Source organism: Cervus elaphus, chromosome 32 (assembly GCF_910594005.1).
Source record: "Cervus elaphus chromosome 32, mCerEla1.1, whole genome shotgun sequence".
Taxonomy (NCBI): Eukaryota; Metazoa; Chordata; class Mammalia; order Artiodactyla; family Cervidae; genus Cervus; species Cervus elaphus.
The window spans coordinates 22,750,288-22,894,466 of record NC_057846.1 but is presented as its reverse complement, the minus strand read 5'-3'; the positions used below and the strand labels follow the sequence as shown (position 1 = coordinate 22,894,466).

At 44.7% G+C, this 144,179-nt stretch overlaps 1 protein-coding gene across 4 annotated transcripts; it reads left to right on the top strand.

The window, feature by feature from the left end:
- The first annotated feature begins 42,655 nt into the window (after nt 1-42,655).
- Nucleotides 42,656-125,390, top strand: IRF2 (interferon regulatory factor 2). 4 transcript variants are annotated; one of them, XM_043893407.1, is made up of 9 exons: nt 42,656-42,860; nt 84,010-84,105; nt 92,334-92,433; nt 93,856-94,032; nt 94,342-94,388; nt 102,917-103,034; nt 114,306-114,470; nt 122,632-122,678; nt 123,974-125,390. In XM_043893407.1, the coding sequence occupies exons 2-9, from the start codon at nt 84,019-84,021 to the stop codon at nt 124,280-124,282; spliced, it is 1,050 nt and encodes a 349-aa protein (XP_043749342.1). In that variant the 5' UTR covers nt 42,656-42,860; nt 84,010-84,018; the 3' UTR covers nt 124,283-125,390. The 4 variants fall into 4 exon arrangements, with proteins under 4 accessions (XP_043749342.1, XP_043749343.1, XP_043749344.1 ...); XM_043893408.1 differs by lacking the exon at nt 42,656-42,860 and adding an exon at nt 43,233-43,259; XM_043893409.1 differs by lacking the exon at nt 42,656-42,860 and adding an exon at nt 44,420-44,546.
- Nucleotides 125,391-144,179: the final 18,789 nt, after the last annotated feature.

Here is a 144,179-nt window from a genome sequence, read left to right as displayed (position 1 = left end):
TTCAAGATTATAAAATAATTTCTTGTCTAAGTGTTAGGGGTGGGACAAAAAGGGATCACTGTTCTGTGCTGTTTCCCAAATGAAAAAACATTGATTGAAATGGAGTTCCTGTGTATTTTGTTTTAGACATGTTTATAATAAAGAATCAAAAGAGTGCTTTCACATTTATTATTTTCAAGTTAAGGGTAATTAAATGTCACTTTAATTCAATGTCAAATTAAGAAGGATTGATACAATGCTGCTTCTGTTTTATGTTTTGGTTTTTTGGCCACAAGGCACATGGGATCTAACTAAGCTCCTGACCAGGGACTGAACCTGTAACCCCTGCATTGGAAGGCGATGGTCCAAAGGTCTTAACCACTGGACAGTCAGAGAAGTCCCTGTCATGGACATAGACAAATTGATAATAGAGCAGAATGAAGATACCAGAAGTATTTCTAAATACATATGGACAATTGATTTTCAACAAAGGTGCAAAGGGAATTCTGTGAATAAAGGGTGGTCTATCTAGCCAATAGTGCTACAATGATTAGATACAAAAAAATGAAGAAAGAAAAAGGACTTCAATCTAAATATTGTTCAGTCGCTCAGTTGTATATGACTCTTTGTAACCCCATGGACGCCAAGCTTCCCTGTCCTTCACTAATCTAAATATCTCACACAATATACAAAATCAATTCCAATGGATTATAGACAAATATGAAACCTAAAACTATGAATCTACTAGAAGAAAACATAGGATGAAACATCTATGACGTTGAATTCGGCACAGATTTCTTAGCTACAACACCAAAAGAACTATGCATAAAAATTGATAAGTTGTCCTTATCAAAATTAAAATTTCTGCTTTTTAAAAGACACTGTTAAGGGAGAAGGGATAGTTGGGGAGTTTGGGATGGACATGAACACCCTGCTGTGTTTTAAGTGGATAGCTGACAAGAACCTACTGTATAGCACATAGAACTCTGTTCAGCGTTGTATGGTCACCTGGATGGGAAGGGAGTTTGGGGAGAATGGATACATGAGTAGATATGGCTGGGTCCATTCACTGTTCATCTGAAACTGTCACAATATTGTTTGTTAATTGGCTATACCCCAATACAAAATTAAAAGTTTAAAAAAAAAATCCAAGTGTAGGCACCTCAGAACCACCTTCCACATGAAAAAAAAAAGAAAAGGTAAAAGTATTTTTTAAAACAAACTTTCTAAGAAATCCTTTCCAAAAAAACCCACGCTGTCAAGAGAATGAAAAGACTGGGTTAAAATATTTGTAAATTGCATCCAATAAAGAATATACAACCAGGATATTTTTTAAAAAACCCCAAACTCTCAAAACTCAACAATAAGAAAACAATTTTAAAACATGGGCAAAGATTTGAATAGATGCTTCACCAAAAAAAAAAAAAAAAGAGTCAGACACGACTGAGCGACTGAACTGAGCTTCACCAAAAAATGTTTCTGGATGGCAAATAAGCACATGAAAAGATGCTCAATTTCATTAGTCAGTAGGAAAATGCAAATTAAAACCACAGTAAGAAACCACAACTGTTGGAATGGTAAAAAAAATAAAATAAAATCTGACTACATCCCAAGTGTTGATTAGGATGTGGGACTCTGCTCTGTTGCTGGTGGGAATGTGAAATTGTAGAAACACCCTGGAAACGATTTTGCATTTGTTTTGAACCAGACATTCCATTCTAGGTATTTACCCAGGATAAATGAAAGCATATCTCTATACAAAGACTTGTACATCATTCTTTATGGCAGCTTTACTTGTAATAGCCCCAGATTGGAAATAATCCTAGTGTCCATCAACAGGTAAATGGATAAACAAACTGGGGTACAAATAAATGATATTCAGCAATAAAAAGGATAGAAACCTTTATACATGCTGCAACATGGATGAATCTCACAAATATTGTATGTGAAAGAAGAAAGACAGAAAAGAGTATCTATTGAATGATTTCATTTATAAAAATTGTGGCCAATGAACACAGAGTGACAGCAAATCACTGGTTGCCTGGGGAGTCAGGGGTGGAAGGGAAGGGATCTTAAAGAGGCATGTGGCAAATTTTGAGGGTGATATGTTTATTATTTTCAGTGCAGTGAGAGTTTTGTGGGTACATCATATGCCCACTGTACATCATTAAATTGTACATATGAAATATGTAGAGTTTACTGTGTGTGAGTTACAGTATGTACTCAGCCACTCAGTCGTGTCCAACTCTCTGCAGCCCCACAGACTGCCGCCCACCAAGCTCCTCTGTCCATGGAATTTCCAGGCAAGATTCCTGGAGTGGGTTGCCATTTCCTACTCCAACGGATCTTCCCCGCCCAGGGATTGAACCTGCGTCTCCTGCGTTGGTGGGAAGATTCTTTACTCCTGAGCCACCTGGGAAGCCTGTGCTGGTTATCGCTTCAATAATTTGCAACATCCTGCTGTTCTCTTTCTGGGAGTTGTGGGGTAAAGGGCAGGCGAGAGATCCAGTGAACTCAGAAGAGGATGTGGGATCTAGCAAGGATTTTGGTCTTTTATGAAGCTGGGATATGCCACAGCATGTTTAGATGAGCAGAGAGGACAAACAGATGCAAGAGTAAGAGGACCTGCCAGAGCCCTTAAGTGGGCAGGAAAGTCTGGGCTGGCATCCTGTGTGCGAGGGAGGCCTGGGCCTGGAAGAAGAGGACAGCTCATCCACAGCGGGGAGGAAAGACAAAGACAAGGGTGGGGCTTGCTTCATCCGCCACACTGGCTCTTTGTTAGTAATGGAGACGATATCCCCAATCACAACAATGGGAATAGTCAGCAGGCGCTGTATTCATTAATAAAATGAGTCATACCAATTCAGTAGAACTTGATTTTCTTTGGTAAAATTTTCAACCAGGACACCACTGAGCATCTTGTTGGTACAGGTTTCTGGGTCTCCTGCTGAAAAAAGGTGATGCCAGCAACCCCAACTCTCCTTTGAAGCAACACTCCCCCGGTCTGAGTTGGAGAAATGAGTTTGATAGAAATAATGGGGAGTCCTCTGCGTGTGTGTTCAGTATAAAATGACATTGCCATTCAAGTTTCCCAGTGTTAGGAATATTTTCATAAGCAAAAATCTCTGTTCTCTGACTCCTGTCTCTTGTCAGTACCATGGCCATCGCTCTTGCCCCCATTACCTATGCAGCAAAAGCAGCAGCAGCTACCATTTGTTAAGTGGCACCCAGCATCTCAGCAGTAAAAGATCTGCCTGCAGTGCAGGAGACATGGAGATGTGGGTTCAATCCCTGGGTCAGGAAGATCCCCTGGAGGAGGGCATGGCAACTCTCTCCTGTATTCTTGGCTGGAGAATCCCATGGGCAGAGGAGCCTGGCGGGCTACAGAGAGTTGGACAGGAGTGTAGCGACTGAACAGACACGAAGTGACTGTCTCACTGCATCTTCAGAGCAGACCTGTTGGGTCGATGTGCCATGAGCCCCTGTTAATAGTCGTGGAAAATGAGTCTTACAGAGGTTAGGTTCTTGTCCAAAGTCACATCTCAGAAGCATCAGAGCCAGAATTAAAATCCAAGTCCCTGTGACTCCAAAACCTTTGCTCTTAACAAGAATTGTATGCAGTGCTTACCTCCCCTTCTGAATTCAAAGTCTCACTGGTGAGAGTAGATTACATGCATATTTTCCTCCAAGTCTTATTCACTGCAACCACCACCTTTGGACAATAATAAAGGAACTCAGGAGAATGAAAATAATTTCACATCCTGTCTCAGCAACTGTTTTCATTTTTGTCCACTTCCTTTAGATCTGTATCCATGTGTACATATTTCACATAGCTGTAGATGCAATTTTATATATATATATTCTGCTTTTATGGTTAATGTTATACCAGGCATTTTTCTTGTTGCTATTTAGTCTGTAGCAGATGCATAATATTCCATTTTGTTAATAAGCCATGATTTAATTAACAAAATCCCATGATGAACACATCTTATTCCCAATTTTTCAGTTTTATAAACTATGTAAACTGATTTCCCCCCATCTTTTTGTAATTTTTTTTAAATAATAAATTCCCAAGAGTGAGATTACCAAACAAGAATTTGAACATGTTTAGGAATTTGGTACTTTGAAAGAGAGTGAAATTAGGAAAGTTTGTACCTTGCATGATGGTAGAAAATTCTCATCAGTGGCATGAAGAGATGAATAATTTAATTATTGTTCAGGAAGACCAGAACTGAAGACAAATGGGGAGTGACTGCTCAAGGGTACAGGGTTTCTTTTTGGGGTGATGAAATGTTCTCGAATTAGATAGTGGCGATGGTCGCATGGCTTTGAAAATAAACTAAAAGCAATTCACATGTATACTTGAGAAGGGTGAATTTTTATGGTATGTAAATGTTATCTCAATATAGGGTCACAAGACTTCAGTCAGACATGACTGAAGTGACCTAGCAAAAAATTAAAGACAGAGTTTCAGATTTTCTAAGTAATAGTTTCAGCCCTTGTTCAATTGCTCTCAGAGTGTTCTGCATTTGTTTTTATATCTGGGAGCAGCATCTCATAGTGCTTTGGAGCATCAGACTGCCAAGTGGCATCACCACTTAGCAGCTTCATGACCCCGGCTGAGTGCTGGAGGTTGCGTCCTCTGGAAGCCCACGCGGAGACGGAGATTGGGGTGTAGGATGTTTATGAAGGACCAGGACTTATGAAGGCAGGGCAGAAGCAGGGCTGGCTGGAGGAAAGGACGGAAGTGAGCTGCAGGTCTGACATAGCCTCAACCAACCTCCACTGTCAATGTTGGGCATTGGGCTGAAATGGCCAGGCCTTTTTACAGTGACCTTGTGCTAAAGTTTGGTACGTGATGTCTTGGAAGGGCAAGCTCGCGGGCCAGGCATGCTCCGCGCCTGTGGCTGACCCTGAAGGAGCTAACGGCAGAAGGCTGACCTCTCTGCTCCCTGAAGGTGGGCAACGTGACCGGGCCTCTGGGTGCAACATCTCCGTGTCTATCACAGGAAGTTGCTTTAATCTCATTTGCCTCCATTTCCTCACCTGTAAAACTGAGATAATATCTACCTGCTAGGACTGTTAGAGAATTAAACAAGGTAACACATTGCTTGCTGGGTGGTTCAGTGATAAAGAACCTGCTTGCCAATGCAGTAGATGTGGGTTCAATCCCTGGGTCAGGAAGATCCTCTGGAGGAGGAAATGGCAACCCACTCCTGTATTCTTGCGAGGGCAGAGGAGCCTGGCGGGCTACAGTTCCTGGGGTCGCAAAGAGTTGGACACGAGTTGGTGACCAAACAACAGCAGCACACAGGGAACACTATGAATAGTGCTTGTCACATGAGAAGAGGTGAAAAATACTAGCTGCTACTCTTGTGTATTATTCTATCATTATTTATAAAACTTAAACTTCAATATTATACTACTTAAAATATAAAAGGTATTATTCAACATGTTTATAATACTAATTAATTATTAAATATAATATATAAATATTATATATACAGTATTAGTTACTATCATTATTAATGAGTAATACAGTCAGTTTTGAAGAATTGTAGAGTACATACTGAGAAGGCTTGGAAGACTTTTTAAATGTTTTCTATTTTTTATGCTAAAGATTTTTTTTGATGTGAACCATTTTTAAAGTCTTTATTGAATTTTTTACAATATTACTTTTATTTTATGTTTTGGTTTTTTGGCCACAAGACATATGGGATCTCAGCTCCTCGACCAGGGATCGAACCCATACTCCCTGCACTGGAAGGAAATCCCAACCAGTGGACCACCAGGGAAGTCCCCTGGAGGACTTAAAAAAAAAAAATAAAAAATCAGCTTTGTTGTTTCCGAGCAGTTATAGGGTCACAGAAAGGCTGGAGAAGGGAATGGCAACCTGCTCCAGCATTCTCGTCTGGAGAATCCGTGGACAGAGAAGCCTGGCGGGCTACAGCCTATGGGGTCACAGAGAGTCAGACACGACTGAGCAACTGACCCTAGAAGGGTCACAGCCAAACTGAGCAGAAAGTACAGAGAGTCTGTCCCTGTGCTCCCGTGCCCGCAGCACACAGCCCACTATCCTGCAGACTTTTAAGGAATGACCTCTTTCTGAGATGGTTCATGTATGTTTTAAAGTCAGAAATGGGCGGGCCTCTCATACTACAAGAAATGAGTTGAATGATGTGAAAGCTTCTTTGCCCAAGATGAATAATGGTATTTGTAGTCCATTCAATCATTCTTGGTTATTAACACCTCCATGCGGTGAGATGGGTTTATTTGATCCTTTCTGTTCTGGCCATCAGCTGAGAGCAAAACCTTATGTCAAGGAAATGTGTTGCTGTTGTTCAGTCGCTAAGTCGTGTCCAACTCTTTGAGATCCCGTGGACTGCAGCAATCCAGGCTTCCCTGTCCATCACCATCTCCTGGAGCTTGCTCAAACTCATGGCCAATGAATCGGTGATGCCATCCAACCATCCTATCCTCAGTCGTCCCCTTCTCCTGCCCCCAATCTTTCCCAGCATCAGGGTCTTTTCCAAGGAGTTGGCTCTTCGCATCAGGTGGCCAAAGTACTGATAAATAGTTGCTGAATAGGAGGAGCTCCCCATTGCAGGGGTTCAAGGGTGGTGGGCATGGATGTTGCACACAGCAGAGCCTGTGCATTGGGAAGGGCAGCATGAGGCCATGGATGCCCCGCTTGCTGTTCGGGCAAGGGGAGGGCACCAGGAGAGGAAGGTAGGCACTCGGAAAGGGAGGAGGAGGGTAAAGAGGAGCCTTTGCTTTCGGTTCAGTTCAGTCGCTCAGTCGTGTCTTTGCGACCTCATGGACTGAAGCACGCCAGGCCTCCCTGTCCATCACCAACTCCCGGAGCTTACTCAAACTCATGTCCATTGAGTCCGTGATGCCATCCAACCATCTCATCCTCTGTCGTCCCCTGCTCCTCCTCCCTTCAATCTTTCCCAGCATCAGGGTCTTTTCCAATGAGTCAGCTCTTCGCATCAGGTGGCCAAAATATTGGAGTTTCAGCTTCAACATCAATCCTTCCAATGAACACCCAGGACTGATCCCCTTTAGGATGGACTGGTTCGATCTCCTTGCAGTCCAAGGGACTCTCAAGAGTCTTCTCCAGCACCACAGTTCAAAAGCATCAATTCTTCGGTGCTCAGCTTTCTTTACAAAGAAAAGTGATAGCTTTACCAAGGGCTGACCCTTGGGTACAGCCCTGTTAGAGGAGGAAAGACAGCTTACACTTTATATTGTTTAATTTTGGACTCAATTTCTTTTTTTTTTCCCATTTATTTTTATTAGTTGGAGGCTAATTACTTTACGTATTGTAGTGGTTTTTGCCATACATTGACATGAATCAGCCATGGATTTACATGTGTTCCCCTTCCCGATCCCCACTCCCGCCTCCCTCTCCATCCCATCCCTCTGGGTCTTCCCAGTGCACCAGCCCTGAGCACCCGTCTCATGCATCCAACCTGGGCGTGATCTGTTTCATCCTTGATAGTATACTTGTTTCAATTCTATTCTCTCAGAACATCCCACCCTCGCCTTCTCCCACAGAGTCTAAAAGTCTGTTCTGTACATCTGTGTTTCTTTTTCTGTTTTGCATATAGGGTTATCGTTACCATCTTTTAAAATTCCATATATATGCATTAGTATACTGTATTGGTCTTTATCTTTCTGGCTTACTTCACTCTGTATAATGAGATCCAGTTTCATCCATCTCATTAGAACTGATTCAAATGAATTCTTTTTAATGGCTGAGTAATATTCCATGGTGTATATGTACCACAGCTTCCTTATCCACTCGTCTGCTGATGGGCATCTAGGTTGCTTCCATGTCCTGGCTATTATTTCAATTGTATCCACTTTGCATAGGAGAAAATTCGTAAGTGTTGAAACAGCTTTGGTTTAAAAAAAAAAAAGTCATCATACAGGTAGATAGACTTTGTATGAATTTTAACACATGTAGATTCATGTAACCAGCAGCACAGGGAGAATACAGAACAATTCTACCACCATAGAATGTTCCCGGGGCTGTATCTGCGTAGTCATGCTCACTTCCCACAGCCACTGATCTGTTCCCCATCACTATAGTTTGAGACAGTTCTGCTTTGAATCATTTCATCTTTTATCCTCACAGAGTTTGCGAAGACCGTGGGGTTTTTGTGTCAAAGAGAACTGCTACATCCACCATTACTAAGTATGGGATTGGGGGAGGCTAACTTAATGAGACAGGGAAAGAAAAGGATACGTATTTATAAGGTCCTGCCCAACAAGGATGTCTGTCTTTGCCATCTTGGTATTGACCTTACTCCAAAGATTGGAGTAAAGTTAAGGGCTGGTGGGGTGGGGCAGAGGTTAGGTGTGCCTGCTCAGTTGATTTGGTTATGTCTGACTCTTTGCAACCTCATTGACTGTAGCCCGCCAGGCTCCTCTGTCCATGGGATTCTCGAGGCAAGAAAATTGGAAAGTGAAAGAAAAATCCGTCAGACATGTCCGACTCTTTGCGACCCCATGGACTGGAGCCTATCAGGCTCTTCTGTCCATGGAATTTTCCAGGCAAGAGTACTGGAGTGGGTTGACATTTCCTTCTCCAAGGGTATCTTCCCAACCCAGGGATGGAACCTGGGTCTCCTACATTGCAGGCAGACACTTCCCCATTTGAGCCACCTGGAAAGCCTAAGAAAATCAGAGTGGGTTGCCATTTCCTCCTTCAGGAGGTTACTACTCTAATGAATAATTTAGTCGGTTTTGCCCAGACCATGCTAAAGAGTTGTGATGCAGCATATACACTGAGAAGGCTCTGAAGATTTCTTAAAAATATAGAGCTTTAATTTTTTTTAGGCCAGTTTTAAGTTCACAACAAAACTGATTTACAATGGAAAGGTTAAAAGTTACTTGGGGAAAGGAGATAACGGGTTCGGCAGATGAAATGAGATGGGCAAAAAGTGAAAGAACCAGCACGGGGTGTGTTTGAAAAGAAAGTTTTGTTTTCCTTTGCGGGGACGGGGTTGAGACACGGAAAGAGAAAGATTGGAGGAGGTTGAATGCTGTGATCCGTAGTGTTTTGGGAAGTTATATGCTCGATAAGGAGGATATTCATAGACATTTCATTGTGTATTATAAAGGAAATCTTCTATGGTACTTTCAAAACCTGTGTGAAGCTTTAAGTTGCTTTTTGACTATTTTTGGGTAAAATTTACTTATGTCTTCTATTTTCGAGGCAGACTTTGTGTTTATTATATTATACTTATTGTGACATACTGTTTCATAAATGTGATTTATATATATATATATATACAGGTTTAATAGATACTGTGGGCCAGGCACTGTTGAAGTGGCCTTATCAACCTTATCTCCTTTAATCCTGAAAATAACCCTAAGAGATAGGTATTGTTATCAGTATTCTATTTCATAGGAGAGGAAATCAAGATTTAGAGAAGTTGAGTAATCCACTCAGGTCTATTAAATGGATTTGAACGCAGGCTTTTGAATGGCGGAAATCAGTCATCTAGCCATTATGCTGTATTGCTGCTGCTTAGCTTCAGATTTCTCATCTGTTAAGATAGAGAATAATTCCTAACCCATAAAATCATTCTGAAGGTTAAATGAGATCACTGTAAGCTCCCTGCACAGTTTATTCATGTTCTTTGATTCCAATTGACCATTGCTGTGCCTTGCACAGAGAAGAGATTTCAATAAAAGCACTACTGTTTTATGACTAAGCATATTCCATGCCCACTCTAGGTTTTACGCAAGACATTTGTGAGCTAATAATCATTGTGTTGCCACTGGGGATACAAAGATAAATAAGACAGTCCTTGCCCTGAGAGCTCAAAGTCCTGTGGGTTACAAACACACGGAGACCGTTCCCAGATACTGTAGATAAGCGCAGTGAGGGTGGAAATCAAGATGTATGGTCTGCCTGAGAGCTGCCTTAAAGGATAATTTGGAGTTCAGAGAGTAGGTGAGTAGAAAAAGGTGGGCTTAGGAAGGCAAGACACCTTTTGGAGAGTGGAAAATCAGTGATATTTGGTGTTTGTTGCTGAGGCATACTATGCTGGGCAAGAAGTGGCAAGAAATGAGGTTGGAGAGGAAAGTACCCTGGGTGCCATGTGGAAAACTTGAACCCCATCTTGTCAGCCACCATTGCCAAACGTATTTTTCCCACTCTTTTTTTTTTTTTAACATTTTGCCATATCCATGCCCTCTGTCTTATTATTTATTAAAAAAAATATTAAAATCACCTCTTTTTTACTTAATCTTGCCCTAAGCAATAATATCCCCCAAACCAGTTTTGTTATACTAGTTTTATTTTTCTAATAATACACTTTACAACGAATCAGTTACAATTAAAATTTTAGAAAACATCTATCCATGGATCACTTAAAAATCATCTCAAAAAAAAAAAAAGAAAAGAAAAAGAAAAATTCATCTCAGATAGCACTGAGGGGGTGAATGTGTATTGTGCTCATTTGGGTAAGCAGTAGGGTTCTTGGAAGGTTTTAGCAGAGGAATGATTTGCTCCCAGAGAAAAACTAGTTTGCCAACTTTAGCCACAATACTTCTTTTAAGAAGGTCCACATGAAGCATTTGCTTATTTTTGTAAGCAAATACAAAGCACTGTATTTGCTTAGGAATTTTGCCCATCTGTATAGTTTTGGGAGCCTTTTGTTTTTAAGAGTATTTTTCTTTTTCTCTTTTATTCAATTTTGCTTTATAATCATGCTTCCCAAGAAAATCTACAAGACAAAGTGTTTTCAGGGAACTCTAGTTTCTACCCTTCATCTCCACCTGGTTCCTTCAATCCATTCCATAGGGAATCATTTTGCTTATTTATTTGTGGTTTAAAAGTGAAAGTCACTCAGTCATGTCCAACTCTTTGCGACCCCATGGACTATACAGTCCATAGAATTCTCCAGGCCAGAATACTGGAGTGGGTAGTCTTTCCTTCTATTTAAAAGCATATGTGAGATATATCACCACCTTGCTTTATTCACACTGTATTCTGGAGACCACTCCATAGCAATACATAGAGATGTTTTTCACTTAGAATGTGGCTTTGAGGAGAAATGTAGTTCATGCAAAGTAAGTTTTCTGATCACATGATATTAAACCATAAGTCATAACAGAAATATTTCTAGGAAAAAAACCTTCAAATATTGAATATTAATCATTACCCTTCTAAATAACCCATGGTTAAACAAGAAATTACAAAGAAAATTTAAAAATATCATTTGAATAAAATTGATTGACACACATATTAAATTTCTAGGTTACAGCTAAAGCAGGGCTTATATAGAAATTTATAGCATTAAATGCTTATATTAGAAAGGAAGAAAGCTTTCGAACTGTTAACCTAGACTTTCACCTTAAAAAAGTTAAACAAACAAGAACAAATTAAACCCAAAGCAAGCAGAAGGAAAGAAATAATAAAAATAAAAACAGAAATTAATATACTAGAAAACAGGTGAAAATAAAGTAAAAACAAGAAGCTGTTTCTTGAAAAGATCCATAAAATTGATAAACCTCTAGCCAGATTGGCAAAAAAAGTACAACAAAGTCACAAATGAGCAATTTTTCAAATGAAAGAGGGCCATCACTACAAATATTAAAATGATAATGAGGATATATCATGGTCAACTTTATGCCAGTAAGCTTGATAGTTTCGATATAGACATCTCTTGAAAAACGCAAACCACTAAAGCCCACTCAAGAAGAAACAGATAACCTGAACAGCTTTCTACTAAAGAAACTGAATGAAAGAAATTGGATTTGTAGTTAAAAACCTCTCCACAAAGAAATTCCAGACCAGATGATTTGGATTTTACCAACCATTTAAGAAAGGAATAGTATCAATTTTATACATAGTTTTTATGACCTTAGCTTAGGCAAAGATATCCTAGATAATTTATAAGACTGGCAACACTAAGTGTGGATAAAGATGCAGAACAATTGGAACTTTTATTCCCTGCGGGTTGATATACAAAATTATACAGCCACTTTGAAATACAGTTTGAGAGATTTTTATAAAGCCAAACACCCACATACATTGTCTATATGACCCATAACTTCATTCCTATGCTTTTATTTAACACAGGAGGAAGGAAGAAGTATTCACACAGAGACCCATCTCTGAATGTTTCTAGAGCTTTATTCATAGCATCATCAAAATGGAAACAACTAAAATGTCCTCCAACTGATGAATGCATAAAACAATGTGTCACTATATATCCACACAGAGGAATACCACTCAGCCATTAAAAAGGACTGAGCTATTGATAACCACAACACGGATGAAATCAAAAGGTTTATGTTAAGTGAAAGTGGCCAGATACAAAGATTATATATTATCTTATTTTCATAGTATTCTTTAAAAGGCAAAACTATAGAGAGAAAAATTGTTAGTAATTGCCAAACCTGGAAAGGGGATTGGCTATAAAAGGTTGAGAACTTTTTGGGGTGATGGAAATCTATTGTATTTTGATTATGGTGGTGGTTACACAACCATATACATTTGTCAAAACTCATCAAACTGTACTTAAGGGAGTGAGTTTTGTTTTTATATACTATACCTTTATAAACTTGACTTTAAGAATATAATAAAGGTAAAAAAAGAAATGAGGGAAAAAAAGATTAAAAGGACTTCCCGGTGGTGCCTTGGCTAATATTCCATGCTCCCAATGCAGGGTGTTCAGATTGGACCGCTGGTCAGGGAACTAAGAGCTTGAATGCCACATGCTATGGCTAAAAAAAGACGTTGAAGGTGGAGAAACCAATCAGGAGACAGGAGACAGAAGGGATGAAGTTTAAACCAGGGCATGTGTGCATGCTCAGTTGTGTCCAACTCTTTGCGACCCCATGGACTGTAGCCTGCCAGGCTCCTTTGTCCATGGGGTTCTCCAGGCAAGAATACTGGAGTGGGTTGCCGTTTCCTCCTCCAGGGATCCCAACCAGGGATCGAACCCATGTCTTTTGTGTCTCCTGCATTGGCAGACGGGTTCTTTACCACTGAGCGACCCGGATAGACACCCTGATGAGCCTTCCACTGAGAGTTGTGTACAGATTGTCAGAACTCAAAGTAAAAGGTTACAGCCCATGTTGATCTAACTTTTAAAGCAAAGAAATATGAAAAAAAAATATTACTATGTAGAAAATCACTTATATTTTTAATACATTTGAATACACTGAATACATTTCTCTGGGGTCCCCATTGATAGTCCGGTGGTTAATTTTACTGGGCTGATATCCAAGCCAATTATTGTTATGGTAATTCCCTATGTCTCAGTGCTGAAACATGGTTAACACGCAACAAATATTTGCTAAGTGAATCTGTTGAATATTTCCGCTTTGCCAAGTTTCTGAGGCTTTCGGATTCCATGGACTGTGAACACAGATGAGCTTAGGAGGCAAACTCAGAAATGGCTGTACAACTGAAGAACATTTTAAATTCATGGTGCCTGATGGAAGGATGGGAGGGGTTGGTGCTACTTGCTACATGGTTTCAGTGGCTTTGCACCAAACTGATGGGGTTGTTTTTTTTTTTTTTTTTTTTTACCCTTTCTTCAAAGTTTCTCTTAAATCCAGCTACAGTTCATTGCTTTTTTTTTTTTTTTTTTTTTTAATTGTATTGGCAGTTGGAGCCACAGAAGAAAGACCTGAACCTTCTCTGAAAATTTTTTTTTCCTGTTTTAAAAACTTTCCTTTTGTGACTTTGGCAACAGAACCTGAAAGCAGCACGGGGAGAATAGCTTTGAGCATCACTGCTTTATGGTAGGAAACCATTTTAGCTATATTGTCACCAGTTCAGTCCGGTTTGGGCACTGAAGTATCATGTTCCTAATCACACAGGAACTGGTGAATTCAATTCGGCATCTGGTGTGACTTCCTGAAATCACCAGTCAGGATGACTACATTCCTTTAACTCGACTGGGCAGGATGGCACATGTCCTAAAATGTGCTGGAGTCTCCTCTTAGCACCTCTTTCTCACTACCCAGAGTTGCAGAGGAGAGCCCTGCCTTTCTGGTCACTGTATTTTTCTGTAGACCCTCGGCTCCCTGTGTATGTTTTCTCAGCACCCTGTACATGGAGCAGGTTGGGTTTGAATGTCACGGTTATTGAGCAAATTTGAAAATAAGTAGGAGTCAGAGCGAGAAGGGTAGCTGGTCTCGTAAGAGGAGAGAGAAGTTAACGGACTGTGGGAGGGGTGAGTCATAGCTGCTCCGAGTTTCAGAAACAGCTCAGCCCCGCCAGCTGCGGGCACTCAGCCTTTTCGCAAGTGACTCCCCCCGTGGGCTGGAGCACGAATGAGCCTGAGGTCCTGCAGAGGAAACTCCACATGTGAAAGCTATTCTTTAGCATCTTGGTTCTGCTCAGGGACAGTCTTTGAGAACTGGCCATCGATCCAAGCTCCCAGCAGTGACGTAAGCGAGGCACTGCCAGGGTGACAGAGGCTAGAATACACAGAATTTCACTCTTTTTTTTTTCTTGGCATAATTAAGTAGAAAGATCTGCTGATACTGTAGATTTAAAACGAGGACATCCATTAACGGTTTATCATGTTTCTCAGTCCCAACAACTTTGCATGTACATTCAGCACCGGCACCCTTCAACGTGTTGGGAGGGAAAAGTCTGTAATAAAAAGATGCTGAAAAAAAAAAGAGGCATAGCAGTGTGGTTTGGTTTCATGGGCATGTTCCTCAAGCTAGTAATCTCATTGGAAAGAAGCTCAGGGATGTCAGAGGTGTAGAGAGAAGGAAAGGCGAAAGTTCCAGGCTGGGTCAACCATTCAGCATAACCATTAATCAGGAGCGGTCCTGGGAGACTCCTGGGTGTCACGGCTTTGATGCAGGAGGCCGTGGCCCGTGACTGGTGAGGCTGTGAGACTGGGTTCAATGCAGAAGAGTAAATGCGGGAATGTTCCCTTTCGCCTCTCCATCGCCCTCTTCCATTCCTGTATATTCCTAGTATATCTCACAAGGATCCCAAATTGTCATTCCCTTCACAGTTGCCCAATGGCTCAGAGGCTTCCCCGATGGCTCAGTGGGTGAACAACACACCTGCAATGCAGGAAACCCAGGAGATTCAGGTTCCATCCCGGGGTTGGGAAGATTCCCCTGAAGATGGAAATGGCAAGCCACTCCAGTATTCTTGCCTGGGAAGTCCCATGGACAGAGGAGCCTGGCGGGCTACAGTCATGGGGTTGCAAAGAGTCTGACACGACTAAGTGACTGAACACAGACATATTGTGAAAGGCCCTTCAGTTCTTGGGCAAACGCACAAGATAAAGACACTACTGACGCCTCTGAGCCACAGCTCTGACATAAGACATTTGCTCTTGGGATCCTGGTGTCTAACTCTGCAGACTCCAATTCCACTGTGTCCCTAAGCTGCTCAGCACAAAGAGAGCACAGATAAATACTACCCAGCTCTCACATGAGAAGTCTCAGCAAGGTTGGTTTTATCAGGCCCATAACTCATTTCCTGTGGACATCGCAACACGACCAATCTCAGGGTATCTTCAGAGTAAGGTCCTCAGGTTTGGGACAAGGAGAGAGAAGGGGTCAGCTGCAGTAACTCTGTGCAAACCCTCCTGTGTAACCTTGTATCCAAGGCCCCAAAGGTCCCCTCAGTCAAGGACCTCTTGGTTCTGGGGAGGAAAAAATTTAAATGGATACACATGACAATTCAGTGGCAGAAACAAGACCTTGACATTTTGCTTCCATTCTATTTTTATGACAGAAAGAAAAGCAAGGCAGAGGGGTTGACTAGATAACAGAAGACAATGAAAATCATACCCATTATTTCTTTTCCTAATTCTAGAGTCTATAATCATCACCCACATATCCTTCTGGAACACAACTTAAATACCATTTAGTCTTGCATTTAGTGTTATACACACACTTCACACAAGTATTTGGAATATGACCAAGTCTAGTATGGTCAATCCTGAACAATCTAAAAAGGAAAAAAAAAGAAGATAGAAAGAAAAAAAGTAATAGCCAAGCAATAAGTGGTAAAGGACTTGCCTCCTGATGCAGGAGATGTAAGAGACTTGGGTTTGATCCCTGGGTGGGGAAGATCCCCTGGAGGAGGGTGTGGCAACCCAACTCCAGGATTCTTGCCTGGAGAATCCCATGGAAAGAGGCTATGGTCCACAGGGTCACAAAGAGTCAGACACGACTGAAGCGACTCAGTTCACACCCACACGCATGCAAACCAGGGCCCACTGTCTGCTCCTAAAACGTACAGATAGAGAAGGACATGCGATGCTGCCGGAATGTCTCTGATTCCATTAAGCGCCAAGCCAGGTTTGGGTCAGCTGACCCGGCCCATCACAGATATGCCCCATCTCCCTTCACCCGTCTCTGGGTGCCCTTCCTGGAGGGGTGTGACAACCTCCCAAGTGTGTATTTTTAGAATTTTAAGGGAAAAAAAACAACAACTTGAACTCAGACTAATGGAGTTTTGCAAAGTTAAAATGTTTTTAAAAGTACAGTGTTCACTCATTCATTCATTCATTCAACAAGTATGTTGACTCATTCATAAAAGTATGTTCACTCATTCATTCATTCATTCAACAAACATGGCTTATCTACCCACTATCTCCACTGCTTATTAGTTAGACACTCACTTTTTGACCGTTGGATAACAGCACTGAAAAATCCACAGCATTTTCTCTCTCATTGTGCCTGGAGGGAGGGAGGGCTTTGCACCCCCGCTTCATGCAGGTGTTTCCTTATTCAGAAAGAGGGTGGAGGGCTCTGCAAACATCGAACTCCCGTCATCTCAAGAAACAGCTTTTTTAGAGCAACTCCGTTCACTTGCTGGCCCTTTCTTCTCGCATTCAAAACTGACTCGGTAGGTCTGGAACTTAATTGGAAAAATATTTTAAATTCCACTAATAGGTGGCCCTTCACTGATTCTTGGAAGCGGAAAATATTGTGCTTTGGTCTGAGGCAGCTCCGGGGCAATGTACAACGTTCAGCCTCTTGCACCGAGTGGTCAAACAGCTGCAGGTTATTACAGGAGCTGGAGAACATTCGGTATTTGAAATGAAATCTCTACACCTGACAGCAGCTTGCAAGAGCGTCTAGGCAGAAAGGAGACATGGTTCCCATGAACCAGGGCCTTTGAAATGTTACCCAGCAGGACAAAACCCTCCCGCTGGAAGGCAGGGTAAATTTGCCTGCATCGCTCAATCGCGTCATGTGCAATCCCTAATTAAATTTACTTATTTGTGTCTCCATTTTTTTTTTTCTGCAAGCAAGCACAAGGCTTGGCTTCCCATCCGCCTACTCTTGCTTTTGAAAAGCCCAGTCACATGATGAACCCTAAGTATTAATGAAGATACTCATTAAATAAGGTAATAAATATTTAGAATATTCATCTCTGCTGAACTTTCCTACATTAGCATCAAAATGCATAGAAGGATAAAAAGGCATGAGAATTCCAGATAGGGTTTTAATCCTAAAGCATAGAAAAACCAAATTAAGTGTATCCCCAAGGCACATTTCTCTTGCCTGGGCAAAAACATAATCTTGGTCTTTAAGAATTAAACCTGACATTTCCTTTGATTTAATTAGATGCAACAAAGGAACAAAGCCACATTTAAATGAATACCTATTTTTTTTTTTTGGCAAATTATCCGCACTGTTTTCTCTACCTTTGGGTGGCTTGCCGAGCCTTTTACAGACTGTTCTGGCCTGCATTATCTTCTCTGAATTTCTCAGCAATCTTGTGCAGAAAGCAGGTGACCAAAGTGACCATCATCATTTTGCAGGTGAGGAAACTGAGGCTCCAAGAGGTCTCAGGGCTGAGAACTGGCAGTGGTACTCTGCACCAGAAATAAGGATTTAATCTCTGCTGCTTTCCAGAAGGCGCTGAGGGTGTGTGTTAGCACAGTACAACCAGTACTTGCGTGTGAGTGCCTGGGATTAAGTATGGGGATGAAAGGTTGCTGGGAGGTTAGAAGAGAAAGGGAATATGGACAAAAGAGGGCTAAGAATTACTAGAGAAGTTATGCCAGAGTGTGGTTCAGGGCAACAAAATCAGCCCCAAGTGCCGAAGGGTGAAAATAGGAAACAAGAGGCTGTAATATGTGCTACAGGCCTCCCTGACGGCTCAGCGGTAAAGAAGCTGCCTGCCATTGCAGGAAGCTCGGGTTCAATTCCTGGGTGGGGAAGACCTCCTGGAGAAGGAAATGGAGACCCGCTCCAGTATTCTTGCCTGGGGAATCCCATGGACAGAGGAGCCCTCGGGCTACAGTTTGTGGGGTCGCAAAAGAGTTGGACACGACTGAGCAACTAAACAACCACAGAATGTGCTTCGCTTCATGATTTCTCCAAAGATGGTCCATGAGAATTCTTTGGTTGGCGCCCTAAGCTGGACAGTATGTTGTAGCCACGCGTTCCGGGAAACAAACAAACTCAGAAGGACAATGCAGATAGTGGAGTGCAGTTTATTACACCAGCGGGCCCAAGGCAGTCTCCTCTTAGCCAAGGACCCCGACCAGTTTTTGTGAAAACCTTATATACCCTAAGTGTATGTGCTCAAACCCACCTCCCCAAATTCTCTGAAACTAGTCTGAACAAAGAAAAAGAAAGATACAGTCAAAGTTAACCAGTGATTCGTATGCCATAAGCCTAGGTAGTTAACAGTGGACAATTATCATTAGGCCTGTGGTCATACCCCAATAAGCATAATAGAATTTATGATTCTATTTGGTTACACAGATAATTAGGGTATTCTTTTAGGTGACGGACAGTCTAGGTATGAGCCCTGGGGCTCTTTCATCCAGGGGATCTGGTTTTCCAGTTGGTATGTCGTTTCTGTAGATACTGGGCATAGAGCTCAAAGTCCACATCTGGCCCAAGATGGAGTCCTGCTTTCAAGATGGAGCCTGTTGTGTCTGTTTCCTCCTTCAAATAGGCTTTGCTTTTAGCAGATATTGTGGTCAGTACATGGAGTAACAATAAGACACTCACAACTTCAGGACTAAATGAGGAAGTACCAAAAGATAATGAGTGAAATCAGTAAATTATTGACTAAGGAGATAGAGATGCCCTAGGCTAATCAATGCCATTATAGCAGGACATCTGTACCAACTTACCTGAGGCTGGACATAATAGGTGTTATTAACCTGGAGGAATAGGAATCAATTGTGCTTGCTTTATCTAGGGAAGGATGACTGCTAACAGGAGGGGCAAGGCTGAACACCACCCTCTCAAGCAAAGAGTTGGATGGCAGGGATTCAGCAGTGGGTGGGGGGGCGGGCAGGATGTAGAGGGAAGAATGATCTGGCAGGCACTGAAATCCTCTTGGTCACAATCCTGCACTTGGTCACTGACAGGCTGCTTCATCAGGTGTTCTGGGGCCTGGGAATCCCCGCACTCTAATTTCATGATCATCACACAGCCTCTAAGGGACCTGGAAAATTAGAAGGAGCTGCAGAGATTGGGGTAAGTAGATAGATCTATCCTCCCTTATAAGGTAATAAACTAGCATTCTGCTTTAGATCTCAGGTCTTCAGGGATAGTTGATGTGAGTCTGTCCTGGATACAACCAATTCTGGGACTTCTGCATCAGCAAAACAGAACACTGATCCTTGAACACAATGAGCATCAAGGCCCTTTGTCCATTTTGACCATCCCATTTGGAGGAAGCCAGTCTTGTTGGATCACAGCTCTGCTGATCTGCCATGGTGACAGCGCACATGGTGATTTTTTTTTTTGTTTTGTATCAGTGAATAATTTCCTTGCAGCATGACGACAGTTTTCTGGTTCAGGGGCAATGGCAGCTGAATACCTGAACTAGAGAGAATAAGGGTTCTTGTCTTGGTGTTACCACCAACCATTTCTTTGATATTTCAAACTATTGAGTCATAGTGAAGGTTTCCTCATCTATACATTCAAGGGAGTTCAGTATATGATCTTTGTAATTTGTCCAAGGTCACTAAACTGATCAGTGACGATTGAACATTTACCCAGTAACGCTTCTCCTACTTGACTTCTCTTCTGTGTAAATTTGGGAGCAGAACAGAGGTTGGTGAGGACAGGGAGTATCCCAAGGGAACAGTGAGATAGATCAAAGAGGATTTCCCTTCTCCATAACTAGTTGGAATCAGGTGAGATTACACACAGACTTTTGTTATCTACATGAAGGCCTCATAGATCAAGAACCATTTCAGCTACAACCCAACCTCCCAACCTTCTCCATCTCACTGGAAACATATAGAGAATGAAAATGATGGAAAGTCATGTTTGTGTATTGCATGCTGGGGAAAATACTGCACTTGGTCACCCCAAGGATGAGGCATTCATCTGTTCCGGCCCCTCCTGTCACCTATTTGGCCAAATACACTGGCTGGAACACTGTGTTGCAAGCCCTCTCAAACCAGGGTGCTACAAGGAATAAAACTAAATAAAGCAATGAATGAAATAGACTAAGTTATCCTCTCTTCTTGGAACCTATCTCACCCCAAACTAGAGAGACAGGTCACAGCCTCCTTCTGTCTCTCTTTATATAATGATGGTTTATTGTACAAGGGCTGCAGATAGGAGAGAATGTGCTTCTTTGGTTTGGTGTCCTTCTTTAAAGGAAGGCCACATTCTGTTCTTTTGGCTTTTACAGTATTGCTTAATTTGTCATTGCTTCTAATTTACCACGACTATTTCCTGAGGCTGGAAGTCTGAGATCAGCCTTTTGGCAGGGATGGTTTCTTCTGAGGCTTCTCTGGCTTGCAGGCAGCTGCTTCCTTGCTATGTCTTCAGATGATCATCTCTTAGTGGGTGCACCTGTTGGTGTCTTGTGTCCTAATCTCCTCTTATAAAGATGCCAGTCATTAGATTAGGGCCCACCCTGATTATTCTAAATTAATTACCTCTTTAAAAGTCCTGTCTCCAAATTCAGTCACATTCCGAGCAACTGAGGTTTAGGACTTGGACCTGTAAATTCAGAGTGGCGCTCAATCCAGCCTGTAGCGCTTTCTGCAGTACAATAGAAATACTACATGCTCTATTTTCTTCTTGGAAAGCCACAAAGTCTATTTGTATATAAAATATTATACAAAGTCTTGAAAAATACTCAGTATTCATCTTTCACCCACCCCATTGTTTCATATATTTTATTTTTATTTATTTTTTTTGTTTCATACATTTTAAAATCAATAATCCTAAACTGTCTTTTGTCTCATATAGCTTGGCTGGTCATATTGAACAATTGCACAGCAATCCTACCTGCCAACTGGTGCCAATGGTCAGGCCAGGAAGATGCATGAGAGATGCAGGAAAGCAGTACAGACTAGAACTCGGGGCCGTTTCTCATCAGCACCTGTCCTGCTCTCTCTCCACCTCCAAGCCTTAAAATTTGAAGGTGCTTGGTGAATTGCTATAAATGGATGCTGAGAGATGGCTTTGTAAGTGGACAAGAGGGTTGGCCTTTGCTACGTGGAATTGCCTCTTCCACCTGTACCCAAGGAATCCTCCAGATGCTGGGGGCCTGGAGCCTGGTGGCTCACCTCTAACTGCCGGCCAGGGCGAGTGGCCTTTCACCCCGGCCCGCCTCTGCTCTCTTCTTTGTCTTCTTGTTTGTTGCAGGTGAGGAAAGGAGCAGAGCTCTGGATGCCACTGGGGTGTGACAGGCAGCTGGGCAAGCATCCATCCAAGGAAGCTGACAGCTGGTCTGAGTGGGTTGGGGATGGGTGAGAAAGGTTACCCATGTGCAAGGTCAACGTGTTCTGCAGGATAGCGGAGGAAAGTGCCCCTGCCACACCCCAGTGCCAGAGTGTCAGCCAGCTAGCTGTGTGTACCACCTGCTCAGACCTTCCTGGCACATACCCACTTTCTGCTTCCCGCTCTTATCTTTCCAGCCTAATCTCTCCGTTCAGCCAGAGTTCTTTCCCTGGGCCCCGTGTCCCATTCTGAACAATTCCTGTGGCTCTGGCCTTGCACGAATTATCTGAGTCAGACCCCAGACTCACTCCAGTCCTCAGCCAAGCGAGGACCATCCCTGTTCCCTTGGCATCTGTGGCAGCAGATGATTCTATTCTTGTGGTTCTCTCAGGGTGAAGTGGCTCCAGGTACCCCAGGTAGAATCTGTCAGATTTTCATATCAGAGTTGGACCAGAAAGAAGGCTGAGCACTGAAGAATTGATGCTTTCTGACTGTGGTGCTGGAGAAGACTGTTGAGAGTCCCTTGGACAGTAAGATCAAACCAGTCAATCCTAAAGGAAATCAACTCTGAATATTCATTGGAAGGACTAATGCTGAAGCTGAAGCTCCAATACTTTGACCACCTGATGTGAAGAGCCAACTCATTGGAAAAGACCCTGATGCTGGGAAAGATCAAGGGCAGGAGGAGAAGGGGGCGACAGAGTGGATAGCATCACCAACTCAATAGACATGAGTTTGAGCAGGAGACAATGAAGGACAGGGAAGCCCGGCATGCTGCAGTCCATGGGGTCACAGAGAGTTAGACACGACTGAGCGACTGAACAACATATCAGCTAAGCTTTCACGCGGGTAGCTTCGCAGCCTAGTGAAGATCATGATGTGATTTTAGAAGTCTACACAGTGACCGACCTGGCGGGTTAACACAGCACTGACAGATGCCCTCTGAACAGGCCACCACAGAAGTCGCTTTACATGCAGGGTTTCTGCTCCTCACAATAGCCCTAAATGGTAGAATCCCAATTTTACAGTGAAAACACCGCCCCCTCCCCCAGAGAGTAGCTTCTCATAGCTAGAAAGTGTCAGAATATCCTCTTGCGCCCCCATCTCCCAACTTCAGGGCCAGGGCTCTCAAAACCAGCATTAACAGACATCAGTTCAGTTCAGTTCAGTTCAGTCGTTCAGTCACGTCCAACACTTTGCAACCCCATGGACTGCAGCACACCAGGCCTCCCTGTCCCTCACCAAGTCCTGGAGCTTACTCAAGCTCATGTCCATTGAGTTGGTGATGCCATCCAACCATCTCATCCTCTGTCGTCCCCTTCTCCTCCCGCCTTCAATCTTTCCCAGCGTCAGGGTCTTAACAGACACAGGTTTACGTTAAAACAGCTCGGAGCCCAGCATTGTCCTCACTCTTGGTGGACTCACTGCATTTCCCTCTAAATTTCGGTTCAAAATCCCGCCACAGCCTCGGTCGGAATGCTCCCCTTGGAGTTCAGTGCTCTCAGTTACACCAAACCATTCCTAACCAAGCCCCACTTGCTGAATTGCCTTGAGAAACATTTTGCTTCCAAACGAAAACTGCCACTTAAACATGAGCGCAAGTATTGAGGCATTTCTCTCCCTGGCCGGCCGTGATCTGTTCCTTCTTTTTCAGAATCTCCAACTTTCTCATCACTGCCTCCGACAGACTTCCCCCTGCATCTCACACGATGTATTTGCATTTTAAGCCAGCATCCCTTAAAGTCTCACACGCATCTTCTCTTTTCATATTTTAAGAACAAAAATAATACACCTAAGGATGATCCAATTTAAAAAAGAAAAAAAAAGGATGTACCAATTTAACTAAGTGGGGCTGTCACAGGAGTGTGTATTAGGTAGACTTTGGTGTTCTCAGCTTCATGGCCTTAAGAGACAATGACTGAAGGCTTTCTATTCCTGTAAGTCATAGTTTACAAGGTAGATAAGGTAGACAAGTTGGTAATAACAGTTCCTAGAAGCGGATCCTGGCTCTGAGTGGGCGAGTGACTGTCCGTGGTCCTGCAGCTGTTGTGGAGAGTGCAGGCCTTCTGGTTGCAGAGTGGTGCACTTTGACTCCTCCTTCCCATCCCTTTCACCCAGAGAGTGGTGGACTGCTCCCGCGGACCAGTGCGATGCAGTGAAGGAACACCTCACCCCCTTTCCTGTGTTCACAAGCTACGCCAGAAATTCTGGACGGTGCTTGCTGCTTCGCCGGCTGTGATCTGACGGAGCCATGGCATGAATGACCCCAAGGAGGGTCTCTGAAGCCGCCTCTGTTGCCTGGAGTCTGGGAGATGGAGCTCATAGTCCCTTCCCCCTGCTCCCTAGGCTCTTGGTGTATAGGTGGGGAGCATCCTTCACACTGACTGCAGGAGGAATCGCCACATCCTTGAGCACCAAGCCTGGTCTCCAGAAAACTTTTCAATTAATCGCTGCTGCCAGATGGGAAAGAAGGAACCTTCAACCCAGTCTCTCTCCAGGGATGCTCGTATAGGAAGAGATGTCTGCCAGACTCCTCTGTCCATGGGATTTCCCAGGCAAGAATACTGGAGTAGGTAGCCATTTCCTCCTCCAGAGGACCTTCCTGATGCAGGGATGGAACCCAGGTCTCCCACATTGTGGGCAGATTCTTTACCATCTGAGCCACCAGGGAAACCCATACAGATGAGGGTGGCTGTGTTCCAATAAAGCCTCATTTATAGACACAGAGAACTGAATTACCTGTCATTTTCATATGTTGCAATATAGTGTTCTTCTTTTGACTTTTTTTGCAACCATTTAAAAAAGCTGGCTTATAACTCAACTTTCGGAAAACTAAGATCATGGCATCCGGTCCCATCACTTCACAGCAAATAGATGGGGAAACAGTGGAAACAGTGACATACTTTATTTTCTTGGGCTCCAAAATCACCTCAGATGGTATCTGCAGCCACGAAATTAAAATATGCTTGGTCCATGGAAGAAAAGCTATGAAAACCTAGACAGCATATTAAAAAGCTGAGACATTACTTTGCCAACAAAGGTCCGTCTAGTCAAAGCTATGATTTTTTCAGTAGTCCTGTATGGATGTGAGACTTGGACCATAAAGAAGGTTGAATGCTAAAAAATGGATGCCTTTTTTTTCCATTTTTTTTTATTAGTTGGAGGCTAATTACAATATTGTAGTGGTTCTTGCCATACATTGACATGAATCAGTCATGGATTTACATTCGTTCCCCATCCTGAACCCCCCTCCCACCTCCCTCCCCATCCCATCCCTCTGGGTCATCCCAGTGTACCAGCCCTGAGCTCTTGTCTCATGCATCCAACCCAGACTGGCGATCTGTTTCACACTTGATAATAAAATGGGTGCTTTTGAACTGTGGTTTTGGAGAAGACACTTGAGAGTCCCTTGGACTGCAAGGAGATCAAACCAGTCCCATAGGAAATCAATCCTAAATATTCATTAGAAGGATTGATGTTGAAACTGAAGCTCCAACACTTTGGCCACTTGATGAGAAGAGCTGACTCACTGGAAAAGACCCTGATGCTGGGAAAGATTGAAGGCAAGAGAAGGAGGGGACAACACAGGATGCGACAGTTGGATGGCCTCACTGATTCAAAGGACATGAGTTTGAGCTAGCTCTGGGAGAAGGTGAAGGACAGGGAAGCCTGACGTGCTGCAGACCATGGGGTTGCAAAGAGTCGGACACAACTGAATAACTGAATAACAAAAAATGTACTAATAAAAGCCATTCTCAGCTCAGGGGCTGTACAAAAACAGGTTCCCTGGCTTTTGCCTGTGGGCTGTTGTTTGCTCAGTTGTTTCTAACTCTTTGTGACCCCATGGACTGTAGCCCACCAGGCTCCTTTGTCTATGGGATTACCCAGGCAAGAATACTGCAGTGGATTGCCATTTCCTTCTCCAGGGAATCTTCCCAATCCAGGAATCGAACCTGCATCTCCTCCATTGACAGGTGAGTTCTTTACCTGCTGAATCATTGGGGGAGCCCATCGTTTGCTGACCCCTGAGCTAAAGCATAGCAAATGGGAGAGAGAGTGATCCCAGATGGGGTGAGAGAGAGAGGTGGGTGTGGGCCAGACCCCATGCAGGCATTTTGTAGGCCATGGAAGTGAGTGGATTTTATTCTAATTGTTCTGGGGAGTGCCTGAGGCATGTTAGGCAGGAGTGTGACTATATTTCTGTGGTATGTTTTAATAATGTTAAATGTTAATAACATTATTATTAATATTAATTAATATTATAATATATTAATATTATTATATGTAAATAATAAATGTTAATGGTCCAAATCTCCCATCACTCTCTCATCACTTTCATTCTACTAAAAACAGGTCAGATATTATCATTAAAAGTGGATGAATGGAAAAAAAAAAAAAAAAGTGGATGAATGGGACTTCCCTGATAGTCCAGCAGGTAGAATTTCGCCTTCCAGTGCAGGGGGTGTGAGCTTGATCCTTGGTTGGAGAGCTAATATCGCATATACTTCACGACCAACAAACCAAAACATAAGACAGAAGCAATACTGCAACAAACCTTCAATAAAGACTTGAAAAATGGTCCACATCAAAAACAAAAAAAAGAAAAAAAAAACCTAAAAAAAGTGAGTGGACTCACGCTCAAATTTTGTTTATGACTCTGATATACGTGTAAGTGTGTTCATATATTTGTTGAGCCACATGAAACAGTAAAATTTTTCTACCGATTAAAGTTTATGAAGATCACCAGCCTTACTGATGCTCTGAAAACACATTTAGTTTCAATTTAATTGTCCTCATTAAAAGTATTAACGTGTAAATCAAACCATTATCCTGGTGGCCTTAAAGTTACACAGTGATGTATATCAACTGTTTCTCAATAAAACTAGAAAAAAATATATCAAAAAGGTTTTAAAAAATTATCCTTAGGTGCAGAGAGAAAAAAAACTTGCTTGATCATTTTGCTAGAATTAACAACTAACCTTTATGTGCCATTCTGTGTTCTCCCAATCTCTGGATCTCACCTGGCATTGTATTAGCATAGAAAAGTACAAAACACTAAAGTCAGGAATTTGCCTGGTATTGGAAAATTATCAACTTAGAAAAGGAGATGAAAAAAAAAAAAAAAGGAAAGGAGATGAATCACCCTGAACTTCATACGGGACAACATAAGACCATGAGGTTGAGATGAAGGATGATAAAACTCTAACCAATCCAGAGTCTGCATGTGAAGCAGATAGTTGTTGAGTTAGTGATTTTAAACCCATTTGACTTTATGTACTTATAAAGGTAGAGGTGGTTGATCATAGTTATTAATATTATATATGCAGCAAAGCATACATGTGACCATAGCTTCTGGCCTGGAAAACTGCTGGGGAGAATCCTTCCTTGTCTCTTCCAGTTTCTGGTGGCTTCAAGTCAGTTTTCAAGACTTCTGTTTGTCTTTGTTTATATTTTCTTTTAATCTTTTTTTTTTTTTTTAAAATCTCTGTGCTTCACTATGGATAGATTGTATTGGAATCATTTCTTATTCCCTGGCCTTTTGTGCCTAATCTACTGCTATTCCTATCCAGCAAATTTTTTTAAATAAACTTTTGTTTGAGAAGAGTCTTGATTTACAGAAAAATTACAAAGATAGCACAGAGTGTCTATATAGTCTTACCCAATTTCCCCTATTGCTAACATTTAATGTTATCGTGATACATTTATTAGAGCTAGTGAACCAACATAATAGCATTATGATACTATTAACTAAAGTCGATACTTTATTCAGATTTCCTTAGTTTTTATCAATGTCCTTTTTCTCATCTAGGATGCCACCTTACATGTAGTTATCCCGCCTCCTTAGGCGTCCCTAGGTTGTGACAATTTCTGTACTATTTGTTTTGGATGACTTTGAGAATTTTGAGCTTTGCACAATGTCCCTCAGTTTGGGTTGGGGTGATGTTTTCATCAGGGTTAGATGGAATGTATTAGTTTTTTTTATTGTTGCCGTAACAAATTACTACAAACTTAGTGGCTTAAACCACACAACACAAATTTCTTACTTAGAGTTCTGTAGGTCAGAAGTGTGACGTGAGTCTCACTGGGACAAAATCAAAGTGTCACCTGGGCTGTATTCCTTTCTGGAAATTCTGGGGGATACTGTGTCCTTGCCTTTTCCAGTCTCTAGAAGCCGTCTATCAATACAGTCCCTTGGCCAGCGGTCCCTTCCTGGAGCAACCAACCGAGCGACTCTCTCCGACACTTCTGCCTCTGACCCTGCTACCATCGTCACTTCTCATCTCTGGCGACAGAGCAGTAAAAGGTCTCCACTTTTAAGAACTCTTGGGATTAGATTGGGTTCCCCCAGATAATCCAGGATAATCTCTGCATCTCAAGGTCCCTATCCTTAATCTCATCTGCAAAGTCTCTTTTCCCATAAGGGTTCTTGCCTAGAGAAGCCCATGAACAGAGTCTAGCAGGCTACAGTCCATGGGGTTGCAAGAGTAAGACACAACTTAGCAACTAAACCACCACAATACATTCTAGGGTTTAGAATGTGGACATTTGGGGGGCCATTATTCTGCCTACCGCATTGGAGTTACGGGTTTTTGAGACAAAGGCCACTGAGTCATTGTCATTATATCATTGAAGCTATCAACACGGTTTATCACTGATGACGTTAACTTTGATCAGTTGGGTGAGGTAGTTCGTCAGGTTTCTCTGCTATAGAGTTACCTTTGCCTCTATTTCCATACTGTCCTCTTTGGAAGGAATTCATTTCATGCGTCCTGCACTTAAGGGATGAGAGTTATGTTGCTCAGCTGGTAAGGAATCCACCTGCAATGTGGGAGACCTGAGTTCGGTCCCTGGGTTGGGAAGATCCCCTCGAGAAGGAAGACTACCCACTCCAGTATTCTGGCCTGGAGAATTCCATAGACTGTATAGTCCATGGGGTTGCAAAGAGTCAGACACGACTGAGCGACTTTCACTTTCTCTCTTTTTATGTTTACCTGAGTGTCTGGAAAGAGAAGAGAGGCCAATAAACTGCTTGGGAACTGGATGAGGGTGGAGAACTGGGGTGGGGTGGGGGGCAGGCTCAATTTAATTCTGCTGGCCCCTGCCCAGATTTTCCCATTCCTGTGCTTTTCTGGGTTCTGTATGGAAAATTAGCTCACTTCTCATAGACATTCCTCCCACACCCTTTGCAGACACTGAGGTTTGACTTTCCTTCTCTCTGACTCTTTGATGTTCCTCTTTCAAAATCCTATCTCCATATACCAAGAGCACAGACATCTCCAGTTTCTGAAGGATGGGTATGAATTTCTGTTACCTGTTCTCCTTGATATTTCTTGGTCAGTTTTGAGAGAAAGCGATTAGGTGGGTATATCTTTACTCTGTCCTTGTGAAACCAGAGTCTCCCATATTTTTGTAGTAGAAAACAGGACTCGCCACATGCGGTAGATTCTTATAATTCCTTTATTTTTGTTTCATTAAAGCCTAAACTTGGAGATAAATTAAATTTTAATCTACTGGCTAATAGAAAGAAATAAACTATGCAGAAAAGAGTTAAAGGTCATCAAACATCTGGATAAAATACTAGTTTGGTGCACAGGTGTTTTGCTACATGACCACAAGCTAAAAACATCTGGACATTAGATTTTTTTCCTTCTTTAGTTTTCACCAGCTGTCTGGTATCATGGAATGATCAAAGCCATGTAATTAAAGTGACTTGTGAGTGGGATGCTGACTTAACAACTTGAGGCTACTCCTCTATACGGGGCTTCCCAGATGACACTAGTCGCAAAGAACTCACCTGCCAATGTAAGAAACATAAGAGATGCAGGTTCAATTCCTGGGTCAGGAAGATCCCCTGAAGGAGGGCCTGGCAACCCACTCCACTATACTTGCCTGGAGAATCACAGGGATGGAGGAGCCTGGTGGGCTACAGTCCGTGGGGTCGCCAAGAGTCAGATACAACTAAAGCGACTGAGCACAGACTTTTCTATACATCCTGAATATGGCCAAGGGCAGGTCCACAGTATTCCATCTGCCCGCCCAGTGACACATGCCGCCGGAACCTCAGAGCTTTCAAGGAATTCTTGTCTGCAGGCACTGATCTGGTGACTGTCTTCCCTTTCATTCCCATGGAATCAAAGTATCGCAGGGAAATAGTTCTCAGCCTATAGTTTTAGAGGCCAAAGAGCTGCCTCAGAGATCTTATTAAATGCACATATTTCTTCCACATGTTGGGTGTAGGAGTGTTTCTACCCCCACCCCCACCCCCAACTCCCATATCCAATTTTTAATTGAAAAAAACTAGTTTTTTTAACCCTAGAAATACATTTGATGTATAGTTCAACAAAATCCCTCTGGCTTAAACACCGAATTGGCTGGGACTGTAGGACCAGATGAGTTTGCTAGACAGGTGTTCTGTGTGGGATCAGGGGACATTTTAAAACCTGAAAGCTCCTGGCAAGAAATTTTAAGGCTGAGGACTAAGTATGACACACTCACAGATGAATTTATTTTTAATTACTCATTGTGAACCTGTTCTTTAAGGAACAGCTCAGATTCCACCATCAGTGGAAGCCCGAGCTCTTCCTCTGGATTTTCTTGCTGTGCTTCCTTGTTTGCCACGGGGAACCGTTTCCTTTTGTGCTTGACTGACGAACGCGTCATTCTGACGCAATGGACGCCTATCACTAGGCGAATCACCTTTCAGGGAGGTACAGAGAAAACAGGACTAAGGTCCCTACTTTTCCTGAGGCCACTGAACTGATGTCATGGAGGCACAAGCACTGTCTGGAGCAGGAACACACACTTTGTCAAAGGGTAATCAGTGGACCAGACTCCAGAAGCTGCGGGCGTCCCTCTGGCGGGCGCATCCGGCCTGCCCCGGGGGAAGCCATCTTGGTTCTGTACGATGACGTAGGAGAATCCCTCAGGGTGACCAGAGAAGCCTTAACAAGAGCAGGGTCAGGCTGGCATGAGAGCCACAGCCTTTAGTCCCATAGTTTTACACTTTAGGAAACTCCTGCTCTCCTTTTAGGTTGTGGAGATACACAGAAGGGATCTGAGGCCCTCAGGCCTTTCCCACAGGGAGGGCAGGATGCCTTAGGGAAGGGAAAAGTCAGCCTGCTTATGTCTCTCCCTTGTGGTTCTGTGGGGTGGCTCTGGGTCAAAGCACTCTTGCCAGAAGGGCCCTGAAGTGACGTAGACTAGTGGACATCTATTTATAATTAATTATCAAGGGCAGTTTCTCTCTCTCTCTCTCTCACATACACACACATAATACCAAACGAAACAGAAATCAGAAGTCAATATAATTTTTAAAATAGATTTTTACGTTTTATTTTACCTTATAGTAATAATAAAAAAGCATGTGGGATTGTAGTTTTCAGCTGCATTAGAAGGTGGAATCTTAACCTTGGACTGCCAGGGAAGCCCCTCAAAGGGATTTTATTCTTTCTCTTTAATCTGCTATGAATTTCCAAATTTTCATTTTGTTTTAAAATTATCTTCTTTTTCCTCAATACAAAAATAAATTTAAAAAATGAATAGCCCACTTGTCCTTAAGGTGACCAACATTAACAGCTTTATATCTACATCTTTATCCTTTTAAATTCAAACTGTTTTGTGCAGGGGTCCACTGATGTCATTTGGGCTTCCCTGGTGACTCAGACAGTAAAGAATCCTCCTACAATGCAAGAGACATGGGTTCGATACCTGGGTTGGGAAGATCTCCTGGAGAAAGGAAAGGCAATCCATTCCAATATTCTTGCCTGGAAAATCACATGGACAGAGGAACCGGGTGGGCTACAATTCAAGGGGTGGCAGAGTCAAACACAACTGAGCAACTAATACTAGCACTGTTGTCTTTGCAAAAAGGATATCAAACTATGAACATTTCATTGCATCATGATCTTCATTCTTTAAAATACATCATGGCCCCCATCCATAAAAACAGATATTCTTAATTTTTTCTTTTTTTTATTGGTGCCTATTATCCCACTGAATAGATCAACCTTAGTTTACTCATTCAGTTACCAACAGACATTCAAGTTCTTCCTGATTTTGTCATAACAAATAAGTCTGCATTGCTCTATTTTCTATTGTCATCATTCAGTTCTGTTCAGTCACTCAGTTGTGTCCGACTCTTTGTGACCCCATGAACTGCAGTAAGCCGGTCTTCCCTGTCCATCACCAACTTCCCGAGTTTATTCAAACTCATGGCCATCAAGTTGGTGATGCCATCCGACCATCTCATCATCTGTTGTCCCCTTCACCTCCCACCTTCAATCTTTCCCAGCATCAGAGTCTTTTCAAATGAGTCAGTTCTTTGCATCAGGTGGCCAAAGTATTGGAGTTTCAGCTTCAGCATCAGTCCTTCAATGAATATTCAGAACTGATTTCCTTTAGGATGAACTGGTTTGATCTTGCAGTCCAAGGGACTCTCAAGAGTCTTCTCCAACACCACAGTTCAAAAGGATCAATTTTTCGGTGCTCAGCTTTCTTTATAGTCCAACTCTCACATCCATGCATGACTACTGGAAAAACCATAGCTTTGACTAGATGGACCTTTTTTGGTAAAGTAATGTCTCTGCTTTTTAATATGCTGTCTAGGTTGGTCATAACTTTTCTTCCAAGGAGCAAGCGTCTTTTAATTCCATTGCTGCAGTCACCATCTGCAGTGATTTTGGAGCCCAAGAAAATAAAGTCTGTCACTGTTTCCAGTTTCCCCACCAATTTGCCATGAAGTGATGGGACCAGATGCCATGGTCTTAGTTTTCTGAATGTTGAGTTTAAGCCAGCTTTTTCACTCTCCTTTCACTCTCATTCAGAGGCTCTTTAGTTCCTCTTCACTTTCTGCCATAAGGGTGGTGTCATCTGCATATCTGAGGTTATTGATATTTCTCCCAGCAATCTTGATTCCAGCTTGTGCTTCATGCAGTCCAGCATTTCTCATGATGTACTCTGCATATAAGTTAAATAAGCAGGTTGACAACATACAGCCTTGACATACTCCTTTCCCTATTTGGAACCAGTCCGTTCTCCCATGTCCAGTTCTAATTGTTACTTCCTGACCTGCATACAGATTTCCCAGGAGGCAGGTCAGGTGGTCTGGTATTCCCATCTCTTTCAGAATTTTCCACAGTTTGTTGTGATTCACATAGTCAAAGGCTTTGGCATAGTCAATAAAGCAGAAGTTTTTCTGGAACTCTCTTTCTTTTTCAATGATCCAACGGATGTTGGCAATTTGATCTCTAGTTCCTCTGGCTTTTCTAAATCCAGCTTGAACATCTGGAAGTTCACGGTTCACGTACTGTTGAAGCCCGGCTTGAAGAATTATGAGCATTACTTTGCTAACGTGTGAGATGAGTGCAATTGTGAGGTAGTTTGAGTGTTCCTACTGTCATATATGTATTATTATATTAGATGTAATATATTATATTAGATACAATTAGATATAATATATAATATAGATATAATACACATAACAATGCATAAATGTATAATGTAATAATAATACCTATATGTATATATGTATTTACATATATAAATAATATGTATTATTTATATTAGAAAATATCATTTATAATATAAAAAAAAGATAAGTACTATCAAGTCAAGAAACAGATGCTGAATGAACAAATTCAAAAAATGTATTAAAATGTTACCTGGGAGTGGGGCCACATATAATTTGTCTTGAAATAATCATCTTTCCATTGTGGGTCCCATCTCCCAACTTCAAATGCCTCAAGAGCAAGACCAGGTTCCTTTCTTTCCTGCTTACTCCAGACTGTTAAGGACGCCCCTGCAGAGGGCCAGCAGTTCCAGCCCGACAGAACCCACTGAGCCCTCATAGAATCTTTTGACAACAGCTGTCTAGATTTCAGAATGAAAGTTTCGCATGTGTACAATGTTATAAAATGGTGTGTTCCTGGGCCAGCCCATGAACTCTTATTTTAACCCATCATGAATGAAAACTGTATACATATAGCATCATAGTTTCTTCTTACTTCTAAGGGAAAAGTATTCTGAAGTGAGTTTCCCCAATGCAGAGAATCCACCCCTCGTGTGTGTGTGTGTGTGTGTGTGTGTGTGTGTGTGTGTGTGTGTGTGTGTGAGAGAGAGAGAGAGAGAGAAAAGTAAACATCCTTCCCATCACTGCCTTCAGATGAGCTGTTTTCTCTCCCTTCTGATAATCCTGTTGTATGTGGAAATAAAGCAAGCAAAATAGGAACTATGATGACTAAAGCTGAAAGTGCCAGAAAGAGGAAAGGCAAAGAAAGAAAAAAAATGTAACAAAAATTATGGTATTTTTCTTAGAATCCTCATTCATATTTGAGATCTAAGAATTTGAATTTGATTGCTGAGCATCTAAGCATCTAGTAATATTCTTACATCCAAATGAAATGAAACCTTACAAGTAGAAAAGATTTAGTTGTCATAGATTTCTCTTAAGTCAATCTTTTTCAAACAGCATATTTAAAACATGATGTGAATCAAAGCAAAAGCTTATTCAAATATTAATCATGACCATGGGATATATCACTTATTAATAGACATTGATTTGGACACACAGTAATTTATGTTTGGCTTTATATGGTTCTTTGGAGAGTCATTAAAAATGAATATTTTTACAAAATTAAAGACTAGAAGAAACTATATAGCATTTGTAGGAAAAAATTATCTAGACAGATTTAAAAATTCTTATAAGGATGCAGTGTAAGATATAAGATGTATAAACCAGTGCAAGAAACTAGCTAAAACAAGTCATTTGTATAAAAATCATAAGCATATCAAGAAATAATTTTCTGAAATCATCTATAAAATATATTAACATTTTTACATTAATAAAAGGAAAATCTATTCACAAAAATGTTAATTTTTCAACCAAAAAAATCACTCAGTTCTGTTACTTAAAGACAACCACTATTAATGTTTTGATACAGTTCCTTTTTGCCTTATATATAGGAACATCTTTGGGGTGACCTTATTGTAAATATAAAACTTCGCTTTCCTTTTACCCTCAATGGAGCATAAATTTCCTACTATTATGTTTAAGTTCATCATAAGCAAAAATACCATTAAGAGTGTGTATGTGGTAAATATTTGTAAGCATTGTGGAAGATGAGAGGGTTAGGGTAGTGTTCCTCTAATTTCTCAATGAGGGAAAAGGCTTGGTCAAAAGTGTCATAAAACATGACATAGGGGCATGGTTAAGGGGGCTTCCCAGGTGCCTCAGTGGCAAAGAATCCACCTGTCAATGCAGGAGACTCAGGAGACACTGGTTTGATCCCTGGGTCAGGAAGATCCCCTGGAGAAGGAAACGGCAACCCACTCCAGTATTCTTGCCTGGAAAATCCCATGGACAGAGGAGCCTGGAGGACTACAGTTGTGAAGAGTTGGACATGACTGAGCATGCACACCAGCCAGCCAGCCAGTGGTTAAGACTCTGCACTTCCACTGTAGGGGATAAGGGTTCAATCCCTGGTAGGGAAACTAAGATCCCATATGCTGTACGGTACGTCCAAAAGATAAAAATGAAACATTAAAAAAAACCCAAACATGACATCAACCATACACACTGTGAAACAAGTGGTCATGATTCTGTTGGTTTTACACCCCTGAAAAGATGAAATGTTCTTGTCAAGATAGGAACTAAAAACAAGAAAAATATGGAGACAATCTGAGCAAGTCAAGTGAGGATGAACCTAAAAATTGGTCCCTCCTATGAGGCTGGCTCTGCCTGGCTACCCAGCAGGAACACACCCATCTACCCTTCCTCCAGTTTCTGCTCCTTGGTCTGCATATTTCTGCCTCTCCTTCAGTCTTAAGGATCTTCACTCACACTTTGCTGTGTCTTCTTTCTTATCTCCAATTATAGGAAAATGAAGCTGAACTAACAGCCAGTATTTGAGACTTTGGTCTTTTTTTCCCTTTTTTAAAAAAAAAGCAACAGAAGCTTTTCCCCAAATGAAATCTTACTCAAAATTTCAACATGTAAAACAGGAAAGAAAGTGACTTTTTTTTGGTTGTCAGGAGTCGAAATCCAGTATCCACAGTTGGAAACTGAGAAAATATGTGATGGGCTATTTAAACCAATATTTGCTTTCAAATTACACAACATCCAAGGCAAATCGAGAAGTTTTACCTAAAACTTCTGCCAACAAAAATTCAGTTTTGTGGAAACTATTCATTATACACAAGGGGTTTCTGATGGAAAAAAAAATTCTGAAAATTTTTCAAAGTCAAAAAATAAATATTCAAAACCATTAAATTTTGGGATGAATATTGATTTTGTGGTGACATAAACTCTGAGAATTATCATTGTTCACTCAAAACAGTCTGAGGAAAATAGTGTGTGCCAGGAATCCACAGTTGAATGTACATTTTTTTTTTTTTTAAGGAAAGTTTTTATGGGGGTGTGATGAAGAGCATAAAGTAAATATTTGCTTCACTTGTAGAGATGAAAATCAGAGAAAATGTTAAAGGGAAAGAAATACTTCAGGAATACAAAAAAAGAAATGAAAAATGAGATCAAACTGTTTCCAAATATCCGTAATGTGTTGTTTCCTCAACAAACTCATTGTGTAATGAACTGAGAGGTCAGCAGAAGAAGTGTTGCAAATTCTAAGGAATCCACAAATTAAGAAATCCTTGCATTTCATTGATGTGGGAAATTTATAGTGTGACATTTTAAAACCACAGAACCCTTCAAAATCTTCCCATTGATCTCACAATAAAATCCATACTCCTTGTTCTGGCCTCTGCCTGTGTCCTCACCCTCATTCAGAACTTTTAAGTCGCATTTACCTTCCTTTGGTTTCCAGAACACGCCGGGCCCTTTTGCTTCTCAAGGCCTTTGCCTCCACTCTCTCCCCTGCATCAGCGCTTCATCACACAGTTGGTATCTCTTATGTGTTGAAGTGAGTGCCCCTCAAAACTCACATGTTGCAATGCTAACCCCCAGGACCTCAGAGTGTCTTTGCAGATGCAGTGAATTAAGATGAGATCATACTGGAGTATTGTTGTTGTTGTTATTTAGTTGCTAAGACATGTCCGACTCTTCATGACCCCGTGGACTGCAGCCTGCCAGGCTTCTCTGTCCATGGCATTTTCCAGGCAAGAATACCGGAGTGAGCTGCCATTTCCTTCTCCAGGGGATTTTTCCGACCCAGGGATCAAACCCACGTCTCCTGCATTGGCAGGTGGATTCTTTACCACGGGGCCACCAGGGAAGCCCATATTGGAGTATGGGGGTCCCTAATCCAGTAAGTTGGTGTTGGACAGGGAGGCCTGGCGTGCTGCAGTCCATGGGGTTGCAAAGAATCGGACACGACTGAGCAACTGAACTGAACTGAACTGAATCCAGTAAACTACTGTCTCTATAAAAAAGGGGAAATTTGGATACAGATACACATCCAGGGAGAACACGTGAAGATGCAGGCAGAGATGAAGTGATGCTTCCACAAGCCAAAGAATGCCCAGGATTGCTGGCCAACCACCAGAAGATAGGAGGGAGGCAAGGAACACATTCTTCCCTCTCAACCCTCAGAAGGAACCAACCCCATGGACACCTTGATCCTGGACATATAGCTTCCAGAACTGTGAGACAATACATTCCTGTTATTTCAGCCACCTGGTTTGTAGTACCCCAGGAAACAAAGAGGCCACCTAGTATTTTCTGTCAAAGGTCTGACTTGTTTCTCTCAGCACATGGATACAAATCTGTAACTATCTGATTGGTCTGGTTGTGTTGACATCATCCCTATTAGAATGTAAGCTCTGGGAGAGCAGGGCTTCCTTTTATTCTTACCCAGAACACAGCTAGGAAACGTCTTGGAGGTGCATCTAAGGTTAAAGAGGCAACATCAAGAGGTATATGTATGAAATGTCGTGCACCTTTTGGATGTAGTAGAGATGCAACTTTTTGAGGAAGTAATAAGACTATTTAAAAATACTCTTCGTCCTTTGTTTTATGACACTCTCGTGTCTTTCTGACTGGCAAATTTCCAAACATTTTCAAATAGAATAAGGTGTATTATTCAAAGTGTTCAGAGCTGGGGGGAGGAGAACAGACTGAATATCATCAAGAGTCACATGCTGGTGAGAGAGAGGCGTACAGAAAAGTAGTGGAAGCTGTAACAGAAGATTCTTCAAAAACTCAGATTCAGTGAATTTTGTGGTTTGCTGAATTTATGTTACAAACTGGAAATTTATTTCTTGTTTGAAATAATTGTTTTATTTTTTTCCTGGTTCCTTGGGATCTGAGATCTCTGTTTCTCTTTCTTTTTTTAATATTTAAAAAAAAATTTTTAAGATTTTTTAATGTGGACCATTTTTAAAGTGCTTATTGAATTTGTTACAATATTGCCTCTTTTTTACCTTTTGGTTTTTTTGGCCCTGTGAGGCATGTGATATCTTAGCCCCTCAACCAGGGATTGAACTAGCACTCCCTGCATTGGGAGGCAAATTTTTAACCACTGGACCACCAGGGAAGTCTCTGAAATATTTTTCATTCTTGAAAATTACAGTAATTGTTTCTAAAGAATCTCAAGGCAAGGCTATAGGCACTTTTCCCTTCTGACTTTAAAAGCACTACTTTATAGTTTATCACCTTAGAGACATAATGAATATTTCAAAGCCATTTGGGATAAGACTGAGAAATGATAGCAAAAAAAAAAAAATTATTAAGTTTCTGAAGCTGAAAGCTTTGCTTTTGGATAAGAGAAACTCATCTCTATCTCCCTCCCTGTACCCACCTCCCCCACCACACACACTCACACACACACACACACATATCCTGGCACATTTAAAGAGTATTTCTTCCCTTATTTCACCAGAGGAACAGAACAAAATTAATATTTATTACTAAGGATTGGGCAATATATTACTCAATTGAAATTCATGATTTTCAGAGAATAATTGCAACAAATGAACCTCATTTCAGAGTTTCTAGTAAAATGGAAAAAACCACTACATGAGGTAATACAGTAGTCAAGAATTTCTCCAATTTAATGCCTATGATCCTTGAACTTGGATTGGATGGCTTTTTCAACATCTTTGCAGTTCTACTGTTTCAACTAAAATCTACCATGGCTGTATTGTTTATTCAACATGGAGTTCACAATGATATTCTTTGCAGCGCAGAACTATAATCTATGGCTTTGTATTGGGCAACTGCTCTGGCAAGTGCAGAACACTCATTTTCCATGAGTTTATAACCTCTGCTGAATTCTAGCAACATGCAAAAGAGTCTTGGGGGCCAGGGCAGAAGTAGTACCAGTGATACTGCGGGAAAAATTAGGGCATCAACTGACAGAGTTACGGGGGCGGGGGTGGGGGGCGACTGATTTAATCACAGCTCTAAATACTTAGCCCTCTAGTTAGCATGCCATCATAGTCTATAGTTGTAACTTTAACGTACAGTTCTAAAGACTGTGATAATAGCTGGAGGTGATGTCCAGGCCATTACTAGGATGATACAATGGAAATTAACATTCCACTTTGTAATAAAACTTCTTGGATGGCAGAGATTTTCATTTGTTACGTTCACAAGAAGAGTTTTTGGGCAAAAATCAATAAATATTCGTTACTTAAACAATTATTTTATCAAATTAGTCTCATTTATTAGAACAAATAAATTAACCCATTTGAGAAAGGTTAACCTTGACTGTATCTTTAAGTTTCATTCATGGAAAGATCGACGGCTATATGGCCAAGTCATCATTGTCCTTTCTCGACTCCCTTGAAATGAGTCCTGGTGCATCCAGACAGATAATCTTAGGATGTTCCAATCCACAGGTGAGACATAAACACACCTCACTCTAGTTTCATTACGTTAGACTGCTCAAACAACATTTATTGCTTTATATTAGATCTTTGGTCAGATTTCTTTGGCGTGGCAAAAGCTACTTTCCCCAGAGATTTTCAAAATGGTTATATTGTGCTATATTGATTCATTTTCCACAGAGGTTTATGACTCTATGCATCTCATCAAAAGGCTAAAATATTTTTTGACCCTGTATACGAATACCATGTGGATTTGGGGGTCATATTTACATCTTGGGTCTGCAATCACATGTCTTCAAGAGCATAAAAACAGAGTGAAATCCATTCTATGCTTTGTGGGTTTAGGGGCCTGGAAATTAGAAATGATACCCATGCCCCAGGAAGTTCCATGGACTCAGGAAAGATGGGAGTTGGTGATGCTTCCCAGTTTCCTGGCTGGTTAATGAAGTAACAAATACAAGGTGGCTGGGGAAAATGGTATGGGTTTAGTTGGGACATAAATAATTTGTTGCACCCAAGGAACATCTAGAAGGTAAATGCACCCAGAGCTCAGGAGGTATAGATTTTGGAGTTATCACCAAATAGTGATTTCTAAAGCTCTGGGTGTAGGCGAGAGCGCTCTAAGAGAAAGCAAGTAGGATGAGAGAACAGGAGGGGCGAGGCTAGACTGTCTCAACACACCATAATTTAGGGGGCTGGCAGCAGAGGAGGAACCAGCAAAGAAATAAAACAGGACAGAAGGATGTCACATGGGCACCAGGCTGTATTATGGCGATTATTAAACGATACAGAGATGCTGAGCAGAAACGTTCTTTACAAAAATTACTAAAAGGACCTACATGAAAATATCTTCAGGTCTGTTCCTTATTGGTAAAATTGCAGATGTCATAGCCTTCCTTCAACTTTTCTGTATTCTGCACAACAAATATCGATTACATTTCTGTTAAAAATACTCTGATAAAGTCTACAATATTTTCTGAACCAAGGGCAATTTTGAGCCAAGGGCAAATGACTATTAGTTCCTAAGTAGTTGAATGCCTCTGTGCTAGGCACTACACTGAAGATAAAATACGGAACAAGAGGATGGCTCTGTTGTTTTACCAAAAGGAATGGAAGCTGGTTTGACAAGGGAGGGGTGTGGGGCACAGTAGCAAGAGATGAGGCTGGAAAAGCGGTCTAATGTCAGACTATAATGGGCTTTTTATGTCTTGAAAATAATACGGACTGTATCCAGAGGGCTGTGGAGAAATTTTTGAAGGGGCGGGGTTAGGTTTGGAATTGTGCTTCACCTGAAGTTGATTTTCTGCTTCACCTGGCTGTTAGCCCAGAGGAGTTGAGTTCGAGCGGGAAGCCTAGTCCCCAGGCCACTGCCATAACTGAGTGAAGCGGATGCAGAGGGGTGGCGGAGGGGCTGGGGCCAGAGATACTTGGGATCAGCATCAACAGGTCCCTATGATGGGTGGTGTGTTGGGAGGAAGGAAAACATTAAGGACCACGGGGTTTCTTACTTGGGTCCACCGGGTGGGTAAAGAGTGATGAAAATTCTACAGAGTTTGTATATAGTTACTCTAACCATCTATCAGGGTCATTGCTTTATGAAATAAGAAAGTCAGTGACTGTAGCAAATAGTATTCTATGAGAGGGGATAAAAAGTAACAGAGTATGGGAGATCTGTTTCTGGGACCACAGCCACAAAGCAGAATCCTAAACCCTTCTCTCCTGGCCACACATGGGATCCCGTAGAGAGGGAGGTGGGAGGGGGGATCAGGATGGGGAATACATGTAAACCCAAGGCTGATTCATGTCAATGTATGACAGAACCCACTACAATGTTGTAAAGTGATTGGCCTCCAACTGGTAGAAATAAATGAAAAAAAAAAAGCATACTTAGATACTTTTACTGGTCTGTAGCACTGAATATTTCTGTGAAAGAGGACTGCTGGAGCTTTTTTAGGTAAGTATTTACATAAATGTAGCTATGGCCCCCCAGGAAGGGACTTCCTGTGTGAGGGGAGAGATATTTGGGAGAAGGCCAATGAAACTGCATGTGGGGGAAGGAACAGATATAACCAGAGGAGAATCTATATTTTAAAGCAAGGGACCCCAAAGCGACAGGTCCCAAGTGAACTGTGTTAGTCTGAGCTAATACCCTTTGAAGGGAACTAGTGCAGCTCCTGTATTCTTTGCATTCTCTAAATCATCCCCATTTCAGGGCACTGAAGACTGAGGCCTTAGGTTAAGCAACTTGATTGGGAAATGCCAGGTAGTAAGTTAAAGAGGCCAAATCAGAACCTGGCTGGAAGTACTCCAGTATAAACCTGTCCCCTGGTCCAGCCACAGTAAGACATCTTTCAGGAAAATCGGCTCTCACCCTTGCCCATCTTAGCTGCAGGCAGGGAACTTCTGTGGCACACTCAGGCTTGGAGCGGGGGGAGGGCCTTCCTTATCGCCCCCGGGCAGGGTCCCAGATGATAGCAGCCCCTCAAATGGTTACACCCTCAGCTACTGATAAGGGTTCAAATAAGGTTAAGGACGCGCCGCTTGGCCCAGGTAGCGCACTAGTATCTAAGTAATGCTGTCCTGTCAGTTCATTGCTTCTTGTGTTCCTTGGAAGTGGGCAGTGTTGCAAAGTGAAGTTTTACTCACTCGGAAAACAGAGGCTGTAAACACCTACCCCACCGACCGGATGGCTAGAGCGTTGCTTCCAGGAGCCGCCAGCCTCCTCCTTCCTTCCCGACCTTCGGGTCGCCCTTTAGGATGGGGAGTCGGTAGGGTACCTGCTTGCCCCTCCGGCCGCCAACCAGCTGACGCCCGGAGCCCAAGCTGGCGCCCCCGGACCCCCCCACCCACACACACCGCCCCCGGACCCCCCGGCTCGAGTGGTGTGAACGCTCGGGTGCGCGGGCAGCACACTCACGAGCAGCCGCTTGTTGCTCCCGCGGCCGCGACGTGGGGAAGTGAAAATGAAATTGACTTTTCTGAGAAATGATGAAAGCGGCGCTGCCCGCCAATGAACGGCGGCGGCGGCGAACTTCCGCACCTCCCGGCCGGGCTGCTCGCGGCCTCCCCCCGCCTGCACCTCCCGGTTGCACAAGCTTGAAACAAACACTGGGGAGGAAGGGCGGAGGGAGGAGGGCGGAGGGAGGAGGGCGGAGCGGGGGGGCGGGGGGAGCGCGGAGGGCGGGCGGGAGCGAGCCCGGCTCCGGGAGGGCGGGGGGCGGGGGGATTTCCAGCCGCGGCGCTTCGCAGTTTCCTCTCCTTGTTTTGCTTTCGATCTGGACTGTTCTCAGGCAAGCCGGGGAGTAACTTTTAGTTTTGCTCCTGCGATTATTCAACTGACGGGCTTTCATTTCCATTTCACACACCCTAGCAACACTTAAGCCTTGCGGAATTGTATTGGTAGCGTGAAAAAAGCACTCTGAGAGGTAACATTTTTTTCAAATAATAGTTGGGACTGTGCGTGTGTGTTTTTCTCGAGGGCATGTTTAGGAGGACTGGAGGGGATGTGTGTGTGTGTGTGTGTGTGTGCGTGCGCGCGCGTCCTGATGGTTTGACACGATGTTTTGCAGACGGAAAATGCTGAGGTTCATAAATATTAATACTGATTTTTGGAGGAACAGTCGGCGCTGTTATGGATCATCTGGTTTTAGGGGAAGCAGGTTCGGCTGCTGCTGCTGCTGCTGGTGCTGCTGCTGAGGCTGCAAGGAGGAGGAGGAGGAGGAGGAGGAGGAGGTTGGTGGAGGTTTAATTTCACTTTTGGATTTGCAGATGCGGAGAGCTGGCTCCATGGACACAGACCTGCTCTGTGCGATCCTGCGCCCCAGGTGTTGTTTGTGGGGGAGCAGGTCCGCTGGAGTCGGGCCTCCTTTTAAAAACAACATGATCGCGTGCATGTATGTGTGTGTGTGTGTGTGTGTGTGTGTGTGTGTGTGTGTGTGTGTGTTTACAGATGCCGGCGCCACCAGATCCGAAGGAGGGGAGCGGGTCGTTCTCGGCGCCCGGCGGCGGCGCCTCTCTCCAGGCAGCCTCTGGCGTAAATAGGCAGGAACCCGCCGTCCGCCCGCAGCCTGCGCCCCGCGCCCGGGCCGGGAGAGGCGCCTCCCGCCGCGGCCGAAGGAAACTTCATGGGGCGCCCGGTGGCGGTCCCCGGGGCTCGCCCACCCTCGGGGCTCGGGGAAGGGTCACGGGCATCGGGTGCCAGCGGTCGGGGGCCGGGCGGGCGGGCTCCGATCGGGGCTGCGCGCGGGGCCTGGCCGGCGCGCCGGGTTTCCTGGGGGCTGGGCCGCTGTCGCCACCGCCCGGGAGGGACGCGGCGTCCTCCTTCCCGCCGGCCAGCGCCCGGCCTGGCTCTGGGGCTTTGTCGCTGCACTTGTCCCCGCGCGGGGCTGGGGTGGGGGGGGGGGGCTCGGGCGGGGAGTCCCGGGAGGGGTCAGCGGTCCGGGCCGCGGCCTAGCGCCGGGCGCCTCCGGGTCCCCGCGGGCGCCCCCGGGCCGGCCTCACGCGCTCGGCCTGACCCGCCAAGGCTACGGAGCGGGCAAGGTGGGGGCGGGGAGCCTCCGGGGACCGAGCGGCGCCCCGCTGGCAGGCCCGCGGCGGGGGGTGCCGGCGTCCCCTGGGGGTCCCGGGGCGCGGGCGGCGGCGGCGGGGTGGGGACGTGAGTGCCCGCCCCACGCCCTCCGACCCCTCTCGGGGCGCAGAGTGGCATTCGCCAGCCGGCCGAACGTGGTTGGTGCAAAGCCGCGGCCGCCACTTCCTTTCCGCCTCGCGGGCCGGGCTCGCCCACCAAGCGATGCCCGCCGCGGCCCATCGTGGCGCCCGGCCGTTCGCGGTGCCAGGGAGCCGGCCCTGAGAGGGCTCGGGCAGCCTTTTGCAAGTTGGAAGGGTTTCAGGACGCAGCTCACACCGCGCCCCCCCCTCCACCCCGAGGACGCACCGGCATCTCAGTTTGGGCCCCAGGTGTGGCTGCGTGGGCCGCCCTCGCCCCCTTACCCCTTTAGAGGGGAAGAAGCGGGAAGGAGGCTGGCAGCCCGAACCGGGCGCAGAAACAGCCTTCTGGGCACCTGGCGAGGCGCCGACGTCAGCCGGTGTCGGCGGGACCCCTGGTCATCGCTGTAAGTGTGACCCTTGGCACCGGCAGTGGAGGTGGCCACGTACTGGCGGCGGGGTTTTCGGTCGTCTTTGCCCCTAAAGGATAGTGTTTGGAACTTGGGGACATTTTCCCCGCTCCCTCCCTCTCCAGCCTCCTCCCTCCAGTGTGGGCAACGGTGAACGCGCCCGGTCCTCGGTTCAGAAGAGTGCTGGCATCTTCCCTGTGCCACCGGCCTCCCGGTCGCTGTGACTCGGTCTGCTTTTGATGAATGGCGAGGGAGGGTGGAGGAGAGTTACATTTCCTGTTGTGGATTTTCAGGAATCACCAAGGTTGCTGTCAAGCCTGCATTCGTTTATGAGTTTTCAGACCGACTGCAGATAACATTGAGGACTCAGCAGCGTGCGCTTTGCTTTTTGGTGCTTAAGGGCAGGTGCTGAGAGGGGCCTGGTGACAATCTGGAACGGAAGGCTGATGGTCTTGCCGTTAGGCAGATGCAGGCTCCTTGCCACGACTTGGAAGGTGACCCCTATTTACCTTCGTGCACCCGCACTCAGGATTTTCTCCTTTTCTCACCCCACCCCCATCACTCCTTTTTCGGAGAGGGAAAGGACAAAATTCTGGGAAAACTTGTGTTTTCTAAGGAAACTTCAGTAGATGGAATATTGAGGACTTCATTTGGTATTTTTTAATACCTTGAAAAATGTATTGCTCGATGAGGCAAAGTCCAGAATTTCACTATAATTAGTGAATGGTTATAATTTATAACAGCCTGTTGTGTAAGAAGTTAGATTTTGGCCTCCTGGATCCAAGTTCTTGTCTGTTCTGATTTGTAACTTCTTCTTAATATTAAACATCTACATTTTTCATTCTCAATGAGTTGGGTTTTTTTTTTTCTTTTGTCCTTCAAAAGTTAGAGGCATTCTGCACACTTAAGACTTACTTACCTGTTAAAGTGTTATGATAATCCAAAGTAAGGGTTTGTGGCTAAATTGGAGACCGATTATGGTGAACCGAAGTCCTGACAGCTCCGTGAACCATGACCCAGTCTCTCTCTTCCTCTGCTTTCCCGTATACTTTATTAGGCAAATATTCAGTATACCACAGCTAGTTCAAGATGTTTGAACTTAGTAGTGGAAACTTTAAAACTTCGGGCATTTAACATTGGGGAGTTTGATGTGCATCAATTTTCTCATGTCTTCAAGGACACTGTTCTTGGTGTCATGGCACATAAGCTTGATTGTTTTTAGAGCATTTTCACAAAATGTTCCTTTTGATGGTGAACAGACCAGTGAACTCTAAATGGGATATCTGGGACATGGTTCTGTTATGTGCTTCATACCAGAAAAACACTTAAAGCAGATAAGGGGTTTTATTCATTTAATAAGTATTCATAGAACATTTGCTATGCCCCAGACACAGTGCTGGGTTCTGTGAGTTTGAGAACAGGAAGGGAGTTTCTTTACCTTTTGGGGAATTTGCATTCTAGTTGGTGAGCTGAAAATACCTAGCCAAAAAATAAATACAGTAATTACCTTTAGGGGTGAGTTCTATGAAAGGTGATAGTTGAATGTAACTGAATATCTGATGGGGTTGCTTTTGGGAACAAATAAGATACTGTTATGAAAGAAGGTTGCCTAAGTTACAGCAGTCTACAAATGCTAAGGCATTCACCTTCAGAAGTCTATCAGATCGTTCTTAACTTCCCACTCCAGTATTCTTGCCTGAAGAATCCCCTGGACAGAGGAGCCTGGCGGGGCTATAGTCCATGGGGTTGCAAAGAGTTGTATAGGACTGACTGACTAACCGCGCATGCATTCTTAACTTTAAAAGTCAGGGAATCATGACTGTGGATTAAACTCTGACTTTCTTTTAGAGAATTTTTAGCAAGAAGTGATTTTACTTGTTCTGAGAGAATATAGGGAATGGTAAGGAATTAAACAGAATAACTATTTTATGTAGAGCATTAAAATCTTTAACAAGACATCTAATATTATTAGTAAGTTTTTTTCTATCAAAAGTTAGATGGTGTCCATGGAGACCAAATGATATGGAAATAAAAGTGATTGGACCAGTGTATTTTCCCTCCTTATATCAAGAAAAATCCTTTCCAAGCTCCTTGCGTTTTAGTGTGAATTTTCTTCCTCGTTGCTGAAGACTCTTCCTTATCTGTTATTAAGGATATGCTCTTAACTGATTTGAATTTTTGTTATAGCATCTTTATTATTATTATTTTTCGCCGCACCACGGGGCATGTGGGATCATAGTTCCCCAACCAGGGATGGAAACTGAACTGCCTGCAGTGGAAGCTCAGAGTCCTAACCTCTGCGCCACCAGGAGAGTCCCACTATGACATCCTCAAAGCGAGTCAGTTAACTTGCATTTATTAGATGCTTACTATGTACCTAACACTATCTACGTGAAAATGATACATGACAGTGTATGTGAAAATAAATGTAATAGATGGTATATGTTTATAATAGATACAAAATACATAAAGGAGTATATACAAGTAACATAAATTGCTGGGAAATGTCTGTTATTGTTAGCAATAAAGCCAATTCTTTTTTTGGTCTGTATGGGACACATGTTCCTTCGAGCACAGGGGTTGGAAGTTAGGGCCTCTGTCCCTGTTCACCCCATTTGTGCCCTACTTTTGGCCTGAATATGATCAATATTTGGCTATAATTTGTGCCCAAGGCAGGGTCAAGCAGTGGCCCTCATAGTGGGTGTGGCTGGTGAGAAAGGGAGTGATGAGATTTGATTAAATCTTGATTTTTTTTTTTTCCAGCAAAGAATGGTAAGTTATCTGTAGGGTCAAGATTTAAACCCAAAGCCAATATTTTATATGAAATACCAAAGGCAATATACAGGCAGGAAATCAAGCCTGCAGGTAGCTGAAGCTGGGTGGTGACCCCTCCAGAAGACCCATAGTCACCAGCAATTTTTCCTCCGAAGATGCTTTTAAAATGATTTCTCAACTTACCAGCTCCATCTTTTGACAAACAGCCTCTGAAACAGATTGTGTTTAGTTAGGAAGACTTCATGGGCCTGTTTTCATTACTCAGAAACATACTGCAGTTAGGAATCATGGTTGACCTGAGAACCAACATCAGCAAATCTAGAGGATCCAATTCCAGCCCAAAGCAGAGAAAGTCAATGTTGTAGGCAGCCTGGGCCTAGATAAACTGTTAGTCCTGTTGGACCTTCTGAGGTTCTGAAACTAGCTGCCATCTTCCCCCGCCCCCATCAGTAACTTTGAGTTCTGCTGGGGGTCCAGCAACCCCAGGATATGAACCATTGCAGTAACCCAGGGGCTTATTTTGTTAAATGAATACAAACGTTGGGTCCTTATTTCATTTGTTTATTAAATATCTGTTGACAGCCAGCTATGTTCAAGGCCCTGGAGAGTGGAAGGTGCATGAACTCAAAGAGCCCAGAGGCCTGGAGTTGACTTTTCAGCTCTTTGGTTAACTCTCCACTCACTTCTCCTTTCTGGACCTTAGTTTTCACATCTGTAAAATGGGGCTGCATGGTTCTATCATCTTTGGGGGGTGGGACTTATATGTATCAGAATCATGGAGAGGAGGGGGCTTTTAGAAACCACACAGACCTTCAGGTTTGAGCCTGAAGCCCCTTCCTCTCCTTGCCTCTCTCTTTTTGAGAATCGCTCCCGCCGCCCCCGATTAGCCCTCTGACATTGACCAGGGTGTCCTGGATCCCTGTCCCTTGGGTTGTGGGCCAGAGCAAAGGCAGAGAACCACTGAATCAAGGGTCTCTTCCCAGGGTCGAATCTTTTCATTTATTTTCATTGGCTCCCAGGTCAGGCTATGCAGGACAGCAAGCAGATGGAACTTGTTATCCACATTTTGAACCAGTGAAGTTGCTCAGTCATCTCAGACTGTTTGCGATCTCATGGACTGTAGCCTACCAGGTTCCTCCATCCACGGAATTTTCCAGGCAAGAGTACTGGAGTGGGTTGCCATTTCCTTCTCCAGGGAATCTTCCCGATCCGGGGATCAAACCCAGGTCTCCCACATTGCAGGCAGACGCTTTACCGTCTGAGCTGCCAGGGAAGCTCTTTGAATAGGTAACGTATGGTCCCACCCCATTGGCGCTGCTCACGTTGACCTTGCTTGTCCTACAAAATGGGATCTGTCGTAGGGTTGTGATATTTTGAATTTTCTGCTCTGAACAAGCAGAGGAGGATTGTGTTTCATGAGCCTGTCTCTCTCTAGGAAGGAGTCATGGGCTGGTTTGTTGTTTGTTTCTGTTTTGGCTTATATTCCCCTTTATCCGTTTAGTATTCAGCTTTAATAAGAAAGAAAGAACACAAGTCAAGCAAAAAAAAGGCTCCGTATGTCCCATGCCCTGTGTGCATACCTCGTAGCGCCATGCTTATGAGACGACAAGGCTGTGTCGTCCTTTCTGGTCCTAAGCATTTTTATCTCAGGGGCAAGGCCAATTTAGTTCAACAAAATACCTTGCTTTAGAGTTCTGTGTGATAAAAGCCGGTCCAGTTTTGATTAAACATTTTTGAGAGTTAACCAGTTGCTCTGTCAGTTTCATGAATAATTTCTTTTCCAGCATCCTTAGCAATCTGTTGCTGTCTGTGTAAGAGCATTTGATACTCACACACCTAATGCAATCAAAGGAAAGATGAGCTTCTCATGTCATCTGTTCTTTTTGAGCTTACAGATGTCAGGTTTTTGTAGGAGCCAAAGAAATACCTTCTAGATAGAAGAGGCTCTCCTGGCCCCATAAGCTTAGAATGCAGAGGACTTTCCCGATGTCATGAGGTTGACGTTTTGAGTGGGAAGAAGCTGCATACATGTTTCAAGTCATATCTAACATGTTACTTTTAAAGAGCTTTCTCTGTGCTCCTTACCCTAAAATTATTGAAGGCGATGAGAACAATGACAGTGGTGGACGAGAGCGTCCCGGCACCTGATTAGGGTGTTGGTGGGGGTGGGGGTGGGAAGTGAGTGGGGAAAGTGGCAGTTGAGGGAATGAGGTGATGAAGAAAGAGATGAAGGTGTAGAGTAGAATACTGCCTCTTGAATTCTTGAGTGAGAGAGAGTGAAGAGGGAGTCAGACGGGTAGACTTTGTGTCTGCCACGAATGTCATTGAGACGTTTTGCAAGTAGACAAGCTGGTGGTTAATTGACAGTCAATGCAGAACAAGTTGAAATGCTAGAGGACCCTCCACTTCTAACTTTGGAGTTTGGCCTTTTTTTTTTTTTTCTGAGGGATCAAATAACTAGGCATGGCCACTTTTAGACAAGTAAACAGGAGGCTGTGAGTGGTCACCCCTTGGGCATGGTTGAAACTACGGTAGAGGTGGTGTTGGAGCCAAAGAGGATGGAGGAATTGGTGCCCTGACCTGAGGCCTTAAGACTCAAACTCAGTTACCTTAGAGGCAACCACAGTCCCCTTGAAGAAGATACCTGTTGATGAAATGGATCAGAAACACTGTCACAGCCCTTAGGCTGTCCCCTCCCCAATGCCCATCTTCCTTGCTGCTCTTTTATTTTTGCCAGGCGGTAGGAGGTAAGTAGGGAGTCAGGAAAAGAGAATCGGCCAATACTGTGTTTCCCTAAAGAATACAAGTCACAGGGTTAAAACTGAGCTGTAGATATCGTCGCTGGTACTGCAGTCACTGCAGTTTGGAAACTAAGCACTGGGTACCGTAGCTGGGGTATTGTACTTTGAAATAAACTTTTTGGAATACAGTTAGGCGGTGTACCCTTAATGTCTTAAAAATGTTGAACTCCCCCTGTTCCAGTAATCCCACTTCTAGGAACCTACAGATGTGAAGTAACCAGAAGCAGAACAAAGATTTATGTACAGGGATGTTTACTGTTCGCTTCTGTTATAGTGAGAACTCGGAAACACCCTAAATCCCCAACAATAGGAGCACATTTTAAATGCGTTACAGTGCACCAGGCCCTGAGTACAGATAGCTGATTAAATTCATGCTTTTGCATTTAATGATGGGAAGGTATTTGGGGTGTATGTTGAATGGAGAAAAAGAGGATTTTCAATTGTGACCTTAATTTTATTTTTAAAACATGTGTGTGTTTGTATATACATCATAAAAAACCCTACAAAACTGGAAGGAAACATTTGGATGGCGTGCTTATGGATGTTTGACTTCTCCCCCAAATTCAATACAACACAATTACTTCTATAACCAGAAAAATATTCTCAAGACGACTCTGAAGTGTCCCCTCTAACCTCACCTCTGGTAAATGTGGATGAGGACAAGTAAATCGGATGTTGCTAAGGAGGGTGTTGTTCGTGAGCTTGGCCATTCGCAGGCCCTCTCTGCCTTGATATACAGAGCCGAGCTCTAGAATCATAGCTTTCCCAGCCAGTGCCGGGATATGCTCTTGTCCTGATTCAGCTCTTACAGCTTTAAGATACTGAGATCGATGGTTCCTTTGGGAGGTTGGGACGCATTGTTTTATCAGCAATAGTGGAGGGTCTGAGATGTTACCCGCTTCACAGATATGTCTTGTGTATGTGACAGAAGCAGCTGATGCGGGGGTAGGAGGCGACAGTTCTTTCTTGATCTTTACAACCGGGTCAGCATCCAGAGAGATGCTATGGAGTTGGCCCCCCATACCTAGACCTTGAAGCGATACCATTGAAAACTGATGGAACCTGGGTGTGGATTACCTTCCATAGACGATGTCAGAACGACCATCCCTCTCCGCTGCCAATGGTCCGGGGTGGTGGTGGATAGAGAGAGAGATTGTGTGTGTGCTCCGTCACTCACTCGTGTCTGACTCTGCGACCCCATGGATTGTAGCTCGCCAGGCTTCTCCGTCCGTGGGATTTCCCAGGCAAGAATAACTGGAGGGGGTTGCCGTTTCCTATTCCACGGAAACTTCCTGACCCAGGGATCGAACCCTCTGCTCCTTTCCTCTTCTGAGTCAACATCCTCACCTTTTGGAACGTAAGGCTCTTACCAACAACAGGTGTCCCTGAGGTCATGGCTTTGTCCCTTTTGAAATGTACATGCTTAGAGAGGTAGGGCCTTCTGAGACCCTGCAAACTTAACCCAGGAACCTAGTCAAGGCTGTAACCATTTGGCCCTCTTGAGAAGATTAGAGAAGTTTGGTTATCCTTCTGGAGCAGAGCAGTAGTTTAGACAAATGGCTACAGATCTAATTCTTGTGGTAGGTGAAGAAGAAAAGGTTTCTAGGGGAAGTGAATGCAACTTTCCTTGCCTTATGTGCACAGTCTTTGTACCTTGTTGGCTCCTGTGTCTCAGGTGGCTTGGCTGTTTCACAGGAGCCCTGAAATCCGGGAGGTTTTATTTTCCCCACACGGCAAACTTTACAAATCCCCGTGGGATTCTCCATGGGGAGACTCTCCATGGGATTGAGACTCTGTGCGTCTCAATCGGATTGTGATTTCTGACGTTCCATAACTGAAGAAGCCTCCAAATCCGGAATTAGTGTCTGGAAAAAATTTTTAGAATAGTTTTGATTCCTTTATAAACACGGGAGAGGTTTTTTTGGATGTGTTATGAAACTGGGCTTGGGTGTAACCATTAGGAGTTTAGAGGCAGAATACCAAAGCACAGCTGAGAAAAAAGAATATTGATTAGGGCAACACTATTCAATACAAATAGAATGTGAGCCACATGTATAATTTTTAATGTTCTAGTAGCCACGTTAGAAAAGTAAAAAGAAGTGCATGCTCAGACACTCGGTCATGTCCGACTGTTTGTGACCCCATGGACTACAGCCCACCAGGCTCCTCTGGCCGTGGAATTTTCCTGGCAAGAATACTGGAGTGGGTTGTCATTTCTTCCTCCAGGGGATCTTCCCAATCCAAGGATTGAACCTGTGTCTCCTGCATCTTCTGCATTGGCAGGCAGGTTTTTTATCACTGATCCACCTGGGAAGCCCCAAAAGAAGTAGGTGAAGTTAATTTTAATGCTGTCCAGTGTGTCCAGAATATTATCCTTTCAACATGTAGTTAACATAAAACTATTAATGAGATCATTTACTTACTTTTTTTCATACTGAATCTGCAAAATCCACTGTATCTTATACCTTCAGCACATCTTAATTCAGTCTGGTCACGTTTCAAGCGTGTAGCGGGCAGCAGCCACGTGGCTGGTGGCTACCATGTTGGACGGTGTAGGACTAGGAAATGAAGCAAGTCGTGAAGAAAAATATGGGGAAACATTGTAATACAGCGACTCAACCTAAAAGGACCAGGAAAAAACAAAAAAAAGCAGAGTTAGAGTACTTATTTGGTTATAACCGCATCTCCCTGTGTGTCCCCTGCCAACCCTACCTCCTTTCATCAGCTTAAAATAAGATGCCCTGAATCTCTTCAGAAGCAACACACCGTGTGCCATTCTTTTGGCCATAGTCCCAAACACCTTGAATATTTTCCACCCTTTTGTAGTGCTGTGAAAAACATCGATTCCCTGGAGTTTCCCGTTTGCAACACCTCCCTGGCCAGGTTATCTGAGGCCTGGGATCGTGTCGTATTTCCTTGCATTCCCCACCCGTGCTTGACATGCAGTGAGCACTAGGTAAATATTTGTTGATTTGATTTTCAGCCCGAAAGCGAAGGTTAGCTCCGAAGGCTGGATTCCAGCTCAAGATGGATGGGCCAGATCTCTCTTGTGTTAGAAACCTGGTGGTGTATGTATATATGGAGCACAGAAACCCTGGGATTTGTCACTTTGCGTTAGGAGTTATCACTTTGTATTAAGGAGTTCAATATCCAGAAGGTGAAAAAAATGGTCTGGTTTTCTCCTTTGGACCGAGGCCTTTACAGAAATCTTATCACTCGATTCCTTTGACATTTATGTTCCAATGCTGATAGTAATACCTTCCAGTACATGTAAATAAGCTCTTGTTGCTGATAAACCAGAGGTATACATTTGGGAGCTGCTACTTTCTTGGTGGATTAGTTATTAATAATAACTTTGTTATTAACAAACTTTCAGCCCATAACTTATAGGCAGGGAAGTTCTTTTGAAGTCAAGCCCTGGTATCTTAACAGTTGCCTTCATTGGTTCTCTCTGACTGTAATTGTTGGGGAGAAGCAACAGACGTAGCCACAGAGCCCAGGCAATTTATTTTTCCTGAAGCCTTACCTAAGAACTGCTTAGGTAGCTTTTCTCTGCGAGATTAAATACGACCTTCACTGAATCATGTTAGCAGGGCCAGCAGCTAGAAAAATAAAGACTAAACCAAACCTTCAGCAAAGAAATTCCCAGCTGCTCAGCGGATCAGAGCTTTCTTGATTGCTTTCTTCCAATGAAAACACTGTAGATTAGTTTTAAGTGAATTCTAGTAGGTTTGGGGATTTGCAACTGACAGAAGAACAGGAAAGTATAATCTCACTTTAAAATCGTAATCCTGAAGGTAAATCTTGATTGACTCTTTGGGGGGATGTTGAGATTTTGTTCAAATGGGAAAACTTCGCTCGGGTGCACTGTTGAGCTGATTTGGAAAGTCAAGGTCCTCAGGGATGAGGGGACAGAGAAATGACATGAGAAGCTGGTGGCCTCAGGGGGAGCCCTGGGTTCGTGGGGTGCTCTCGGTGGCCCTGAGGATCGGCACGGATGGCACCCCTTCCTTCTCTGTTATAGAAGCAAAGTCCAAAGGTACCAGGAGGGAATGTGGGTGATCTGCTGTTTTCCCTTTGGGGTGTGGCTCTCCTGGTGATTCAGGAAGTCAGGGTGAGTTTAAAATATTATAGGAGAGGGTTTATTTATTTGCCTCTCTTATAGGTGCTTTGAATGCATCAAGTCTTTTTTTTTTTTCTCTCAAAGTCAAGGTGCAATTTGGGCTGCCGTCTGGGCAATGGGGTCGGTCTGGACCCTGAAAGGAAGCAGTGGACAATTTTGATCATTCGTCCAGTCGCTCTTTACTCTACAGGAGATGTACTCAGTGCTGACTCCATGTCGGGGGAGAAGGTATTGAACGGCGGAGAGGTCTTCAGCTTGGAACTGAGTGAGCTTGGCAGATGGTGTGTGTTCCCTGCAGTGAGGAGCCTCGGTCTGGGCGGCCGAGACCTCAGTTAAAGAAGTGACTTGCGGTGTGTGTGCATCATCTGTGGGCCACCCAGCACCGTCTCAGGTTGTCCAGGGGACGACAGTGTGGACGCGGCACATTTTGGGGCCAGCTGTGTACGTTGTATTTTCTAAAGGACCGATTCTTCATAAAGCTTATCACAGGCGTAGAACAAGATCTTGTTTCATTGCTCTGGCTGGTTCGCTACCGTTTTTCCCTCCCTGGGTTTGGCACCTTGGTTCTCCCGCCGTTGTCTGGCTTCCTTTGTCATGAGGTAGCTGAGCCTCGATGATGGTTATCTCCGCTTTCTACCTCCCCTCTGAGGGCAGACTGGAACTGGCCGTGCTGCGGCTGACATACCGCTCCGAATCCCTCCCTGGAGGTTTGTGCCAGGAGAGCCTCGCTCCTCACATACCTCACATGGCTTGAGATGACATCGCCCTGAAGGGGAAATTGGCCCATATTTAATTTTGAAAATCCGTCCTTTTTTGTGCGTGTATATATGTGGTCAGTAGATTACCTTCAGGTTACCTGGAAGTGACTATTGTCCACGACAGGGCTCACGGAAACAGTGACAGCAAGCAGTGAGTTCATAAATGCGTGTCTGGTCATTCTTTTCTTTTTTTTTTTTATTACCATGGTAAAAGTTACATAACACAAAATTTCCTATTATAATCATGTTTAAGTATACAGTCCAAGGGCATAAAATTAATTTACTGTGTTTGCAGCTATCAACCACTGTCCTTCGCTAGAACCTTTTTTCATCATCTCAAATAGAAAGTCTGTGCCCATTAAATAAAAACCCACCTCCCTCTGCCTGGGCAGCCACCATCCTCCTTGCCTCTTCTAGGTACGTCACATAGGTGGCATCAGACAATATTTGTCCTTTTGTGTCTGGCTTATGTAACTCAGCAGAGTGTTTTTCAGATTCATCCAACGTTGGAGCATGTGTCAGAATGTTCTTCCTTTTAAAGACTGAGTAATATTCCCACACTTTGTGGATCCATTCGTCTCTCGATGGGTTGTCATTACCACTGGCTATTGTGAGTCATGCTGGTGTGAACTCTGCTATAGAAGTATCTGTTTGAGTCCCTGCTTTCGGTTCTTACAGTCCAGTGGGTCATACAGTCATTCTAGGCTTAACCTTTTGAGAAACTGTTTTCCACATCACCTGCACCATTTTACATTCCCATCAATAATGCCCAAGGGTTCCAGTTTCTCCATATCCTAGCCAGAATTTCTTCCCTTGAATTTTTTTTGGTAATAGCCATCCTAACGGATGTTTGATGGTCTCTGTGGTTTTGATTTGCATTTCCCTAATGGCTGGTGATGTTGGGTATCCTTCCACGTGCTTCTTGGCCATTTGTATATCCTCTTTAGAGAAAGGTTTATTCCAGTCCTTTGCCCATTTTGAACTGGTTGCTATTTGTTGTAGGATTAAGTCATTATTTTATGGGTTCCAAAGTCTGGTCTGAAAACTCAAAAGATATGGTCTGAAGTATTAGTATGGTCTGAAAACACAAAAGATTCTCCCTTGCTACAGTATGTATATAACAGGTGGTATAAAACCAGTGAAAATTTTTCAAAATTTGAGATGTTGTAGAGCTGATAAAGCACCTGTTGAAGAATTAAATTATACTGAATGGAGTATATCAGAGTGGACTCTGAAATGGGGAATCAACTAACAGTACTTAACCTTCTCACAGAATACTAGAATTGAAAGTTTTCCCATAGATTATAGTCTACTTCTTCATGTTCACAGCTGGAGAAATCAAGCAGCCTGCCCAGGGTCACGTGGCCAGATTAAGTCCTTAGTACGTTTTGTTGAACTCGGTAGTAAAGAGTTAATTTTTTTCTGTTACATTTTGAATCCTAAATTTCTGGTAAGAGAAAAAACATAATGCTTGAATATGGTAGTGAATTAATTGTATCAGCTACTCATAATGGTCATCTCTGACTCATCTAAGTACCTTCAATACTTGGGGCTCATAAAAAGACCCTAGGGTTCAGTACTTTTGAGATATTTTGGATAAAACTGAGTAAAAGCAGCCTCAGAATAACATTCAGGGGCCTGAGAATTTATACGTAATACTCTCAACAGTGGTTTGATAACTACCATTTGAGCAGATGAAGCAAAATAGTGCTGTTATAACAGGTCTGCTGGGAAAAATGAATGAAAGCATTTGTGTATCTAATGTGAATAATTGACAGAATGAGAAACCATGTATTTGTCCTTAATAAGAGCTATAGTAGACGACAAATTTAGTGAAATGTCAACTTTACAGCAAATTTATTGTTGGTTTACTTTTGTGTTCTGCTCAAATTTTCTGCTTCACTCAATCCTTTTGAGAAGTTGGTCTTTATTGAATAATGTAGCCTGACAAGATCATATATGGATTATAATTCAGAGTGAACTGTAAATAATTGGGAAGCAGATAGATAGTTGCAAAAATTTGTATTCCCTTCAGGCTTGGGGCCCAGACTTTTAAAAAAAGTCTGTAAAACTAGCCTCAAGTAGCTATGGAAACAAATATGATGATGAAGTTTTAAGTTGAAGACTCCTTCCTGCAGACAAATACTTTAAATACAACTCTCAGAAGAGTTAATTCCTTCAACAGACGGTTCTGGACTGCTGGTGTAGAGATGCAAAATTGACAATTCTAGCTTCTCACAGAGCTTATCATTTAGTTAGAGAGACAGGCAGGGAAATAGCCATCTGTAGGAGCAAAAAGAACAAAAGATGTGCTTAATGGAAGCACAACAGCAAAGGCTATGTGAAGGAATTGGCAGGGGCTGTGTCTTTGACCAGGACGATGGAGGTGAGCTTCACTATGCATTTCCACGCTGTAGGAACAGGGAAGGTTCAGCCAGTTTCCCTTGGGGGCTCAGGGCACCATTGGTCGAAAAAACAGTAAGAATGAAACCATGAAGGGTTGGAAATTCCTCCCACTCTTGGTGGATGGAGAGATCTCTTGTCTGATGGGAGCAGACGGGTCAAGGATCATTCCCGGTAGGAACGAATACTTTCTTCAGTGCATGTGTTCCTGTGTTTATTAGCAAGGAAAGACTTTATTCTGAGTATAGAGCAAGTTTTGGGGGAGAAGGGTTATTGGGGATTTGGAACATCTCTCCACCCCTTATGTTTTAGATGATGATACAGGTAGTGACTCTTAGCAGTTGGAAGTCAGAGCTGTGAGCCTGCTCTGCTTACAAGAAGATAGAAGAAGGTTTAAGAATGATGCATGCGTTTCATTCATAGACACACGGGCACTGCAGGAAGGACCAGACTGTGCTTTTGATAATAACCAGGCCTGTCTAGGAGATGTTTTCGTACGTTTCTAAGAGGAAGTGATGCAAAGGTACAAAAATATTTTTTGTATGCTCTTTTGTTTGTTTTGATTTGGCTTTTAGTGCGAGAGAAGTTATGATGACTAGGTTCACAATACTTAAGTGAGGGGGCGATAGAGACTGCTGCCGTTAATACAGACGAGAAACCCAAGTTAGAGAACCAAGGTGATGGCCCAGGTGCCCCCAAGCCAGAGCCTGGCACAGCACAAGTGTTTAGGGTGCGGCGTCCCAGCGGCTCCAAGAGTGACTGGATGTGGCTTCATCTCAGCAGCGGGACTTGCAGTTGGCATTGTATTTGTGGTCGCTTGGCCGTGTTCTCCGAGTGACGCAATGGAAGAGCCTGGAAGGGCAGGCTCATGGAACCTTAGGGGCAAGCCTCAGTGACTCAGGAAGCTTGGAAGAAGCCGCAGGTAGGGGTGCACTCGGTGGGGCTTCTTCCCATCTGCACGCGACCCCCCTCTCTCCCCGCCAGCGTGACCAGGTGATCGTGCAGAGGCTGTAACTAGGTTAGCGGCTGCAGTGATAGCATTTACTGGATCCGTGCTGGGCTCTTTGCTTACGTTTGAAGGTCTTATTCAAAGGCCCAAGATACTTCTGTGTTACATTTCAATAGATCACACTCCGGGCTTATTATCAACAACTGCCTTGTTGAGCTGATTATAAATTTGGGAGCACCGTCATGGGAGGGCTCAGCAGAACGACTTGTGCACGCCCGGCACTCCAGAAACATTGGATGAATTAACTCGGAATGATTGACCTAGTTGTCCCATTTGTCATTTCCTGTCCAGACAGGCTCCTCTGTGGGACCTCAGAGCCGACAGGGCTCCTGCGCTGTGTTTTCTAGTGAGGAGCCAGGCCCCGACAGCAGGTGGGAGACACCTCAGCCACATGTGTGTGTGCTCCGGGGTGTGTGAGGGTGTCTCCCCTCACCAGTCGGCAGGGATCCTTGTTGAGGTGCAAGGACAAAGGTCTCTCTGTTAGCTAGCCAGCCTCAGGGAGCCTTCCGGCTGTTGCTCTCCCATATCCGCCCATTTTTCCTGGGGCATAGCTTCCCCGAATTACTAATGGTTTGAACATGCCAGCAGGCTGCTTCCGCCCTTTCCTTTGTTGCTATGCTCCCTTCATTTGGAAGTTTTTTCCTTCTTTTCCGCCAGAGGCCTGAGATCCCCTACCTTTCCAAGCCCACTTCAGATGCCCCCTCTTCTTTGAAGCCCTCTCTTCTGGTCTTTGACGTAATCTAGTAACTCCGACAAAATGCCTTCCAAAAAGCTGAGGGTCCTATGATTGTCATGTTTATGAAATGCCCAGGGTGAGTCCAGTGCAGAGAAGAAACCAAGAACCAGTTGTGTTGATGACTTCAAGTCCCTGAAGGGATGTATTATAACTTCAGGCTCATCATGGGAAGCTTTGGCATCTTTGATTTATTTCTCTAGGATCACCTTGTTTTAGAGCTGGTTGTTTTCTGTTCCTGCCTCCACTGTTACAATGTAACCTTTTTAAGGACAAAGATCAAGTCCTGATTGGCTTTGTATTCCCCACAGAGCTTTTTTGCAAGATTCTGTTTTGAATGAAATGTTAAATAAATGTAATTCAGAAGTTTGCTAACTTACTTAACTTGGTTCACCTGCAAAAAATGTCATGAAAATAGTACAATTTTTCTTTTTGGGGGTTGCATGCTTTAGCAATCTTCCCACCCCGTGGCACCACGCCCCCCGCCCGGCTTATTTGTTACTTGTTCATATTGTAATTCCAGCATCACAACATGTATTTCATGTCATCTGCTTTTTCCTCCCCATCCCCAGCCATAGTGGGTTTTCCAGGAGGGGTTCATCCACTGTCTTATCAATCAGTAATTACTACATGATGATTCATGTGTAAAGGACCGTACCTGATCTTTAGGGAATATGAGTAAGATATGATTCCTGCCAGCAAAGACTTCACCCAAGCTGTGCCTGTTTTCGAGTACAGGAAGCGGTGAATTTCGGTTGAGTTTAGATGGTAGGAGGGATGACTGGGGTAAGAAGTCAGAAAGGTGGGATGGGGCTGAGTTCTGGTGAGTCCAGATTTTATTCACTGGTCATTGTGAAGCCACTGCAAAGTGTCGAGCCAGGTGATCAGACGTTTGGAAGAGGAATCTGGCCAGCACTGTGCAACGTGCAGACGGTGCTCACATTCCACAACTCGGACCCTGGGGACCCTCCTGCTCCTTTGGAGGAATTCTGGGGTGTCCACTCTGCTATCAGGTGGGGCGCTGGCTCTGCTCTTCGGAATTTATTGGGGGATGTTTTAGGGGAGACTAAGGCGCTCGTCTCATATTTTTCCTCCTAATAGAATAGAAGCTGCCCTTTATCTGTTTCTTCCTCATAGCAGCTCTGCCGAGTTGCTGTTAAGATCTCTGTTTATAGCTGAAGGAAGTAAGATTTGGAGAGGTGACAGGGTGTGAGTGGTGAGATTCCCATCAGGCGTGCATGACACCAGACCTGTGCTGTCTCCAGCTCCTTCTGCTGAAGCCAGGAAGGGGAGGGAAACCAGTGTGGTCCTGAGAAGGGCTGGTGGAGAGGGAGACATGGTGACAACACCGTGGATGCCAAATCCAATTTCCAGGTACTGTGTGGGACTTGGTGAGTGGCCGTAAGTAGCTTCGAAAAATATTTGAAGACATTTCTGCAGCTTGTAGAGGAAAGATGTGTCCTTGAGTCAGGTCTTAATGTATTTGGGGCCGGTTAGCAGTGGTGGCTCTCATTTCTAGTTGGAATTCATCAGCGATTTTTTTTAAAAAATGAGCTTAGATTTTCATAATTTAGATATATCTGGAAAGTAACTTATGTGTGCAACTTCACACAGTTTCTCATCTTTTTTTTTATAAGAAAGAATATTACATTAGTATATGTAACAGATTTAGATCATTGTAGTGTGGTGGTTTCTTTTTATTGTTTTAGAAACATTGAAACATTCATGAATAGAATCATTACTGTGGAAGGTTATAGTTTGTGTGTTGGATCTCAACCGGATTTGAGCAAAAAGAGATGAATTGAATGGCTCTGTAATGTTATACAATAACAGTGCGGTGGTTTAGTTGCTAAGTCGTGTCGGACTCTTTGTGACCCCATCGATTGTTGCCCACCAGGCTCCTCTGTCCTTGGGATTCTCCAGGCAAGAATACTGGAGTGGGTTGCCATGCCCTCCTCCAGGGGATCTTCTCAACCCAGGGATTGAACCTGGGTCTCCTATACTGCAGGCAGATTCTTTACTGACTGAGCCACCAGGGAAGCCCCAATAATAATAAGTATAATAATTATAATAAAAGGGAGAAGAAGAAGGGGAAGGAGAAGGAAGAAGGGGAAGAGGAGGAGAAGGAGCGGGAGGAAAAGGAGTAAAAGAAAAAGCATCAGTAGTAACCTTTATTGAGAGTCCACTGGCTGAGGGGACGAGCTCAAAGGAAATCCCCGAAGGAAAGGCCACAGCAAGAAGGAATCTGTCAGAGACCCTGTGGATGTGGAATGAGGGGAAAAGATAGTGCCCTTCAGTGCCAACTTTTTTCGGAGGAAATTATTTTCAGGCAGGTATCTTTGGGGAAGCATCAGTTTTCACCATCAGTTCAGTTCAGTCGCTCAGTCGTGCCTGACTCTTTGCGACCCCATGGACTGCGGCACACCAGGCTTCTCTGTCCATCACCCACTCCCGGAGCTTACTCAAACTCGTGTCAACATCATCGGCCAGTAAATGGGTTTGAAATCAGATGGCAGCAAACAATTTTTGTCATTTTATGCAAATGGGTTTTCTTGGAAGGTTCCAGTATTCTGAATCCCTCTTACTTGAGTTTTCTAACTAATGAAAGCATCGCCGTCCCCCTTTTTCCACGTCCCCTTGTTTGTGTTCCTAATGGGACAAAACACCCACCATCCTTAGGGTCACAGAGACTCTTATGGCAGTGGCAGGTAGGCAGTGACCTGGGTGATGTAAAGAGCTGGGAGAATTTAGGTCCTGCCCATTTCCTGCCGTGTTCTTCCTTCCCAAGCTGCTGTGTGTGTCTCCACGATCCACTCTGTGGTCCAGAGTTTTCTCATATGCACCAACTTGTTTAACTTTTCCTGTGCTTTCCCCGGGGTACTTGAGGACCAGGACGTCTTTTCTGGGCTTTTGGACTGCTGGCTTAACTAAATGGCTCCACAGACACCCACCTATTTATGCGAAGAGGGACAGTCTGAAATGGACTCCCCACTTAACTCCCAAAAGGAGAAGTCATGCCTTTCAGGCTTTGACTTAGTGCAGAAGCCGTGCTCAGAGGACATGCTGATTAAGGGGAAAATAGGGTCGCTTCTTTTCCCATTTTCCATATGGAAAGAAGGTTTGATTATGCAGTACGAGCCTGCGTCCATATGCTTTGAAATCTGTCCGTGGTTCTTGCTTTGCTGAATTGCAGAATCTGATGCCACCTAGGTACACGGGTCTGGGGCCAGACACACACAGTGGTCGCAGCGCGACTTCAGATTTATGAAGTCTTTTTTAAAAGTCAGTCTCCCCTTCTAGGTCCTTACTACCTTCCGTGAATTCTTCTAGAAGATACTCTTTTAAAAGGTGATGGATTTTTTTTTTTTTTAATGCTCTTATGTTTCTATCATTTAGATATATCTGGAACGTAATTTATCTGTGTAACATCACACAGCTTTCTCAATTTTTTATAGGAGAAAGAATATTGCATTTGCATATGTAACAGATTTAGATCATTCTTGTGTGTTTTGTTTTTGATGTTTTAGAAAACATGTTTCACACATGGTTAAACTGCCTTGAAAACACTTGACTGGGTCAAAGGATATTCTTTAAAGTGTCTGATCCCTGTGGTCAAGCTAACTGTCTGGAAAATTTGTATCTGTTTGTACTCCAACCTATAGCACATGTGAGATGTAAAGTACAATTCTAGGTGTTTTATAGGGTTCCTTATCTAATCTTTGCAAAGCCCTGTGGGAACAGATAGGGTTGATAACCTGCCCAAGGTCACACAGCTAATAAGCATTAGAGATGGGCTTTCAGACCAGGCTTGAGTTCACCTCGTGGCCTTTTCTGCTCTGTTACTCGTGTGGCAGCTCTTGTAAGGAAATTAGCCAAGGGATGCTCTGATGATACGCACCTTCCTTCTGCAAGTCACTGGGTGTGATGGGAGCTCTTTTTTTTTTTTTTTCCCTAAGTTTTTAAAAAATTTAAATTTATTTATTTTTAATTGGAGGATAAGTGCTTTACAATATTGTGTTGGTTTCTGCCATATAGCAACATGAATCAGCCATAGGTACACGCATGTCCCCTTCCTCTTGAACTTCCAGGGAGCTCTTTTTAAAACATCATTCTTGCTGCATCAGATAAGAGAGTTGCAAAAGGGTTTTCCTGAGGCGAAACCTTTGGTCTTTACATTCTTTCCAAAACGGTACCCTTCGGAAAGTGTTCTCCGAGAAAGGTCTTTGGAGATCCATCCCCTTTCCTCAGCTGTTCCTTGCTCTGTGTTTGACTGGCTGTAGGCAAAGATAGGCAGGAGACAGTGTTAAAATCTTACCCCTATAAGACCCTTCTTCCTGCTGTCTTGTTCCTCGTGGAGGTGTTGGGAGGACCCACGCCCTGCCCATCAAGGATGCCTGTTTGGGGTGGCCTCTGGTGGTTGCTAGGGTCTCCTAGGGGACATCGTCAAACAGAGGTGTTAAGGTTTTGCAAAGCTTTGTTTGGGGACTTCAGCTTTTAAACCCTTGGCTGCCAGACCTGGTGAGACCAGTCAGACCCACACATACACTCAATTATTTTCACCAGTGCAGCCCTGGGGTCATACAAGGTCAAAAGATCTGTTCCTCTTTTAGGAAAAGCCCCAGACAGCTCACTGTCTTCCTGTTCCATCCTTGTTTGTGGGCGATTTGTATTCTTAGTTGCTCCTCCCTCAGAACAGGAGACCCAACACAACAAAGTAGGGAAATGCTGCCACGACTCGGCTCTTTCCGTTCTGGGTCTGTCGGCCTGCGGGACTTAAGCTCCTGTTCTGAAATGTTCCCTGCACGGGGAAGCAACTGTCAGAACTAGCATGGTGTCCATGAAAGGCTCGGCAAGCACACCCATTTTCTAGTGTATGTGTTTGAGGGCACGTGCAGACAAATCCTGTCCATTCAAGTCTGAAGCCCGCCTCGGATGCTGGGATCTCATGGTCATGGAGCTCAGGGATGGGGGATCAGCTTTGCCAGGGGCTAAGCCACAGCTTCCTTCTCTAAAAATGGGGACAGTGATAATAGTGTTACCTACCTCACAGGGTTATTGTGAGGGTTGAGGGAGGTGATGTGTGAAGAGCATAGAGTTTAATACCAGGTGCATATCATAGTCATGGCCATCATCATTCTACCACCATCTTTGCCTGCCTGCTGAGGAATCAGGAGAGCATTTTTTTGGGAGTCAAGTTTGCTCTTTTTTTCTTAAAATTTTTTAAAAGATTTTTTTTGGGGGGGGATGTGGACCATTTTTTAAAGTCTTTATTGAATTTGTTACAATGTTGCTTCTGTTTTTTGTTTGGGTTTTTTGGCCATGAGGCATGTGGGATCTTAGCCCCACCCTCCGCATCAGGGATTGAACTCATGCCCCTGCATTGGAAGGGGAAATCCCAAGCATTGGACCACCAGAGGAGTCCCAAGTTAGATTTTTCAATGCATTTATTTGCAGTCCATGGGGTTGCAAAGAGTCGGACACGACCAAGCAACTGAACTGACTGATTTATCAACAGTTCAATTCAGTGCATGTAGACATAATTGGTGGCATGCGTGCGTTGGCCTTTTTGGTAGGAAGGTCTCTGGGGCTCCTTGACCTTGGCCATTGTCAGCCTTGATGTGTTTTCTTTCTTCACACTGCCTGGAGGAAGTGTGTATGCAAGGATGTCCGAACTGAATCTCTACCCAAGTCCCATAGAACCGAAACAGTTCTAAACGTACATTAGACGTCTCACGTGGCAAGGATACACCTGCCCTTTCATTCAAAATTATTTTAAGTGTAAGGGGGTAAAGTTTCCGGACAATTCCTTGAGTGAATTTGCATTTGTGCCACTTTGAGTCTTTTTCTTTCACTCAGTGGTTTCTGCAGAGCAGTAGGGCTTATATTATGTAGAGAATGACTCACGTGCTTCCTCAATGGATGATGCTGTTTTTACGCTGCATAAACGATGATAAACAGCAACAAATAAACGTGATTTAACTTGATACTCCTGGAAGTATTTTGTCATAACTTTAATTTTTGAAATCGGATATTTAAAATGTTGTAGGAGAAGGAATGATGGCATTACAAATGTCACTGTAAGGCAACCTTGGGGAAGAAATTTTAAAGAATTTTTGAATCTTATTTAAAGCTTTGCTTGGGCTTCCCTGGTGGCTCAGATGGTAAAGATCTGCCTGCGATGCAGGAGGGTTTGATCCCTGGATTAGGAAGATCCTCTGGGGAAGGGAATGGTTAACCACTCCAGTACTCTTGCCTGGGAAATCCCGTGGACAGAGGAGCCTGGTGGGCTCCATGGAGTCGAAAAGAGTCCACTCGACTGAGCGACTGACACTTTCGCTTTCTATTGTAAATAAATATTTTATGTATGAGATTGGTAAAGTGAAATGTATACCTATTGCTTGGTGGAACTAATGTGAAAGGCAATAATAATTTTTAAATGGCTACCTCAGATGTCAAATCTTAAAAAAAAAAATTCAGCAAAAACATTCCCTTACTTTTTAATATGCAAAAACAGTCTGTATTCAAGTTTTCCATTTCAGGACTGAAAATGTGTTGTTACTAACTCAAGCATGATGTGTGCCTGATTAGTTTATAATGTAAGTACAGTTTAAGGCAGAAGACGCTGATTGTCTTGTATAGCATGGGAACAATAATATATTGCAAGGATTGAAATAACTTGAAATTAATTACAGGCCCCAAATCCCTTCTTTGCAATCCAAAAAGCTCTGAAAACTGAAAGTTTTTTTATCATGACTCATTTGTCTGTATAGTCTGCCCCGAACTGGCATGAAGCTATTTATAGCTTCTACTAATCCCAATCAGTGTGAATGTTCCTGTTTTACTGCAGAAATATTGCTGTATTAGATTAAGTGGTTCTGCTCTAGAGATTGCTGGGGGTGTTATGTTCTATATGTTATATGCACCATATCATCTCTCTATAATCCCAAAGCTGCTGAATTCTAAAACATACATGGCCCAAGGATTTTGAATAAAAGAGCAGTTATCTCCTATGACCTGAAGACCCCCTCATCCTGCTTTTTTTTTCCCCCCAGGATAGTCTCTCTTTACATATGTTTAGAGGCAAGGTATAATTATTAGTAAGGCCCCATTCATACTCAGAAGTGTTGCATTTTGGACCACAGATGATATGGTCACTATACTGACCATCTGTGCATTCTGGTAATGGAAAACACAGTGGTGATAGGCCCACTTTGAAATACATATGATTCCAGGTTATATCTTGAAACCCTAAAATAATGGAAAGCAGTGCTTGTAAGAAATAATTTTAAAAATGTAAAAACAGATACCCCAGTGCTTTCTCAGACAAATTAATCGTTGCATTTATATACTCCCCCCCCCCTTTTTTTAAAGGGCAGATCACTACTTTCTTCACTGTAATTACTTGTGTACCAGCCTTCTTTTACTAGGCTGTCCCCCCTCTCTGTTCCCCCTCTCACTGTCTTTCCTGTCTGACATCCACAGTCAGGTCCTAGTTTATTCACTCAGCATCAATCTTTGCCATACGCCGGGCCCTGAGAGAAGAGAGGTGAGAAGACAGAATTGCTCTTGAGCCTCATGGAGATTCTTGACTAGGGAGGTGGATAGGTTTGGAGTCCGGCCTGGCCTGGGGAGACTAGGAAGTCTTGCCCAGGATGTGCTTGTGAAGCTAAGACGTGACCATGTGAGTCAGCGGGTTGCCTTTGAGGATGGCAAGTACAGAGGTCGTGGGTTGCCCTGCTGACCCGAGGGTCAGGGAGTAGGCCAGCATCGGGAGGGGAAGCTGGAGCCAGAGCGGGTGACAACAGTGAGCTTTAAAGGAGATCATGTTTATGCTTTTACAAGAGTCTTCTGGTTGCCAGGCAGAAAACAGACTGGGGTTGAGAGGTGCGGGGGAGCCATCAGAATGGACTTGATTGGTGTGGGCTCTGCTGAAGGCAGGAATTGTTCTTGACTCCCTGGTTTCACTTTCTGTTCTTACAGTGTTGTAGTTATTCTCCTGGGAAAAAAAGTAAATATGTGCTGTGCTTGTTACTTGCAGGCCAGAGCAGTTACTGAAATGATCAGCTAAGTGAGAGGAAGTAGAACTGAAGGCTTTTCAGGCTTCCGTTTTCTCCACATTGAGGAAAAGTTGTAAATAAGACACAAAAAGCCAAAAAAAAAAAAAAAAAAAAAGAAACCCTCACTCATGGTGGACTTTTCTTGAGCCAAGTGCAGGAAATTGGCTGTTGGGATCAGGAACTCTTGTGAAAGAAGATGAAACTATGCTGGCCGGGAATGCCCTCTTTGGGGGCTCTGCTGACACCTGGGACTGGCCCGATATGCCCCCCAGAGAATCCTGTGGTGTGAGGTCCCCTGAAGACATCAAAACCCACCATCTCTGAGCGCCTCAGGGACCTGGCCTTCTGGCTTCTTTCTTCTGCTGCTGACTTCACTTATAAGGTGAAGCAGTGTCACCTGGAAACCAACCTCATGTTTTAAAATCTAAATCTAGCATCTATTTAGTCGCTCAGTCGTGTCTGACTCTTTACGACCGCATGGACTGTATATAGCCTGCCAGACTCCTCTGTCCATGGGATTCTCCAGGCAAGAATACTGGAGTGGGTTGCCATTTCCTTCTACAGGAGATCTTCCAGACCCAGGGATCAAACCCTGGTTTCCTGTGCTGCAAGCAGATTCTTCACTGTCTAAGCCACCAGGGAAGCCCCAAATCTAAATAATTTCAATCAAGTATGAGTTCAAATAAATATGAATTCAGATGTTTGACTGGAGATAACTCTTGGATGCTAAAGTCTGAGAGCCTTCTCAAATATGCAGGCTGGCTTTTGGGGTCATCTGTTCATTTCCCGCATACCCTATACTTTAAATGACTTGTGTACCGTCTTCCCTAGCAAATGAAGCTTCAGGGTTCTGTGTTCAGATTGTTGTCGCTTGATTGTGAAGCCCCTTATGGGTGAACAGATAAAGTGATTGATGCACATACTTCATACAGTCATGGTACCCATGGATTAAGAAAAAACTACCAGCAGTTTAGTTTAAGCACCTCAGGGGGAATTGGCTAGAGTTTGTTATATTTGCAGAAATGCTGTTGCTTCCCACTCTGGACAATAAATCACTGGCATGTTTGGCTGTCTTCTTTTTTTGCCAAGTCTTTTTCTTTGCAGCTAATTTCAGACTTAAAAGTTGCAAAAATACTTACAAAGAATTTTCCTATTTTCCCAACCTCTGGAGAGAAACTTGCCAACCTGAAGTCTCATCACTCCTGAATCCTTGTATGTATCTATCCTGCAAACAAGGATGACCTCTCCACGTGACCATCAGATTCAGGAAGTGGACACGAGAACTTTCTAACCCACAGACCCCGTTCAGGTTTGCTAGTTGTCTCAACAATGTCCCTCGTAGCGAAAAAAGAAAGATCCCATCCAGGTTCAGGTGTCGGGCTTTTGTCATCTTTCCTAAGCATCCGTGAACTTGAGATTTTTGATGACTACAAGCCAGTTATCTTACATAGCATCTGTCAGTGTGAGTTTGTTGGTGGTTTCCTCATGATTAAATTCAGAAGATGCATTTTCTGCAAGAATATCTCAGACGTGATGCTCTGTTCTTTTTGCCTCTTCTCCGGTGGTGTCTGTCTTTGACTTGTTCCTTTATTAGTGATATGCATTTGATCATTTGAGTAAGGAGATTATCTGTCAGCCTTCTCCACTGTAAAGTTACTTTTTCCCCTTTGTAATACAGAATATTTTGAGTGAGGTACTTTGAGATTGTATAAGTGTCTTTTTCTCATCAACCTTTCACCCACTGGTTTTAACTTGTGTCTTGACTCAGTAATTACTACTTGGATTGCTGCCAAACAGCAATCTGGTTCCATCATCTTTCCACGGTTGTTAGTTGGCACTGTACTTTGCAGAAAAGCTTTCTCTTCTTCCTGTTAAGTTTTTTTGTAGGTCCCTATTTCATTCAATGGGCTATAGCACAATTTTATCATTATTTCAGTGCTCCAATTGTCTCAGATTTGACCAATGGGAGCCCCTTCAAGTTGGCTACTGTGTTTCTTCGATGTGCTCCCAGTGTTCTTTGATCATTTCCTTACTTTCTGGCTTCCAAGATGGTTCAAGCTCATCTTTAGCTTTCCCTGATTTAGCCCTGGAGTCAGCCATTTTCCCAAGAGGCTGCCCAGTCAATGCCCTGCCCAGGGCATTGCGGTGGACCCAGAAGCTACTGGGGCCACCCCTGGTCTCTCCACCTTGCCCAAGGATTGCCATGGTGTCCCAGGGTCCGAGTGGCAGTCAGACCTCCTCCGCTAATGTCCTGCATCTTGGCCAGCATCATTCTTGATAAGTAAGGACAGTGCTAGGCCCGGTGGAGATCAGAGTCACTTATTCAGACGTTCCCAGTCAAATGTATTAGCTGAGTCAGACAAGATTGCTTATCTTTAGTGTCCAGATACTTATCAGGAGCTGTCCTATCAACATGAACAAAATGAGCCTTGTGATAATAGTCGAATCTGCACTGCTCAGGGGAAGCTTTTTTGGAAGGGTCGATTTAAAACCGGCCCCTGAACTCCCAGAGAGAAGTGAGCTGGTGTATGGAGTGTGGAGGACATGCAGGGCGCTGAGAGACTGAAGCTGTTTGGAGTGGAGTTTGTGGGCTGGGCTGTTGGCACTCTTTAGAGGTCCTGAAACTAGAAGTGAAGGGGAAGCAGAAGGCCTCGTGGGCGAGTGATTGCTCTTCATGCACGCTGATGGCTGTGGAAATTGACAAATACCCACAATGCCTAGCACTTCCGTGGTTTTCAGTGCCTTACAAAAGTGTTCCTGTGAAATCAACTCTGAGATGGCGGAGCAGTGTCTTCTATGGGGTTTGTCTGTGTTCCGGAAATAGTTTCCTGGGTTAATCAGTAACCGGCAGGGCAGGGCAGGGCACGCTTCCCCCTCTTCCTGCTTTCATCAGACCCCTCCAGGTCCCAGGTGGCCCATGCTCAGGCCAGGTGACCCTGCTTTATGGCAGAGGCAGAAACTAAAATGAAACCACTGGAAAATACACCCAGTGATTCAAGTTAAAAAAAAAAAAGATTCTTTTCTGTTGCTTCTTAAAGAAGGGATGGAGGTGTCAAGGGGTGGAGTATGGGAGTGGGGAAATGCTGTTTTCCTTGCAAATTACAAAAATAAAGCCGGGCTGGACAGGATATGCAGTCCCTGTTGCTGATTTCCACCAGCCAGGAAGGTACTAAAAGGGGCAGGAAGTGTGAATTGAAGGGGGTGGAGCTGGGTAATGAGGCTCCGTCGCTTTCTACTCTTCGGGTCAGGCGAGCGCAGCCTGACCAGTGCTCTGGGCCAGCAAGGGCTCCCTGGGCAGGCACTGGGTCGAACTGAGAGGCACTGGGAGCTCAATGCCTCTTTATGTGGTTCCCAGTTTGGCCTCATAATCCACAGGCTAAGTTGAGGGCCTAAGACTCCTTCTGTTTATTTATTTATTTTTAATTTTTCAGTTTGCTTTTTCACTGGAGTGTGATTGCTTTACAATGTTGTGGTAGGGTCTGCTGTAAAAGCAGCATGAATCAGCTATATGTGCACATACATCCTTTCTTCTTGAACCAGTCTCCCACCCACCCCCCACCCCTCATCTCAGGCCTCTAGGTCGTCACTGAGCACCGGGCTGAGTTCCCTGTGCTATATAAGCAGCTTCCTACTAGCTAGCTGGCTTTACACATGGTGGTTTATATATGTCAGTGCTGCCTCTCAAACACTTACTCCTTGTTAGCTCGTGTTGGGATTGCTGCCGTGTGGCGTGGGATACTCCGGGCAAGCCATGTTCAAGGGCTCGCAGGTCTAGGCGGAGGTAAGGGTGACTCACACAGAAGCTCACCACTTACCAGCAGGGTTGCCTCCCCCAAAATGATTCAGCTTGCCGAGGGTGAGTCAGGCCTTTTCAAGCCGACCCAACTGAAAATTCAGGGTAACTGTTTCAGTGTCAGGTGGATAAACCTGCCTTAGCAGGAAACCCACAGGGGTGTCTCTTGCAGACACTTTGATTTTTCCCTGGCACCCGACCACTCACAGTGACTTGGAAAGACTAGAGCTGGCCTTGAAACTTTTGTGTCTGTCTTTGGGAACAAATGTTTCTCTCTTCACACCAGGCATATCCCAGGTGTTCAGTAACCAGTGATGGCCAGTGGTTACCTTGTTAGACTGTTTGCATACTGTTTGCTTTTGTCCCTTAGTGACTCTTTGGGACCCCTATGGAGTGTAGCCGGTCAGGCTTTCCTGTCCATAGGATTTCCCAGGCAAGAATGCTAGAGTGGGTTGCCGTTTCCTTCTCCAGAGGATCTTTCTGACCCAGGGATGAAACCCATGTCTCCTGCATTGCAGGAGAATTCTTTACTTCTGAGCCACCAGGGAAGCCCCAGGACATTGGTACCGCTTGTTTTACAGATGAAAAAGGTGGGTCACCGTCACATGCAAGTCACGGGGCTGAGATCAGACCCTGACCTGTCCACTTAGAACATGTCCAGTACTGCTGGAGGGGGCTGGTGTACATTTATTGGCTACCTTCTGGGAACAAAGTGCAAGGCTAGATGTTCTAGATAGTTCTACGTGTTAACAGGTGTAGCAATGTTAACAGAAGTTTGTCTCGATGGAGTAAGGCAAAATGCAGCGAAGACAGCATAGGGTACATGATAGAGGCAGTGTATATTATGAATTTAAGGGCAGTTTCGAATTCGCCAGTGTGGGCTTTGTGGAGATGGCATTTGAACGATCTGTAATGGGGTGCCTGACTATGACCAGGCAAGACTTTTTTCCTGGGCTCTGGCGTCACGTATCTAATTGCCCATCTGGCATCTCTTGGGATATCCCAGAGATATCTGAAATTCAATAGACCTGAAACCAACCTCAGTATTTTTCCTCTCTCTCTCAAGTAGAAGTATAGCTGGTTTACAGTATTGTATTACTTCCAGATGTACTGCAGTGATTCAGTTATGCATATATATATAGATATATATTCATAGATATGTACATATTAAGACTTTTCCATTATAGCTTATTACAAGATTGAGTATAGTTCCCTGTGCTATATAGGAAATCCTCGTTGTTTATCTGTTTTATGTACAGTAATGTGTATTTGTTAATCCCAAACTCTTAATCTGTTTATCCTTACCCCCCCAACTGACCTTTTCCCCTTGGTAACTGTAATTTGTTTTTCTACATCTGTATGTCTATTTCTGTTTTGTAAATAAGTTCATTTGTATCATTTTGTTTTAGATCCCACACATAAGTGCTATTATATGATACTTGTCTTTCTCTGACTTACTTCACCTAGAATGGTCATCTCTAGGCCACTGGCAGCATCATGGATGGATGGACCCAGAGATGATCATGCTAAGTATTTCTCTTAAACCTTCCACATTCCCTGTTGCAGAGTGACATTACCACCCACTTGGTCTGAAGAAGGACGAAAGGAGGTCACAGAGCAGCCTGAAGAGGGGAGGGAGTCAGACATTCAGAAAGAAGAGTGGTGACCTCTGTTTATCTCTCTGGGGTGGGAGGCAAAATCATTTGCTGGGATCAATGAGTGTGGAAGTGAGGATAGAAAAATCTAAAAGTGCTCCCATGGAGAAAGAGAAGCATTGATGGAGAAGGAACAACAACAACAAAAGACAGAGACTGTTTGAAAGCTCTGGTGAAGTGATAATCCATAAATCTATAATGGTATTATTATTATTATGACTGGGTACTATTCGGCCAGGGCCTTCCCAGGAGGCTCAGTGGTAAAGAATCTGCCTGCCAAGCAGGAGACGTGAGGTCGATCCCTGGGTCAGGAAGTTCCCCTGGAGGAAGAAACGGCAACCCACTCCAGTATTCTTGCCTGGAGAGTCTCAGGGACAGAGGAGCCTGGCAGGCTGCAGTCCATGGAGTCTCAAAAGAGTCTGACACGACTTAGCGACTAAGCAACAACTATTCAGCCCAGTCCTGAATTTTTGCCACGTGAGCAAATAAGAAGAGGGAGGCAGTGAGACCCATCTTCAGTGAAGTGTTTGGGAGCTGTGTCTGGGAAGGAGTGGGCCCCGAGAGTGGACGTTCTTGGGAGACAGAGCAGGGATGCGGAGCGTGGCGGGGGGAGGTGGACCCTCTCGTGGGGAGCGCACGTCTGCACAGATGTGCCGTGTGGCGTGGATGTTCAAGACTTCCTCCCTGGGTGGAGTCCTTCTGTTCTCTTTTGGCCACATTGAGAACTGTTTTCTAGAATGACCGTTGGCTCACCTGCAGTCCTGAAAACCAGAGATATTTTGGTGTCTTTCGAGCACATGTGTGGAGGCTGTAAGTCAATTTCTCTGTCAACTTACAGTTGTGATTCAGAGGCTAAATCGACCTGTTTCAGGTGCCAGGGTAGTTTGTGGTCAGAAACAGGGAGATTTTTGTAAAGGAGCTCTGGTAATGTCTTCTAAAAGGGTATAGAAAACATGCCTAATAAGAAATTTGTGGGTGTGCAGTAGTGAATATGCAAAATGGTAGTTTGGATAATTCTCAGTATGGGAAACTGGCTCTGCAGTGCTTAGAGGTATTTAGACTTTAATTTCATATGCAGTTGTATTCCATTGATGAGGAAATTTATTCACCATTGGCCTCCCTGTTTCCCTATGACTCAATTGTTCACTAACCATGTGAAATCCGAAAGGCCATTGGCTAATGATTCTAAGTGTATGTATCACTACATACACTTACCTGCATTTAAAGTATCCGAGGATAATAAAAGATAACTAATTCTTGACTCACAGATTTAGAAAATGAACTTATTGTTGCCGGGGGTGGGGTGGGGGGAAGGGATAGTTAGGGCATTTGGGATGGACAGGTACACACTGCTCTATTTAAATAGATAACCAACAAGGACCTACTGTATAATGCATGAAACCCTGCTCAGTGTTATGTGGCAGCCTGGATGGGAGGGGAGTTTGGGGGAGAATGGATACATGTATATTTGTATATGACTGAGTCCCTGACAGTCCCTGAAACTGTCTCAGTACTGTTAACTGGGTATACCTCAATACAAAACAAAAAATTTTAAAAATAAATAACTGATTCTTAAGCCCTGGAGATTCTTATTCAGTAGTTCCAGGATGGGGTCAGAGAATCTTTTTTTTTTTTTTTTTCCTGATTCTCCAGATAATTGCACATACAGTTTGGGGTGCTGCTATAAGTGGAGAGAAAGTTTAGCGAAGTATAACTGTGTGTTATGAGCATTGGTATCTCATTCTTAGTAAGGGCTTGAACCAGTGTGATGGGGATAAAGATAATGATGATAACAGTTAGGGTGATGGTGATTTTTAATTTTTAATTCCATCTTCCTCTAAGTTCACATCATTTTGAACTGAAATTTTTTTTTTTTTTTTTTCAAAAAGGTACATAAAGGCAATGTGAGGAGCATAGGATGTCATGTAAGAGGAACTTACATTTTGGGAAGGACTACTGTATGTCCAGGAGAAATTGCCACTAAAAATTGCTGTGTTATATTCCTACGAGTGTATCGCCACTTGTGTGTTTTTCCTTTCCTCAGAGCCACCATCCTCGACAGAGCAGTAGCTCTGGCCACTGGCTTCCTTGCCTTCGTGTGTGGAGTGGTGCTTGGTTCATGATGAAACATGGCCATTCAGGACTTTTCAGTAACCCCTGCAAACAAGCCCCATGTCTAGTGGGGCATTTGAGACCCTCCAGCAAAACCTGGGTTCAAATCTCGGTTCCCAGATTCAAATCTGGGGGCTTGGGTGACCTGCACTTTTTTTTTTAAATGTACCTTTGTAAGCTCTGCTTTCCCTCATCTCTAAAATGGGGATAGTTATACTTAACTGACAAGGGCTATCGTGAGGGTTAGTGATGAATATATGAATATGTGAACTATCCATTCTGTTGGTACGTGAATCAGTTGCTCTGTCCACATCAGCAAAGAGGCCTTCCTTAGTTCTGCTTTGGCCATAAACACCAATGCTCACCTTGCCTGAGTCGGCTTGCTGCCTTCTGTCTGCGTAAGTGATCCCGCCCTAGCCTGTAAACTCTTCCTGTACCATAAAGCTTTCGGTTAGGAACCCATCTAATAATGATTTATGAACGAGTTCACCTAGTTGGCATTTAATCATCCACTGCCTTCTGATCTCTATTGCAGTCTTTTATTATGATAATTATAGTATTATTAGTTAGCTTTATGTAATTTATGTCTCATGCCCCCAGTTAATTTACTAATTCCTCGAGGGTAGTGATCGTGTCTTACACGTCTTTGAATTCTCCTCTGCACTTAGCACACAGTTCCTCGTAATAATGTGTGTTGAATAAATATTTCGTGGTACCCTGGATGAATAGATACTGCAGACAATACATCCATAGGGGGAGAGGGTCCAGTGGTTAGAACTGTGAGAGAGGGTTAATGGGTGAAAACAGACTCGAGTTGGCTTTTGTCGGGAGGGTGACATTTATGTCGGTTGATCAGAGGGCTGGCACGTGGCTAAGTGGGGAGAACAAGAAGCCTGCACAGGCATATTTAAAACAAATGATGCAGCTGCAGAAGCCATGGGGCTGGGCTCCACTGTGATTGGCTTCTGTGACACAGCCCCCAAGTCAAGCCCTGTGCTTATCAGCTACTTCGCTCCCAGGCTTTTGCCTGCCTTCTTACCACGCGTGACCCACCATCTGTGACTCTGTAACTGGGAACTGACATGCGGGGGGCTGCTGGTAGAAGTTCTCTAGGTTTGCCTCTAAGTGAAGATGCCTTTACTTCCTCTTCATTCCTGAAGGAAATTTACACTGTATTTAACATTTAAAAAGAGCAATTATTTTCTTTGGGTGCTTTTTAAAATTTATTTTAACTTAATTGTTTGGGTCTCGACACACAGCATGCGGGGATCCTAATTCCCCAGCCAGGGACTGAACCCGCGCCCCATGCAGTGGAAATGCAGAGTCCCAACCCCTGGACCGCCAGGGAAGTCCTACTTCAGGTGCTTTAAAGGCATCTTTTCCATCATCTTCTGTTTTCCATGGTTTCTGTTGAGTAGTCACTAGAAGGCTTCTGGGTTTTGTATTTTTTGAAGGTCATGAGCCTTTTTTTTTTTTTTTAAGAAACTGTTTTTCTTCTGCTGATTTTAAGATTTTTTTCTCTATATTTTTGGTTTTTATCAAAGGTCCTATGATATGCGGAGGTGTGGCTTTATTTATAGTAGTCAGTTCGGGATCTGTAGTGAGTATTAAATTTGTGATTAGATGGTAATTGATCACTGTCTCTTGAAATATTGCTTCTACCCCATTCTTCTCTCTTATCTTTGTAGAACTTCCAACTACCCATATCTAGACCTTTTGGGCTTCCCTCATAGCTCAGTCGGTAAATCATCTACCTGCAATGCAGGAGACCCGGGTTCGATTCCTGGGTTGGGAAGATCCCCTGGAGAAGGAAATGGCAACCCACTCCAGTATTCTTGCCTGGAGAGTCCCATGGACAGAGGAGCCTGGCAGGCTACATACAGTCCATGGGGTCGCAAGAGAGTCAGACACAACTTAGCTACTAAACCGCCAGAACTTTTTAGGTCTAAGATACAATCTATCAGTGTTATGGATTTGTGATCCTTTATTACACATATCCCACTCTTCTGTCTCAGTGCTTCATTCTTGTCTGTTTTGTCTTCCGGTTCACGTTTTCCCCCAGTGGTGTCTAATCTGTTGGTAAACTCATCCTTTGAATTCTTACTTTGAAGTATCAGTAGTTATCCTTTAGTGTAGAATTTCCAGTTTTATAGTTTTCAGTTCTCTAAAAAAATTTTCCATCTTGTAGTTTATTTCCTTAAATGTGTTAAGCCTAAAAAAAAAAAAAAAAAAAAAGAATAATAATTATGTTTCTATAGGGGCCACCCTCTCCCACAAGAGGTAAAACTCCTATACTGTATGAAAAGATTTCTAAAAACTTCTACCATGGAACATTTCTCCCACTGAAAATAATAAATGAAAATGTGATTAACACACACACACACACAAAAAAAAATGTGTTAAGCCTAGTTGTTTAAAGACTATGGCTGGAAGCACTGATGTGTGTGTGTTCATTAGATCTGTATAAAATCTGTGTGTGTGTCCCTGTTGGTCCGTTTCTATTGTCTACTACTCTCCTTGGTTTTCTATTTTGTTGTCTTTCATCCTCGGATTCCTAGCTATATTGATTGAATGCTGGCCGTTGTATCTGAAAAACACCAGATAGGATATAAATCTTAGGATAATGCTATCTTTCCTCAAGATATGTGTTAAGGTGACTTCTGGTAGTTCCAGATCATTTCAGTTTGATCAAGGATTGAGATTAATCAAAGCCAGGTTTTAGTGTTTGAGGCTAGTCTATTTCCATTTCGTTTTACACCTTACATGACTTTCATGTTTGGGAGCGGGGAGTTCCCAGGACTCCCTTTTCCTAGCTGGCTCCTGACTTCAGTTCTTCTGCCCCTGGTCACTGGAAGTGTCTGCACCCCTGCTCAGCTTCAAGCCCTGCAGCTTCCTCTCTGGGTTCAGCAGTTGCTCCTAGGCTTGGAGAAGAGCAGCCCCAAATATCAGGCTTACCTTCCTGCGTTCCTTCTTTCCCCAAGATCTTGCCCTCCTAATTCTTTACCACCTTTTTAGTTCTCTGATATTTCTAACCATATTTTAAAAAACACACTTTGTTCAGGTTTCCTAGTTATTCACTAGGGGAGTTCGGTCTGAATTACCTACCGTGCCATTGTCAGAAGCAACCCCCCTCTCTCAGCCCAGAGTTTAATTCTCTAAATCCAGCAAGGACGTTAGAAGTCTCTGGTACTGAACATTAACATGATTTAAGTGGTGTTTTAGGATGATTAACATGTCAATGGTATGCAAATCAGAGAGGGGTTGGGAAAGTTTCCATAAGTAGAACAGTGAAAAGACCATCTGAGTGTTTTCCGAAGCAAGAGGAAGGCAGATGTTAGGGTTTCTGAGCCTGGGCATTGCAGACAGACCTGAACGAGAGTCTGGGCTCCCGTAGTGATCAGCAGATTGTCTTGGGTAGTTCCCCAGCCTAGCCCCTCATCTGAAATATGGGTAATAAAGTCCCTACCTTCTGGGGTTGAAGAGAAGTGAGAAGCTCACAGAAAACCCTGGCTTTCATGGCCAGCATGTAGGAAGTGCTCAGTAAGTGGCCTACTATTCTGAGAGCCAAGCTGCAGTTATTTAGGTTAAAATTCAAGCTCTCAGTTAATGGCACTAATCAGGACCAGAGTTATTGTCAGCCTCATGGGGGATGTGAGTTTATCCCGTGAATCACAGTGAACAGCTCTTGTGCCTTTATGTAGCAGCACTGGTGCCAGTAATATTCTAAATACTTGCCATGCACTGAACTGATTTATAGCCAATGCCATGGTTTCAAAGATGATCCCAACTCCAAATCTCAAAGATGTTAGGCTAGCTGATTTCTCAAAGTCAAACTTGAGGATAGATGCTTCATATTTTAGGTTTGAAAGTGTAGTCATTCAATCATGTCCAACTCTTTTGCCACCCCATGAACTGTAGCCCATCAGGCTCCTCTGTCCATGGAATTCTCCTGGTGAGAATACTAGAATGGGTAGCCATCCCCTTCACCAGGGAATCTTCCCGACCCAGGGATCAAACCTGGGTCTCCTGTATTGCTGGCAGATTCTTTACCATCCAAGCCGCCAGGGAAGCCCATGTTTAGGTTTTATAGAACCATAAAATTTAAGTTCCAGTGTACAGGAAATGAAGCTTACAAAAAAAGACAAATCAGGTTATGAGCCTTTATGTTACAAAAGGATTCCTAGAGTCACAGATAACCTTGGAAAATATCCTTGTGAAACCCCTCCTTTTTCTAGATGATTACAGTGTCCACTGGATAGATTGAGTGACTGACCCAGGGACGCACGGTAGGAACAACAGAGTCAGAACTGGAACACAAAGGTCCCAGTTTCTGATGTATTTCGGTCCTCTTGGCAAAAATAGCACCTCTTTGTCTTCCCTGTTGAGTCTGCTGACTTTTTCAACTCTCTTCCGGTTTCCTGTGGCCTGAGTGTTTCTTCCCAAGGGAAACGTGCATCAAAGAAGGAAGACCCGGCTAGCACCTTGAATTTCCCTGATGGAAACTGGAAAACACATGCCTCGTAGGCATGTTTTAGATCAATGTTGAGTTCTACCTTCCCTTCCTTTCACAGATGCATATTCAGCCTCTGATAGTCGTGAGAAATCTACGTCAAATGGCAACCTTTTTATTCTGGGTCATGTGGCAAGACCACTGGTAATTCATTACCTGTTTAGTGTGTGGGAGGGGGAGCTAGGCTCTAAAATCGAGTAAGAAAGAGGAAGTGCTTCCGTGTAAAAGGGTTAGCTTTCACTGTGTATCATCGGGAATGTCCTAGCTATTAAACACACACACACACACCATGGAACCTGAAATAAGTGAAGCACTTGATAATAGAGTTTTCCCTACTCTGATCAGATACTTGCTGTATTTGCTTTTCCTAAAAATCTGCTTATAATTTATGACAGTCCTGACTAAAGATTTAGAATAGTTTCCATATGTGGGATTTCCATAGAGTTTGGCTAGGTGAGCTGTAAACATTGAGGTTTGGCTGAGCTGCATCCTTGTTAGAAGGACGTATGTAAACGGACTGGGTCAACAGGTAGATGACACTGCAGAACACGATGCACAGAGACTCGTAGAGGCGGGCTGTCTGCCGGGATGACCAGACTTTGTAGCAAGAAGAACCAGACTCTTCGCAGAAGAACCAAGTGAGTCTGGAGCCTTGCTTCTCAAGAGTGCGGTCCAGTGACCTAGGAGCTTGTTAGAAACTGAGAATCCCAGGGCTCACCTAGACCTCCTGAATCGAGATTTGTATGTGCATTAATGTTGGTGGAGCCCTGGTCTAGGTTTTATAATCAACTCTTATCTTTACTGTTCACAACACTGGTAATATCATTGGTTGGTATAAATCTCTAGTTTTCTCTTTACTCTTGGGATGATGACCAAAATCCTAAGCTTGATTTTCCAGGCCTATGGGGTCAGCTTGTCTCTGACATCACCCTGTTGCTGACTGCCTTCTGCAGCTGGTCCTCCTGCCCCTGGGGTCTTTGGACTGTCTGCTGTCCTCATCTTCCCTTAACTGTAGACAGAGTAGGAGACCTGTCACCTGACTCAGAGCATCTTCTGCATCAAGTTTCCTAGGGTGGCCATAACACAGTACTACAAACCGTGTGACTTCAGCAGAAATCTATTCTCTCACAGTTCTGAAAGCTGGACGCCCCAAGTTAAAGTGTTTGTAGGGCTGTTCTCCCTCTTAAACCTCCAGGGGAGGATCGTTCCTGGCCTCCTCCTGCTTCTGGTGGTTGCATGCAGTCCTTGGCTTGTGGCTGCATCACTCCAGTCTCTGCCTGTGTCCTCGAATGGCTGTCTGCCCCCGTGGCTGTGTCTGCACATGGGCTTCTGTGTGCGAGCATGTGTGTGTGTATGTGTGTGTGTGTGTGTGTGTGTGTATGATCAGTCACTCAGTTGTGTCTGACTCTAGGCAAGTCCCTATGGGCTGTGTAGCCCACCAGGCTCCTCTGTCCATGGGATTCTCCAGGCAAGAATACTGGAGTGGGTTGCCATTTCCTCCTCCAGGGGATCTTCCTGACCCGGGGATCGAACCCACATCTTCTGCACCTCCTGCATCATGGCAGATTCTTCCGCAGAGCCACCTGGGAAGCCCCTCTCTCTCTGTGTCTGTGTCCGCATTTCCCTCTTCTCCAAAGACGTTAGGTTCCTGTGAGCTCCTGATCACATTTTCATCAACTCATGGATATGTAATCTTGTTTTACGTGCTTCTGTTTTAAAGACTCTATATTTAATACGTTTTGTAGACAACAAGCAGTAACTCGTGCCTAAAGGAAGTTTATCTCACACACGTATTTTCTCTAAAAGTCACCTCACAGCCTTCTTGGACTTAGACATGGTTGACAGCGTTTCAGACAGCCCTCTCTGGGGGCCGTTTTAAATGGCAAAATCACCAACAAAAAAGCAGGAAAATGTGAAAAATGTTGCACTGGATAGACTCTGAAAAGGACACGTATTTATAGTGTGAGAGCTGAAATAAGAAGGCAGGATGTCACCAGTTTCACCTTAGTTGGGAGCGTGTGCACCGGCTGACTCAGGATTTTCGCGTCTCTGGGCATGTCTGTGAAGAGCCAGGGAACACCCCAAGGATCAATTTGGATGACAGAAATATACATAGTGAGTAGGTACATTTGCAAATATGAAATCCTCGAATAATGAAGATTGATTGTATTTTCCCACACAGGCTTTAAAGATAGAAAGTTTTTTGCCTTATTTCAGGTGACCATTTTTCCCTAAATGGGTCGTTTGTGAAAAAAATAAAAAATAGGGGAGGAGCATGTTATAAGTTGCCGATGGAAAGCAGGGGCGTGTTTCCGTGTTGCTAAGCTAAGGGAGGGGCTGCAGAGGTTCCTGGGCCACAGCGGTTCTGCTTGTCATCTTGTCCACTCAGAAGAGCTTGTCACCTCGTATCCACGCCTCCTCGCCCCTCTCTACTGCCCGGATCTACCTGCCCCCGCTCTGTGTCTTGAGATCTTTTTAAGAACGGGGATCTGCAGGGCCAGCTGGGCAGAGCCCTTGCCATGGTCGGTCACCCAGTGGATCTAATGTGGACAAGCTTTCCCCCACGCTTCCAGAACGCTCTGCAACTCCTTATCATTCTGTACACAGGAGGTGCCCTGGGCTGTGGGAATTGTCTTGTCCCCTGTCTCCTGCTAGACTGGGGGTCCCTAGATGGCAGGGACCATCTCCTTCCTTCCTGTTCCTGGAACATCACTCTTGATAGATGACCTCTGAGTGGGTGGATGAAGGAGTGAGCGATTGGAACAGCTTGAGACCCACTCAGAGCAGCTGTGTGGGGGCCCCCTGTGGCTGTTCCACGTCTTTTTGGGGTGTCCCTGCGGTTCCTGTCACTCCTGAGGCCACCAGATGAGTGGACAGGGCCAGCCTGCTGTGGTGACCCCATCTTGGCTGACTTGCAGAACTGGTTCTTGTATTCCACCTCTCTTGTGGGTGCATTTAGGTTTTGTAGGATTATCCAAAGACCTATGGGAGCTGGAGTTCCTGCTCTCAGTGAATTTACTCTTTGGATAGGACGAGAGGGTGGGCACAGCTGAGAAGTTTCCGTTTAAAAAGGTAAGAGTTAGTAAGAATAAACACAACCTTAGAATAGCTGCCCTCTAGCAGTGTTTGATTTTCCGATGAGCAGTGCAAGATCGTGGGCATTGTGGGTCGTGCAGCTGGCGTGTCTGGGAGGCCTTGTGGGGAGGAGGGCGGAGACTGGGTCTTGGAGAATGGCTTGGGATTGGCAAGGCCGGGAAAGAGGAGCAAGGAGGAGGCGGTGTCTGTGACAGTGAGTGGGTCAGAAGTAGGGAAAAGGTCCAAGGGAAAGGCAAGGGCTAGGCTTAATTCTAGAGTCGAAATAGGCTTTACGGGCAGAGAGTGCAGCTCCAGGTGGCTGATAGTGATGCTTGCCCTCTGGTGCAAGCTGCGGGCTGGGCTGGAGGAGACAGGAAGTCCTCTGCGAGCTGGAAGAGAGCGTTACTGAGACTGTGATCATCCCAGCCCGAAGTCATCGGAACAGAATATCCAGAGCTCATTTCTGGAGGAGAAAATGAACCAAGGATAGGTGAGGCAGCCAAGGATTGAAAAGAGCGTCATGTCTCCCACTGTCCATGAAGTCCTGTGGAATTGGAGGCTTGGTTGCCGTTGTCTCTGCTTTTGCACTGAATGCAAACTTGTGTGTAAATAGGCTGAAGATGAATGAGTGATCCCGCTCTGGGTATATTTAGGTGGGCGAGGGATAGACTGTAGAAATGCATCTGGAAGGAGCAAGGGGGAGGTGTTTTGTGGGCTAGTGGAGGAAAGGTGACCCCAGGTCAGAGGGGGTGGGTGACAGTGAAGAAAGATCCTTAAGGGAGCACAATGAATAAGAGATGCTTTCACATAAAAGTGACGCTGAAGCCAGAGCAGGAGGCTGGTGTGCTCTGCGGGGAGACAGGCTACATCAGGAGGGGATGGCTAATTGGTGAAAGACCTTGGAGCCAAATGAACTGATACCTTAAGACCTTGCCCATACGTGCCTGTGTCGGGATGTTGAAGCTTGTGAATAACTCAGATACCCCAAAGGAATGGCTACTGTGTCCACCCTTGGCTCTTAAAAAGGTGATGCCCAAGGGTACTTGTAAAACACTGGTCCTCTGGGTACCTGATACACTGAAGGTATCTGCCATAAACACAGCTAAGTTGGGAGGGGGTAAGACCCAGCCTTAGGGTTTCCCAGGTGGTACAGTGGTAAAGAATCTGCCTGCCGATGCCAGAGACACAGGAGATGCGAGTTTGATCCCTGGTTAGGAAGATACCCTGGAGGAGGAAGTTAACAACCCACTGCAGTATTCTCGCATGGATAATCCCATGGACAGAGGATCCTGGCGGGCTACGGTCCATAGGGTTCAAAAAGTTGGCGGCAACGGAGCACACATGCGCAAAACCCAGCGTTAGGTATCCAAGCCCTCTGGCTGCAGTTTCTGCATCATGGGATCCTCTTAGCTGAGAGCAGGTGTGGTCCTCACTCACCATCGCCCCACAGAGACAGCCCCTCGGGAATGAGTGGGGCAGGATGCTCCAGGGCAAAGCCCCTAATACGCTCTCGTAGCCCCGCGGCCCCAGGGTACACATAAGCTGTGTGATTTTGAGGAAGAGGAGCATACGGTCGTCAGGCATGGTGTCAGACCTCATCTGCGGACATGACAGTGAGCAGCAGAAATGCCTGATGTTGTGTTTGCTCTTCTGCAGAAGGACACCATGCCGGTGGAAAGGATGCGTATGCGCCCGTGGCTGGAAGAACAGATCAACTCAAATATGATACCAGGGCTGAAGTGGCTTAGCAAGGTAAGTGTGTGCATGTGTGTGTGTGTGTACATGTATGTATGTGAGTGCGTGTGTCTGTGTGAGAGAGATCCCTACTAAAAGCAGCTGCGTGTGGACTGCTGCAAGTAAAGTTGTTCTTTGTTTTCAAAATATTATGCTGATTTATTACAAAAGCCAACCAAGCAAAAATGATTATGAAAATATCAAAGAATCGTAAAAAGAAGATTTGTCATCACTTCAGACTGTAGCCTCAACCCTGAGTTAAGGCTCTGGTCTCATGTATGACTGTTGTGGGAAGCTTCTCACTGTATTTCTATTAAGTGCTTCTTACCCTTCTCCATCTCTGAATATTCTTTCTTGCTTCTGGTTTTCTAGGGTTGGAGGACATGGAAATTCTAGGGCTTTCTATTGGGAAAGGAGCATATTGATTTTCTTTCCAGTATTCTCTACGTAAAGAAAACTTTTGTTTTTGTCTTAAAAATGCTTTACTTTATTATGAAACCCTGTTTGTGTGCCTACCTGTCCGAAAAAAGCAGTATTCTGTCATTTACAACCCCCTCCCACATATGTACATAAATACTTTCTTACTTTTATCAACCTCAAAATTCTCAGTTTAGTTGATCCTGACTCTTAGGGGATGAATCAGGAAGCCATTGGATGTAAAAATAAAGAACTCCTGGAAACGTTCAGTTATAATCTAGAAAAGCAATGACTACATCATGCTTTCTTTAAGACAGCCCAAGAGAGATTTCTCTCCCACTACCAGGAGTATTACGGTTCTTCTGAGCAAGTGGCGTTTTCCTCTTCTACCTCCCCCTGTGTTTTTAATCTTAAGGACACGATGAATAATTTAGCAGGTCAGGCTTTACCTTTGCATCACGTGTGGAGAGCTGACAGCCAGATTGTGGCCGCTCCTAACAAGTGTACAAAATATTGCAGCATAATTTTTGTATGAATATTACTCCTTCCTTCATTTTTATCTTCTCATATCTTTCAATCTTATTTCTTTTTTTTCTTCTTTCTCGTTTACCTATTTTTTTCATTTATTTTAAATGTAATGGTGTATTGGATTTGAATGTATTGATTTAAATGAGTCCCTTCTGAAACAAGATGGCATAGAAGTAAACAGAAATATTTTAAGTAAAGCATATGCTCACTTCAAATGACCTGTCCTATATTTTAAGGTCTTAGGGCAAACAATATACTTTTCCAGCCTTGCTGTGTCTGTAGTGTTGTAGGTTTGTATCCTGGAGGGGCTTTGTAATTAGCCTCTTCCAAAGAAACAAGTCATCAGTTCAGTTCAGTCGCTCAGTCATGTCCGACTCTTTGCGACCTCATGGGCTGCAGCACGCCAGGCCTCCCTGTCCATCACCAACTCCTAGAGTCTACTCAAACTCATGTCCACAGAGTCAGTGATGCCATCCAACCATCTCATCCTCTGTTGTCCCCTTCTCCTCCTGCCTTCAATCTTTCCCAGCATCACGGTCTTTTCAGATGAGTCAGTTCTTCGCATCCGGTGGCCAAAGTATTGGAGTTTCAGCTTCAGCATCAGTCCTTCCAATGAATATTCAGGACTGATTTCCTTTAGGATGGACTGGTTGGATCTCCTTGCTGTCCAAGGGACTCTTAAGAGTCTTCTCCAACACCACAGTTCAAAAGCATTAGTTCTTTGGCGTTCAGCTTTCTTTATAGTCCAACTCTCACATCCATACATGACTATTGACTAAACAGACCTTTGTTGGCAAAGTAATGTCTCTGCTTTTTAATAAACTGTCTAGGTTGGTCATAACTTTTCTTCCCAAGAGCAAGCGTCTTTTAATTTCATGGCTGTAGTCACCATCTTCAATGATTTTGGAACCCTCAAAAATAAAGTCACTGTTTGCACTGTTTCCACATCCGTTTGCCATGAAGTAAGTGATGGGACCAGATGCCATGATCTTAGTTTTCTGAATGTTGAGTTTTAACAAGTCATTAGCTAGATTTTTTTGTCATTTTGCAGACAAGGAAACCAAGGCTCGTAGGTTTAGGAGGATTATATTTTGAAGAACTGGTACTATTGCCTATATTGATTTAGGATGTGAAATTAAAGCAAATGTTCCTGATTTCTTAAGAGAAGTCAGTTGTTTGCCTTTGCTTTTTCCTTTTCAAAACCCACCCACCGTTTTGGCTAGCTTGACACTGTGGCTTGCTTCGAACATCACCATGTCTCCTGCAAGTGGGTTCTTAATACACTGCAGTTTGTTGTTGTCTGTAGTAGGTTGAATGGTAACCCCCTCAAAGATATGTCCACATCCTAACCCCCAGAACCTGTGGTTGTGACCTTATTTGGAGAAAGGGTCTTGGCCGATGTACTTAACTTAAGGATGTCGAGATGAAATCCTTCTGGATTATCTGGTGGGCTGATCCAGTGACAAGCGTCCTTATAAGACACAGGAGAGGGACTTTCCTGGCGTTCCAGTGGTTAAGACAATTCCCCTTCCCATGCAGGGGGTGCAGGTTCAATCCCTGGTTAGGGAGCCAAGAGCTCGCATGCCTAGCAGCCAAGAAACCAAAAGGCAGAACAGAAGCAATATTGTAACAGATTCAGTGAAGACTTTAAAATAATGGTCTGCATAAAAATAAAAAAAAAGACACAGATGAGGAGACACACCCACAGAGGGAAAGGCCACATGGAGAAGGAGGTGGGGACTAGAGTGCTGCAGCCATAAGCCAAGAACACCTGGACTCACTGGAAGCCAGAAGAGGCAAGGAGGATCCTGCTTAGAGCCTTTGGAGGGAATACTGCCCTGCTGATGTCTCGATTTTGGATTTCTGGCCTCCGGAAAAATAATAGGATCCATTTCTATGGTGCTAATCCATTCAGTGGATGGCAGTTTGTTATGACAGTCCAAGGAAGCGTATACCCCCTCTCAGAGCTACGTCTTAACTGGGGCTGTCCACCGAGATACCTTTTCCTCCAACCCCTCTGTCTGTGTACTTTGGATTTTGTTGTTCAGTTACCAAGTTGTGTCCGACTCTTTTCAAACCCTTGGATGGACTACAGCACTCCAGGCTCCTCTGTCCTCCACTATCTCCCGGAGTTTGTTCAAATTCATGTCCATTGAGTCGGTAAAGCCATCCAACCATTTCATCCTCTGTCATCCCCTTCTCCTCCTGCCTGCAGTCTTTCCCAGCATCAGGGTCTTTTCCAATGAGTCGGCTCTTCGCATCAGGTGGCCAAAGGATTGGAGCTTCAGCTTCAGCATCAGCCCTTCAGTGAATTGGCAGGGTTGATTTCCTTCAGGATTGACCGGTTTGATCTCCTTGCAGTCCAGTGGGCTCTGAAGAGGACCAGAAAGTGAATGGATTCTTCTTGGTGTAGCTGAACACTTAGGGCCTCTCAGGCAATCCATCGTGTGGAGCCTTACTCACCTGGCTCTTGGCTCCTGAGTGCCTTCCCTGGTGCAGGGCAGGAGACCTCCACCACCTTGTCATCTGCTGGGCTGGGCGTGGGCGAGGCTGAAGGACAGAGAGGGGGCGATGGCTGCAGCAGATGGCACCTCCCAGGACGATGCTGTGCCCGCGGCTCCTGGGCTGCCTAAGGGCCCAATGCCGACGGAAACGCCCTCTAGCTGTAGTCACTGTAGATGTTGGGTGGCCTCGGGGCATTTCCTGTCTGTACCCACACCTCCCCAGGGCATCTATTTATAGGTTTCTGCTAACTTAGGCTCACTGGCATTCGTCTGTCTGCATAAATATTTCACTCAGACCCTACTGTTATTCCCTGCCCATTCATAAGCCCAAGAATCCCTACTTGTATTTTGAGTGGTTTGAGGTCATCCCAAATTCTCTTCTGCTGAAGCCTGTTGTGACTCTTAGAAAAGCTGTGCTGTCCTCGGGGGTTTGTTGTTCCCGGTGCTCACGGGGAAGCACTGCAGGCTGGCCACATACCAGGGCTGTCTTGACTGTAGCTGAGAGCTCAGTGCCAGGCCTGACCACGCTGGAGGCTCTAGGTAACATTGTGCTGAGAATGAATGGATGAAGGATGGCTCCTTGAAGGGGAGGAACATCGGTGACCCTGTTTTTGTTCTGTTAAGATCATTAGACTCAAGAACACTGGGCTGGCAACGTCACATCGCTCTCAAACGGAGACTCCGTCATACCCAGTGCATTCCCAGTAAGAGATAAATAGGTGACTGATTAATGCCTTAAATTTGTTTCCATCTCCTGCTTCCAGTGCATGAAGGGGTGGGGAAGTGAATGAAAGTCTGTCGCTCAGTCGTGTCTGACTCTTTGCAACCCCATGGACTGGAGCTCACCAGTCTCCTCTGTCCATGGAATTCTCCAGGCAAGAATACTGAAGTGGGTTGCCATTCCCTTCTGCCAGGGATCTTCTGACCCAGGGATCGAATCTGCGTCTCCTGCTTAACAGGCAGATTCTTTACCACTGAGCCACCAGGGAAGATAAATAGGTGGCTAATTAATGCCTTGAATTTGTTTGCATCTCCTGCTTCCAATACATGAGGGGGTGGGGGCTGATGGAACAGGTATTCTGGATTCCTCTGGAGGAGTGATGAGGAGGTTCGCATAGCAGCACTGTACCTAGCTCCTGAAAGTGGCTGTGGCTTGGGCCAGTTTATTATGAGTATTTGCAAATATACATAGTATGCTTGAATGATCTAACGACTAGAAAGAATAGTGCAGCAAATTCCCTTCTAGATTTAAAACTCACATCTGGATTGAACAACTATTAAGAGTTAAGAAATCTGTGTTGGGAGGTGATTAAAGCAACTCCCTGACTGGGTATATCTGTAAGACCCAAGAACATTTTCTTATGGATTCACAATACCATTACCAAATGGATAATCATAAATTAATCTTAATTTTAAAAAAAATTAATCATAATTAGTCATCATTTACCCCGTCCTATTCAGAATACCTTGACTATTCCCCAGATATCTTTCTAGGATTTATTTGTTCCATCAGAAGCCACAGCAGACCCCCAGGTTGTATTTAGTTCCTGACTATGAGCAATGCCTGCTCCCTTTTGGCTGTCTCTCGACTGGCTTGTGGAAGAGACCAGATCTGTTCTGGATTTGTCCTCATGCTTGATTTTGTGGTTTCCCTGGGCTGTTTCTTGAGGAAGAAAGGAGGCAGCATCCAGGTTCACTGTTCTCGTCACTTCGATTGATTCCCACCCTGATTATTGAGGTTCCTGTTTCTCCCCGGAGGTCTGCCTGGACCCAGGCGCCAAGGCCCCCTCCCTGAGACCTGGAGGTCATCGGGTAATTCCGACCTTTTCCTGCTCTGCACTTTGAAAGCAGGCTTGTACTTGTGTAAATATCAGGCCATCTCAGAACACAGTGAGAAGTCCAAACAAAAGTAGCGAGCGGCATTGGAACATCTTATAAATATTGGGGGAGTGAAGCAGCCGTGGGAGGTAAGAAGGCTAGATTCCGCTTGGGGCCAAGGTACGTTTGTTCTGCGTTGCTCAAAATTATCTCAGATGTTTTTCTCAACTTGAACTGGGCTTATCTCTCCTGCCTACAGGTGGGCAGAGGTCTCTACATATGGAAATACAAGTGGACTCTGCTGCTGGGTTCAGTCCTTCCATACACGGTGTGTGCCGCCCCCCTGGAAAAATGTCTGTTCAGGTCCTTTGCCCATTTCAAGGGGATTCATGGTGGATGATTGCTGCTGCTAAGTCACTTCAGTTGTGTCCGACTCTGTGCGACCCCATAGATGGCAGCCCACCAGGCTCCCCCGTCCCTGGGATTCTCCAGGCAAGAACACTGGAGTGGATGATTGCTAGGTTCGGTCAGTACTTTCATGGTTTCATGATTTGGGCATGATTTCTGGGAGACTAGGTTTGGAGGTGTGTTTGTGTATGTTTGTTGCTGTTGTTGAAACACTAAGTTGTGTGTGCTTGCACGCACACACACGCTTGAAAAGATCTACTTATCAGAATCAATTTTGTGTCTCAGGAGATTGATGTCAGATTGTATCACCCCAGATCTCCTTTGATCTAGAAAAAAGTACAAGAATCTGATTCTTTAAGGGTCTGTATCTTTAAGCATAAACCTTTAGATTCTGGTTGTGTACTTCAGGAAAAGTTCTTTCAGAGCTAAATTTATGGGTTTTTTTTTTTTTTTTCCCCCTGGGAATGTTAAAAACTGCACTGAGTGATTTTGCGCTCTGATATTCATCGACCGTAAAAAATAAAGTTTCACTCAACCCTCTTCAGATCACTGTCCTTTTGAAACTGGCCAACCTGAAACCCTGCCCTCTCTCAGTGGATGATACAGCATGAACATGGAGGGTTTTATGAAAAACCTCTCACTTTCAGTTCTTCTTTATTGACTACGTTTTATATACATGGAATTTTCCCCTCTAGCAGTTCTGGGGAACCCTCAAATGTTCTGACATATTTTTAGTTCCAGCTTTGTGACTGGTTCTGTGGGGAGGCACCAGGTCCCTTTTGGGTTGGCGGGGCCCATTTGTATCTTTCATTGTGTGAAACCAAAGTGGTGGAAAATCCCTCCTGACATTTACTTTCCTGCTCCGGTGTATTGTGCAGAGATTTTTTTTCCCCATCCCTAGAAATGATCAGACCTACCTTGAGAGGTTTAAAAAAATCCAGTTTTCTTAGTCTTTAATCTCCATGGAATCCAAGTCAGTGGATCTGTTGTAGGTCAGGAAATGTAAATCTAAACCCTGGGAGACAGCTGGCAGTGTGAGCCAGTGATTGAATATGGGGTCACATGACCTAGGTTTTGAATTTGGTTATTTACTAATATTACCGTGAGTTCCTTGAATGGATAATTTAAATCTGTTCCTCAGTTTCTTTAACTGTAAAGCGGAAATAGTAACATGTACCCAGCTCTTTTGGGTCTTGGAAGAACCAAAACTGAGAGTGTGTGAACATGCAAAGTGAACTGAGTTTCACATAAGTAGTTTTACTGTTTTGGCTCCAAAGCACTAGTTTCTAGTCATATGCTTGCCAGGGTTGATTTAAGCAGTTTTGAGTTGGGATGTAAGAGAGATGGAGAAGGTCTTCTATGACAAGAACTGTACTTAAGGGACTTTTCTTCAGAAAGGAGTATCATCCTCATATAACTGGTACATCTTTGTTTATATTTGTTGCTTTCTCCTCAGGCCAGGTAGTAGACACATAGGGATTAGAACAAAATCTTTTTAAGTTTTTTTTTTTTTAACTTCTCTATTTTGTTTTATTATATTTGTGTATTTTCGGCCACGCCATCTGGCATGCGGGATCTTTATTTCCCCAGCCAGGAATCAAACCTGTGCCGTCCCCACACCCACCCGCAATGAAAACACCGAGTCCTAACCCCTGAACCTGTTTGAGTAAACTCCAGGAGTTGGTGATGGACTGAGAGGCCTGGTGTGCTGCGGTCCATGGGGTTGCAAAGAGTCGGACACGACTGAGCGACTGAACTGAACTGAACCCTTGGACCGCCAGGGAAGTCCATAAAACAAAATCTTTCATTTCTGTTGGCTTCATGAGCAGATTGAGATACTCAGTCTCTGACAGTGGCCTCACACACCCCAACTTCCCTTTCGCAGTGAAATGAGTGTTGCTTTGGAGAGTTGCCTAATTTTTAAAAATATCTTTATTTGTAATTGAAGGATAATCACAATATTGCGTTGGTTTCTACCGTACATCAGCATGGATCAGCCATAGGTATATACACGTCTCCTCCCTCTTGAGCCTGCCTCCCACCTCCCAGCCCATCCCACCCCTCTAGTTTCTCCCAGAGCTCCAGGTTGAGCTCCCTGCTTCACGCCTCAAATTCCCACTGGCTGTCTGTTTTACATATGTTCGTGTACATGTTTCCATGCTAGAGTTGCCTGATATTTAATTTACCTAAGACAGCTGGAGTTCCTCTTTACCAAGTGACAGGATTAAATCCTAAGCTATAGACGTTTCAGTCAGTGGCCAGTTACCTGTGGTCCTGTAAAAAAGGAGGCACAGATAATGAAACACATTGGCATTTCCCGGATCATCACTTTTGACCTTGACATTTATTTCTAGCCTAACAGACTCCACCTGCCTCTCAATCTCACCTGGTAGACTGTCAAGCTTTGGGTCATAGTGAGGAAATGGGTTTGGTTTACCATAGATATTCAGCAAACCCAGTGATTTTTACTTAATGGGGAGTCTTACTAGCTAAAACGAGCTAGAACTCTCTGCAATGATGGCCTGAAACCCTTGTCTGCGGCTCTTATTAATTTTTTTTTTTTTTTTTTAGGAAAAGAAGATTTTTCAGATCCCCTGGATGCATGCTGCTAGACATGGGTGGGATGTGGAAAAAGATGCACCCCTCTTCAGAAACTGGGCCATCCATACAGGTATGAATCCCGCATCATCTCCAGAGGCCGGCACTGTTGCTTTTTTTTGGTTGGTTTCATGCTTTTTAAAAAATCAAGGTAAAACTGACAAATGAAATTGCAGGGTATTTAAAGGGTACTTTGTTTTTTGGTTGAGAATATTTAAGTTCTACTCTCTTGGCAAATATCAGTTATATGATAGACTGTTAGCTATTGTTTCTTTTTATTTTTACTGCATGTATGAATGCCATGGCTTATGGTTTCACGAAGCTAGTGCTGGTAAACCTGTGACTTATCTCCAGACACATCCAGGACATGTGAGGTATAGACTTCATCACTCAGAAGTGATGCTCTACCCATTCCATAGAAACTGAGTCTTTAAATTTCCTGGACATGTGGTTTTCTTTTTTTTTTAATTTTTTAACACCAAAAACATTGTTTATTGGGGTATATCCGATTAACAATGTTGTGGCAGTTTCAGGTGAACAATGAAGGAACTCAGCCATATAAATGTGGTTTTCTGATGAAGTTCCCCAGGTGTGTATCAGGGGGATGTAGAACTGATTTGTTCTGGAGCTGCAAACCTTGGTTGAATTATCTCCCCCAAAGGTAGTCGAGATTATATTTATTTATAATAAAATTTAACTAAAGAGCTGTTTCTTTTACTGTTTATTTAGCTATGTATTTCTTATTACTTACTATTTATTTATTTAGCTGTTTATTTTTTATTACTTACTATTTATTTAGCTATTTATTTTTTTATTATTTATTTACTGTTTATTTATGTAGCTATTTATTTATAATATAATTTAACCAGGGAGCTGTTTATTTGAGAATCAATTGAAAAAGAGACCTTCCAGTGACCCATGCTTGTTGGTCTCCTGGCCTCCTGAAGTGAAGTGAAGTGAAGTGAAAATCACTCAGTCGTGTCTGATTCTTTGCGACCCCGTGGACTATACAGTCCATGGAATTCTCCAGGGGATCTGGGGAGATACTGGAGTGGGTAGCCGTTCCCTTCTCCAGGGGATCTTTCCAACCAGGGATTGAACCCAGGTCTCCCACATTGCAGGCAGATTCTTTACCAGCTGAGCCACCAAAGAAACCTTCCTGGCCTTCTAGCTTTTTCTTTTCCTTACCTTGATTTTTCACTTTGATTTCTACCCTTATTTTCTCTCAAGCTATTTTGTAGACCCAGGGTGACCAGTCTGTCCCAGTTTGCCCTGGAACTGTTGTGTTTTAAAACTAAAATTCCCACATCCCAAGAACCTTCTCAGCTTGGAACAAACCAGGACATTTGTTCATTGTAGGCGTGGCCTGGAATGAAAAGCATTCTCTCTACAACCCGCCAGCAATCCTGTTTCCAGAAATTTTTACTCTGGAAATAATTTTCCCTCTCTTTTTCTTTTTTTTTCTTAACCTTAATTCTTTCGACTATTTTGTTAGGAAAGCATCAACCAGGAATAGATAAACCCGACCCGAAAACGTGGAAGGCAAATTTCCGATGTGCCATGAACTCATTGCCTGACATCGAGGAAGTCAAAGACAAAAGCATAAAGAAAGGAAACAATGCCTTCAGAGTCTACCGGATGCTGCCCATGTCTGAGCGACCTTCTAAGAAAGGTAGATAAAGATATTTACTGGCTAAAACAACCGTTGCTTAAATAGCGCCTTTGTGATTTCTTGATTTCCACAATAGTAGCCACAACAAGGATACAACCCTTGTTCCCATTGTGGATGTTAATTCTGCCCTTACTTGGCTGGGTAAAATGACTCTCAGGGCCCCCAAAGAAAGGAAAAGAAACGTTTGGGATCTTAAGCATCTACAGATTACAGCAATAAATGCACCAAGAGTTTCAGAAAGAATTTAACATAGGGGAAATGTCTGTCTGTTCTTCTGGGATTAATCTCGAACTGTTTTTGTTGCCACAGGAAAGAAACCAAAGACAGAAAAAGAAGACAGAGTGAAGCACATCAAGGTAATCTTTGTGCAGAGAGGAGGCCAAAGTCGTGATCATACTAGTGATTCATAGTCTGTCTCATGAAAACATGCGATGTGGTCTCTGTGAAGTATTTAATCTTGCTTCCTTTGCTGTTGTGATTTCTGTGCTTTTCATGTCTCCTCTTTGGCATGTGCCCGCTTGTAGGCTCAGGTACACACACCTCCCGTGCTTCATCCAATTTCCCTGAGCGATTTATGAATGAACTCACAAATCCACGCTGAGCCTGGCAGTCTCAGGCCTCCATCTGGCCCCCGCAACTCTTGCCAGCTGGTCACTTAGCTCCAGCTAAGCTCCAGCAACCTGCTACTATCTGATAATATCCAGTATATTTTCAGGCCATTAAATCTATTTTAAAATATATTAGGTATTATAAACTTATGTTAAATACCTACATTTATATGTGTATGTGCAGTATATATGTGTGTGCTTAGTCACTCAGTCATGTCCGATGCTTTGTGACCCCATGAACAGTAGCCCACCAGGCCCCTCGAGCCTGGCAGGCTACAGTCCACGGGGTTGCAAAAGGATTGGACGTGACTGAGTGACCGAACACGTATGCACACACACACATTTATATGTGTGTGTATATCTATTTATGTGTGTGTGTATATATATATATATTTTTTTTTCCCTTGATAGACTATTAGTTTGTGGTCTGTTCAAGCCCTGTATTTGTGTGGATCTCAATATCGAACTAGCTTTCATAACTCCCAAAGGTCTTCCGTAGGGATGTGTTTGTGTGTGTGAGCTTTTCGGTCGGTTGTGTAGTCTGAAACCCCCTACCCCGTGAGGGTCTTTGTGTGTTGATTGGCGGCCCTTGTTCAAAAGCCAGAGAATCGCCAAATATCCCATGAGAAACTGAAGATGAGCTTCAGTTGCTAAGCAAAGATCAGACTCTACAGTCGGGGCCCGTAGACCATTGCAGAGACGATGGTCTGCTTCAGCGCACCCTCTTTGCAGATGCAGAGATGGGTGGCGTGAGAGGGTTGAGAGACACGGACCCAAGGGCAGCAGGATATGTGGCCAAGTTCACGTGGTAACTTAGAACTGAACTTAAAAGTGATGCCAAGTACTCTGATTTCTACTCCAGAATAACTGTTGAAGGAAAATCCGAATTATCTAGACAGCACAATGTTTAAAAGCAAACCACTGAGTCAGAATAGTCAGAAAAACACACACAAAAAATATACTTCAGTTTGACTTGTGAAGGTAGTTAGAGGGGAAAACTTAGGTAAATTGTTAAAATTTCAGACACATTTACTTCTACAATGGAAAAGAAACATTTTAGCTAGAGTGTTTCAGCAGTGAGACCTCTAGTTTCCACTTTCAGTATTTTTAGTTGGTGACTTACTTTAAATATAGCACAGTATAGGCCTTATTTTAACTTTTTATTATGGAAAAATTTTATACACACAGGAAGGAAGCAAGTGAGTCAAATGTACTTCATAGACCGTCACCCCGCTTTCAACATCAATCAGCTCATGACCATTTTATTACATTAGTACCTCTGTCCACTTTCCTATATGCATGAAATTGCAGATACTCAACCATTTTTGACTTGCAAAAATAATTTCATATGGTTCAGCCCAGTATTTTAAAGCAGATTCCAAACATCATTTCTTTCACAACTACTACAATAAATATCTTTAAAAGATAAATGCTCTTTAAAAATAATCCAGAATCATTATTACATCTGACAAAATTAATAGTAATTCTTCAATATCACCAAATATCCATCCATCCAGTGCTAAAAATTTCTAATTTGTCTCATAAGTTTCATAGTGTTTATACAGTCTGATCACTTGAATCAAAATCATATGAAATTCGCATGTTGTGATTTTTGTATATGTCTCAAGTCTTTTTAACCTATGGGTTTCCACTAGATTACTTTCAAAAAATTATTTTTTTCTTGCAATTGAAAAAATCTTGTTCGTTATATCCAATTTCCCACTGTTTGGATTTTTTTTAGGGCCTACATTCTGATTATTCTTGTTTAGTCAGAAAAGTGTAACTTCCACAAATATGTGATTTTGAAGAATCCTCTTAAGTGCAACTTACAGTCTTAAGTACAACTCTATCATATTTACTGCTATTAATATTTTCACAGCATCTAGCTTAGTCACTGGTACAAAACAGATAATTAATACATATTTGATCACTGCATAGATAGATGAGTATTTGTTGACCAAGCAGATGCATAAATAAATATATGGGGAGGGAGTGGAGGGTTAGAATGCAGATTAAATTTCATAATCTCAGTTAATGGAGAAATAAAAATGGAGTAACAAATGTTCACTTTTCAGCTGACTTTGCTCAGACATATCCACCAGAAGCAATGACTATTAGGTACCAAGGATTGTAAGATGTACCTTTATTTTTTTTTATCTCTAAGCAAGGAAAACTGCTTGCAATGAAATCCTGACACACAGAATTGGCCGGAAGGCACGTCTTACTTCGGGGGTAGGGAAATGTGAGGAATGTGCCCCTCACAATTCCATCAATGTGCGAATTGATGGCACGTGGTATTCTCGGCAGTAAAGGTCATCTGCAGCCCCGTCACCAATGACAGTGTCTTCCATGTGGCCAGGCCCCACATTGACACGGGGGAGCAAGTCAGAGCTTTCCTCATAGGTGCAGCCGTGTGTGTTAATTCCATCCCAGGAGAGGGCACAGAGCGAAATCCTGCTATGATGTAGGCTTGCTTAGTACCTGAAATGTGTCCCTCAGAGAGACATTTTTCCTTCAGCAGAAGGTAGGTGATTCATCGGAAGTAAACACAACTTAACTTTTGAATATAAATCTCCTTGCATCTGTCTGGGAACATGGAGGAGGCTGGTAGGCTTTCCCAAGTGCTGTGGCTCATGGCTGCATAGTGTTCATTGAATGTTTCTGTAGAGCGGTTCAAAGTTCATTCCCCAGGTTGTCTGGAATTGGGTAAAGGATTTTACTGAGATGTTCATACATTACTTTTTATTGTTTGTCAAAACACCTAAGATCTGAGTTCATAGTCCTATGCATATATACAACTGAATAGACTAGGCAGGTTTCTTCTACAGAGAAAGTTTGTCTTATACGTATGCTTCCCTGGTGGATTAGTATCTGCCGGCTAATGCAGGAGACGTGGGTTGGATCCCTGGGTCGGGAGGATCCCTGGGTCGGGAGGATCCCTTGGAGAAGGAAATGGCAACCCACTCTAGTATTCTTGCCTGGGAAGTCTCATGGACAAAGGAGCCTGGCATGGTCCATGGGGTCGCAGAGTCAGACGTGACTGGGTGACTAGGCAGGAGCATGTAGTAACTAGGGATGAAAATTTGCTGTTAAAACAAGCTCTTCCCAGTCTTCCTTCAATTAAAGTTGAAGTTTTTTTCTTTTTTTTTTTTAACATACCTGAATAAATACTATTCTTCTTTTAATTATTTTTTTTTCATTGCAGTATAGTTGATTGAGTTAAAGTTTTAACTAGGAAAGAATATTCAGAGCATGCTGGCCCACTCTTAGGATATTTCATGGGCCATTTAGGCAGTCTGTTATCTGCATGCTGTTTGTTTCCTCGGGAAATAGCTTCCCGGAAACTGGGAGACCCAAGGCCTAATGACCACATAATATGTGCAGAAATGCTGCCTCCATATCCCCTGATGTTGGAGCCTCCATACCCCCTGATGTTGGAGTATACGCTGTTTACTAAGTGAGCCATCTTTTACTTGAACTGAGCCCTACCTGTGTGGCGGTAACTGGCTATCTGAGGAAATATTCGAATAAGAAGCCTAGGAGAGAGCAGTACTAGATGGCACGTCACCAGAGCACATCTGTGTTTCAGAAAATGTCCCAAGGCCACGATCAGTAAGGATAGAAATGGATAAAACAGAGGGGTGTAGCTGACATTCTGGAGCTCCTGCCATGCTCTCAGCTTCAGTTATTTCCTACTTCGTCCTTCTCATGATGGGCAGGCTGTCTCCGTTTTGCCTCAGCAGCAGTGGAGGCACAGAGATGTTGAGTGATTTTCCCAGAGTTGCACTGCCTTATGGAGTTGGGATTTGATTCCAGGTGAGTCCAGCTCCAGAACCTGTGCCTCATCACCTCCCTCAGTGCCTCTCGGCCTCTTGGAAGTCGTGGGCTCCGAGCCAGGCCTGGGGGGACACACCAGTAAATTGGTGGACATCCTCCACCACCAGGAGCATCATATGTGAAGGTCTGGAGGTCAGACTTGCTATTTGATCTTCATTGGGTAGGGCTTCCCTGGTGGCTCAGATGGTAAAGAATCTGCCTGCAATGCAGAAGACCTGGGTTTGATACCTGGGTGGGGAAGATCCCCTGGAGAAGGGAATGGCAACCCACTCCAGTGTTCTTGCCTGGAGGATTCCAGGACAGAGGAGCCTGGCAGGCTACAGTCCATGGGGTTGAAAAGAGTCGGAAATGAGAAGTCAGGAAACTTTCCAGCTTCATTAGAGCAGGAGCCTGAGTGAGGGCACATGGGGAATAGAAGGCATGTAGGTTGGATGGATTAGAAATGAATACTTGCAAACTGTAGACTGCTTCCAAATCAAAGAATTGGTGCTCTTACAGAAAATATAATCAAGGACAGCCTGTACAGTCACTTGGTAAAGAGCGGGTCTGGTCTCTGTTAGTTCTGAGTGCAGACCTCTGGATGGGAGTTACAGAAAAGCAGATATTGGCTCAACAGAATTTTTTTTTTTTTTTGGCCGCCTTGCACAGCATGCTGGATCTTAGTTCCCCCATCAGGGATTGAACCCGCGCTCCCTGCGTTGGAAGTGCGAAGTCTTAACCATTGGACTGCCAGGGAAGTCAGCAGATTTTTCTGATAGAGCTCTCGAATCCAACAGTGACTTGAGCTGGCTTACCAAACAATATGCTCCCTGTTGCTGTCCACAGATAGGCTGAATGACTACCTGTCAGGGCTGATACTGGAGTGAACTTTTCATGGGTTGCAAGGGACCTTCAGTTTTTAAACCTTAATGAACTGAAAACCCATGCAAGCAACCCACCTGAACTTTCAACAGATGGAATCGGAACTGCTCTGGAAGCAGGGAATAAGTCAAGGGCTCTCCCAGCCAACCCTGGTGCCTCCCTCTCCTCCTAGAAGCTCTTGAAGGGACTGCTCAGAGCACAGTCTGCAAAACTGGTTGGCTGACTAACCTCCGTGGATGCTTTTGTGGCATGAGGCACAGTTGAACTCCTTGGGAAGGACTTGGAGCGTGGTGGACTTGATATTTAAAGGGGGTCTTTCTCATGGTGATGGGAAGCAATCACGGAGGAGAGACTGCAGTAGACAGTTTAGATGAGAATAGTGGTTGGAATGGAGAGGAGACATATCTCTGGAAGAGGATGCTGAGGATGAAGATAGGTGTGGATCCAAGAGCAGCCCTGGGTTTTCAGGCCTCATGGAGAGATGTTAGGACAGAAGGAGGAGGCAGGTTGGCTTAGGACTCAGCGGGCCAGGTTATGGTACAGCCAGGTGTGGCAAAGGGCAAGAGTGAGCATCACAGAGGACCAGGAGATGCTGTGGGCAGAGGCCATTCGTGACCTGAAGGATCTCTGTATACTTGTTCTGTAGAGAAGCGTTCACCTATTTTCTTAATTTGGGCTCTTGCCTTTAAAAAAAAAAAAAATATATATATATATATATATATATATATATAGTTTAGTTTTAGATCTTCCTATTCTAATAATTTCAAATTTTTCAGCTGAAGGTAGTGAAGATCCCTGTTTTTCTGCTCCCTGGATGGAAACCTTTCAGAGAGGTGCTGGATGCTTTTCACTAGACAATCTGCTGTCTTGTCCTTTCAGAACCAATGAGGAGGTTTGCATGGAGGACTTGGAAATCGATCGGCTGGTTATTTTGGGTGTGGGGATGGGAGGAGGCAAAGCAGTGTTCAGAGTAGTCTCAGTCTCCATTGGTGGTGCTGGTGGTTTAGTCGCCCAGTCATGTCGGACTCTTTGGAACCCCAACGATTGTAGCTCGCCAGGCTCTTCTGTCCATGGGATTTCCCAGAAATACTGGAGTGAGTTGCCATTTCCTATTCTGTTCTGTTACAGAAGTTGTGCAGGATTCAAGGCAGGGATCTGGGGAGTAGAACAATATTGGCAGTAGTTCTTTCTCAGTCTCCGTTGGAATTAGTACAGGATCCAAGGGTTTATTAAGACAGAAACTACTGGAATTAGACCATGTTCCCTGACCAAAGACTGAGTTCAGTTCCTGTATCTCCTTACATTAAAAGTAGTGTGATCTTAGGGAAAAAAAAGTAGTGTGATCTTAGAAAACTAATTTCGTCTCTGAGTCATAGTTTTCTCAAGTGTAATGTGATAAAAGTCTCACTTGCCACTAATTAAACTGTAGATCATGTGAAACACTTTGACGTCTCCACATTGAGAAATCAGAATAATTTAGGTTTTTAAATATATGCAAGTCTGACTGCCTCATTACTTTTATAAGAAACCTAGAGTGGAAAATGACAACAAAAGAGACCCATGAAAATGAGCAGTTCTTTCCATAATTCCTTAAAATGTTCTTAGTTCCTTTTGGGAAATCAAAGAGATGGAAGAGGAATAAAATGACATGTGGGGCCTATTGGAGATGGTGGGGGTAGAAAGGGGACCATTGAGAAAGCCAGAGAGGAGGGTGCCATCAGAAAGGTGGAGAATCAGGTAGATTTTGTTGTCAGGAAGGGAGATTTCCAGGTCTTCCTATTGGATGTCAGGGTGTGGGGCTGACTTGGGAAAGAGACTTGCAGAAAGGTGCCTGGATTTGGGAGAGTGGAGTTTTATCGGTGACCTTGGATAATAGCGAGTGTTTATTTAATTATAGATGACAGGTGCAATTTATCTTATTTGATCTTCCCATCATCCCCGTGGGAATGGTGTGGGTTCTATTCCTGTCCTCAGTTTACAGCTGTCCACAGCATCGTAAGAGACCACTGAAGAGGCTAAAGCCCTGTAACTGGTGAAAGACTTGAACTCCAGGCTCATGTGACTCCAAAGCCAGACTGTCTCACCATCACCCTCTCCAGGAGCTGAGAGTTCGCTTCCACAAGTGGAGTGGTAGCCAGACTGCAGGCTTTTCTGAGCCATAGTGAGGGGGCTGAGGTGGGAAGGCAGGTACACAGTCAAGAGTTTAGCTTTCAAGGGAAGGTGACACCTCAAGTCACAAGCAAGCGAGTTTCTTCCCAGAAAGGATAAACTTTGGAATATGTAAAAGAGATGCTACAGGGGAAGGGGGTAAACATTCTACCTAACAGGGTTGTCCCAGGTCCTTCCTAGGTTCAGCGTTTCATACATCTGGTCAACCAACCCTGCCGTTTGTGATTTTTCAAGAACTGAGCTATACAGTGAGGTGATGTCTTCAAGGTCATGGATATCATGGTGGGAATTTGCTGGATGGGACTGTGGCTTCCCTAAGGTTTGCAAGGCATTCGTCATTGAGTCCAAACAGCACATGCATTGATAAGAACACTCTGCATGCCTTGGAGCAGCCACTCGAAATTTTTCAAAGCACAGGCACATCCATCTCACGTGATCTGCTCCCGTCTTCTGTTCTTTCCACCCTTATACCCCCCTCTCCAGTGTGGTTTCCCCAGTAGTTGTGTGTGGCTTTTTTTGTCTGATTCTGCTGCTGTCGTAGACACCAGTGCAATGTCCTCTGGGAGAGAAGCGCTCTCATCAACCCACTGAAAGTCAGTCTGTACCCCAGCACTGGCTCTCCCAGAGCTGTTGGTGTGTTCAGAGGTTGGAGGGCTCTGGTGCACTTGAGTAGAGCAGAAATTGAGAGCCAAGCTTGGGCAAAGGAATTGGTTCTCCTAGATTCATTAGAATCAACATATAGACTCTCGGAAGGCTTTAACAGGCGCCATGGATATGGGCTGCTCCACTGGCCTCCACAGAGTTGGGGAGTCTTCAGCTGGGAGTCTGGCCCGTGTCACCGGCCACCCCCCACCCCCCACCCCCGCCCCAGGGCAGGATGCTCACATGGCTAGGGTCCAGGGCAAACCCGATATGAGAAGAATTCATCCACCATGTGCTCTAAATTCCTGTCCTTGGGCTTGTAATTGAGGCAGAGCTTTTCCTCCAAAAGTATAAAAGGGGCAGCAGGATTCCTCCCTTAGAGAGAAGGCCAGGAGCTGACTCACATGCACCTCCTCCTTCAGAGAAGGAAGAGTTGAGGTCTCCCCAGCACGGTGCTTTACCTCGACAGTAATGCAGCTTCCTTACCCAGGGGTCATCGGGTGCAGAGGTAAGCATTTCAGGAAGGCAAGCCAGGTGCAGTGATGTTATCTCCTCTAAGGAAGAAGGGGGAAAAAAAAAAAAGGGAACACTATAGAAGACATTCTAGGCAGAAATGTGCTTTTTAAGCTCTAGGCTGATTGAAAACATGCACTTGGGAGACGAACCTGACCTTGGCATTAAAAGAAAGCAGACAGGGTAGAATTTAAACTAAGCGAAGGAAGGGAAAAGGAAGTGTTCTCAATTCTTTTTTCTTTTCTTCTTCCTAGCAAGAACCAATTGAGTCACCTTTGGGGCTTAGTAACGGAGTAAGTGATCTTTCTCCTGAGTATGCGGTCCTGACTTCAACTATAAAAACTGAAGTGGATAGTACGGTGAACATCATAGGTAAACTATTTTGACATCTCATTTCTTTATACACACAAGTAGCCCCTCCGGGGTCGAGAATTTGTAAAACGTGACTTGAAATAACATAGGCAGTGGGAGGAGGACTTGGAACTGTCTCAGAATGCAAGTTCAGGCCCTCGGATGTCAGGGCTGAAAAATAAAATCCTTTGAGGATCAGATAAAGGAACTGAGGTGGATGGACCTCAAGAAAATAGGTAGATGAAAAGAGATACCCTCCCCTTGCCCTGCCTGCCGGCGGCTAGTGACTGGCGGTTCTCAGTCTTTGCATTTTTGGCTATGTGGACAAATGTGTTATTTATTTAACTTGGGAACAAGGCGTGGGGGAGACTGTCCCCGTGAGTCGTCACAGCATCTCCTGGATGACGGACCTGCCACAGAGGTGGTGCTCATCTCTGAGATGCAGAAACAGAGGTGCGTGGCCAGAGGGCGCACTGTGATCCCACCAAGAGTGCTGAGTGCCTTCCGTACGTGGGGAAATAGATGGGGAGCAAGGCCAGACCAATTCCTAGTTTCATGGAACTGCAGATGACAACAGCTTTACCATCTATGATAAATGCGCCAGAGGGACAGACTGGAGAGATGCTGCTGCTAAGTGAGGAACTGCAGCAGAGGGCTGGCAGCAGACCTAGCCCCGTGGACCCCAGTGCAGAAACACACTTGCAGGATCAGAGGGAAGGCCAGTGCACCTAGGGAGGGCCCATGAGGCTCGTCAGAAAGGAAGTGGAGTGGGCTTATGGGCTTATGGGGACCTTTGCAGACCCTGGGAAGGAGATGGGTCTTTTTCCTCAAAAGTGCTGGAGGGTGTCTATGTGTGTGTGTGTGTTTAAGTTTTTAAAAATTGAAATATAGCAGATACTAAGGCTCACAGATGTTTCATATACACGCATCATGGAAGCCCCACCCCTGGAGGCTTTTGGGCAGGAGGGTGACAAGTGAGGATTACATCTCAGTAAAGTTCCGCTGGGGTGCTGCTGTGAGCGGATGGTGGGGACCCTTTGCAAGAGTGGAGGCCCAGCCTTGAACTTGTATTCTGACTCCAGCCCAGGAATCCAGAACCTCCATTTCTTTGCCCTCAATACCTTTGGTTTCATTTCATTTTGCTCTGTTTTGTAAACAGTTAGGCCTTCTGACACTGGTAAGAAGATCAAGCAGAGCCCCAAGAGTCAGCCTCACATCCAAGGACCTTCATTTGTGGGTTCTCAGTGGCTTCCCCTATGGCTCAGCAGATAAAGAATCTGCTTGTAATGTAGGAGACAAAGAAGATGCAGGTTCAATCCCCGAGTTGGGAAGATTCCCCTGGAGAAGGAAATGGCAACCCATTTCCATTTCCAGTATTCTTGCCTGGGAAATCCCATGGACAGAGGAGCCTGGTGGACTACAGTCTGTGGGTTTGCAGAGAGTCGGACACGAATGAGCGACTAAGCACACAGTGTGTAGTTTGGACTGGAAGTTGCAGCTGCTCTGCACATGCGGTTTTGGAGTTTGGAGGTAGAATCACGCGTGCAGGGTCTCCCTTGCACTTTGGAGTCTCCAGCAGCGTGCAGGGTGAAGGAAGAATGACGCATATTCTGTATCTCGTGACTGGACGGCCTTGCCTTCCTCGTTGGGATGCGGCACTTTTGCACAGAGACAGATGGCCCCACAGTCATTTTGAGCTGAGCGAGCTGTCCAGAGAGCAGCCTTCTCACTTCCCCTCTGGAGCGAGGCTGCTTGTCTGACCGGAAGTCCGGCTCCCTCCCTCCTGGGCCTTCTCCCCCAGGGCTGGGGAGCTGCTTCTCCAGCACCTGGGTTTTGATCGGCCCTGTGTCAGCAGACTGTCCTCGGAAAGCTCCGGTCCTCTGAGCTCTTTTTAAAAAGCAAGATATATGCCAACCCTCCAGGCACGCTTTCTTAAGATTCAGCTTATTTTGAGGGAGCTGTTTGACTTTTGAGCTCCCTTTCCCTAAGGAGGGAAATTCAGCCTCAGATAAAATGCCAGACAGAAGCCAGAATTGGACCAGTTTTCTTTACCCCCCCGCCTTTTTTTTTTTTTTTTAACATTCTGGTTGAGTCTTCAGTACGTAAATTCTCTGTCAGGTTGGTTGTTCTTTGCATAGCGTTGGCACTGATTTAATGAGTCATTCCTTCTGGGGCAAAGATGAAAGCCAGGTTTGGTTAGAGAACCACCAACCAGATTAAATGATTCTCTTCCAAAGAATAAAATCATAATGGATGGCAGTAAAATGAGTTTGAATATCTCTTTTTAACTAGTCAGTGACCCTTCCAAAGATGTGTAATGATAGATGCAGTGGATCCATGCAAGTATTTGAAAGAAGTGAGTAATTTGTGATTATTGCTAACAGAACCACTAGTTCAGATTTTAAACCCTTCTCAGAACCTTGTCTCCACTCTCCCAAGTGATGGTTAATTAGCTATTCCAGCCTCTGTGATGTGTGGACCTAGGTGAGAGAAACATAGCACTTTCTGATTCCGAGGCTCCTATGGCATTGGAGAGATTCTTTTCTGGGCTCTCTTTACTTTCTAAAAAAATGTTTTATTTAAAAACGACACCGTTTCTTGTTTTCTATTTATTGGTCTCTAAACCCAGAGTTCCTTCCAGTTTTGTATCCAGGCACCAAGAGGAAAACTTGAAGATGTTTTCAGTCCCCTCTTATAAGCCCATGTTTATGAGATTAAAAATGGGAGCTGAAATGAGTCCTTAATACGAGAGCATTTTCCTCGTTGTTGGTCTGCTCTGTCCCTGGGGAAATAGATTGAAAATCAATATCTTAATCCCGTGGAGGCCAGCCAGCCAGTATATTTTTATTCTGGAGATGGGCGGGCTGTGTGGTAAGCAAATCCAGTAAGGGCGTAAACAATGAAATGTACTGTTAACCTGACAAATGAACTCTTGCTGGATCGCAGCTGTGTTTCACTTTTATTCTTAGGGCAGCAGGAAAACACACACACATACACACATGCACGCGTGCACACACACTCACAGTCAGCGGGCAGTGTCCTGGGCTCGCCTTCTTGTCCGTAACAGCTGAATGTACTTCCAGATTTAGCTGGCTGTGCACTCCACGCAGGAGTGCGGTGACTTAGTACTTAAACCAGGTCCTTTCCCGTTTCCTCTCTCCTGAGCGTTTAAGTGCACAGGTCAGCACCCCCCAACACCCTTACCTGGTGCCCCTTTAAGAGGAGGGAGGGGAAAAAAAAACACTCCTTATTTTTATTTTTACTTTTCTTTCACATTGAATTATTTCGTGTGTGTGGCAACTTCTGTTTTTAGGAAGTGGAAGAAGCCAGCAACATGTTGGATTGTTCTGATAATACCCTGCTGGCCTACTGCCCGGGTCAGCAGGGCCTCTGCTGAACTGTATTGAAATCACCTCCAGGCCAGTGTATGAAGTCTGCAGGTGCGGAAATTCTGTCTCCCTGGCTTAGGTGGGGCTTCATCGCCCCCATTGTGTTCCTTGATAAAGATAACCCCACCCTGCAAGAAAGCAAAGACTGCTGTGAAATAAGGAAGGTTGTTCATGACCCTGAAGTAAATCAAGCAGGCCTTGGGTAACTAGACATAAAGAATTAGGAAATAATGTGATTTGGATTTTTGCCTTGATTTTGGTGGCCCAGACCACACTGTCTTAGGACGTACCTTTTTTTTTTTTATAATTGCTTCCAAATTTTACTGACTTCATCTAAAGTAAACCTTGAGTAGCTTTTTTTTTTTTTCAGCTAAGCTTAGAAACTTTGAGTATCTACAGGAGCAGAACATAACAAAAAAGGCGCAGAAGAGATTCAGAACTAAGAGACCAAACTTCCCAGGGCCTCCCACTTATAACTTAAGATCAGCAGCCTCTGGCACCAGAATAATTGTTTGAGCATGGCCTGCCAGTGCAGGAGATGTAAGAGATGCGGGTTCGATCCCTGGGTCGAGAAGATCCCCTGGAAAAGGGCACAGCAACCCACTCCAGTACTCTTGCCTAGAGAGTCCCATGGACAGAGGAGCCTGGCGGGCTGTGGTCCATAGGGTCACAAAGAGTCAGAGACGACTGGAGCGACTTAGAACACACACAGATGATGCTCAGGCTGTATGGTTGTCTTCATTTTTTCAGCTCCTTTGTGCCTCGTTCGCTTTCCCATTTTCCCTGATGCTTCAGATATGAGAAATCCCATCTATGAGATAAAAAGTAGCTTTGGGGTGGCTCCTTCGATGGAAGGTACCCCTCTTGAGAAGGGGTGAACAAAGACTCTCCATGCTGGTTCTCAGTGGACTGGGCCTTGTCCTGGAGGCTCTTGGGGACAGGGTCAGAGACCGGATATCCAGTTTTATCAGGTCCCCGAGAAAACTCTTAGCCATCGGGTGGTCCACGTATGAGGTGTGAACCGAGATCTCACAGTGCACCCAGACACAACCGATAATACATGTTGTTTTTCTTGGGTGAACTGGACCTTGGAAAACCCAGGGTGACAGAGGCGAGCCAGCACAGGACGTGGTCTCAGTCCCGCGTGCCCCTGCAGCCCGGGGCAGTGAAGGTGGAGGTTTTATTTCTGTTTTCAACCTTTAAGTAGTTTTTATTTACCCAAGAATGTTGTCAACTTTTCAGGAGGCTATAGATGTTTTTCTCCTTCCCCCTCTTTCTTGCCACCTCCGCCTCATTTATAATTAACTGTCTGATCCTGTCTTCTCTGGTCGTATTTCTCAAATCCGTCCTCTTCTATTTCTGATGCGACTCCCAGTCACCTTCGCACTGGCCCGCGCTCCGCGTCCACGCTGCCCCTTCTCCATGGAGTCATTTGTCACAAAATGCCAGTCTCACGCTGTCACCATCGCCCTGCCCCAGGACCAAGACCCTCACGTCCACAGGCTCCTGGTGACCTAGCCCCTGTCCACCTCTTTTATACCTGTGTTTGAACTTGAATGACTCTGAACAGTTTGATTTCTATGTGTGCATCCAGGGAGAAAAAGGTTTGGGTCTTGGGTTTTATTTCTGTGGGTGGATGCTTAGGCTCTGCCCATATATCAGGGTGAGGAAGGGGCATTTGGTGGCTTCATCAGGAAGGGTATGCTGCCAATCCATGAGGCCTTACCCGGGTTTCTGCTCCCAGAGAGTTGACCCTTGAGACAAGTTGATAAACTCAGCCGAGTTTTTGCTAGAACACGCTGTTTGCTCCCCTTTGTAGCAGGGCAGTGCAGGATGCTGTTTTCTGGTGGGAGTGAAGAGTGTATACACACCCGTCACACTCTGGCTCTGCCTTGCACTCCTGTAGACCTGTCACTTTCGGGGGACAGTGTGGCCCATGTGGGGACAGAGCTCCCTTCTCTGAAAGTACTAACCTTGTAGACACTGTCTCTACCACCCTTGAATGCCTAAACCAAATCGTGGCCAGACTCTTTTATCTAAAAGAAAAACAAAAGAGCACCAGATTAAAAGTTTAAAGGATGTGGCTCTAGACCTAGTTCTGCAGGTTTCTGTTTATCACATGATCCTAGGCAAACTCCCTAACTTCTCTGAGACTCAAATTTCCTCATGTCTAAAGCAGAAATGATAAAACTGATCCTGCCCACCTCACAGGATTGTTGCGAGCGTCCAATGGGTATCACCAGAAATCACTGTGTGGTTGAAAAGTGAAGTTAAAGTCTCTCAGTCGTGTCCGACTCTTTCCGACCCCATGGACTATACAGTCCATGGGATTCTCCAGGCCAGAATACTGGAGTGGGTAGCCTTTCCCTTCTCCAGGGGATCTTCCCAATGCAGGGATCGAACCCAGGTCTCCCACATTGCAGGTGGATTCTTTCCCAGCTGAACCACCAGGGAAGCCCAAAATGTGGTTAGAAGATGGTAAAATGATATTATGATTGTGATATTATCAAAATCATATTAAAATAGATTTGATTAAGAGAAGTTTTCTCTATCTGTGTTATGTCATCAGGACTGGTATTCACAGTTTAAGTTCTCAAACTTCAGATGAGGTCAGAGAAATTTCTCTCCGTGGTAGCTTGCAAATGGCCTGCTTTTCTATGCCTTCAGCTGGACCCTGCAGCTGCCTGAGTGACCTTGACAATTTAGCTGACCTCCCTGGTTTTCAGCTTTTTTTCAGCTGCCAAGTGGTAGGACCAACCCACCTTCAAAGAACTTTCCCATTCCTAGTAGTCTACTTTTAAGATCTTTCTCTGAGGCATGGGGGCAACTACTTTCTCGGGTGGAGCCCTGCATTAAGTCAACAGTTGTTAATAAAGTGAGAATGACCTTTTAAGGAATCAAACAGGCTCATCAGTAGCGAGCCATGAATAATATTGTTGTAAGTCTCAGCGACGAGGTCCCGATAAAATTACATTCCTGCGGGTGTCTCTTTTCCTGATGTGCTGACCTTCATAAGCTAGAGGAGCTTAGTGGATTCCTTGCTCCTCTAACCATTCGAAAATTTCCTTGGCACCCAATATAGAACTGTTGAAAAGCAATTTCACTATTGGTTATGAGCCCAGAGTTTTATTAAGGTGAGATTTGAAATTTTTCTCCTAAGAGGAGCTCAGAAAACCCTGGGTGGCTCAGTTTGAACTTCTTTAACTCTTTCTTTCAGGAGACGGTGCTGCTGAGCACTGGAGAGGGAAAGCTGAATTTCTATCCCGAGACTGCCACTTAACCAGCTGTCTGACCCTTGAACGCTCTGTTAGCTATTTGATTCTCCACGATGTTTTTCTGCCTGTGTAAGATAGGGTGATAATTGTATTTTCCCCATGGAGTTGTAACGGTCTTATAGGTGATCACTCATGGTGGGGAAGACAAACTTCAGGGCCCAGAAGGTGTTAGGTTTTGTTCTTATTGGTTATCAGGATCATCTGACACCTAGAGGGCTCCCACCCCTGTCCTTACGCGCTGTAGCACAAGGGTCCCCAACCTCTGGGGTCTAATGCCTGATGATCTGAGGCTGAGATGATGCAGTAATAATAGAGATAAAGTGCACAATAAATGTAGTGCACTTGAATTGTCCCCAAACTCCCACCCCCAGGTTCTTGGAAAAATCATCTTCCATGAAACTGGGTACCGCTGCTTGAGCAGATTGCTCACTTTGCTCTTCTTGTGGCTTTTCACTCCTCAGGAATCAGAGGCACTGTCTGTATGGTCCCCTGGGGGCAAAGTTTGGTGATTCAGGGAAATCAGTTCCCATCTGTCTCTTAGATGGGTAAAGAGAGAGAGGTTGATCAAGGCTGGTACGTAAAGCCTATCCAGAGAGCATCTCAGGTGTGTGGGACCTCCCTGCTTCTCTCTTGGACTTGTGACTTACAAGTTGGGAAGTTTCTGAAGTGTCCTTAGTCATGTTCAGATAGAGAGCAGCGGTCATCCCTGTCCCAAGCACAAAGCCACACACTCTCAGGGCGATGCTTGGCCTTAAACATCGTGGACTCATACTAACTGGGTACCAGATGTAGCCCAGAAAGCAAAAACTTACTTTTCTCTCCTTGTCACTGGTATTCAGGATACACTTAAAAATTGAATTAGAGGTGCTTATCTCCTTTTGATCTGAAAGCATGTATATTAAGTGAAATACAGTAAAAGCAGCCCCCCTTAAAGGCGTGCAGCTCTATGAATTTTGACAGATGTCCTCAGTGGGGTGACCACCCCTATATTTAAGACATAGGTCACTTTCCTCACTCCCAAATGTTTTCTGTCCTTCCTGCAAGCCCCTGGCAGCTGTGGCTGCTCTGTCTTTATCACTTCAGCTAGATTTTTTAAATCCCACCTGCCAGGAGTCCTGAAATTCTCTAGAAGACATCCATTGTTCCATCCGGTACTCACAAATGGTCCTGAACTCCCGCAGGCCTCTGGCTCCCGCCTGGGAGCCTTGCTCTGGTTATTCATCTCTTTGCTCAGCAGAGTCATCCAGCCGCTCTGCAGTCCAAGCCACAAACGTGTGCTGTGACTCGAGACACAAAGTCCTTGTGCAGGTTCTCAGCTCTCTCGGGAGCCATGGCGTGGTTGGGAGGTGACATGCATGAATACAGAGTTTAATAAAGAGACAGAGAATTAACGGGCCACGCGAGGCCGAAAGTCAGGACACGTCCCGAGATCGTGTCACATTGTCGTTTTGGCCGAGCCTCGGGGACAGCGAGTGAGGGGCCCACAGGAAGGAGAGGGCAGCTCTGTTCTTGGGGGGGCAGGAAAAGGCCCCCCAAAAGCAGAGGCATCTGACTCCTGCCTGCCGTTCACCCTCCCCTTCTCCCCTCCCACTCACTGAAGCCTTTGATTTCCTGGAACTGGAAAAAAATATTCCACTTCCTGAACTTGCATCACGGGCCCTCCGCTTTCTGTTCATTTTCATGACTGTCCTCGGCTTATTCTCTGGATCATTGCGTGCTGGCCTGCAGCCCCGCTGGACTTCTCACAAACCAGATCCTGGACTAGACTGTCCTTCCTCGTCTCCTCCTAGGACCAGACAGCCAGGCCTTGTACAAAGAAGATGCTCCAGAAATCTCTTGTCAGTTCAATGACTGAGTTGGGCCTTCTGGGGAAAAACCTTGAGGGAGAGAATTCCTGGTCAGAACAAAGGGATGCCGTTAGGAAGATGTTTGAACGGCCACCATTGTTTATACTCCCAGGAATGACAGTGCAAGGGAGAAAGGAATTTTGGAGGATTGGAAGTTAAAGTGGACTTGATTTAAATCAAATTTATAAAAGATCTTAGCATGTAAGATCTCTCACACACACACACACACACACGCAGGCACAGACACAACTTCTTTGGTTTTTATATCCACCCCCCGGTTTGTGAAAGGGAAGACCCCATCTCGTTTTCCTGCCGTCTTATTTTCCTTGGGAGAAGAGGCAGAAGAAACTTGAGAGGTCAGTGTCAGCGCTCAGTCTGTGTCTGCCGAGCAGCATAATGGATGTTCTCAGGCCGGAGTAGGATCATCCAAAGGATAAAATAAGAATTTGGGAGTCTGCCTGCCATATTTAGCCTGCCCTCCTCTTCTTTAATTTTATGCCCCCCACGCCCCACCCCAGGGAAACCTTGGTGGCATCCAATTTCCATTCCATTCTGTCTGCCGTGACTTTGTGGAGGCTGTTATCACATCCCCAAATCTCCTTTCCCGGCTTCTTCGGCGCCTTTCTTTTCTTTGCTAGAAAATCCATGGATTCTCACTCCCTTCTAAAACCTCCCCTGAATAGAAATTGGGTTATGTTCTCCCTACCTTGTGCTGGTCATTTCATCACCCCTCGTTGCCCAGGCAGTTCAAACAGAAACCAGTGTATAAACAGAAATACTTAAGTAATCAAAATACTTGGAGCAGTGAAAACAAGAACTGGCCCATCATGCTAATAACTTCTCCAGGAGACTGGAGTGTGGCTGCCTTCCCGCCTAACCTGAACCTTTTCCAGGTGGCCAGGGATGCAGAGCACTGCCCAGAATCCAAGCCGAGTGACTTCGGACAGCCACTGCACTTCTCTGTGCCCGAGTGTCTTCATTTATAACTGGATAGTGATGCTTTTTCCCTGACATTCTCGTGTGTTGAAATGTTAAAGTAACACGCACGAGCAAAACATTGATTGTGGGTCCGGAGTGCTTTGAGAGAGGCCCTTGGGAAAACGTCGGTCCCATTTGCTTATGGGTGCCAGTTTCCAGGTATAGTCTATCCAATCAGTTGCCAACAGAAGTATATGGTCTGCTCTGTTTGAAAGTGGGACAGGGCATTAGGGGCATTCAGATTAAAACCACAATGAGGTATCACCAACATGTATCCGAATGAGTAAAGTCAAAAAGTAGTGATGACACCAAAATCTGGTGAAAATGTGCATAAGTGAGCTCATTCATACATTGCTGGTGGGAATGTAAAGTGGTATAGCCGTTCTGTACGCTACTTTGGCAGTTTTTTGTAAAACTAAACATCTAATTACCATGTGATCCAGCAATTGCACTCCTGTGTCTTTGTCCCAGAGATGGATACTTATGTTCAGGTAAAAACTATGCATGAATGGTCATAGCAGCCTTATTTATAATAGCCAAAGAATGGAACATACTATAAATCCTTCAGTGGGTGAATAAAAACAGACCGTGGTACATCCATGTCATGGAATATTACTCAACAGTGTGAAGTAACCAACTATGGATAAACACAACAACTTGGATGAATCTCCAGGGAATTATGCTGAGTGAAAACAGCCCATCTCAAAAGGTTACTGTGTGAGTTCATCTGTGAGGCATGCTTGAAATGACAAAAATTATAGAAATAGGAAACACATGAGCGGATGTCAGGGGTTAGAGACAAGGGGAGGAGGCTGAAGGATGGTGGATACGGTTACAGAAGATGTTTGTAATGATGAGACGGTTAGGTGTTTTGACTGTGGTGGTGGCTATGTGGAACCACGTGTGTAATGAAATTGCCAGAACTAAGTACACATGCACACACACACAGGAGTACAGGTGAAACACGGAAATCTGAACGAGACGCATAGATTATCAATGTCAATATCCTGATACTGTACGATGGTTTTATAAGGTGTTACCATTGGAGGATGCATGGCAAAGGGCGTGCAGGATCTCTGTATTATCTCTTACACCTGCATGTGAATCTCCAGTGATCTCAGACTGAAAAGTTTGATTTAAAAAAAGATTGAGGCAGGATTCAGAGCCCAGGTCGTCAAAATTCATCTTGTCAGTGTTTGGAGGAGCTGATGCTGCAAAGGTGTGTTAGAACTGGGAAGGGAGTCTTTTCAATCGTTCTGATGTGACACCCTCTGCCTGCAGAGGAGGAAGCGGGTGGAGAGTATGAACAGAGCATCCCACAGCTAGACCTGACGCAACAGGGTGGGTTTTGGTGGTCCTTCCTCTCTATTAAAGTTTGATAAGCTCTCTGGATCCCAGGACCCAGAAACTAGCACAGCCGCATCCTTTAGAGGAGGAGCAGAGAAGAGAAACGGGTCGGGTTGGAAGCACCGTTTCCCTCTCACGCCCTGGGGCTTGGTCTGGATGCGGCCCCTGTTCCTGCAGCCTTGGCCATGAGCGGGTTGAGTTTGGGATGCGGCCACACGTGAGCACCGTTGGCAGGCACGCTAGAAATAGCCCTGGGCAGCCAGGTTATTGGCAAGCTGCTTCTCCCCGGACATTAACCCAAAGCAAAGGCTTGTTCTTATTTCATGGCAGATGACATTTGATAACTGGGACTCCAACTCTTGGGCTGTCTCGGGGGAGCTTTTCTCTCTTGAGAGTGCATGCCAGGATGGTATAGGCTGGTGATGGTGGCACATGATGGCCATCTTTTCTTTAAAGTCGTAGGACAGTCACATCTGGACGGCACCTATGAGGATCAAGAGATTGTCACTAATCCCCCGGACATCTGCCAAGTTGTGGAGGTGACCACCGAGAGTGATGAGCAGCCGGTCAGCATGAGTGAGCTCTACCCGCTGCAGATCTCCCCCGTGTCTTCCTACGCAGGTAAGGGGGTGGGTGGGTCAGAAACTCTGCCACTGAACGGGAAACAAGGCGGGGAGGTCCTTTAGTCTAAGGTCACCCACTTCACCAACACAGCAGAGAACCTCTCCTCCGTCCTGAGGATTACTCTGGCTGGAATTATTCTGGCTTTAATGTTCTCAACCAACGTCTTCTTAGACACTTTTGTTCTCAGGTCCAAGTCTTGGTCACAACATTTCTCTTGATTACCCGTAACATGTTCACACATGACTAATGGATAAGAAGATTTCTTTGGGTGGCGGGGGTGGGGAATTGTGTTCAATTTTATAGATGTTACAGCAAGATGTTACAGAAAAACCAGGATGAAAGTTTTGGCCAGTATAATAGTTCATCTGTGTCTGTTTTATTTGCACACATTATCAGAAATTTGTAAGGGTGTTTTTCATGGAATCTGAGTTTGTCCCACCTGGATAGGACCTTAGGGATCACCTCTTCCAGTTCCTTCATCGGAAGTGAAGGAATTGCTCCAGGCCAGTAAGTGTTTGGCTCAGAACTTGAACTGAACCTGCAGACCCCACGTTCCATTCTGTCGTTCTGCCAAGTTTCCTTGTCATCTCCACGTAGGTTCTGCTTCTTTTTTCAATTTAGCAAAGCTTCTCATTGGGCATTTTGAACTTCCCAGGGAATGTCCCCAGACTGGAAGAAATTGGCCGCGATGTCCCAGGGTTAGGACCAGATTCAGCAGGCTCTCCCATCTTTAGAGGATGAAGTGGTGGCTCCCTTCCCCCACCAGCATTACATCATACCCTCCTTCTGATGATCTCCTCTTGACTTTTTGGTACTCAGTTATAGTTATGAAATGTAAGGTCTGAGTTAGAGTTATTCCTTGCAGATATTACAGGTAAAAAGAGGACGTCCTCTGACGGGTAACCACAGTTGCTCGGGTCAGGAATTCTTCCCAGTGCTCTTTATGTGCTGCCAAGTAGCATGTCCTTCAATCTGGGCACCACCCCAGTGACTGGCACAGAGTCGGCTTCAGAATTAGGTGGATTCATGTGACACATTGTTTGTACATTAGCAGCCCCAAAATTAGCTTTCTGTTTCCTGAACCCCAATTTGCTTTCATGTCACCTTAATTTTTTTCAATTGTAAAATATCCATAGTATAACATTTACTTTTGGAGGGGGAGGGGCATGCTGTGTGCCCTGTGAGATCTTGGTTCCTCGAGCAGGGATGGAACCCATGCCCCCTGCTGTGGAAGCTCAGTCTTAACCACTGGACCGCCAGGGACGTCCCCCCACTTCAGCCCTTTTTAAGTGCACATTGAAATGGCATTCAGCGCCTTAACAGTGTTGTGCAAGGAGCACCCCATCCATCTTTAGAACCCTTTCACCTTATGAAACTGAAACTCGGTGCCCGATATACAGTAACTCCCCATGCCCCTCCCCCCAGCCCCTTGGAAGTCCCCCTTTTACTTTCTGTCTCTCTGCATTTGGCTACTCTTTGTGCCTCGTATAAGTGCAATCATACACTATTGGTTCATTGGTGACTGGTTTATTTCACTTCACAGAATGTCCTCAAGGTCCTGACTTTCTTTTGTGCCTCAAACATAAAAGCAAAGTGAGAAGCAACCTTGGCTACAAGAAGCCTATAATCTGCCAAACAGGCTAAGCTTGTCATCAGTTATTTATTCATGAAACATAGTTTGAACTCCTGTGTGTACCAGTCCCTGTAATAGGAACTATAACGATACTGTTTGTGGCGTGTTCATTGTGCCCTGGAAACTATGCGAACTGCTTGATGTTGACTGGCTTATTTAATTGTCAGGAGAATAACCCTGGGTACTGTCATTATTCTGTCTTTAAAAATTAAGTATCTAAGGCTGCTGGGGTGAAGCAATGTGTCCAGAGATGGACAACCTGTGGCACAGTGGGACCCACGCGTGGCTGATGCTGTTCTTGGCCCTTGCATTGCAACGCTGCCCTGCGGGAACTCGTGGGGCTCAGCCATTCAGAGCAGTCCACATTCCAGGATCTCAAGGGCCAACCAAAGGAGGCAGGGCCAAATGTTTATGCCCTGCTTTTACAGTGGAGATAACTGGAACCTGAAACACTCAGTCATTTGGCTTTTGTTTCCCTGACCGTGGCTGAAAATGTGTGACTTTCCTCTGTATCATGCACTGCAGGCATTATTAATTCCTTTTTTTTTTTTTTTTTTAAAAAGGGGTTAGCACTTTAGAATCGACTTTTCTATTTATCTGTTGAGTAAGAGTTTTCTGAAGTGTTCTTGGGGATTCTGGAAGGGCCTCTTCTTGCTGTTCTGCCAGCAGTAGCATTTTGCCTTCACAGAAGAATCCCAAGAACAGCTGATTCATGCAGAGAGAAATGAAAATGTCATTACCCTTTTCAGGACATTTGCAAGATTTGAAAAGAAGGGTTTTAGTGCCAGGCTGGCAGGCAGCGGGGGTTTGCTTGGAGCCTGGTGTTTCAGCCTGGCCTTTATTTCTTTCCATTGTTTTCACTGTCTGAATTCTCCAGAACCCTTTGCGGGGAAGCTTACTGGATAGAGCCAAGATAAGTCATCACTACTACTTTTCTAGAACCCACGACACACCAGAAACTTATCTGTTACTGACCATGGGTAGCTAAAATCTTTCAGTCAGGAATTCCATAGCTTGCTGCTAGGAAAGACAGCTTCTTGGTTGTATTCCTTTTTAAACTTGATGGTCTCCACAAAAAAAAAAATAGGCTGTTTGCCTGTTTTCCATGACAGGGTCCCTTTGTTTGGACTATTCAAGTGAATTTCAGCCTTCTCTAACCACTTTCATTCATTTAGGAAACTGGTATTTGGAGGCAGTTGTTTGCTATTTTTTCCCTCCCTACTGATCATTGAAATAGAATCCCAGTAGTATTACAAAAATCACATTCACTGTTGCAAGTCGGTCTTCTCTGTGGTCTAAATATGATGTTGAGCAAGAAAAGGGACAGTTTCTTTGAGTGGACGGACATACTTGCACTGTGGGCTTCCTTAGTGGCTCAGCGGTAAATAATCTACCTGTAGTGCAGAAGACATGGGTTCAACCCGTGGATTGGGAAGAGTTCCTGGAGGAGGAAATGGCAACCCACTTCAGTATTCTTGCCTGGGAAATCCCATGGACAGAGGAGCCTGGTGGACTGCAGTCCATGGGGTCGCAAAAGAGCTGCACATGACTTAACTACCGAGCACACACACTTGCATTATGTTGTTTGAAGACAGCATGGAATTCTAGTTGGATTCATGAAACTTCATTCTGGGGAGGGATGTCCCAAAGCCCAACCTTTGGAAACTCTAGAGAAGAGTCCTTTTTATTTTTAAACATCCCGGTGTGTGAACAGGGATCATTTATTATGTTGTTGGTGGTTTAGTAAGAGAAATCACAGTAGTGTTGGGGGATAGACTGGATGAGAGGATGGAGAAGAAGACAGAAGACAGAGGGTTGATTTGTGATAACTGAGAGAAGGGAGATCAGTCACCAGCAGAAAAGACTTTGGGTCCTTCCGGAAACCAGAGAAGGTGTGTGTTTTGTTGGGTGCAGCAAAAATAAAAGTGCTTTAAGAGGACTCTGGTTTGAAGGACTTCCCTGGTGGTCCAGTGGTTAAGAATCTGCCTTCCAATGCATGGGATGCAGGTTTGATCCCTGGTCGGGGAACTAAGATTCCACATGCTGTGGAGCAACTAAGCCTGTGTGCTGCAACTGGAGAGAAGCCCGCATCCCGTAACAAAGGATCCCACATGCCACAGCTAAGACCTGACGCAGCCAAATACAGAAATAAATTTTTTTTTTAAAGAGGGCTCTGATTTGAACCTTTTCATTGAGACTTGTAGTGAAAGTCATTGAGGAAGTGATTGAGGGAAAAAAATCCTTGTCAATCTTACTAATAAAACTTGTTGAACAAGTCTTCCAGAAAATGTACCAAGATGTCATTGTGCAAAAGGGCCGTGACGAAAGACATGTTGTCTCCTTCCAGATTATGTTCCTAAGATGGTCTGACAATAAAAACTGGGCTAAGGGGACTCCCCTGGCGGTCCAGTGGTTAAGACTCCATGCTTCCACTGCAAGGGGCATAGGTTTGATCCCTGGTCAGCAAACTAAGATCCTGCATGCCAGGTCACATAGCCAAAAAATAGAGCAAAAAAAAGAAGGAAAGAAAGAAACTGGGCTACGTGGAGAGTAAGCCTAAGACTAGGATCACTGTAAAACTGCAGGTCCTGAAGGAAGCACCCAAACCTCCCCCTTCCCTCTCACCCCGGTTGCTTCTGGGGAAACGGAGATCAGAAAGATAAATCAAACTGCTTAGGTACCTGCTATTACTCTGTAAACACTGCAACTTACTCAGACCGTGCTTAGGAGGCAACTCCCAATTTTTTTTTTTATTCCATTTTACTCAAAGCAAATAAAAAAAACCAAAATGAAACTAATGAAAAGGAAAACTAAAACAACTCATATTGATGTGTCAGCAGCAACATTGATCTGGAAGCGGCAGCTGCCGTGAACTTGTTAGTTCTGTGAAAATACCAGTGGTGAAGTAAAACCCAAGAAAACAGAGGAAGATAGGTATGCGTGGCCCCCAACAAAGCACTTTGAGCCAGTGACCCAGGAGTCATTGGAAGTACCGCTGTTCTTCTAGAGAGAAGGGTTTGAGATCCTCAGGCTGGGGCTTCAAGCATCTTTTGCTCCTAAGCTGAAGGCACTCAAGGCCGTTCTTTTAAATACTAAAAACTAGAATAATCAGGGACTTCCCTGATGGTCCAGTGGTTAAAACTGCACACTTCCAATGCAAGGGGCAGGGGTTTGATCCTTTGTCCAGGAACTAGGATCCCACATGCCGTGCAGAGCATCCAAAAAAATACTTAAAAAAAAAAGTTAGAAATCTCAGTTTGCTAATGTGGAGATTCTTCAAAACTGCTTCAGAGGGAATTGACCTTCCTTTAGATATGATGCTCTTCTGCTAATGCTTGTGTCAGCTGAAAACAGAAGTTCGGAGCATTTGTGTCTCCTCTTGGCTCCAGCAGTTTCCCTGAAGTTGTACTTACAGGTGGATGACATTCTGATCCCGTTCACAGTCATGCCAGGTCCCACCACAGAGTCTTCCCAGAGACTGCATCCCAACCCCTCCTGCCTTGGTGATTCAATCCCCTGCTGGTTTTTGCCCATTTCCAACAAGCCTGGTGGTATCCTGTGTTTATTTGAAGGGGACAGGAACAGAAGATGAAGTATTTCTGGAGGGTGTTTAGGAGGAATTGGAAGGGCTGGACCTACAGGAAAGGAAGAGAAACCTCGACTTTGGAGCCCTAAGAAGCTAACGCTCAAAACGGAAAGGGGATCTTGAAGTTTCGTGGGAGGTCGGAGCTGCAGGAGAGCCTCGGGGCCCGGGGCCCGGGGACCAGAAGGCTGGTCTGTCTTCCCTTCCTGTGCTGACTCAGACCACCACACTTGGGCTGGTTTCTCAACATCTCTGTTCCGCCTTTTTTCTTGGGAGTGGCAGTCACTGATTTCTGTCTCCTCTTCGGAGTCCTGGGCTAGCTGGAAGATTAAGCCAGGAGGGGCCTTTCCCTTGCTGTTGTCTTTACAATAATGTGTTTTTGTAGGGAAGGGTCTCTTGTGCCTGGCGTTGCTGGTTTGCCCCGATAAAGAGGGTCTGCTGCCCCTGCTGGACGGGCCGGTTTTCTGGCTGCAGATGGTCAGTCCTCTGCGATGGCTTACACCCGGGTGACGTCACCAAAGTACAGTCACCGAGAACGGTGCTCAGAGGCCCCAGGTTGGGCTCCGTGTCGTCACTTTCGGCTTCTTCATTTGAAGAATGATTCTGTGCCTCAGTTTGTCCGTTTGTTCCCTAGCCTTTAGTTCATGGAGGGGGCTGGTCTAGGACTGGTGCTCTGTGTGGTTGGAAGGGCTCTGTGTGGGCTGGGGGCGCTACCTGGTCACAGCATGCCACCAGCAAGGCTGGAGGCTGGAGGCCAGGGCCTCTGTAGGTTTGGAGTGAAAGGGCTGGAAGCCGCAAGAGCACCCAAGATCTTCTGCCCAGTGAGGGTGGGGTGGGGTGACAGGACCTGCTTCCTGACTTAGGGTCCTTGAGAGATTGAACGAGACCTGCAGGCAAAGTGCAGGCCCACAGCTCACTAGCTCCGTAAACATTCACTGATACGGCTTCCCTGCAGACCTTGTCTGCAAAGTGAGTGACCCCGAGGGTGACCTCTAAGGGTCCCTGTCTTTTGGAAGTTCTCCCTTCTGTGCATTCATTTCTCGATGCAGTGAACCCTGAAAAACTGCATGCCATCAATTTTGCATTTGAAACACTTAAAATTTTTTTACTTAAAAAAAAAAAATCAAAAGTAGTTTGCTTAAAAAAATTTTTTTTTTAATTATTTTTACTTAAAAAGAAATCTTGGGGCTTCCCTGGTGACTCAGTGGTGAAGAATAGACTAATACCTGCCGATGCAGGAAACTCAGGTTTGATCCCTGGCCCAGGTAGATCCCACATGCCTCAGAGCGACTAAGCCTGTGCACCACAGCTACCCAGCCTGTGCTCTAGAGCCCAGGAATGGCAGCTACTGAAGTTTGGAGCACACCTGGAGCAAGTGCTCTGCAACGAGAGAAGCCCCCGCAATGAGAAGCCCACGCACCTCACCTGGGGAGTAGCCGCTGCAACTAGAGAAAAGTCCGCACAGCAATGAAGACCCAGCCCAGCCAAAAATAAATAAATTAAAAAAATTTTTTTTTTTTTTTAAAGAACACTGGTAAATGACTTGAAAAAAAAAAAAATCTTGTATTCTGTGCACGGGTGATGTCACCTCTAGCTGTTGCCTGATTCTGTTCCCCTAGTATGTGGTACAGATCCAGTGTTGCAGGAGGCTAGTGAGCTCAGAACAAAGGCACCCCAGTATTCACTGGATGTGGGCTGTGTGCCAGGCCCCGGGCTGAGCACGACATCCTCTTTAGAAAGTGCTTCTATTCCCATTTTACAGATGGGGAAAACTGTGCCTCCGTGAAGTCAGGTCACTTGCTCTGTCTCTCAGAGCCGGCAGGCTGAATCAGGGTGGTGACTGAGTTGGTTGTCTCTTGCTGCCTATAACTACAAACTTAGTGCCTGAACACAACACACTTTATCATCCCACAGTTGCTGAGGGTCAGGAGAGCAGGCGTGACTTGGCTTCGGTCTTCGGCTCCGGGCATTCTCTGCATGAGACCCGCAGTCTAGTTCTGGGCCCGGGCGGCTGTCGCATCTGAGGATGGGATCTGGGAGGGTCTGCTTCCAGGCTCACACCGTGTGGGGCGGAATGTAGTTCCTGGCAAGTTTTCAGCCTGAGGGCCTCAGCTTCTTGCTGGCTGTTGGCTGGAAGCAGCCCCTTGGTTGTCTGTCCGGGTGCCTCCCTGCCGTGGTGGCCTGCCCCCTCAAGGCCAGCCAGGGAGGTCGTCACCTGGTTAGACGGGGTTTCAGACTTACGTAATGTGATCGCATACAGCCCGTCGCCTCTGCCATGTTCTGTAGGTTTCAGAGCAAGTCACGGGCCCCGCCTGCCCTCTGGAGGAGGGAACCCCACGAGGAGGTAAACACGGCAGTTTACTGAGGCTCACAGGACCCCACCCCCACCCCCAGAATCTGTGCATCCACAGCAAGCCAGGGGGAAGATAAACTCCTTTATCCATCCAGGATATCAGCACTGAGGGGCTGGGAGGAGACTGGGCTGGAAGGGAGGGACCTGGGGAGACTGGGCTGGGATTTAAATGGACCAGCTGCCATCCAGTGGGGCCTGGATGGAGCAGCCTCAAGGAAAGGGCCTGACGCAGAAGCGGGAGCTGGCAGTGGACCAGGGGGGCAGACAGGCGCCCGGGGGCCCAGCACCCCACCCCGGGAAGCAGAGACCATGAATCAACGTAGCCTGGCCCTGGGAAAATGAGCCACCCCTCCACCCTCAACCTTTCCTGCGACGGGGCAGAACTAGAGAAATCCAATTCTGCTCCGGCACCTCCTAGGTGCACGCATTTGACCTGAGCACAGGGGACGGAGGTTATGAGTTTAGTGACCCACTTCTCTTTGGAAGAAAAAGTTGCTGATATATGTATAATTTTTTAAAACACTGCCTGAGCCTCCAAACGGTTTGAGCGGCAGGAATGATGGGCCTGTGTTTTTCTCTCTGTGAACAGAAAGCGAAACTACCGATAGCGTGCCCAGTGACGAAGAGAGCTCGGAGGTAAGCATGGCCTGGCGGGGCGGCTGTCGCCAGCAGGCGCTGGGACAGAGCCTTCCCAAGCAGCACGGTGGTTTCCTCGTGGCTAGTGAAGGTTCTTTTCTTTTGATCATGAGTTTCATTTGCGGCATTTTTTTTTTTTCTTTTTTTGGTGGTGGTGGTGGTGGTGGTGAAATATACATAACGTAAAATTGACAGTGCTTTTGGATTTCAACTTACAAAACGAGGCTTTGGGAACTGAAGGCAAGGGCTCAGTAAGAAAGGAGGCTGTGATGGCAGGAAAAGTCAGGAAACGCTGATGTTCTTAGCGCCATAAACATCCAACTCCGCGAGCAGCAACAGAAGGTCCAGGTGGCCCCGGGCAGTGATGAGAGGTCAATGTCAGGAAGCGCTTTAAGCAGGAGCCGCTCTCCAGGTCCCTAGAGTCCCTGCCACCCGCGATCCATGCCCACTGGCCAAGTGCATGTTCAGTTGGATTCTGAGTCCCTCTCCTGTTCTCCTTCGCCTGGCTAGGCTCTGACAATGGCAGGCAAGGCTCTGACGGTGAGCGAAAGCATTCCTCTGAAGCCTGCCTTGTGTCTGCATTGGAGTCAGTTACGGACAGACTGCCTAGCGGTTGTTTGAATTAGCGATTTCCCAGGGTGCGCACTGCTTCCAAGGATAGCCCAGGAATTCTGAAAAGACAGTAGGTGCAGATGCTTGCACACATTCAGACCCTGTTTCTTCAAGGTCAGAATTCTAGGTTCTTCCCTGAATGGCGCCCGCACCTTGGAGCCAGCTGTTGGCAGCACGCTGGAGCTCTGAACTGCACCCATCTGAAAGCGATCCAGGGGCATTCCCTGTCTATTACTGAGCACCTCACTTGCCTCCCTCTGAAAAACGCAGCTGGACTCAGGGGTCCGGTGGGGCCATTGTGAAGACCTGGTCGCCCTCTCGCACCAGCCATCCTGGCCCAGGGCTTCCTAACAATCAGGCCAGGCAGCTGGCGTTAGAGAGGAACCAGAAACCAAGCTGCTGCCTCGTTTTCCTGCCTTCATAGAATAGTCTCGGCTAGATTTCTGGGAGGTGGGCGATGGGCATTGATGATTAAAAAAAAGGGAGGGGAAGAGAAACCGTGTTTTGGGGGCATGTGTGGCTGGGGATAGCTCTCAGTTCAAGGATGTGGAGTCACTCAGCTTCTCGTTTATTCCACGCCTCTTAAGTTCAGACACTTAACCGTGGGGAGAAGGAGCCGTGTTTTAAAAAGCCATTGGAGAAAGGGCAGAGGAAATACCTGTCATCGTTCTTTTCTTTGCAAGGGTCGGCCACACTGGCGGAAGAGGAACATTGAAGGCAAACAGTACCTCAGCAACATGGGGCCACGGAACACATACCTGCTGCCCAGCATGGCCACCTTCGTCACGTCCAACAAGCCCGACCTCCAGGTCACCATCAAGGAGGAGAGCTGCCCCGTGCCTTACAACAGCTCCTGGCCCCCATTCCCAGACCTCCCCCTCGCCCCCCCCATGAGCCCCACGCCCAGCAGCAGCCGCCCGGACCGGGAGACCCGGGCCAGCGTCATCAAGAAGACGTCAGACATCACCCAGGCCCGCGTCAAGAGCTATTAATAAGCCTGCGACTTCCCCTGGTGGTTGTCGGGATTTCTTGGCTTTGTCTTTATCGTTTGTTTGTATTTTATTTTTCTCTCTGACACCTGTTTTAGACGAATCTTAAGGGAAAAAGCCTTGACAAAATAGAACATTGATTGCTGTGTCCAACTCCAGTACTGGAGCTTCTTTTTAACTCAGGACTCCAGCTTCTTGATAGACGCGTTATCTCTAGAGCCTGCTGGATCTCCCAGGGCTGCTTCCTCAAGTTCAAGGACGTCATAGGACCAACCCCCATACGGGCAGTGAGGTGCTGCGTTGCCTATGGTCAAGGCCAGCATGGTGGAATGGATGCCTCCACACGGAGGAGAAAATGTGAACTAGCTGGAATTTTTTATTCTTGTGAATATGTACATAGGGCAGTACTAGCGACGTTGCAGTCTGCTTCTGCACCTTATCTTAAAAGCACTTACAGATAGACCTTCTTGTGATCCTGCTCTGTTTCACAGCACAGTCAGCATCCCCTTCCCTAGCCTTCTTCCCTCCTCCCCTCCCACCCCTGGCCCTTCATCCCTTCCCTTCCCATCTCTTTCCCTTCATCCCCTCCCCTCCCCCCCTCTCCCATTCATTTTCTTTCCTCCTCTTCCTCCCCTCAAAGGCCATGTTCCACATCCCCGAGGAGGAGAAGAAGACAATGAACTTCTCCACCGATGTCCCATTTTAAAAGACTGCTTTAAAAAAAAAAAACAGCAAAAGAAAATCTTTCTAATCTGCTATGCTTGAATGCCACGCGGTACAAAGGAAAACTATCATGGAAAGATTATGCAAATTCTCAGATTTGAAGACAAAAATACTCTAATTCTAACCAGAGCAAGCTTTTTTATTTTTTATACAGGGGAATATTTTATTCAAGGTAAAATTCTAAAGAAAATATAATTGTTTTTTATCTTTTCTACAGCAAATTTATAATTTTAAGATTCCTTTTCTTGTTTATCGGCAGTTATTACATCCTTGTGGCACATTTTTTTTTTAATTTTGTAAAGGTGAAAAGCTTTTATGAGCTCATGTAGCAATCAAATTATCCTGTGGATTGATAATAAATGAATATGATATATAGTTAAATTTTTAATGGGCATCACGCCTGGCTTTGTCTGTGTGTACCTTAGAGGACAGTCATGGGACAGGACTGGCAGGGGTATCATTTCTTCTGGCGGACTGGAACTTTCCCCCTTTCCTTTTCCTTTGTGTAAATCATTCAGTCATGTCCAGCTCTTTGTGACCCTATGGAGTGTAACCCACCAGGCTTCTCTGTTCATGAGATTCTCCAGGCAAGCATACTGTAGTGGGTTGCCAGGTGCGTCTCCAGGGATCTTCCCAACCCAGGGATCGAACACAGGTATCCTGCATTGCAGGCAGATTCTTTTCGATCTGAGCCACCTGGAGAGCCCTGAGGATACGGATGCCTTCCTTTGCTGGTTGTTCGCCCGGAGCTGGATCCTGTGCTGAGTGTTGTCTTACATGACGATTTCACCTCTTCACTCATCAAGGTTGTGCACAGGATAGAGATTTATCTCCATTTCACAGGGAAGAAATGGAGACTGAAAAGGAAAATGCCTTTATGCAAAGCCTCACAGGTAGTAAGTGTCCGAGGCTGGTGTGATTATGGAGGGAGTCTTCTCCCCTTTTCCACTGCTCTCTACTGTTAGCAAATTCCACACACACATCTGCGTTTTTCTTGTTCTTAAACATATGATTAAAATTATGTATTTATGTCACATCCCAAGCTCACGGATAAGACATTTTTGGTAACAGGAGATATTTGTTGAATTCCTCCCAGCTCAGTCTTCTTTCTAAGACCTGGGGCCTCAGCCCAAGGCCCTGCCCTCAGAACTTGGGGCATATCGTTTCGAGTGAGAAATGTGAATTCCAGAATCCCAGACTCCACCACCGAGTCTGTGACCTCGGGGAAGCCACCGGGCTCCCCCCTCACGCTTCCACAGTGTCCGTAAAATCAACCTATGGAGCCTCGGCCCCCTCCCTGTTACCTCTGGGGCTTGTGCAGGAGATTGCTGGGTTAATATTTGAAAAGGTTCCTTCAGTGAAAGGACAAAGGGCTAATTTTATGCCTCCCTCTGTGTGTGGCTGCAGATAGAATTAGTGGCCATAAAATTACCCAGCCCTGAACAAAAAATGAGCTGAAGCATGTTACTGGTTGCTGTGCTGTGGCTGAAATGCCAGGCTGGACGGTTGGCTGCTCCCATGAGGAGCACCCAGGTGACAGTGGGTTTACCTCCCCTTCACGAAAAGCCTCTGCAATCTCGGCGCGAGGAGAAGCCAGAGGGAGGAGGGGCGCCCGTCCTCCTCGGCCCCGTGCCCTTCGCTGAAGACCTCGCCTTCTCCCAGGTTCTGGACAAACAGGTCCAGTTCTTTGCAACTTGTATCTAAATCCTTCTACTCAGCCACCCTGCTTTAGAATCAGTTAAAAACCAGTAGCAGAAGGCGGTTCTCGATCACGTGGCCTGGAGATCAAAGGGCAAAGGGGAGATCCTCTTGACCCCTTTCTCTCTTCCAAACACAGAGGGAGCCCCCCCAACTCTCTTCCAGGCCTCTCGGCAGCTCTGCAGGGCCCAGAGGCCGCTCCGTGTGCTTCTGCCGACACCGTTGTGACCAGACAGGCAGCATCTCAGCAGGTGAGAGATGACGAGAACTGGAAATGCACCCCTGAGGGGCCTAAAGATAACCATCCGTGGCCAAGAAGACGCAGGTTCGATGCCTGGGTCAGGAAGATCCCCTGGAGGAGGGCATGGAAACCCACTCCAGTATTCTTGCCTGGAGAACCCCATGGGCAGAGGCGCCTGGCGGGCTACAGTCCGTGGGTCACAGAGTCGGAGACGGCTGAGCACGCGCACAGCACAGCCAAGAAGGCGGGAGAAGCAGAATGATGTTTAAATTATTTCTGAGAAAGGGCATGTTCCGTCATGCTTCTGAGTGTCACTTGCCAGGACTGTAGGGAAAGAGCCCCACGCCTGGGGTTGGCCTGAGGAAGAAAAACAAGTGAGACGGGGCATCTCAGGGACTCAGCCTCAGACCTCATTGTCCGTTACAGGAAGTGCTGGGGACACGTGCTGCTTTTGGCTGGCGTCTGTTTGAGCTGATATGCTTTTGTGATGGGCTTGGGTGTGTGTGTGTGTATACCCTTTTATGGTGGGCTTGGCGGGGGGGGGGGTGTTGATCTGCTTTTATGATGGGCTTGGGGTGTGTGTGTGTGTGGATATGCTTTTATGATGGGCTTGGTGTGTGTGTGTGCACTGATACACTTTTATGATGGGCTTGGTGTGTGTGTGTGCACTGATACACTTTTATGATGGGCTTGGTGTGTGGATATGCTTTTATGATGGGCTTGGGGTGTGTGTGTGTGTGTGTGAATATGCTTTTGTGATGGCCTTGGGGAGGTGGTGTGTGTGTGTATCTGTATGTGTGTGTGTAACTGGCACGTTCAGTGTCTTAGTCTCTGCCCCAGCACCTGGGTCGTCCCCTTAATAATGAGGAGCCTGTTCAGCTGGGAACTGTGCATCCAGTGGCAGGAACTTCCGCCCAGTCTGAAGGTTGAAAGAACCCAGCACATCCTGAACCGCAAAGGGCTTCCAGAACACCGTTTGCAAGTTTCTAAATAAATCCATGCTCAGCCATAGCATTTTTCCATGTTTTGATGGAAGTAACTGCCAAAGGAGGTGTTTAGTCTATTTAAATGTATTTATAGAGAAGAAGAAATATACACAGAAAAGAACTGCATACAAATCTACTGGCCACCCAAACCCCAAAATAGTATCTGCTTTTTTTTCCCCCCTCCTAAATCTAAAGTATATTCAGCTATCAGGTAACCACTAGTGAGATCACAATTTTAGGATTGAGGAAGATGAGTGATTGGGTTTCAGGATTCTGAGTTTTCCAACTCATGCTTTTGGAAGTATTTTGCATGTGAATGAAAACAACGGTTAAGCCCCAAATGGCCTCCTGCCCTAATGGAACATTAGACATTCCTTTTGCTCGAGGCTATTCTTTGAACGTTGAATTCATTAGGTTTTAAAAGCCCCCTGTTATTCTAGCTGTGGACAAACAGACCCAGATAAAAGGTGAACATAAGAACCCCCCGCGATTCTGCCAAATTTCTACTGAGGAAAGAGAAAGCACAATAGGGGGCTTGCAAGCAGGTGGCCCAGAGGGGTCCTGGCATGCAGCGTCACGTACCCGGTGTCTCAGGAGCAGCCTGGGTTTGCCAAGAGAATGGTGTTAGAAACTGGTTTTGACTCCATGGTGTTCAGCCACCTCTTGAAACACCACCCCGCTGGCGCACGCTGGGCCAGGATGGTCGGAGCCAGTGGACTAGAGCCTGACCCACCAAGGGGCCTGGGAACCAGATCTCTACCTGTTCTCGGGCTGCCGCAGACCCCTCCCCAAGGGGATCCCACTCTGCGGGACTGGAAGCTTTTTCAGCTTATGTCTCAGTCATGTTGGCCTCCCACATGTGGAAATTAGGCAGTCACCCCCGACCCAGACTCTTCTGCTCCCCTGGGATCCACACACCAGTGTCAAAAGAACCAGGCCGGGTCCCTGGGCTCCGGCCCTTGGGAGTGTGGCCAGCCACTCCCAGACACAGAGAGGAGCACCCCGGTTGGGCAAAGCTTCGGGTCAGGAGACACAAGAAGATGGTGGGTGAGCGGTTCTCTCCCGAGGCTCCCGGCTCTCTGGACCCTGACACCGTCCCCTGCCTCGGCTTAGGCAGGCCTGGCCTTGCTGGGCAGACAGACCAGGGTTTTGTTGAGGTTTCCTTCTACAGCCATGCTAACAACAGGTGCAGGGGTTCTGCTACCGAAAATAGAGCCTGGAAGGAAGGAAGTGGCCAGGCCTAATAGCCGGTGTGAGCAAAAATGTGAAGTCTGTCCAAGAACTTGAGTCATTCCATGGAAGGGTTGGAAGGCTCGAGATGTGGGACATGTCAGAGTTCACACGGTCTAAAAGCGTTTTCTGGAGTCCTTTGGGCAATTTCTTAAGAAGAAAAGCAGCCCAGGTGGTGCCTCTGTTCCCCTAAGCATGCTGCCCTTGGGCGGCTTCCCTGTATCTGCTTTGTAAACACGTTCAGACGGTGCTTGCAGTCTCTGAGGAATGCATTGTGCTGGATTGTGCAACTCCGGCTCCGTTAACCCCTCACACACACAGCCGGAGAAACGCCACCATCACGTGGCACAGTTGATTTTAGCAACACAACTGTTTTTGCAGGTGCTCAACAAACTCCAGGGTGACAGCATTGCTAAGTTTTGGTTTGGGTTGAGAAGAATGTTTGAAAATCTAAACATCCAAGCATTCAGCTGCATGAATCATCAGGGAACGAAACTCTCCCAAGATGATCCATCTACTGGAAGCTTAGGTCGTAGAACTGAGCGTGCTCACATTCTCCAGTTCTCAGTAATGCACCAGATCAAAGACGTTATTTTGAACCACAAATTATACTTGAACTCGATGTCTGAAATTTCAGGATAATGTTAGCCGCTAGAGGCTGGAGAGGGGAGGAGGGGAGGGGGGAGCTGTTGCTGGTTTGTGATGGCTAAGTATTTATTATCCCTAGAATTAATATTGATAAATATTCTCAATAGAATTCACTCTTCTGTCTCCCAACAACATTATAAGCAGATTTCCCTTGCCTTCCCGAAGGATCTAGTGCTATAACTTTTCTCTGGGAAGCTCCTGTATCAAGTTTTTAATTTAATTATGAAATATGCTATTAATTATATTTCACACCCTGAGCTGTAGCATATTCAGTGCATAACCAAAAAAGAAGATTGATAAAAGTGTAGAAGGCAGCCCAAGGCCGTTGCTCAAATTTCACCCTGATGGCTTCTGGGATCATTCACAAGACAACTGTGATGTGGGAAGGAAACCACAGGCTGATTTAAAAGATTCCTGTTTGCAAACTTTAATTTGCAAGATGGATTTAAAATACTGTAATTTCACATGCCTTTCTTTACCACCTCATGAATTTAACTAGGGCAACTAATCATCTTGGTTTGCTCAGGTCATGGGATTTCAGTGCTAAAACTGAGAATATATCAGGCAAACCAGAAGGATTTGATCACCCTAAATTTAATGCCAAGATTCAGAGAACACATCACTTTGTGTTCTTTGAGGATTTTCTAAACCCAGGTGAAATCTTCATGAGGAGGCATAATTGAGGGTATATTGTTGATGACCTTATTACTAATGCAGTAATTTAGGAGTAGTGTTCAGGTAAGAGGGCTTCCCAGGTGACGCTAGTGATAAAGAACCCCTCTGACAATGCACGAGAGGTAAGAGATGCAGGTTCGATCCCTGGGTTTGGAAGATCCTTTGGAGGAGGGCATGGCAACCCACTCCAGTGTTCATGCCTGGAGAACCCAATGGTCAGAGGAGCCTGGAGGGATACAGTCCATAGGGTCACAAAGAGTCGGACACAACTGACCAACTTAACATGCACGCACCCACATTCTGTTAAGAAAAATAGATTCATTCATTCAAACCCTATGCCGATAGGGTTCTAAGTGTTAGAAGGCTGTACAGAAGTGAGCAAAACAAAGTCTGTGTTTGAATAGAGATTAAATTCTAGTAGTGGTGGATATACAACCGATAAACAATCTTTGGTGGTGGTTTAGTCACTAAATCATGTCCAACTCTTGCAACTCCATGGACTGTAGCCCAGTAGGCTCCTCTGTCCATGGCATTATCAAGCAAGAATACTGGAGTGGGTTGCCATTTCCTCCTCCAGGGGATCTTCCCGACCCAGGGATCAAACCCAGGTCTCCTGCATTGCAGGTGGATTCTTTACCAACTGAGCCACAAGGGAAGCACAAGCAATCTTTAAGAGACAATAAATACTATGGAGAAAAATAAAGCCAGACCAGGGAGAATGGGAGTGATGGAGGTATTTAGAGCTCTCATTTTAGGGCTTAAAGGATCCACTGAAGGGTTGACAGTTGTAAAACCCAGCAGTTAGTGGGAGAGATGGGGAACAGTGTGCATCAGCGGGGTTCGGTTGCAGGAAACAGAAACCGCTCTGGCTATTTTCAGCAGAGAGGCCTGGACTGGGGAGAAGCAGGTGTTCGTGTTTTGGGAAGGCTGGAGGGGCCGAGAGCAGGCTGCCTCATCTCTGCCTCCGCTGTCAACCTCAGAAACCAGGAAGCTGGTGCTGGAAGTACCTAACGATGGTGAAGACGTGATGTGTTCGTGGAAATTTGAGAACCAAGAAGTCCCTGTGAGCCCCAACCTATCTCTGGTGTGTGTGTGCTAAGTTGCCTCAGTCATGTCCAACTCTGTGCGACCATCTGGACTGTAGCCCACCAGGCTTCTCGGTCCATCGTTCTCCAGGCAAGAGGACTGGAGTGGGTTGCCATGCCCTCATCCAGGGGATCCTCCTGACCCAGGGATGGAACCCATGTTTCTTACATCTCCTGCATTGGCAGGCAGGCTCTTTCCCACTAGCGCCACCTGGGAAGCCCTCTGGGGGCCCGTAAAATTAGTGACTAAACCTTGAGACACAGCTTTAGAAAGTCCCAGTGTCTCACAATCATGTTGCCCAATGATTACAAGTGAATGTGAAGGAAGGTGGCTTCTGCCTCCATCCTGACTCCCAGTCTCACTCATGTGCAGATAACTAACTCGATGAACTAGATTCGTAGTTTAGAAGCCCAAGAACAACTAGGACATAAGGCTGTCCATTTCCAGCTTTGGTGTTAGAGGAAGGCAGAAGAGAAAAAATTGGGTGGGACTTCCCTGATGTTAAGGCTCCTGCGTTTCCAATCCAGGAGGATGGATTTAATTCCCCCCCACACCCCAAATTTGGGCATGGGGACTGCTGAGTGCTTGTTTGGGATATGCATACACCTTGAGGAATTCACTGCCATTTACACCAAAGGAAGTAAAAACTCCCAAATAAGAGAATCCAGAGACCAGAGTCGCCATCCTGTACTTCCAGTGTGTATGGGACTGCAAGGTGCTGTAGTGGAAAGAGATTGGGTTTTTGAAATCAGATGAACCTGGGTTCAGTTCTCACTTGCTGCTGACTTTTCGGAAATCTCTTAATATCTATACAAAACAGGATTTTTTGTGTATAAAAGAAATTAACATCTTGCAAGAATGTTGTGAGATTACTCAGCTATTAAAAAGAATGCATTTGAATCAGTTCTAATGAGGTGGATGAAACTGGAGCCTATTATACAGAGCGAAGTAAGTCAGCAAGAAAAATACCAATACAGTATATTAACACATATATATGGAATTTAGAAAGATGGTAACGATGACCCTATATGCAAGACAGCAAAAGAGACACAAATGTAAAAAACAGACTTTTGGACTCTGTGAGAGAAGGCGAGGGTGGGATAATTTGAGAGAATAGCCTTGAAACATGTATATTATCATATGTGAAATAGATCACCAGTCCAGGTTTGATGCTTGAGACAAGTGCTCAGGGCTGGTGCACTGGGATGACCCTGATGGATGGGATGGGGAGGGAGATGGGAGGGGGGTTCAGGATGGGGAATACATGTACACCCATGGCTGATTCATGTCAGTGTATGGCAAAAACCACCACAATATTGTGAAGTAATTAGCCTCCAATTAAAATAAAAAATATAAACAAATAATTAATTTTTAAAAATGTTGAGAAGAAGAAGATCATGTCACTAAAGTCTAGACTGTGTTGTATGCACTCAGTTTTATCAAGCACATAATCTGGATATAAAATAGCCAGGATCCATATTACAGAGCACTGCTTCCAAATGACCTATCCACTCCCAGGTTTATATTAATTCAAGAATTTATCACTGAGGATTCCAGAGCTCAAACTTGTAACCCCAATTTCTATGTAGCCCAAAATTAGTGGGTCTTTTTCCTCCCTAGATCCTGGTCCATGCTTTGTTGGGCAAGACTCATTTTATGATTGAGTGGGCTTAGAGTTAAGAAAATATTCCTTCCTGGTAGGAGTTGAAGGCAATCAGAATCTGTCCATAGGGACTTTTATTTTTAACATCATGGACTCAAACACATTTTTAAAATGCATCCTAAAATCACCAGGTGGAATTTAATTAACTTTTGATTATTGAGGTGATCCTAATTGACTTCATTCTGGGTCAGCAACATGACTTTCATCATAGACGAGTGGGCACGCTGATTCCCACCAGATTCATAGGATGCAAGACATATTGACTCAGCAAGTTTGAAATCAGGTGCATTTCAGCGTACTTATGAATCAGACAAGCACACTATTAAGCTTTTGTGTTTCTTGATATTTTCCTGCCCTATCCTAGAATGTCATGGACAGGATAAAGGAACTTGGGTGTGGCGGAAGCTTCGATAGAGTCTAGACATAGACCAGGTGTAGGGGCAGGAGAAGTCCTTTCCAGGGTATCTGTTTGCCTCAGTGGATCAACACGGGGATTGAGAACCTTCCTGGGAGAAGAGCGAGAAGACTGTGTCAGAGACTAGATTCTGGGAAGACAGTGTAGGCTGAGGCTGTGACCAGCTGGAGCCAGAAAGATGCTAAAGGCGGTGGGCGCTGTTCTCAGTACTGTCGGGACTGCTGCTTGTGCTCATAAAGATGCTCCATCACCCTTGAGAGATGTGTAGCCCGAGGTGAGAGTGGCTGAGGGTATGCCGGCTGCCATCTCAGGACCCCCACCCTGCCTTATGTTGTTGTTCAGTTGCTAAGTTGTGTCCGACTCTCTGCAACCCCATGGACCGCAACTGCAGCACGCCAGGCTTCCCTTAGCTTGTTTTTTAGTTTCCTGGTTCTTTTATTTTTAGTGGTTGGACAAGCAGTGGCCTGAGCGTCAGAAGCAGATCAAGTAAAATGATGGGAAACACCCTGGAGAGGGCAGAGGCAGGTCACCTGAAAAAATAAACGTATAAGAAATAACAAAGAAAATGTGCCAAATGAAGAAGGAAATACAGTAAACATAACATGCAGTGACTATAACATAAAATAATATGACAGCTTTGAGACTTAACAGGAGTGGTATCAATAAATGGAACACACTTTACTGGTTTCTTCTCTTTTCTTGTTGTAGTGACAAATGATCCAGCTATCAAATTCGCTTACAAGGCCATATTATGTTTAATAGACACGCCTCGATCACAGTGATTCAAAAGACCAAAAATTAAGAAACAGGCAAAGTTCTAACAGAAAAACGAAAGCAGTATGAAAGAAGGGTGATGATTTTTATATCAGGTAAAGTGAATTCAGGCTAAAAAGCTTTAAATTAGAGAAAAAATCATGCTATCTAGGCTGAAAAATCACGATTCACAATGAAGATGAATTATGAACATCTCTGCACCAAATGGTACAACAACCAAGCATATAATGCAGAAAGTACATAAAATGAGACTAGAAAGAGATGGAAACATATTAGTAAAAGGAGATTTCAACACACCATGCTCAGCATGGCAGGTCTGAAGGAAATACGATAAAGATAAAGGTTTTAAACAATTTAGTAAATAATAAGGTAGAACTTATGCATGTATATTCAACACTATACCCTAAGAGTAGTGATCATATCTTCTTTTCAAATGCAATGGATATGGATCTTTTGGAAAAATTGATCATATATTCATTTTATGGTCTCATTAAATTAGCCATCTGGGTGAGGGGAGACTGAGCCCCCACAAGGTAACTCTTTCTCCCAGAGTTTTGTGTAAATTCCTTCTAGGGACCTGCAACTTGACTTGGTTTGGCTTTGTCCTCCTATAGGTTCTTGTTGCATATTTCCAAACTGGGGGACTTACTATTTCTTTTAAAGCTACAATTTTTTTTTCATAGGCAACAAAGCAAAGCTCTTAATTGTTAAGCAGGAAGAGGAGCGGCTTTGCTGTGTGAGCACTTGGAACCATCATTAAAAGTTTGTTTGCTTTATAATTTTATTAAAAAGAAAGAATCAAAGAACACCCAAAGCAAAAATAACCATACACGGACACGCAAAACTGCAAAGTGCTTTTATTGGAACTACTCTTCATTCCTTTATCAAATGGGAGTCGGTCTTTCACAATAGCTGTGTGTTCACACTCATTCACATCAGCCTCCTGAGAAAAGGAGGTTTCGTGTCTTAGCACAGTCATGAAAAGACACATTTGCTTATGAACCCTCAGGAAATGAAGTCTAATCTAGAAGAAATTAGCCTCATGGTAGTTCAGGCAGGAAGCTTAAAATAAGCATAACCATTGTCTTCTTCTTCCTTTTTAGATTGGTTTTCCCTCCATGCTGTGACTTGAACTCTGTGATCTCCAGGTTTGAGGCTGCAGAAGGAGTTGGGATGACAAAGGGTAGAGGCAGACACAACTTTCTAGCTGGTGGACACAGCTCCAGCTCTGCAGAATTCTCCAAGGGCTTGGAATATTTGAAAGCTGCCCTATTTTCTCGAGTTTAACACTCAGTTTATTTTCCCATATGTTAACATTTATGAAATTGGGATCTGTAACGCAAGCCCTGTCAAAAAGATTTGCCTGCTGCTGGGCAGAGAAGTGAGGTGCCAAGACAGTTGGCACTGCCTATGGCCACACAAGCTTTGCCAGCGTAGAAGTGTCTCTTCATCCACTTCACCACTCTTGGTTCACTGTTTGAGATGGTGGCACCACATGCTATTAACTTATCAATGGATATGTGTCCTAGTGGTCACCGGAAATGTCTCCAAAAAGCTTACACTGCTTTACTGTATGGAAGCAGAAGTCATCTCGTGTGCCCATATCGAGCATTACACATTGCCCCACGACACAGGGTACATTATAAAAATTTTCAAAACTGGGGAAAATTGGTGTGACCCCTTCATGCATCATAAAAAAAACTATTATTTAGGCCTCAAAATCTTTTAAAGGTTTCTAGTGACTTTCAACAGAAGCTGTTTAACATTCTTTAAAAAAGGAAAAACGAAATTATAAGTTTAACCAAAGAGGAAATGCCAACACACCCCTAGGGTTTTCTGTGACGCCTTCAAATTACATTGTCAATCTTAACTGTGCTGCAAAGGCCAAGCTCTTTAGTGTGATTGAAAGACAGCGTCTCCTCGTCAGGCTGTGACTAACTGTAGGTGTCCAAAATGACTTGGGAAAATATTTAGTCTCTGATTATGAAATAAGGTACAGACACTTCCCTGGCGGTCCCATGGCCAAGACTCTGAGCTCCCAATTCGAGGGGGCTGGGTTCAATCCCTAGTCAGGAAACTAGATCCCACGTGCTGCAACTAAGACCCAGCGGAGTCAAATAAATGAATATTTTTAAAAAAGAAATAAGCTGCAGCTAAACTCTGGTAATAAAAGCAGCATATAATTGTGAAGAGTAGGAGGTGTATGTCTAGAATCTTTTGCAAGTGGATGCTCAGTTGTCCCAGAATCGTTTGTTGGAAAGACTACCTTTTCTCCATTGTGTTTCCTTTGCTCTTTTGTCAAAGATCAGTTAGTTATATTTATTGGGGTCTGTTTTATATTTATCTGGGGTTATATTTATATTATATTTATATTTCATATATTATATAAATGTATAAATTTATGCATATATACATTTATATATATATTATATTTATATAGTTATATTTATCTGGGGTTCTGTATTCTGTTTCACTAATCCATTTGTCTATTCTTTTGCCAACACCATGCTGTTTTGATTGTTGTAACTTTCCAGCTTTGAACCCAGGTAGTGTCCATTCTCTAACTTTCTTCTTCTTCTTCAATATTATGTTGGCTCTTCTGGATCATTTGCCAGGAAGTCAAACAAATAGTCCAAATGCTAATCACTGGGGTTCTTAAATGTCTTAACAATACCTCTAGACGACTACGTAACCACCAAAATAATATTACAAAATCTACTGTGTTTTGTTCTTCATTTCAACTCTTCACTTAAGGAAGGATCCCGTGTAAGCACAGCTCACTTTTGCTTCAGTGACTTTGGGGAGGGGGAGTCGTCTCCTTCCTTTATCAGTCTGTCACAGGGACTCCTTGGACTGGGAAGTTGGCCAAGTTCCTCACATTTCAGCCACAGAAAACAAAACTCACCGGAAGCATACATTTCCCTTCTCTTCCCAGCAATAATTACTTTATCCAGTCACCAGGAAGTCCTGTCCCCTATCAGCGGCGGAGGGCGGTGCGGTGTCGCTGTGTATGTTTGTTACCCACAATGTGGCATAATAAAGGCATAAATAAGATGCAACAGAAAAGGGTTTTTCCCATGACTGCCCTTCCAATCCCTAAGCTGCCCGATAAGCTTCCTTTGCTGCCTTCTTCCTGCGGGGACCACTCGTGCATGTTCTGGATGCTGGTGCTTCCTCTCCCTGGAGGGCGGTTCACCCTGAGGGATACTGGGGAGGTGGGGAGTTGTGCCCATCTGCACTGGTGCAACACCCCCTCCCCAAATTCTACACACTTTTCTCTTTTAGAAAAGTGATTTATCTCCCCCAAATATTTTTTCTTTATATTATAATGATGACTCCGATTCAGGAATACTCCAAGACAGTAAATTCAGTGGAAAATGTGTCTATGCTCATAGCTGCTGCGCCAGTTACTGTTGCGGCATGAGAATTTATCCCTGACATTTAGCAGCTTCAAACACCCATCTACTACATGTTCAGGGCTTCTATGGGTTTGGAATTTAGACAGCAGGAGTGGCTTGGCTCTGTTCCATGATATTGTTCCTGGTGAATTTGAGGTTCTTGTTTCATCGTGAAAGAAATAGCGGTCCCCAACCTTTTTGGCACCAGGGACTGTTTTTGTGGAAGATAATTTTTCCACGGAACAGGGGTAGGAGATGGTTTGGGAATGATTCAAGTGAATTTCTCTTCAAGAAAATTAGAGATACCAAGGGAACATTTCATGCAAAGATGGGCTCAATAAAGGACAGAAAAAGAAGTAGAAGATATTAAGAAGAGGTGGCAAGAATACAGAGAAGAACTATACAAAAAAGATCTTTATGACCCAGATAAGCACGATGGTGTGATCACTCACCTAGAACCAGACATCCTGGAAAGCAAAGTCAAATGGGCCTTAGAAAGCATCACTGTGAACAAAGCTAGTGCAGGTGATGGAATTCCAGTTGAGCTATTTCAAATCCTGAAAGATGATGCTGTGAAAGTGCTGCACTCAATATGCCAGCAAATTTGGAAAACTCAGCAATTGCTACAGAACTGGAAAAGGTCAGTTTTCATTCCAATCCCAAAGGAAGGCAATGCCAAAGAATGCTCAAACTACTGCACAATTGCACTCATCTCACACGCTAGTAAAGTGATGCTCAAAATTTTCCAAGCCAGGCTTCAGCAATAAGTGAACCATGAATTTCCAGATGTTCAAGCTGGGTTTACAAAAGGCAGAGGAACCAGAGATCAAATTGCCAGCATCCACTGGATCATTGAAAAAAGCAAGAGAGTTCCAGAAAAACATCTACTTCTGCTTTATTGACTATGCCAAAGCCTTTGTGTGGATCACAACACACTGTGGAAAATTCTGAAAGAGATGGGAATACTAGACCATCTTACCTGCCTCCGGAGAAATCTGTATGCAGGTCAGGAAGCAACAGTTAGAACTGGACATGGACCAACAGACTGGTTCCAAATTGGGAAAGGAGTATGTCAAGGCTGTATATTGTCACCCTGCTTATTTAACTTAAATGCAGAGTACGTCATGAGAAACACTGGACTGGATAAAGCCCAAGCTGGAATGAAGATTGCCAGGAGAAATATCAATAACCTCAGATATGCAGATGACACCACCCTTATGGCAGAAATCGAAGAACTAAAGAGCCTCTTGATGAAAGTGAAAGAGGAGAGTGAAAAAGCTGGCTTAAAGCTCTACATTCAGAAAACTAAGATCAGGGCATCCGGTCCCACCACTTCATGGCAAATAGATGGGGAAACAATGGAAACAGTGACAGACTTTATTTTTTTGGCTCCAAAATCACTGCAGATGGTGACTGCAGCCATGAAATTAAATGAGCTTGCTCCTTGGAAGAAAAGTTATGACCAACCTAGACAGCATATTAAAAAGCAGAGTCATTACTTTGCCAACAAAGGTCCGTCTAGTCAAAGCTATGGTTTTTCCAGTATGGATGTGAGAGTTGGACTATAAAGAAAGCAGAGCGCCGAAGAATTGATGCTTTTGAACTGTGGTATTGGAGAAGACTCTTGAGAGTCCCTTGGACTGCAAGGAGATCAAACCAGTCCATCCTAAAGGAAATCAGTCCTGAATATTCATTGGAAGGTCTGATGCTGAGGCTGAAACTCCAATCCTTTGGCCACCTGATGGGAAGGACTGACTCATTGGAAAAGACCCTGAGGCTGGGAAAGATTGAGGGTGGGAGGAGAAGGGGTCGACAGAGGATGAGATGGTTGGATGGCTTTACCAGTTCTAGGGACATGAGTTTCAGCAAGCTTCAGGAGTTGGTGATGGACAGGGAAGCCTGGTGTGCTGTGGTCCATGGGGTCACAAAGAGTCGGACATGACTGAGTGAGTGAACTGACTGAACTGAAAGTGAATAACATCTATTGTGCACTTTATTTCTGTTATTGGTACATCAGCTCCACCTCAGCTCATCAGGCATTATTGGGTCTTGGAGGTTGGGGACCCCTGATTTAAATGAAACCTGACAAAATAGGGAAGGCAAGAAGGAGAACTAGGTGGAGGGGACTACACTTTTTAAATACAGGGAGGTAGGGAAGCATGGGGTTAATGTGACTACATCTGTGTATATACAGTGCTGGCGTTGGGCTCAGGGCTGAAGGGAGAGAAGCTTGAAATGCACACGGAGTCTGAATTTGTTTGAGCATTTGACTGACAAACAAAGGCTCAGGAAGTCTGTTTATATCTGTCCCTTCTCCTTTCTCCCCGCTTCCCACCGTTAGTCTATATATATTTTAAATATTTCATTTGTGTTTACCCCTGTAATTTTCCTTTCAAAACAGCCTCCCGTGATTTTGTGGCATTGGCACCCTTGGAGGAAATAAAAATACAGAAGAGAGGTTCTAAATGTGCATACTTTCCCAATATTTGCAGCTAGCGTCCTTCAAATGATGGTGATACCTCTGCCTATCACAGAACGCTTAGAGAAAAGTCTCACCCACAAAGCAACTATAGGCTGGGTGAGCCTTCCAGTGCATACGCCACCTCGTGGAGGTTAGGAGCTTCTGTAGGTTAACTTAAACCCATGTCTAGACTTTGGGCCATTCTTAATGCACATCTATTCCTCCTTCTCCACGACCTGTGCCGTCTATTCTTCTCCCTCCTCTCCTTCCCCTGCTTCTCCCTCTGTGTGTCTCTTTCTCCCCTTCACCTCTTCAAATCCACCCTCTAGAGGTGAAGATGATGCTCCAGGTGGGAAGGGACCATGAGTGTCCGTCCCACGGGAACTGGAAAGCCCAGTGTGGCCCCCAGGCCCTGGGTCAGTGGGCACACCGGCAGCTCCCGGGGCCTCGCGCTGCCCCCGCGCTGTCCACGCTCCACCTCTTGGACTCAGGGTTGGCCTTGGCCTTTGTTCCAAGAGGGCTGCGCATTCGTCCCTGTGTTTTCAGACTCTGTGTTGTCCACCTGCCTGGTGGTCATTCAGGAGTAAACTCAGGCATGGCTGGATGTCAGGGGAGAAACTGATCATTAAAAGGATTCAAAGGAGAGCCCCAGAGACCATCGGGGAGACTGCGGCCACATGGCTGGGGAAAGACGGCAGGTGCTGGGGGGACCCATCAAGGAGGTTCTTCCAATGAGGCGGGGTGCCTTTCTTTCTGCACAACAAGAAGACACAGCCAGCATTCAGAGAGCTGTTCCGGAGTGGGGCGTGCCACAGGAAGGTGGCGGCGGGGGGGGGGGGGGGCCTCTGTCACCATCTTAGAAAGACCCAGAAACAGGACTGGGAAGGAGATACACATGTACAATTTTTTTCACTCACTTATTCAAGAAATAATGATGGAAGGATGAATTAGCATTGTGGGGCTAAGAGATATCAACGACTATGTATAAAATAAATAAGCAACTAGGATACACTGTATAGCATGGGACCTATAGCCATTAAATTGTTATAACCTATAAGGGAGTATAATCTGCACAAATACTGAATCCCTCTGCTGTACCGGCAACATATAATGTTACAAATAAGCTGTACTTCAGTGAAAAAAAAATATGAGAAATGAGTTACACACAATGGATTATCATGTGTCCATAAGGTACAGATCGAATACCTAAGTGAACTGGATTTAATGACACATTAAAGAACTCTTTCTGGAGCAATTATGAAGCTGTCTCTCTGGAAGGCTTGGAAAAATGGATCCATTAAACTTGGTTGACATGGGGGCTTATTAAAGGCCAGAGGAGGAAAGAATCAGGGAGGTAATTCTCACTGTGAGGCCCCTGCTCGGGGAAGCTACACCTGCAGAGGTAAATATTTGCTCACTGGTTGTTTCAGCAAATCTCCATGCTGACACACCCATCTGCTACCAAGGTCCAGAAGCTGGTACGGTGAGAAGGAGAGAATCAGGTCGGCCTTTGTGTTCTAAAGGAAGGACGTGAACGAAGTACAGTGGACCCTGACCTTCGTTAACACTGCAGAGCGGTGTTCTCCACGATCCACTGAAATCCCATCATCCCTCCGCATCCGCAAATCCATCAGGTGGTGTTTTTCCATGGACCTTATTCCAGCACAATGCTCTGGAGAAAAGCTTGGGAAGTCGACACTAGTACAATACAGTACAGGATGGGGGGTTGGGGGTGGAGAGGAAAGAAAAGGACTTATATGTTTTTGAAAAATCATTGCCAAAAGATAAGCTTGTTTATGCAACCTCCAGCATGGATGGGGGCAGGGAGGACTCCGTGCCACCAGGACTAAAGAAAGAACTTTAGTCAGCAAATAAATACACAGTTCATCCAAGCCAGCGGGTAGGGAAAGGACTGAGTCTGTAAACAGTCTGAGAGCAATAATTTTTGAAGGCAGATTTAGGGCGAGGTGTCTGACTTAATTTCGTTGGTATGGAGTGATGATTTGGAGTCTACATTCACAAAAAAACAGTTCATCTCATGAAGCACCAGACTACAAACCGAGGTCTCTTCATAGACCATGATCGATGGATTCAAATGATGATGTCCTATGTCCCGGGGGCCAGATGGCTCTGCTGCTGGCTTTACACCAACCTCTGGGAAACAGAGCCTTGCCATCAGAGAAGCTGGGTAGGCATTGAGGCCAACTCGGGGGAATATGAAATGAGTCAGTCATTCTGTGAGTCCTGGCTGTTACCAGGAAGTGATCTTAAAAAAGAGAGAGAGAGAGAATAAATATGCATATTGAAAGCTGGAACAGAGATCTTGTACTGAAAGGCTGTTTGGAGTAGTTCATTCACTTCAAGGTATGAAAACCCACCTTCTCTCTGGGTGGAGATACTGAAAGCTGGCTGGCTTGGGGCTCTGCATGTGACCAGATGGTGCCCGGGAACCACTTCCAGATGGGGCAAGCTCCAGGGGAGGAAGCCTTTACTTGAATGCAAAGCAGAGACTTAACTGAAAGTTTCTCAGTGACAAGCTTTCCATCATTAGTGGCCAGGAGGCAAGTTCCAAAACCCTCCTTAAGGGAAATTTGAAGAGATCCAAAGACACGGACCTAAAGCCTGGGGAATTCATCACGAGGCAGATGGACACAGCGGCAACCTAGGGAGTTTGGGTGTGGGACTCACATCCAGCCACGGGCAGGGTTTTCTCAGCAGAGGGTGGCACACTGGCTTGGGGGTGGGGTGGGCACCTCTCCTAGGAAGATCCCAGCCAGAGGGGATGGTCTAGGGTGTCTGAATACCTACATGACTGTTGATGACATTGGGTGAAGCTCGGGGTAGGACACCATGAGACCTCTGATTAAGACTAAAACGTTGGTTGAATGCTTATGTGTGAATTTTATTTTTAAGTTGTGACTTCCTTCCTGTCTTTTGTGGCCAGTGCGAGCCGGAGGAGGGAGAGTTGTTATCACTCTGCAAGAGAAGTTTCCCCAACTTTCTGGGTCGATTCTTGAGGCAATAGACATCTGACCCCTGTCGAGAAGTACTGCAGGTCACCCCAGCCCCCCACCGCCCTGCTCCAGGCACAGGCTCACGGGCCCAGAGACAGAATATTATATGCACATCTCTCTGTCCATTTCTCTTCAGAGACCCCAGACGAGTGGGAGAAGCTAATTTCTGCCGCAGCATTTGCTCTTCCACAACTGAAAGAGGAACCAAAATTGAAGGCAGGATAGCGACATTTTGAAAATGCATATGGAATTTACTGAGCCATCTCAGCTTAGAAGTCTTTCAAAGCTTCTAAGAAATCACTACTAGGGATATATTGTTTTCAGACCCTTAGGATGATCTGTCTGGTAGCTGGTGTAAAGTTGAAAAATTGTCTGGGTAGCATTATTGACTTTTTGATTAGCTGCTGAAAATATGGTAGATATGAAATTCCAAAAGTTGCACCAAATTCCTCACCGGGAGGAAACCTCTTCTGAGCTGCTTCCCAGTGATGGGTTTTCATAAAATGGTGTTTAAAACCATTTTTCTGTAAATGATATCTATGTAGAAGGGAAGACTAGGCTAAAATAGCATATTTTATCACCTCAGATCATCTCATTTTCTCTCTCATTCCTGGATTCTGAGTTCTGTTTGGCTTAAATGTGTAAAGCTTTCAACCATGAAGATATTTCACAGAACTGGGTCAGGAGGACAATGTGTTGAGATAGAAAGAATTTTTAGCCAGCAATTTCCCAATAGCACAAGATTTCCTTTTTGTTTTTTTTCCTTCTCATTCTTCTTCAGAGGAGAGCAATGTGGGGGGCGGGGTGGGGGTGGTGAGGACCTGACTACAGGGCTGCCCAGGCAGGAAACACTGTCTCGGATCATGAAATTTTAAAAGCAAGAGATTT

Excerpts from the sequence above, each read along its gene's own strand:
- IRF2 (XM_043893407.1), top strand. The coding sequence starts at position 84,019 with ATGCCGGTGGAAAGGATGCGTATGCGCCCGTGGCTGGAAGAACAGATC. Across the intron at positions 94,033-94,341 it reads TGAGCGACCTTCTAAGAAAG|GAAAGAAACCAAAGACAGAA; the intron begins GTAGATAAAGAT and ends TTGTTGCCACAG. Across the intron at positions 122,679-123,973 it reads GTGACGAAGAGAGCTCGGAG|GGTCGGCCACACTGGCGGAA; the intron begins GTAAGCATGGCC and ends TTTCTTTGCAAG.